The sequence below is a fragment of the Hippocampus bargibanti genome, linkage group LG09 (genome assembly GCF_051943395.1).
Source record: "Hippocampus bargibanti isolate YZ-2025 linkage group LG09, ASM5194339v1, whole genome shotgun sequence".
NCBI lineage: Eukaryota > Metazoa > Chordata > Actinopteri > Syngnathiformes > Syngnathidae > Hippocampus > Hippocampus bargibanti.
In genome coordinates this window covers 23,981,656-24,120,372 of record NC_142742.1, presented here as the reverse complement: position 1 = coordinate 24,120,372, position 138,717 = coordinate 23,981,656, and the positions used below count along the sequence as shown (strand labels likewise).

The window sequence follows — 138,717 nt, the reverse complement described above, 5'->3', positions numbered from 1 at the left end:
CGACAATCAGAGAATGATGTCACGGCGACACCTCAAAGGACATCAGACGGCGATGAAAGCGCCGCGCGAGCGCCCCATCGGGCGCGCTGGAATGCTTCGTCGGACTTGAACGCAGAACCTGCCGATTTCTCGACTCGCGCCGGCAGATGAAGGCCAAAGACGTTGGAGGTGAGTGAGCGGCACGCCGGCTTCTTTTAAAACCAAAGAGCAAACGTTGCGCTAACCTAGCGTAGCATACTGCTAAAGTCACAGCCAGGCTGCAAATGGCCTCACTAAAACATCTCGCCAGCATGATGCTTGAACGGAGAGGAAGTGCGGCTTCGAAGGGGGCGCCGCCGAAGGGGACGGCGTCCGGCCCCCAGCGAGTCAGCTGACTCCCACGCGTCCTGCACGGCCAAATACAACTGTAAAAAAAAAAAATGTCACCCTAAACGACAACAAGAGTTAACTTGATTAATTAACTGAAGTTAATTAATCAAGTTAACTCTTTCACTGCCATTCACAAATTTATTGGGGAATTGAAAATATGATGGCCGAATTTGTACAGATTTTGGTTTTTTATGCTTGGGTGCCGATAACGCACTGGCCAGACCTCTGACAATATTTGCCCTTCCACAAGGAGGCAGCATTTCCCCTTGTGTCCATATTAGCGATTTGTTCCAGCTTCAGCTGTTGTTAAAGCGCTAAAATTATGATGAATACAAAAAATAACAAAAATCAGTAAATAATAATAATACGTTTAATTTCTAAGCACCTTTCAAAACTCTCAAGGTCACGTTACAGTAATGGGATACATTTTTCTGTGGGCGAGCAGCGGCAGCCACACGCGACAGTGTTCACTCATGCCGGAAGTAACTGAAATAGATTGAAAACTAGCTAGCTAACTAGCTAATAGAGAGCTAACTAGCGAGCTAGACCGCTGATATATAAGATAGCCAGCCAACTAGACCATTAATAGCTAGCTAATAAATAGCTAATAGATAACAAACAGATAGCAAATAGATAGCTAGGTAGGTAGCTTGATAGCTAGCGCGAGTGTCATAATTTATGATGTGACAGGAACCCTAACCATGAATTGTTTTAATTTAACACACAATTTAATACCCCAAGAAATCAATATGGATGTATGGCATTGTATTTTGGACAGCCGCCCTCATTTCATGCTCAGATAACTCCAGGCCCATATCAATTTGGAATTAACGTGTTTGTTTCTGATGAAAGAAGAGAGTCTTACGTTTCTAACGCTGTATTGAATGTTTATGTCATCCTGGAATTTGAGTGACAATGACAAAAACCCTGGCACTGGAGTGGGGACATTTTTTCACACGTGGCAGTGAATGGGTTAATCAAATCCAATAATTCTACGATTTGAGATGGAACTGTTATGGCAAATTCAGACGATGCCCAAAGCCATCTGCGGTTGAGTCCGCCAACTTCTCCCCTCCAGACGAGTAAATAATGTCCCATTCATCTTTGAACTGGAGCGTGAAATCTCGTGTTGCGAAAAGTCTGTACTTCTAAAACAATCTAAACCCAGTTTTCACTTCCACATTTGAGATAAGAAAACAGGACGTGTGGAAAGAACACTTTTCGAGAAGCGCGCTCGCTGATTGCAGACAGGTTAGGAATTAGCAAACACCACACCAGCTAGCAGGAAGATGGTAGCTAACAGACGACAAGGTGATCCAAGTGGGAGGCGTGTAAAGGGTGGACGACCCCACCCATACCCACGATCATCCTCATCCTCCCAGCTGGAGGTTCCACACTGGCCTGCACTGTGTCCTGAAACAAGAACCTTTCAGGAACCCGCACCCGCGTGGAATGTCAATCACTGACAACTGGGCGGGCGCTCCGTCGCCGCATCGCAACAGGCCTGCTTGCCTCTGGCCGGCTGAGAGGCTTCTTTCCCGGCCTCATCTCCTCACGCACGCACGCACGCGCGGTGGAACCTGAAGAACCGGTTCACCTGAATAGAACGTTCCTGACTCACAGGAAACCCGCGCGCACACGCACACGAACGTTCCTTCCACTTTCACCTGACTAAGTCCTGGAATCAAATGTAAATAGACACCGAGTGTTGAGATTTTTCAATCACACGAAAAAATACATCGCGTACACGCGAGTGACGCATAAATAAAACAAGGCAAATTGGTTGGTTGACCGGGAATTAGACCTTACCGTTCACTTGGACGACCGTCACCGACGCAACCAAATCGTGTTTTCCTTCGCCTTGTTTACCACCAAAATAATTGGATGGACTTGTGACGAAGCGGCGGTGGAAGCCGAAGGCGAATTCCCAAGCGCAATGAATCAAACAAACAGTCCGAGTTTAACCCCGCGGCAGGGATGGCATCCGGATGGCCCGCCGATAAAGACGTCGGGGAGGCTAGCTCACATACTAGCTAGCGTTAGCTGTCAAAAGTCCAGGCTTTACACGGAGCCGCTCGTGACATGACGGGCCCACTCTTCCGGCACTTCCAAGACTCGAAGCGGGAAAGAAAAGCGACGAGGCACCGTCATGCGACGCCCACTGCGGATCAAGTGACAGAGGGTTCGGCTTCCAAGTGACTGACTGCCTTGCCTGCCTGCCCGCCGGTCTCGGTCGGCTGCTTAGGGGCGTGAAATGGCGCCTCCTCCCTCGGCTCCCTGATAATGACGTCTTCAAAACAGATTTTAATAAATAGGAGGGCGGGGGGGGCGTTTTTGCGCGCCCCTTCGTCGTCGCCGCGAAATCGCAAAACTTAAACAACGAATATTGTCATAAAAACCAAAGAACAAAGGAGATGTGCAGAGTTGTACTAACTCTTCTTTTCGGCTTTTCCCCTCAGGGGTCGCCACAGCGAATCAATGTCCTCCATGTATCCCGGTTTTGTGCATCCTCTTCTCTCACACCAGCTACCTTCATGTCCTCTTTGACCACATCCATAAACCTCCTCTTGGTCTCCTGCCTGGCAGTTCAGTCCAAACATCATGGCTGCTCTCACCACGGTTTTATACACTTTTCCTTTCATCCTAGCTGAAAGCCTGACATCACACATCACACCTGACATTTTTCTCCAGCCGCTCCAGCCTGCCTGGACACGCTTCTTCACCTCTGCGTGTGGAAAAGAGGTGAAGAAGCGTGTCCAGGCAGGCTGGCCGCCCCAATTTCAAGCCTAGATAACTCCAGACCTATATCATTTAGGAATTAACTCTTTTTTTCCTGATGAAAGAAGAGAGTCTAAGGTTTCTTACGCTGCATTGAATGTTTGTCGTCAATGTAATGCCTACCAATAAGCTGCCATTTCAACCCGAAAAATGCAAATAGGTTTGGAAAGTGTTTTGCAAAAATGGGCCTGTAGGTCTGAATATTTTAAAAGCACAACTATACTAAAACCCTAGGAACAAAGATTATGGGGTATTAAATTAAAAGTGAGTAAACTTTGAAAAATATTTATGGTTTGGGTTCCTGTTACATCATATATTATGACAGTCGAGCTAGCTATCAAGCGACCTACCTAGCTATCTATTTGCTATCTATTAGTTATAGTTATCTATTCACGGTCTAGTTGGCTGGTTATCTTATTTTTCAGCGGTCTAGCTATCTATTAGCTAGCTAGCTTTCTATCTTATCGAGTTATTCCTGGTTGAGCGAACACTGGCGCGCCTGGCAGCCACTGCTCACCCACAGAAGAACTGATCCTGTGACTGAAAAGTGACCTTGAGAGTTTTGAAAGGTGCTTATAAATGAAATGTATTATTATTATGTCGTCCGAAAACCTAATATTCCATGGATCCTGGAATTTGAGTGACAATGACAAAAACCCTGGCACTAATTGGACACATTTTTGCACATCTGGTAGTGAATTAGTGAAAAAAAAAAAGATAATAATCATACATTTCATTTATAAGCACATTTCAAAACTCTCGAGGACACTTATTATTTACAGTCACAGGATAATTTTTCTGTGGGTGAGCAGCGGCAGCCACAGGTGCCAGCGTTCACTCAACCCGGAAGTTACATAAAGTAAAAAAACGACGAAATAACGAATATGACAACACAAAGACACAGAGTCATTCATACAATCCAAGATGAAATAACAAAGTCAGTATGTTGAAAAAGTCAAAACTATAACAATCTAGCTAGCTATTAGCTCTGTATCTAGCTAGCTATTAGCCATCTTTCTAGCTGGCTCTAGCTATATAGCTAGCTAGCCAGCTATTTCAGTCAGGAAACATATTAGCTAGCTATGTATTCGCTATCTATTAGCGAGCTAGCTAGGTTTCTGTCTTTTTTAGTTACTTCCGGGTTGAGTGAACGCTGGCGCGTGTGGCTGCCGCTGCTCACCCACAGAAAAACTGATCCTGTGACTGTAAAGTGACCTTATGGGTTTTGAAAGGGGCTGAGAAATGAAATGTATTATTATTATTATTATTATTATGATGATGTGTTGTTCAGATTATGCATCATAACTTCAAACATTCACTGGCCCTTTTTATGGGGGACGACGACTTTGCTTTATTTAAAAGCAACCACGTTTCATGATGCGCATGAAGTCGTCGCCGTTTGTCCCCAAACGAGTGACTTTCCGGCAGATGATTGACAGGCGTCCGATCAATGGCGGCGTTTAGTCCGACAGACCCCCCCTCCACAGATTGCGCAATGCAACGCGGGCCATGAGGAAGGTGATTGACAAGTTGCGTCGGTACCACTCCCTGCAAGGATACGCAAAAAAGTCGCCATGATTCCAAACATTGCAAACTTGCGAGTGTGTGCGACAAACAACGGACTTGTTGTAATTGGCGTGGCGCTGGCGGTTTTTGTCCAAGAAGTCCTTGTAGAAAATGGACATTTCCTCGCTGGTCAGAGCGCGGCGGCGGCCTGTAAACAGTCGAGTTTAATTCAGTAATTAATTCATGTCATCAATTGGAGTTTTTTTTTTTTTTAATTGTCGTCTGAAGATTAAAACAACCTTGCTGGTCTCGCTCGGTCAAGCCTTTTGCTTTCAGCCTCGAGACAATAAAGGCGTCTTTTTCCTGCACAAAACACAAAAGGGGTTTGATCAGCATTTTTGATACCTTGGCGTACAAACTTAATTGGTTCCCGGAAAGCGTGTAAGGCGAAAAGTGTGTACAGTGATACCTCGGTTTACGAACCTTTTGGCTTATGAACTTTTCGGTTTACGAACGTTAAATTTGTGAAAATTTTACCTTGGCATACGAACTATTTTTCAGGATACACACAGAGCGTCACAATGAGTGATGTGTCGTTAGCGAACGAGTCCGTTCTAACAAGGAAATGGCAGCCAACTTTTTTTGTCCTCTATTACCAGCCGCCGCCAGTCTTCGGTTAAAGCCACGTGATTGGTCAAGAACGCAGCAGTGAGGGGGGAGGTTTAAACATTAAAGAGACTGGCAGACGACACACAGAGAGAGAGTGAGAAAATGGATACAAAAGAGTGAAATTTGGACTCGTTTTAACTTTGATAGTTTAAAGGCAGAGTGTAGACTGCAAGGTTAAAATATCCCATCAATCAGGCACCACAAATAACCCGCACAAGCCATCTAGACACAAAAAAAAACACAAATCAACTGAGGCTAAACAGAAGATAATTGATGAGGAACTAGGTAAAATTATCGCAAGGAAAGCACCTACAAAGAAGGGATCATTCCTCAAGATGGTGAAAGAAGAAGGCTACGTTCCTCATCAAGTGTTAAATGCTGATGAAACCGGCCACTCCATTCCATGAAGCCATCAACGACCATCACAAAGGTAAATAAAAAGACTTGATTATATAGTACAGCATATTTAATTATAATACCATAGTACACAGGTGTCAAAGTCAAGGCCCGCGGGCCAAATCCGGCCCGCCACCTCATTTTTTTCGGCCCGCGAAAGCAAATCAAACTTGTTAAATTCCATGACGATTGCTAAAATCTGAGCCAAAATGTCATATTTTTGGATGTCAACCACAATAAAAGTCATTATTCTTGACTTCAGATTTGAAAACGAGTTATTCATTAATTTGCTGTGTGCTCTATATGTAATATTTGAAGGGATTTAAACATTCTAATGGGTTCCCCAAATTCATAACGGCCCTCGAGAGGAGACCATAACTACAATGTGGCCCGCGGCAAAAAATGACTTTGACACCCCTGCCATAGGACATTTGTTGTACATAAAATAATATATACATATATATATATATATATATATATATATAATAATATATTTTGTGTAGTTTTCTTCTTCTTTTCCTTTTGGCTTTTCCCCCTCAGGGGTCGCTACAGCGAATCAATGTCCTCCATCTATCCCGGTTTTGAAAAGGCTTATAAGGCTTAGAAAATTAGAAAGTAGAAAAAATATGTTTTATTGGGAGTTGGGAACGGATTATTCTCATTTTAATGGTTTCCTTTGGAATTTTTTTTTTTGGGATACACACCCTTCGCCTTACACACTCTGTCTGGGAACCAATTAAGTTCGTAAGCCGTATTCCAAACATTAATGTTCCCATTGTAATTAAAGAAATAAACAGTACCGTATAATAAAATCAGTTTATTTACCTTTGTGATGGTCGTTGATGGAATGAATAGTTTTTTTCATAAAGTGTCTCAAGGAGCTGTGGGTTGTACATCTTAAAAGTTGTGATTGCAACAGCAACAGATGCAGGCAGACACACTAGAAACTTCATTCGCAGCTGGTTCCCTTGCTAATAGGTTCTCTTTAAATTATACAGTTATTTGTGGAGCCCGATTGATGGGATATTTTAGCCTTGCAGTCTACACTCTGCCTTTGAACTATCAATAAAGTTGAAACGAGTCCAAATTTCACTGTGTTTTCTATCCATTTTCTCACCATTTCACTTTTCACAAGCAACTAAGGCAACTACCCTATGAGGCAACTAAAAAAACAAAAGCAAACATATTTTAGTTAATGTGACTAATTTCAGAAGACCTTTCCAAAAGTGAGGTTCTGTTGGGTCCAGAATTGGTGGTTCCAGTCCTCGGTTTCCTGCCGCATGTTTCTTAGGTGTCTCTCCAGTTCCGATTCTTTCGAGGGCACCCGGTAGACGACGGGTCGCATGTTGGAGAGGGGGTTGGGTGGTCCGATCCAGTCGTGTGTTGCACTCGGTGTCGGCGGGAACTTGGACCTCTGTGCGCAACCAGACAACCAGAGACTCAAAACCAGTTAACCAAATAAAATACAGTGTTACCTCAGCTTACGAACTTAATTGGTTCCCAGAAAGTGTGTGCAAGGCAAAAAGTGTGTCTTCCAAATATTAATTTCCCATAGGAAACCATTAAAATGAGAATAATCCAAGCCGAGGTCCCCATAACACACAGTTTCCTACTAAATAAGCCTTAAAAGGACAACCGACATCACTTTTTTGTTTCCTAACTGACATCAGAAAAAACACCCAGGCTGATGTTTTTAGTCAAGTGCAAAACACCAATAAAAATGACTTTAAGTGTCTAAAAACGACTTCAATTTGAAACCGGAAATGGCCAGTTTCAGAAAGTCCCGCCCCCTTGTTCGTGACATCACGCCAAGACGTCTTGCCTTGCTCAAGAATCAAAACAATGGCTTCAGATTGGGAGAAGATGCTTTCTTGTGACTCATCCAGTTATGAATATGATTCAAATAGTTCTGAAGAAGAAAGTATAAATGTTTGCAATCGATTCAAGAAGGTCTTACGGGTCATTTTGAGGGATCAAGACTGATGTGTAGCGTCACAGAAAATGCAGAAGATGGCGCCAGAGCTCCGTTGGAAATGGGTTTATTTTTCAGCTTAGAATTTTTGTCAGCAAAAGTCAAAGAGTTGTCTCGGTGTAACATACGCACTGAATATTCCGGAAGTCTTGTTTTTGAGTTGGTGACGAGTCCGTACGTGACGTCACTGAAGGAACGCCCCATCAGCGAGAAAGGACATACCTTGCATCACCTCAATGCATTTTGCAATACTTTGTTTGGTCTGAAAACTTCGTGTTGATGGCGAAATTAGAAGGAAAACATAAATAACGCGATGGTAAATCCTTGTGTGCGTCACCGAGCATCTATTTGATATTCACTGACAAAAATTGAATTAATCAGCCCATTTCCACAGAGTTTTCCATGGAGCTTTGTCGCCCTCTTCTGCCCCTTTTCGGTGCTACATTTCCCCCCTCAAAATGACACGGAATACATTCTTTAATCGATTGCAAACATGTATGCTTTCCTCTTCAGAACTATTTGAATCATATTCATAACTGGATGATTAACAAGAAAGCATCTTCTCCCAATCTGAAGCCATTGTTTTGATTGGAGAGCAAGGCAAGACTTCCTGGCGTGACGTCAAGAACAAAAGGGGCGGGACCTTCTGAAACTCGCCATTTCTGAGCTCATTTTGAAGTAGTTTTGGGACACTAAGTCATTTTTATTGGTGTTTTGCATTTTACTAAAATATCAGCCTGCGTGTTTTGGGTATTTTAGATGCTATACAAAGTTTTTCTGATGTCAGTTAAGAAACAAAAAAGGGACGTCGGTTGTCCTTTAAAACTACACAAAATGTACCTATTTATATACCTGTAATATACCTGTAAAGTGACCTTGAGAGTTTTGAAAGGCGCTTATAAATGAAATGTATTACCGGTATTATTATTATTATTTCATGTATAATAAATAAAATAAACTACAGTATAATAAAGTTGTTTTATTGACCTTGTTTGCTTGAAGAATGCTGATCGAGAAGTACAGAGAAGGTCAGAAGGAATTGCATTGTGTCTTTGTAGATCTGGAGAAAGCGTATGACAGGGTGCCCAGAGAAGAGCTGTGGCATTGCATGAGGAAGTCTGGAGTGACAGAAAAGTATGTTAGAGATGTGCAAGACATGTATCATGACTGTAAGACAGTTGTGAGGTGTGCTGTCGGTGTGACTGAGGAATTCAAGGTGGAGGTGGGACTCCACCAGGGGTCAGCTCTGAGCCCCTTCTTGTTTGCTATGGTGATGGACAGGCTGACAGACGATGTTAGACAAGAATCTCCTTGGACCATGATGTTTGCAGATGACATTGTGATCTGTAGCGAGAACAGGTGGCGGAGAAACTAGAGATGTGGAGATATGCCCCGGAAAGGAGAGGAATGAAGATCAGTCGCAGCAAGACGGAATATATGTGTGTGAATGAGAGGGATCCAAGTGCAAGAGTGATGCTACAGGGAGAAGAGATAAAGAAGGTGGAGGATTTTAAGTACTTGGGGTCAACTGTCCAGAGCAATGGAGAGTGTGGAAAAGAGGTGAAGAAGCGAGTCCAGGCAGGCTGGAGAAAAATGTCAGGTGTGATGTGTGATAGAAGGCTTTCAGCTAGGATGAAAGGAAAAGTGTATAAAATCGTGGTGAGACCAGCCATGATGTTTGGACTGGAGACAGTGCCACTGAAGAAAAGACAGGAAGCAGAGCTGAAGATGTTGAGGTTTTCTTTGGGAGTGACCAGGTTGGATAGGATCAGGAATGAGTACATTAGAGGGACAACTCATATTAGAGGCTTTGGAGAGAAAGTCAGACTGAGATGGTTTGGACATGTCCAGAGGAAAGAGAGTGACTATATCGGGAGAAGGATGCTGACCCTTGAACTGAGGAGATTTATGGATGTGGTTAAAGAGGACATGAAGGTAGCTGGTGTGAGAGAAGAGGATGCACAAAACCGGGATAGATGGAGGATATTGATTCGCTGTGGCGACCCCTGAGGGGAAAAGCCGAAAGGAAAAGAAGAAGAAGGCGAATAGTTCGTGAGCTAAAGTGTTCGTAAACTGAGGTATCACTGTCGTTGGTATGTCGTGATCAATCCAATGGCATTGTGCTGCTCCACCTGGTACGCATGACTTGGCCACCAGGGGGCAGTGTACGACAGGCATTCAATAGGAAGATTAAAAACGAAAACGGCAACGCAGAAGATGACTTCCATTTTCTCTGGTAGAGCTACCTTCACTTGAACGTTAGAAAATGTTTGATCAGCAGAGGTTCCAGTTCAGATATGGCAAATTGCACGTCTTTATAAATACAAACCTTTGCTAATTTATCTTGGTGTTTTGTTGCTATATTGCTGCATCCTCGCCTGCCGGCGGCCGCCATGTCACTTTGACGTCGTAAACAACTCCAGCGGCGCCACGTCAAACACTTCGCGGCGACTCGAACAGACATGGTAACGCCGATAAACGGACAAATAAATAAATACTTGGCCAGCCTTAATTTAAACGAGGCTGGGCATCCACAATTGACACCGCCGGCGTCCTTCCGCCGCAGAGACGTTGGACTTCCGGACACGTGATAATCAACAGAGAAGGAGCGCTTGAATTGAATAGCGACTCCGCCTGTTGATAACCCGGCGCGGTGCACCCACTTGTCTCGTCTTGAACATTCAGAACGTATTTATGAATCGCACATGGTCAGTTTCTATATTTGCGTCGGGTTATTTTCGTTTTTAATTGTTTTTATTATAGTTTTCCCTCCAACGTTTCTCGCGGTGACACGACCATCGAAACCGCTTTTCTTTTGGTCCCCGCCTTTGCTGTGCGTCATGGTTAAAAATGAAGCGTCGCTTGATGTCGGCCAAACAAAAACCTACACACAAAGCAGACGTCGACACCAAATCGAAACGTAGTAACCGTCTCGGAGACAAACAACTAACAGACGGGCGTCCAACTTGTTTCACAAGTGGAATAAAACGGGGCGACTCCCAACATTTAAGGGACGTACACAAAACTCCGCGTTCGCTGTGGGCGGGGCCAAGGCAAAGTGACGCAAGGAAGCTAGTTCGGCTAAGCTAATGTTCGTTGTTCGCTGTGCTGGAAGAAGCCGAGGAAGGAGTTGCGTTGTTTGTCGCCGCACTTCTCATGGCTGTACGCTGGCTATGCAGGTGAGAACGTGAACATTAACCCCCCCTTACTTAGCGTAGCGCGGCAGTCGGGTAATCGAACGCCACGCGAGGAAAAAATAGAAATGTCTTCCACGGGCACACGTTATAGAAATTGAGTTAAAGTTATTTTTTTGGGGAGGGGAGGCGGTTAATATCTGCCATTTGCTTTCGATGCCTGTCGGTGACGTTTGAAGACGAGGTAGTGTCAGTTTGTAGGCGGGGCCACAGCTGCGCGGTGTTGCTGCTGTCGCTGAGCACATCTGGGTGGCTCCCTTCGAAGGATCCAACCCTCACCCCTAAATTCTGCATTTTCTCTCATTCAACATCAGTGAATGGGACGCCATTCCAGTTAAAACATGTGCGCCAACGTGTTCGGAGTGTTGAAGAGGTGAGAGCTGTCATGACGGTCAGTGTGTGCGTGTATGATGTGTGTGCGTGTTGTGCAGGTTGACACGTGCACCTCCCTTTTTTGTGTGTTCTGCCGGGATGACACAATGCGCCAATCCGCGAATAGTTTTACTGCAAGGGCGATGTCGGCTGGGGAGGAAGAAGATTTTGTTTGAATGTGGATCTATATATCTGGTAGATGTCTGGCTATCTAGCTAGCTATCTGACTAGCTATCTACTGTATTTGTTATCAATTAGCTATCTGTTATCTGGCTACCTGGCTGGCGGAATATCTATCAATCTATCTATCTGTCTAGCTACCTAGCTTGCTGTCTACTATATTTGCTATCAATTAGCTATCTGTTAGTTATATGGCTACCTGACAGGCTGACTATCTGGCTAGCTACCTATCTTGCTATCTCCTGTAATTGCTATCAATTAGCTATCTGTTAATTATCCGGCTACCTGGCTGGCTGGCTATCTAGCTCGATATCTATCTATCCGACTACCAATTGGCTATGTATTACTTTTATTTTATCAAACGTACCAACATCATCATGCAAAAATGAGCCATGGAAGAGGACGCCATTTTGATTCCAAAACAAAAAAATAGCTTCCTAAAAATTCGTCAATATCGTTCCAACATATTTTGACAAATGAGAAATGGACAAAAAAGCGTGACCGCTTGCCTCCATCTTGCTCGATGACGCATAGGCGACCTCGTTTCAAGCGACACCATTTTGGCTGCCAAAAGTCTTCACTTCTTTTTATTTATCTAGCTATTTGCTATCTTTTAGCTGTCTAGCTACTTATCTATTTATTAGCTATATAGCTATCTGGATAGCTAGCTATTAGCTATGTCCAAGAAAGTTTTGAAAGGCGATTATAAATACAATGTACAGGTAACATCCGAGTTACGACCGGGTTCTGTTCCGACAAAACGGTCGTAAGTCAATCGATAAGCATTCAAAATGGCTGACGCGATGATCACGTGATCCTAACAAATGACAACAGGCTGGCATCTCCTTTACGACAAGACGGTATATGATGTCAATCCGTTTCTGTTGAGTACTATTATATACCAAAATGTTGACAGTTCATTTATAAATCTTATAACTTTTAGTGTCATTTTAATCATTTTATATTATCGATCTTTATTACTGTGTCGGCGCACACGTTTTCTGCTGACCCAAATACGCACGGCTTCCAACGCATGCCAGCTGTCCAAAAATCGCTCTCCCTGCTAAGGGAGAAGCCAGAAGAGGTCACCTGTCTCGAATAGGCGGCGGTGCCGACCGTGAGCCCGACGCGGCGATCCCACCCGCCTTGGTCTTAATAGAGGACCAAAACAAGCCGGCTGCCATTTTCTTGTTAGGAGAACGGGCTCGTTCGCGAATGACACATCACTCGCTGTGGCAGCTCCGTGTGTATCCCGAAGAATAGTTCGTATACCAAGGTAAAATGTGCATAAATTTCACATTCGTAAACCGAAAAGTTCTTAAGCTAAGGGGTTCGCAAACCGAGGTATCGCCGTACTTACTTACATACATACTTAGCCCATTGTCGTCACTTCCTGGTTGTGTGCGCAGCCTCTTCGGGAAGCCCTTTGATGGTGGCAGGAGGATGGAGCACGGAGGGCAACCGCAGCAGCAAGAGGGGGAGGATCCCATGGCGACGGGACACGCCCCCCAGCACCCGGCCATGACGCGACTCCACCAAGTCCACCGCGAGGTGACGGCGTTGGGCCCTCAGGTAGCGTCTCGCGACGTAGCGCCGCGTTCCCGGGGGCCCATCGATGAGGGTTCCGGTTGTGCCCGCCCCCTCCCGCAGGTGTGCACCTTCAGCGGCCTCCCCGATGACCGCGACTACAAGCGTCTGGAGCGCGAGCTGACGCGCCTCCTGCTGGAGGCGGACCGCGTCGACACGGAGGGCCGGGCCGAGCTGCAGGTGGCCCGCAAGCGGGCGGCGCAGGAGGTGGAGGGTCTGCTGCGCTACCTGGAGGAGAACGCCCGCCACCCGTCCCGCCTGGCCATGGAGGAGCTGAACGAGGAGGCGCGGCAGCTGCTGGAGCTGCGGGTGGTGGCCCCCCAGCGGCGGGGCGGCGCCGCCGACGTGGACGACGAGCTGGTGGAGGCCCTGCAGCGGCTGGTGCTGCGGCTCACCCAGGTCAAGACGGAGGGCCGGGTGCCGCTGCGCAAGGCCCGCTACCGGGCGCTGACCCGCCTCTGCGCCGTCCAGGACGTCCTGGAGGGACGAACACCCCAGCAGACGCTCTCGCTGCCGCTCTCGGGGGAAACGCACGCTGCCGTGCACTGCGTCAACCAGGTGACGGAAGAAAAAAAAAAATATATATATATATATATATATATATAACAATAATAATAATAATCCATTTCATTTCTAAGTGCCTAAGTAACTGAAATAGCTAGAAAGCTATGTAGCTAGCTAATAGCTAGCCAGCCAGCTAAATAATAATAATAATAATCCATTTCATTTCTAAGCGCCTTTCAAAACTCTCAAGGTCACTTTACAGTCACAGGATCAGTTTTTCTGTGGGTGAGCAGCGGCAGCCATACGCGCCAGCGTTCACTCAACCTGGAAGTAACTGAAATAGATAGAAAGCTAACTAGCTAGCTAGCTAATAGCTAACCAGCCAGCTAGATAATAATAATAATAATAATACAGTAAAGTCTCGTTATATGGATATTGGTTATATCGATAGTACTGCTTATTACGATACTATTTCTATGCACGCACGGAGAAAATGTACATGCCGCAGAATCGGATATATCAATAGTCTGGTTATAGCGATATTTTTTCCGACTCCCGAGAATATCGATATAACGACACTTTACTGTAATTACAACACATTTAGTTTCGAAGCGCCTTTCAAAACTCTCAAGGTCACTTTACAGTCACAGGATCAGTTTTTCTGTGGGTGAGCACTCAACCCGGAAGTAACTGAAATAGATAGAAAGCTAACTAGTTAGCTTTTAGCTAATAGATAGTGAGCTAGATATGACATTTATTGAACTTAAAACCTTATTTAGTAATTCTTAGCTAGCTAGTTGGCTAGCTATCTAGATAGATAGCGACAGACTCCCAAAAAAATAACCCGGCGGGGCCCGGATCCGGTCCCCGGAAGCCCAGACCAATCCTCTTTGACACAGCGGTGAGTCGAAAACAGGCCATTGCTCTCATGAATGTTGTTTTGGGGCTGGGGGCGGGGCTTACCCAGGTGATGGCCAAGGTGAGCCTGGCGCGCAGTCAGCTGGTGGCGCTGCTGATGGGCCTGAGCGGGCGGGACAGTTGCGCTCACCTGTCGCGGCTCCTGATGGAGATGCAGGTGGAGCTGGACGCCCTGGACGTGTCGGGGAACGCCGCCGTCAGGAACTACCGCAAGCAGGCGGTGGAGGAGATCAACGGCCTCCTCAAACATCTGGACCTGGAGGGGGAGGGGGACGACACCCGCAGGTACCACCTTGCCCAAAGCAACGGCGGTTAGCCATCGAAGCTAACGGCCGCTTTTGGGCCGCCCGCGTAGGTACGACCTGGCCCAGAACGACTCCATCCGCGAGATCGAGGCGGTGCGGGCCCACGTGCGGCACCTGCGCGAGGCGGTGCTGCGCCACCGCGGGCCGGGCGAGCCGGGCTTCCGGCCCAAAGCCGAGCTGCAGGGCCTGCTGACCCACCTGGACCAGGTGGACACGGCCAAGAACCCCTGCATCCGGGAGGCCCGGCGCCGGGCCGTGGTGGAGGTGCAGGCCCTGGTCACCTTCCTGGACCTGCGCGAGGCCCTGGCGCGCCGCCGCCCGGGCCCGGAAGAGGCGCCGGCCCACCGGCAGGTTTGGGCCTCGCTGGCCAGCCTGTCGGAGCTGCAGGCGCAGGCGCTGGGCTTCGACGGCAAGCGGGCCGACAAGTGCTACGTGGTTCTGGAGGAGCTGCTGACCAAGCAGCTGCTGGCGCTGGACGCCGTGGACCCGCGAGGCGACGACGGCGCCAAGGTGGCCCGCAAGCAGGCCGTCAAGTTCGCCCAGAACATTCTCAACTATTTGGACATGAAGACGGACGAGTGGGAGTACTGAGGGTCTGCGGGGGCCTCTGTCGCGGACCCCGCACCCCTTCGCCGCCGCCGCCGAACACAACACGCATTAGCAAAAGGCGGTTCGGGGCTTTTTGGTGCACTCTATGTTCAACTTTGTGTGTGTGACTGCGCGTCTTGGTTGTGGATTATCAAGGGAAAATCTCCTTCCTGAATGTTCTGGACCTCCGGCGTTAGCGTGGAGATAGCTTAGCTTCCCCGAGCCGGAACTTGTTTAGGGGGGGTGCCTCCACTTGGGGTCCAAGCGCCGCCAGTCTTCGGAGCCCGACGCGGCGTTTGCGTCGCGGCGATCCCACCCGCCTTGGTCTTAATAGAGGACCAAAACAAGCCGGCTGCCATTTTCTTGTTAGGAGAACGGGCTCGTTCGCGAATGACACATCACTCGCTGTGGCAGCTCCGTGTGTATCCCGAAGAATAGTTCGTATACCAAGGTAAAATGTGCATAAATTTCACATTCGTAAACCGAAAAGTTCTTAAGCTAAGGGGTTCGCAAACCGAGGTATCGCCATACTTACTTACATACATACTTAGCCCATTGTCGTCACTTCCTGGTTGTGTGCGCAGCCTCTTCGGGAAGCCCTTTGATGGTGGCAGGAGGATGGAGCACGGAGGGCAACCGCAGCAGCAAGAGGGGGAGGAGCCCATGGCGACGGGACACGCCCCCCAGCACCCGGCCATGACGCGACTCCACCAAGTCCACCGCGAGGTGACGGCGTTGGGCCCTCAGGTAGCGTCTCGCGACGTAGCGCCGCGTTCCCGGGGGCCCATCGATGAGGGTTCCGGTTGTGCCCGCCCCCTCCCGCAGGTGTGCACCTTCAGCGGCCTCCCCGATGACCGCGACTACAAGCGTCTGGAGCGCGAGCTGACGCGCCTCCTGCTGGAGGCGGACCGCGTCGACACGGAGGGCCGGGCCGAGCTGCAGGTGGCCCGCAAGCGGGCGGCGCAGGAGGTGGAGGGTCTGCTGCGCTACCTGGAGGAGAACGCCCGCCACCCGTCCCGCCTGGCCATGGAGGAGCTGAACGAGGAGGCGCGGCAGCTGCTGGAGCTGCGGGTGGTGGCCCCCCAGCGGCGGGGCGGCGCCGCCGACGTGGACGACGAGCTGGTGGAGGCCCTGCAGCGGCTGGTGCTGCGGCTCACCCAGGTCAAGACGGAGGGCCGGGTGCCGCTGCGCAAGGCCCGCTACCGGGCGCTGACCCGCCTCTGCGCCGTCCAGGACGTCCTGGAGGGACGAACACCCCAGCAGACGCTCTCGCTGCCGCTCTCGGGGGAAACGCACGCTGCCGTGCACTGCGTCAACCAGGTGACGGAAGAAAAAAAAAATATATATATATATATATATATAACAATAATAATAATAATCCATTTCATTTCTAAGTGCCTAAGTAACTGAAATAGCTAGAAAGCTATGTAGCTAGCTAATAGCAAGCCAGCCAGCTAAATAATAATAATAATAATCCATTTCATTTCTAAGCGCCTTTCAAAACTCTCAAGGTCACTTTACAGTCACAGGATCAGTTTTTCTGTGGGTGAGCAGCGGCAGCCATACGCGCCAGCGTTCACTCAACCTGGAAGTAACTGAAATAGATAGAAAGCTAGCTAATAGCTAACCAGCCAGCTAGATAATAATAATAATAATACAGTAAAGTCTCGTTATATGGATATTGGTTATATCGATAGTACTGCTTATTATGATGCTATTTCTATGAACGCAAGGAGAAAATGTACATGCCGCAGAATCGGATATATCGATAGTCTGGTTATAGCGATATTTGTTCAGACTCCCGAGAATATCGATATAACGAGACTTTACTGTAATTACAACACATTTCGTTTCGAAGCGCCTTTCAACACTCTCAAGGTCACTTTACAGTCACAGGATCAGTTTTTCTGTGGGTGAGCACTCAACCCGGAAGTAACTGAAATGGATAGAAAGCTAACTAGTTAGCTTTTAGCTAATAGATAGTGAGCTAGATATGACATTTATTGAACTTAAAACCGTATTTAGTAATTCTTAGCTAGCTAGTTAGCTAGCTATCTAGATAGATAGCGACAGACTCCCAAAAAAATAACCTGGCGGGGGCCCGGATCCGGTCCCCGGAAGCCCAGACCACTCCTCTTTGACACGGCGGTGAGTCGAAAACAGGCTCTCGGGGACTCCACTACAGACGTAGCGCTACAAATACTCGCCATTGCTCTCATGAATGTTGTTTTGGGGCTGGGGGCGGGGCTTACCCAGGTGATGGCCAAGGTGAGCCTGGCACGCAGTCAGCTGGTGGCGCTGCTGATGGGCCTGAGCGGGCGGGACAGTTGCGCTCACCTGTCGCGGCTCCTGATGGAGATGCAGGTGGAGCTGGACGCCCTGGACGTGTCGGGGAACGCCGCCGTCAGGAACTACCGCAAGCAGGTGGTGGAGGAGATCAACGGCCTCCTCAAACATCTGGACCTGGAGGGGGAGGGGGACGACACCCGCAGGTACCACCTTGCCCAAAGCAACGGCGGTTAGCCATCGAAGCTAACGGCCGCTTTTGGGCCGCCCGCGTAGGTACGACCTGGCCCAGAACGACTCCATCCGCGAGATCGAGGCGGTGCGGGCCCACGTGCGGCACCTGCGCGAGGCGGTGCTGCGCCACCGCGGGCCGGGCGAGCCGGGCTTCCGGCCCAAAGCCGAGCTGCAGGGCCTGCTGACCCACCTGGACCAGGTGGACACGGCCAAGAACCCCTGCATCCGGGAGGCCCGGCGCCGGGCCGTGGTGGAGGTGCAGGCCCTGGTCACCTTCCTGGACCTGCGCGAGGCCCTGGCGCGCCGCCGCCCGGGCCCGGAAGAGGCGCCGGCCCACCGGCAGGTTTGGGCCTCGCTGGCCAGCCTGTCTGAGCTGCAAGCGCAGGCGCTGGGCTTCGACGGCAAGCGGGCCGACAAGTGCTACGTGGTTCTGGAGGAGCTGCTGACCAAGCAGCTGCTGGCGCTGGACGCCGTGGACCCGCGAGGCGACGACGGCGCCAAGGTGGCCCGCAAGCAGGCCGTCAAGTTCGCCCAGAACATTCTCAACTATTTGGACATGAAGACGGACGAGTGGGAGTACTGAGGGTCTGCGGGGGCCTCTGTCGCGGACCCCGCACCCCTTCGCCGCCGCCGCCGAACACAACACGCATTAGCAAAAGGCGGTTCGGGGCTTTTTGGTGCACTCTATGTTCAACTTTGTGTGTGTGACTGCGCGTCTTGGTTGTGGATTATCAAGGGAAAATCTCCTTCCTGAATGTTCTGGACCTCCGGCGTTAGCGTGGAGATAGCTTAGCTTCCCCGAGCCGGAACTTGTTTAGGGGGGTGCCTCCACTTGGGGTCCAAGCGCCGCCAGTCTTCGGTCGCTTCTCGGACGTCCTCAGGCAGTGGCCCGCTTTCCAGATTCCAGAAAGATTCCCTCTCCCCAGCCACTTCTTCCAGCTCTTCCCAGCAGATCCTGAGGCGTTCCCATGCCAGCTCGGTGACGACATCTTTCTGGGGTGTCCAAAGTCGTGCGTGGGGTCTCCCGAAATACCTGACCAGGGGAGCCACCTGGGGGGCATCCGAATCAGATTCCCGAGCCACCTCGTCTGCCTCCTCCGATTGACTGAGCGTCTCACCTCATCTCACCCGCCCCCCTTATTTAAAAGACGAGAGGGGAAACGCCAACAGACGCTCGTCCAATTTCCGTGCCTTCGTCTTGACGCTTTCCCGAGCCGCTTCCAATCGTCGACCCTTAGCGTGTGGAACGTACGCTCAGTCGGATTCGTTTGCACCGGACGCGCCAGTCGTGAGGTCAACATACAAAGAGCACAAGCAAGTTGCACCGCCGTAGTTTTTGTATTTTTTTTTTCACGATGAGTTTTTAATTGCACAAAACGCCAATCGAGCTTTAAGTGTTAAGATCTCCCAAAAAAATGGACGCCATTTAACTCGTTTTGTCTGATCAAACAATCAAAAAGGTCAACGGCGGCTTTGAAGAAAGCTTGTTTGGATTTGCTGCAAAAATAAAAGTCCATTTTTATAATAATAAGAATACATTTCATTTATAAGCGCCTTTCAAATCTCTCAAGGTCACTTTACAGTCAAAGGATCAGTTTTTCTGTGGGTGAGCAGCGGCAGCCACACGCACACTCAATTCGGAACTCAAATAGATAGTAAGCTAGATAGCTAATAGATATCTATTAGATAGTCAGCTAGACAGCCAGCTAGCTAGTCATCTAGTCATATAACTAATAGATAGCCAGCTAATTAGCTAATACATAGCAAATAGATAGCCAGCGAGGTAGCCAGCTAGATAGATTAGCTCATTAAAAGACTGTTTGAAACCCACCAGATATATATATATCTCGTCGGAACGTAGTGGAATGTTTGGGATCCCAAAGCAGACACGTACTAACCAAGCAGGATGTTTATTCACAAATCAAAGAAAACATAGCGAGTAAGAAGGCAGGGGGTGATCCGACCCGCTTACTACGCCAAAAAGCAACACGAGGGTGCAAAATTACACAATCCCGGAAGATGACATAAATTTATGGGACGGAGGGAAAGTACCTTGGACCGGATACACTCGCACATCGAAGGAAGAGACCAGGTACGGTGGCGAGGTGAGTCAATCATCCGGCATTGGCAAGGTGATTGCGAACCGTATAAATGCCCCGTGTCCGTGATTAGAGAATTGACAGCAGGTGGAGAACGGCCGGGAGAGGCAGCCCACCCCCCACCCCCCGCTGTCAACTCGCAAGTGACAGGAGTCAAGAGGTGGTTTCGGTGTTCGAACAAATCGCTTTTCGAACAGGGTCCTGGAACGAATTATGGTCAAGAACCGAGGTATCAATATATATATACATAGAGACCTCAACTTACAAACACCTCAACTTACAAACTTTTTGTCTTACAAACGTCAAATTTATGAAAATGAAACCTTATAATAAGCACTATTTTCATAATACACACCCACCACGGCTGGCGGAGTGATCTTCGGCGGAAGCACACGACCGAACAGCACCAAAGGTTAAGTTACCAACAGTCCTGATGGAAGGTGATTCTTCTTCCATAAGCCATCAATGACCATCAAAAAGGTAAATAAAACTTTATTGTACAGCACAGTTTATTTCTTTAATTACAGTCCTCATGTAATGCGCCTCTCTTTCCAAACAGCAATTCCCTTTGACCTTCGACCTCCAACGCCATTCCATCAAGCCATCAATGACCATCACAAATGTAAATAAAGTGACTTTATGATACAATGCAGTGTATTTCTTTCATTACAATACAATAGCACATTTATTATACATAGAATAAGGTATGTTGTGTGTAGTTTTAAGGCTTATTTAGTTGAAAAGCATATTTGATGGAAACCCGGGAACGGATTATTCCCATTTTAATGGTTTCCTATAGGAATTTTTTTTTTTAGATACACACTCTTCGCCTTACACACTCTGTCTGGGAACTAATTAAGTTTGTAAGTTGAGGTCTCACTGTATGTATGTGTGTATATATATATATATATATATATATATATATATATAAAATCCTCGTCTCACCCACCATGGGTGGTGTCTGTCCACCATTTTAGCTCGGGTCCAGGAAGCTTGAGGGTTCTGCGCAGTATCCGTGCTGTTCCCAGCACTGCGCTTTTCTGGACCGAGATATTCTATGTTGTTCCCGGGATCTGTTGCAACCACTCGTCGAGTTTGGGGGTCACTGCCCCGAGTGCTCCGACCACCACAGGCACGACTATCACCTTTACCTTCCAGGCTCTCTCCAGCTCCTCTCTGAGCCCTTGGTATTTCTCGATTTTCTCATGTTCCTTCTTTCTGATGTTTCCATCACTCGGGACCGCTACATCCACGACAACGGCTTTCCTTTCCCCTTTATCTATGACCACGATATCTGGTTGGTTGGCCATTACCATCTTGTCGGTCTGTATCTGGAAGTCCCACAGGATCTTTGATCGGTCATTCTCCACCACCTTGGGAGGTGTTTGCCATTTAGACCTTGGGGTTTCCAGTCCATACTCCGCACAGATGTTTCGGTAGACTATGCCAGCCACCTGGTTATGGCGTTCCATGTCGGCTTTCCCTGCCAGCATCTTACACCCTGCAGTTACGTGTTGGGATTGTCTCAGGTGCCTCTTTGCACAACCTACACCTTGGGTCTTGTCTGGTGTGGTATATCCCTGCCTCTATGGCTCTGGTGTTCAGGGCCTGCTCTTGGGCAGCCAGAATGAGTGCCTCTGTGCTGTCCTTTAGGCCAGCCCTCTCTAGCCACTGATAGGACTTCTTGAGATCAGCCACTTCTGTTATGGTTTGGCGGTACATCTCATGTAGGGGCTTTTCCTCCCATGATTGTCCCTCTTCCCGCACCTCATCATCTGTTCCCCATTGACTGAGACATTCTCTGAGTACATCATCCGTTGGAGCCTTCTCTTTGATGTATTCATGGAGCTTGGATGTTTCATCCTGGACAGTGGCTCTCACACTCACTAGTCCCCGGCCTCCTTCCCTACGGCTTGTGTACAGTCTCAGGGTGCTGGACTTGGGATGGAACCCTCCGTGCATGGTGAGGAGTTTTCGGGTCTTAACATCCGTGGTCTGAATCTCTTCCTTTGGCCACCTTATTATTCCTGCAGGGTATCTGATCACTGGCAGGGCATAGCTGTTTATTGCCCGGGTCTTGTTCTTGCCATTGAGCTGGCTTCTGAGGACTTGCTTCACCCGCTGGAGGTATTTGGTCGTAGCCGCTTTCCTTGTTGCTAGTTCGAGGTTGCCATTGGCCTGTGGTATACCAAGGTACTTGTGTGTATATATATATATATATATATATATATATATATATATATAACCGGTAGTCAAGACAGTTAAAACATGGACAGATGAAGCAAAGTTATCGCTACAAGAATGCTTAGACTGCACTGATTGGAGCGTCTTTGAAACTTCAACGGGCACATTGGATGAATACACAGACACTGTAACATCATACATCAGTTTCTGTGAGGACATGTGTGTACCAACAAAGTCCTACCGCTCATTCAACAACAACAAGCCATGGTTCACTCCCAAACTCAGGCAGCTTAGGAAAGAGAAAGAATCCGCATTTAAAAGCGGCGATCGAGCAGTTTACAAACTCGCCCGAAACAGACTGACGAAGGAAATTAACATCGCAAAGAAACGTTATGCGGAGAGGCTTAACAAACAGTTCTCCGCTAATGACTCTGCATCGGTGTGGAATGGCCTGAAAGCAATAACAAATTATCGTTTATTGTTTGGATTTGCTGCAAAAATAAAAGTCCATTTTTATAATAATAAGAATACTTTTCATTTATAAGCGCCTTTCAAATCTCTCAAGGTCACTTTACAGTCAAAGGATCAGTTTTTCTGTGGGTGAGCAGCGGCAGCCACACGCACACTCAATTCGGAACTCAAATAGATAGTAAGCTAGATAGCTAATAGATATCTATTAGATAGCCAGCTAGACAGCCAGCTAGCTAGTCATCTAGTCATATAACTAATAGATAGCCAGCTAATTAGCTAATACATAGCAAATAGATAGCCAGCGAGGTAGCCAGCTAGATAGATTAGCTCATTAAAAGACTGTTTGAAACCCACCAGATATATATATATCTCGTCGGAACGTAGTGGAATGTTTGGGATCCCAAAGCAGACACGTACTAACCAAGCAGGATGTTTATTCACAAATCAAAGAAAACATAGCGAGTAAGAAGGCAGGGGGTGATCCGACCCGCTTACTACGCCAAAAAGCAACACGAGGGTGCAAAATTACACAATCCCGGAAGATGACATAAATTTATGGGACGGAGGGAAAGTACCTTGGACCGGATACACTCGCACATCGAAGGAAGAGACCAGGTACGGTGGCGAGGTGAGTCAATCATCCGGCATTGGCAAGGTGATTGCGAACCGTATAAATGCCCCGTGTCCGTGATTAGAGAATTGACAGCAGGTGGAGAACGGCCGGGAGAGGCAGCCCACCCCCCACCCCCCGCTGTCAACTCGCAAGTGACAGGAGTCAAGAGGTGGTTTCGGTGTTCGAACAAATCGCTTTTCGAACAGGGTCCTGGAACGAATTATGGTCAAGAACCGAGGTATCAATATATATATACACATAGAGACCTCAACTTACAAACACCTCAACTTACAAACTTTTTGTCTTACAAACGTCAAATTTATGAAAATGAAACCTTATAATAAGCACTATTTTCATAATACACACCCACCACGGCTGGCGGAGTGATCTTCGGCGGAAGCACACGACCGAACAGCACCAAAGGTTAAGTTACCAACAGTCCTTATGGAAGGTGACTCTCCTTCCATAAGCCATCAACGACCATCAAAAAGGTCAATAAAACTTTATTTTACAGCACAGTTTATTTCTTTAATTACAGTCCTCATGTAATGCGCCTCTCTTTCCAAACAGCAATTCCCTTTGACCTTCGACCTCCAACGCCATTCCATCAAGCCATAAATGACCATCACAAATATAAATAAAGTGACTTTATGATACAATGCAGTGTATTTCTTTCATTACAATACAATAGCACATTTATTATACATAGAATAAGGTATGTTGTGTGTAGTTTTAAGGCTTATTTAGTTGAAAAGTATATTTTATGGAAACCCGGGAACGAATTATTCCCATTTTAATGGTTTCCTATGGGAAATGTTTTTTTGAGATACACACTTTTCGCCTTACACACTCTGTCTGGGAACCAATTAAGTTCGTAAGTTGAGGTCTCACTGTATGTATGTATATATATATATATATATATACACATCAGTCACGTGCGGTGAGGTTCATGGCTGGTGAGGCACTGACGTGATCACAGTCAGATTTACAAACATGAAGTGTACAGAGTAGCTTATTCACCATTTGATTGGCAACAGTTAACGTGTTTTGTTTAAAATGTTATGTCAGCATTCTTTATATAAACTGCAGCATAGAAAAAAAATGTGATTATCGTGTTACCTTGACTTATAAATCAAGTCCATGCGCCGCTCCTTCTGAAGAAAGGCATCAATAACTTTCAGTTATTGATGCGACAGTTTTAAAAGTCTGTATTTCTTTCGATTTAGATATGTAATCCTCCATTCTGAAAATAAGGCCAAGCAACACGAAACAATGACTGGATGGTTGCACTTAACTTGCTAACTGTTTACTGTAGCTAATTCTATTATTCTGCAGCCGAGGAGGCGCAAGAAGAATCTGTAATCACCAGCGCCCCCTGTCATGAGCCAGGAGAACGGTGTGCCTCACCTATGCACACAGTTTTGATAAAAAAAATAAAATGAACACTGCAGTACAGTGTTTATAATGTAAAGTGACTCTACATTATATACACCAGCTAAACTGTAGAAATTTAGTTCATATACTAAAAGTGTTTGAACACTTTAATTGCGATATGCAGAGGGACAGCAGTGTGGTCTCACTGCAGAGCAAGCCAGCACAGTTAGCATAGTGATTGCGCAATCCATGGTGAGGCTCAGCCGGCTGCTGCCTCACCGCTCGTCTAGCACTTAGTATTTGAACGGTAAATGTGAAAATGTAGCGACTTTGAAAAAAAAAATCAAAAAACGGTGAAGTTAAATGGAAAAGAACTTTAAAGTACAAATCACTAAATAAATATAACTGTTTAATTTATTTCTTCATTTGATATTTCCATGATGACAGGTGAGGCACCTGTCATCATGTATATATCTATATATATCTGTATATATACAGTAAAGTCTCATTATATCGATATCGGATATATCGATAGTCCCGGTTATATCGATACTATTTCTATGCACGCACGGAGAAAATTACATGCAAACAGGGTCGGATATATCGATAGTCCCGGTTATATCGATATTTTTTCGGACTCCCTTGAATATATATATATATATATATATATATATATATATACACACACACACACACACACACCTTTTTCCTTTTTCTCTACGGGACATGATGCTGTGTCCGCCAGTGGGCGCTCGACATACAATCTGACCAGGCCCGAAAAGCCTGGACGACAAGCGGGGATGATTCAAGGGGTGACCACCAGGGGTCGCTAAACGACAAGGCGTGAGGATTACCCAGTGATGACGTCACGTCGACGACACATTTCAATTGTGCATGTGCGCATTCATGTATAAGCACTTGGCTCACATGGTTGGGAGGGGGCTGGTGGCCTTACATAATACCCACCCCTCCGCCATTCCCGGGTGATTATGCTAAGCTGCCGTAAAGACGCTTAAAGCTTTAAATCACCGAGAAGCCATGCTTAACTATGCAAAAAAAAAAAAAAAAATCATCATCATCGGGGGAGGGTTCATGAATCAAAGATGGAGAACCAAGATGGCGGTTTCTTTCACTTCACCGGACGCTCACAATTGACATGTCGCTGAAGGCATCTCAGCACTAAGCAAGCACATCACGCGCATTCAGCGAGTTTGTCCTTGGATGATTTTCAAATAATACATTTTTGGATCGATATGACATCACAAGTATGTAGAACACACAAGGAATTTGTCAACACGCTGCACTAGTATCATCATCAAAAAATTGCAAGGAGGCACTATACACTTTAATTGGGTTACTGTTTAGAGAGTTAATGGCGACGGGGGAAGAAGCTGTTTAAATGTCTGCTGGATTTGATGCGCATGGATCGGTAGCGCCTGCCTGAGGGGAGTAGCTGGAAAAGGTGGTGGGCAGGGTGTGGAGGGTCCTTTACAATTTTCTGCGCCCTTGTTTGGATTCTTGCAGTGTGCAAGTCCTCAAGCGTGGCTAGGGAGGATATTTATTTTGTTGTTGTTTATGTTGTTTTATTTTCAAAAAAATGAATTGGATTTTAACATCTATTGACACACACACAAACGCACTTTGAACGCCTCGTGCTGAACCACCTAAGGAACATCACCGGACCTCTGCTAGATCCTCTTCAGTTTGCCTACCGGGCAAACAGGTCTGTGGAGGATGCAGTCAACATCGGACTGCACCACATCCTCGACCACCTTGACAACACAGGAACCTACGCAAGGATCCTGTTTGTGGACTACAGCTCTGCGTTCAATACCATCATCCCAGAACTCCTCATCCCTAAACTTCTCCAGCTTGGTGTGTCCCCCACGATCTGCCAGTGGACCCTCAGCTTCCTGACAGGACGGACACCAGGTCAGACTGGGAAAGTATCATCCACAACATGAACCACGAGCACTGGAGCCCCGCAGGGATGCGTCCTCTCTCCATTGCTCTTCTCTCTCTACACAAACGACTGCACCTCAACGCACCCAGCTGTCAAATTCATAAAGTTCGCAGACGAGACCACGGTCATCGGTCTCATCAAAGACGGCGACGAGTCTGCGTACCGACAACAAGTGGAGCAGCTGGAGCTCTGGTGCAGCCGTCACAACCTGGAGCTGAACACGCTCAAGATAGTTGAGATGATGGTGGACTTCAGGAAACATCCATCACCACAGCTACCCCTCACACTATCCAACTGCCTGGTGTCAACCGTTGAGACCTTCAAGTTCCTGGGAATCACAGTCTCACGGGACATGAAGTGGGAGGTCAACACCAACTCTATCCTGAAAAAGGCCCAACAGAGAATGTACTTCCTGAGGCTGCTAAAGAAGCATGGCCTGCCACAGGAGGTGCTGCAACATTTCTACACGGCTGTCATCGAATCCATTCTGTGTTCTTCCATCACCTTTGAATGTAGCGCACTTTGAAAAGAAAAATCAATTAAACGGTGAAGTTAAATGGGAAAAGAACTTTAAACGCCTACAAATCAGCTAAATAAATATCAAACTGTTTGAATTCTATTTCTTCATTTGCCATACTTTTCCATGATGACAGGTGAGGCACCTGTCATCATGTATATATCTATATATATCTGTATATATACAGTAAAGTCTCATTATATCGATATCGGATATATCGATAGTCCCGGTTATATCGATACTATTTCTATGCACGCACGGAGAAAATTACATGCAAACAGGGTCGGATATATCGATAGTCCGGTTATATCGATATTTTTTCGGACTCCCTTGAATATATATATATATATATATATATATATATATATACACACACACACACACACACCTTTTTCCTTTTTCTCTACGGGACATGATGCTGTGTCCGCCAGTGGGCGCTCGACATACAATCTGACCAGGCCCGAAAAGCCTGGACGACAAGCGGGGATGATTCAAGGGGTGACCACCAGGGGTCGCTAAACGACAAGGCGTGAGGATTACCCAGTGATGACGTCACGTCGACGACACATTTCAATTGTGCATGTGCGCATTCATGTATAAGCACTTGGCTCACATGGTTGGGAGGGGGCTGGTGGCCTTACATAATACCCACCCCTCCGCAGAGGTCAAACTGTGTCTCGGAATGATGACATCATCACCGTGTTATCTTATCTCTCATTGTCATGCAAGTTAAAAATAAACCAGGCAGGTTATGAAGAACGCCTCTCGGGTTTGAAGAGCTAAATACCAAGCGACACTTATGAGCATTGTCACATGACCCTTTTTTTTTGGGGGGGGGGGGGGGGGGTACGTCCATTAATTCATAGTCGACCTTTATATATATATATATCTATTAGCTGGCTAGCTAGCTAGCTATCAGCTATATATTAGGTATCTATTATCTAGCAGCTATTAGCTAGCTAGCTAGCTTTCTATCTATTGGAGTTACTTCCGGGTTGAGTGAGCTGGCGCGTGTGGCTGCCGCTGCTCACCCACCGAAAAACTTATCCTGCGGCTGTAAAGAGTTTTGAAAGGTGCTTAGAAATTAAATGTATTATGATGATATAAATAAAGACACACACACCCAAAAAACGGTAAAAGGTTTAAGCATTATGAAATCGCCGCGGCTGAGCTGCTCTCAAGTGCTATTTGGATTTTGTCGTTGGCGGCCATTTTGTTGGAAACAGCAACAACAAAATGGCCGCTCGAATGGACATATTGATCCTCGGGCGACGTTGTCTACAGGCTCGACCGTATTACAACGTCCACTATTCACTTGAGTTGTGCCGCAAATGATTTAAAAATTTTGTTTTCGAATTTGGTTTTTATTTTGGTGCCTTCTTGAACCATAAATGACTTCATGGGGGATGATGTCATCCCATGAGGCTGCATTGGCAACTTAGTTATAATAATACATCATCATCATAATAATAATACATTTCATTTCTAAGCGCCTTTCAAAACTCTCAATGTCACTTTACACTCACAGGATAAGTTTTTTTCTGTGGGTGAGCAGCGGCAGCCACATACGCTAGCGTTCACTCAACCCCGAAGTAACTCAAATAGATAGAAAACTAGCTAATGCATAGCTGATAAATAGATAATAGAAAGCCAGATAGCCAACCGGACAGCCAGCTAGACAGCTTACAAACAGCCAGCTGATAGCTAGCCAAATAGCTAATAGATAGCAAACAGCCGGCGAACGAGACAGCTCACAGCCAGTTAATGGATAGCTAATAAACAGCTAATAGATAGCCAGATATGAATTGAGATTCCTGGTTGACGGCCATATTGTGGGTACGCTTTTCTTCGGAGGGCCGTTGTGAATTTTGGGAAACCATAAGTTTAGAAATCACCCCACAGTGCAAAACGAACTAATATCAGAAGTCAAGAATAACGACTGTTATTGTGGATTAGATTTGACAATTTAAAATTTGCATTCCACCTTTAGCCTAGCATCATGGAATTTAACAAGTTGGGATTAGCTTTAACGGGACGAATAAAATGATGTGGCGGACCAGATTTGACCCCTGTGCCTCGACTTGGACACCTGTTATGTAAGGTATTAGCCAGATAGCTAAATAGAAAGAGAGCTAGCTAGCTAGATCGGTAGATGAGCATGGCACTTGACATGCTTGATTTGCTTTTTTGGGCCGAATAAAATGATGTGCCGGGCCAGATATGGCCCCTGGGTCCCTACTTGGACACCTGCGATGTAAGCGATTAGCCAGATAGCTGAATAGGAAAAGAGCTAGCTAGCTTGATAGACGCGCATATGGCATTTGACATGCTCAATTGCGGGCCGAATAAAATGACCTTGCGGGCCAGATTTGGCCCCCGGGCCTCAACTGTGACACCCGTGATCTCGAAAGTCTATTGAATTAGTTTGCCGGGCCTCCTTTCCGAAAGCATCACGACAAAAGATTCCGGGTGTCGTGTCTGCGATCCAAAAACGGCACAGCTTTCTTTATTTAACTCGCGCTAGTGACTTAAAGCCGAGATTAGCGACGGTGTCTCTCGCTTTGTGCTTCACGGCAAGGACGCCGTCAAAATGGCGAGGAAGCAAACAACGTTGACTTGGGACTATCATATTTTCCGGTTTATAAACAGTGTTTGAAATAACGTCTGCTTTTACGTCGGGCGTACAACTTTCAAAACGTCTCGGCCCTGGTGGCCGACAACTTCTTCAAGAAAAAAATAATAATAATAATTATAATAATTAATAATAACACTTCGAAAAATGGGGCAGGCAACTTTATGGCCCGGTAGGCAACTTTTCAGAGTTTTTGTCATGACTTTCAGACACTGGTATAAAGCAAACCTTCAAAGACTGACAACAAATCATTAAAAATATAATGTATAAATAGAGGTAACATCCGATTTACGACCGACTCAACTTACGACCACCCGTACTTACGACCATGACCTCCAGACCCAATTTTTTAAAAAAAATATCGACGCGAGGGGGGAGTTCTCCGAGTCTCTATTCAACATTTTGAATGGATTTCGACATACGACCGTTTCGACTTACGACCGTTTGGTCGGAACGATACTCGGTCCCGAGTTGGATGTTACCTGTATATAAAAGTATAAGGCACAAGGTACTATAGTAGAGGCAGGGGTTATGCACTACACTAGGGGGGAGGGGCAAATCGGTGGCTGCTGACAGTAGTTGCGAGACCTGTTGTGGCTCAAAATCACATGCAAGGCGCACCGGCGTATAAGGCGCAGGGTTGTCTTTGGAATAATTCAAGGCTTTCGGGTGCGCCGCATTCACCTCAAAATACACTAGTTGTCGGATGCATATTAAGGCCCTCCTCCCGCCAATCAATCACAATTTTGGCCCACAGTTTTTTCTTTCCCTTGTTGCAAAAAAAAAAAATTGTGAGCAACATTGCACTGGTGTCCAAGTCGAGGCCCGGGGGCCAAATCTGGTCCGCCTCATCATTTTATTCGGCCCGCCAAAGCGAATGAAGCATGTCAAGTGCCATGCTCATCTACCGATCTAGCTAGCTAGCTCTCTTTCTATTCAGCTATCTGGCTAATCCCTTACATCACAGGTGTCCAAGTCGAGGCCCGGGGGCCAAATCTGGTCCGCCTCATCATTTTTTTCAGCCCGCCAAAGCAAATGAAACGTGACATTCCATGATGCTTGCCTCTTGATGGAATATGTGAAGGGGATGAAACATTCTAATGGCTCCCCCAGATTCATCTTGAGAGGAAACCGGACCGACAACGCCACAAAAAAATGACGGTGACACCCATGTCTTATTCAAAGTTTCAAAATAAAATCTAAAGTACCTGTGTCATTTGCAACAGTCCAACGTTGAAGGGGGGGGGGGGGGTGCGGAGGATCTTTGCACTTCCTTTTTGGGGGAAAACGGCAACAGACAGACCGACGCTTGTAAACGCGAAATGGTCCCCGCCAAGAATGAGGCCTGGAACATTGGGAGAATAAGCGACGTTAGCGTGGCAGTCGTAGCTTGTCAATCTTTTTACCATTTCTAACTTTTCCAAATTTTAAATTGGATATTATCGCACTAATTTTCACAACAAATATCCGTGATGATATGATGATCAACAAATATCCGTGATGTAAAAAGATGTTTTTAAATCTTTTTCTATCTATTGGAGTTACTTCCGGGTTGAGTGAGCTGGCGCGTGTGGCTGCCGCTGCTCACCCACCGAAAAACGTATCCTGCGGCTGTAAAGAGTTTTGAAAGGTGCTTAGAAATTAAATGTATTATGATGATATAAATAAAGACACACACACCCAAAAAACGGTAAAAGGTTTAAGCATTATGAATTTCAAGTAATTTGGAAATAATTAAGTCATATTAGCATTGATCACTCAAACCACACTAAAGGTAGCATCATGTTAGCGTCGTGCTAACAAATAATAACAATAATAATAATAATACAAATGATACATTTCATTTCTAAACGCCTTTCAAAACTCTCAAGGTCACTTTACAGTCACAGGATACATTTTTTTTATGGGTGAGCAGCGGCAGCCACACGCGCTAGCGTTCACTCAACCCGGAAGTAACTCAAATAGATTTAAAGCCAGCCAATAGATAGTTAATACATAGCTAATAGCTAACTATATAGCTATCTAGCTGGCTAGATAACTAGCCAGCAAGGTAGATAGCTATATAGTTCATCGATAGCTAGTCAGCTAGATAGCAAATAGCTAGGTAGCATCCAAGCTAGCTAGATAAATAAATCAAGAAATACTCACACCAAATGCAGATTTTTTTAGTCATTCATTTAATAACATCAAATTTGAACGGCAGACGATAGCATAATTGGTAACGAGATTTTAGTGTTAGTTTTGCCGCTAACGAGTAACAAAAAAATATTTTAATCACCTTAAACGGGGCTAACATGCGCACGTTTGAGTGACAGCGTGACCTCAGCAGGTCAGGATGTTTGTGAGCTTCCAGGAGACAAGCCGCTTATAAGGCATCGCCGCGGCTGAGCTGCTCTCAAGTGCTATTTGGATTTTGTCGTTGGCGGCCATTTTGTTGGAAACAGCGACAACAAAATGGCCGCTCGAATGGACATATTGATCCTCGGGCGACGTTGTCTACAGGCTCGACCGTATTACAACGTCCACTATTCACTTGAGTTGTGCCGCAAATGATTTAAAAATTTTGTTTTCTAATTTGGTTTTTATTTTGGTGCCTTCTTGAACCATAAATGACTTCATGGGGGATGATGTCATCCCATGAGGCTGCATTGGCAACTTAGTTATAATAATACATCATCATCATAATAACATAATACATTTCATTTCTAAGCGCCTTTCAAAACTCTCACTGTCACTTTACACTCACAGGATAAGTTTTTTGTCTGTGGGTGAGCAGCGGCAGCCACACACGCCAGCGTTCACTCAACCCCGAAGTAACTCAAATAGATAGAAAACTAGCTAATGCATAGCTGATAAATAGATAATAGAAAGCCAGATAGCCAACCGGACAGCCAGCTAGACAGCTTACAAACAGCCAGCTGATAGCTAGCCAAATAGCTAATAGATAGCAAACAGCCGGCGAACGAGACAGCTCACAGCCAGTTAATGGATAGCTAATAAACAGCTAATAGATAGCCAGATATGAATTGAGATTCCTGGTTGACGGCCATATTGTGGGTACGCTTTTCTTCGGAGGGCCGTTGTGAATTTTGGGAAACCATATGTTTAGAAATCACCCCACAGCGCAAAACGAACTAATATCAGAAGTCAAGAATAACGACTGTTATTGTAGATTAGATTTGACAATTAAAAATTTGCGTTCCACCTTTAGCCTAGCATCATGGAATTTAACAAGTTGGGATTAGCTTTAACGGGCCGAATAAAATGATGTGGCGGACCAGATTTGACCCCTGTGCCTCGACTTGGACACCTGTGATGTAAGGTATTAGCCAGATAGCTAAATAGAAAGAGAGCTAGCTAGCTAGATCGGTAGATGAGCATGGCACTTGACATGCTTGATTTGCTTTTTTGGGCCGAATAAAATGATGTGACGGGCCAGATATGGCCCCTGGGTCCCTACTTGGACACCTGCGATGTAAGCGATTAGCCAGATAGCTGAAGAGGAAAAGAGCTAGCTAGCTTGATAGACGCGCATGGCATTTGACATGCTCAATTGCGGGCCGAATAAAATGACCTTGCGGGCCAGATTTGGCCCCCGGGCCTCAACTGTGACACCCGTGATCTCGAAAGTCTATTGAATTAGTTTGCCGGGCCTCCTTTCCGAAAGCATCACGACAAAAGATTCCGGGTGTCGTGTCTGCGAACCAAAAACGGCACAGCTTTCTTTATTTAACTCGTGCTAGTGACTTAAAGCCGAGATTAGCGACGGTGTCTCTCGCTTTGTGCTTCACGACACGGACGCCGTCAAAATGGCGAGGAAGCAAACAACGTTGACTTGGGACTATCATATTTTCCGGTTTATAAACAGTGTTTGAAATAACGTCTGCTTTTACGTCGGGCGTACAACTTTCAAAACGTCTCGGCCCTGGTGGCCGACAACTTCAAGAAAAAAATAATAATAATAATTAATAATAACACTTCGAAAAATGGGGCAGGCAACTTTATGGCCCAGTAGGCAACTTTTCTGAGTTTTTGTCATGACTTTCAGACACTGGTATAAAGCAAACCTTCAAAGACTAACAAATCATTAAAAATATAATGTATAAAAGAGGTAACATCCGATTTACGACCGACTCAACTTACGACCACCCGTACTTACGACCATGACCTCCAGACCCAATTTTTACAAAAAAAATCTCTACGCGAGGGGGGAGTTCTCCGAGTCTCTATTCAACATTTTGAATGGATTTCGACTTACGACCGTTTCGACTTACGACCGTTTGGTCGGAACGATACTCGGTCCTGAGTTGGATGTTACCTGTGTATAAAAGTATAAGGCACAAGGTACTATAGTAGAGGCAGGGGTTATGCACTACTTATAGGGGGGGGGGGGGGCAAATCGGTGGCTGCTGACAGTAGTTGCGAGACCTGTTGTGGCTCAAAATCACATACAAGGCGCACCGGCGTATAAGGCGCAGGGTTGTCTTTGGAATAATTCAAGGCTTTCGGGTGCGCCGCATTCACCTCAAAATACACTAGTTGTCGGATGCATATTAAGGCCCTCCTCCCGCCAATCAATCACAATTTTGCCCGACAGTTTTTTCTTTCCCTTGTTGCAAAAAAAAAATTGTGAGCAACATTGCACTGGTGTCCAAGTCGAGGCCCGGGGGCCAAATCTGGTCCGCCTCATCATTTTTTTCAGCCCGCCAAAGCAAATGAAACGTGACATTCCATGATGCTTGCCTCTTGATGGAATATGTGGGGGGGATGAAACATTCTAATGGCTTCCCCAGATTCATCTTGAGAGGAAACCGGACCGACAACGCCACAAAAAAATGACGGTGACACCCACGTCTTATTCAAAGTTTCAAAATAAAATCTAAAGTACCTGTGTCATTTGCAACAGTCCAACGTTGAAGGGGGGGGGGAAGCGCGGAGGATCTTTGCACTTCCTTTTTGGGGGAAAACGGCAACAGACAGACCGACGCTTGTAAACGCGAAATGGTCCCCGCCAAGAACGAGGCCTGGAACATTGGGAGAATAAGCGACGTTAGCGTGGCAGTCGTAGCTCGTCAATCTTTTTACCATTTCTAACTTTTCCAAATTTTAAATTGGATATTATCGCACTAATTTTCACAACAAATATCCGTGATGATATGATGATCAACAAATATCCGTGATGTAAAAAGATGTTTTTAAATCTTGACAAACTTTCATTTCAGACTACAGTTATACATCGGTTTACAAACTTAATTGCTACCCAGACAGAGTGTGTAAGGCGAAAAGTGTGTATCCCAAAAATTAATTTCCCACAGGAAACCATTAAAATGAGAATGATCCGTTCCCAGGTCCCCATAAAACATAATTTTCTAAGCCTTAAAACTACACAAAATATACCTTATTTTAAGTATAATAAATGTGCTATGGTATTATAATTAAATAAATAAACTACTGTATAATAAAGTGGTTTTATTGACCTTTGTGATGGTCGTTGATGGCTTGATGCAATGGAGTGGCCGCTTTCATCAGCATTAAACACTTGATGAGGAACGTAGCCTTCTTCTTCCACCATCTTGAGGAATGATCCCTTGTAGGTGCTTTCTCTGCCATCATTTTACCTTGTTCCTCATCAATTGTGTTATGTTTAGCTGGGTTGATAGCTTTTTGCATCAAGTGTACAGATGGCTTGTGCGGGTTATTTGTGGAGCCTGATTGATGGGAATTTTAACCTTGCAGTCGACACTCTGCCTTTGAACTATCAAAGTCGAAACTCTCTCTGTCGTCTGCCTGTCTCTTTAATGTTTAACCCCCCCACCCCTCACTGCTGCGTTCTTGACCAATCACGCGGCTTTAACCGAAGACTGGGGGCGGGGAATAGAGGACAAAAACAAGCCGGCTGCCATTTTCTTGTAAGGAGAACGGGCTCGTTCGCGAACAACACATCACTCATTGTGGCAGCTCAGTGTGTATCCCGAAAAATAGTTCGTATGCCAAGGTAAAACGTTCATAAATTTAACGTTCGTAAACCAAAAAGTTCGTAAACCAAAAAGTTCGTAAACCAAGGGATCTCCGTATAAACAATGACAAAAATACCAAAAAAAGAATCATGGTCTCATCTCAACTTTAAAAAAAACTGTCAATCAAATTCGGCCCCCCGAATAAAACACCAAAAATAAAACCGATTGATTTTTCTCCGCCGTGATCAAAATACGAAAAAGATGGGCGGCGACAGTCACTAAAAACGAAAATAACTTGAATCCATCAAAAGCGGCGGTCTCGGGGTTTGGTGGCAAAGGTCAAGTAGCCGGTGTGGGCTGGCATCTCGCGAGGGGGCGTGGTGGTCCTCAAGGGGGCGGCGCCGTAAGGAGGCGACGCCTCAGCATCGTCGGGCCCGAAGTCGGCTAGCGGCATGACCATGCTGCGAACCTCGTGAATCCTGAGCACCACCTCCAAGGTGGTGATTTCCTCAAAGTCGGACGCCAACAGCGCCTGTCGCGTTCTCTGCACTTGCTCCATGCATGGGGAGAAGGAGCATATGCGACCTCCTGCCGGAGCAGGGGGGGGGGGGGGTTAGCGCAGCAACGTTAGCGCAGCAACGTTAGCGCAGCAACGTTAGCGCACGCGACCCAAAGCTACTCACGATTTTATCGTACCTTTTTAACTCATTCACTGCCATTCCCGAATTTATTCAGGAATTCAAAACATCACGTAGAGCGCCATTACCGAATTTGTTCGGGTTTTGTTTTTTTTTTCCTTGCGGATGGTGCTGATACAGCACTGGTCAGACCTCTGGCTATTATTTTTTATTTTTTTCCCCTTCCACGAGGTAGCAGCATTTGCCTTTTGTGCAGCCTGCCCTATTTTAAGCTCAGATAACTCCAGAGCCATATCATTTAGGAATGAACTTCTGATGAAAGAAGAGAATCTAAGGTTTCTTACGCTGCGTTGAATGTTTATGTCGTCCTAAAACTTCATATTCTAGAAGTCCGGAAATTTGAACGACAATGACAACAACCCTGGCACTAAAGTGGACACACTTTTGCACATCTGGCAGTGAATGAGTTAAAAAAAAGATGCAATTCAAAATGAAATAATGAACTAAGTATGTTGAAAAAGTCAAAACTATAATTTAGCTAGCTATTAGCTATCTATCTAGCGAGCTATTAGCCATCTATCTAGCTGGCTGTTAACGATATTGCTAGCTAGCTAGATGGCTATTTGAACCAGGAAACATATTAGCTAGCTATCTATTAGCTATCTAGCTATCTATTAGCAAGCTCGGTTTCTATCTTCATGGGTTACTTCCGGGTTGAGTGAACGCCGGCGCGTGCGGCTGCCGCTTCTCACCCACAGAAAAACTGATCGTGTGACTGTAAAGTGAGCTTGAGAGTTTTGAAAGGCGCTTAGAAATGCTTTTTTTTCATGCTTGGGTGCCGATAATGCGCTGGCCATGGCCTCTGGCAACGTTTTGTGCGGGTTCGAACTCAATTGTCACGACATATTCAATGTTTTGGAATAACAGAGGGTCCAAATTCTCAAATAACGTCTTTGTTGCCGCTGTTCCATTAGCGCCCTGCGGGGGGGCAGTGAAACTGGAACATCCGCTAACATTTGGCTAACAATGTCGCCCCTCCCCCCGCCTACAGGGAGACGTCGCGATAGGCAACGTGGGGGCGGGCAGTGGCCGTAAAAAGGATGGTCTCCGTGGCAACCGAGGCAGGGGGTGTGTGATTAAACAAGTCTCGTTGGTAGCTAAGCTACGACGCTCTGAATGCATCGTTGAGCTCTTGTTTGTTTTATGCGCTTCATGATGGAATGGGGGGGGGGGTAAAAAAATGGAGGGTGGCGAGGCAGGGGGGATGTCAAGGGTCTGATGGAGAGCAGCTTTCGTCTAAACAAGGAGTTCGGGCCTCTCGCCAAAAGCACCACAAGAATCACCAGCGAGGGGGAAGGAATGAGCCACGACCACTTGGTGAAAAAGGAGGGAAAAAAAGAAGCCCAAAAAGGGGCTCGATTTTAATAATAATAATAATACATTTGATTTATAAGCGCCTTTCACAACTCTCAAGCTCACTTTACATTCACATTCATTATATTTACAAGTTTTTCTGCAGGTGAGCAGCGGCAGCCACACGCGCCAGCGTTCACTCAACCCGGATAAATAGCTAATAGATAGCCAGATAGACAACAGCTATACAGCCAACAGCCAGCCAGCTAATAGCCAACAGCTAGACAACTAGCCAGCTAATAGCTAGCCAGGTAGCTAATGGATAGCTAAGATAGAAATAAAATGTATTATTATTATTTATTATTATTATTATTATTATTAACAGCCAGCCAGCTAGACAGCTAACACAGCTAGCCAGCTAATGGATAGCTAATAAATAGCTAATAGATAGCCAGATAGCCAACAGCTAGCCAGTCAACAGCCATCCAGCTAGACAACTAATAGCTAACAGCTATACAGCTAGCCAGCCAACAGCTAACAGCCAGCTAATGGATAGCTAATCAATAGCTAATAGATAGCCAGATAGCCAACAGCGAGCCAGCCAACAGCCAGTCAGCTAGCTAATGGATAGCTAAGATAGAAATCAAATGTATTATTATTATTAACAGCCAGCCAGCTAATGGATAGCTTATCAATAGCTAATAGATAGCCAGATAGCCAACAACTAGCCAGTCAACAGCCATCCAGCTAGACGGCTAATAGCTAACAGCTAGCCAGCCAACAGCTGGCTAATGGGTATCTAATAGATGGCCAACAGCCAGCCAGCTAGACAGCTAATGGATAGCTAATAAATAGCTAATAGATAGCCAGATAGCCAACAGCTAGCCAGTCAACAGCCATCCAGCTAGACGGCTAATAGCTAACAGCTAGACAGCTAACAGCCAGCTAATGGATCGCTAATCAATAGCAAATAGATAGTCAGATAGCCAACAGCGAGCCAGCCAACAGCCAGCCAGATAGCTAATGGATAGCTAGTAAATAGCTAATAGATAGCCAGATAGCCAACAACTAGCCAGTCAACAGCCATCCAGCTAGACGGCTAATAGCTAACAGCTAGACAGCCAACAGCTGGCTAATGGGTATCTAATAGATGGCCAACAGCCAGCCAGCTAGACAGCTAACAGCCAGCTAATGGATAGCTAATCAATAGCTAATAGATAGCCAGATAGCCAACAGCGAGGCGGCCAACAGCCAGCCAGCTAGACGGCTTAGAGCCAAAAGCTAGACAGCTAGCCATCTAACAACTAGCTAGCTAATGGATAGCTAGTAAATAGCTAATAGATAGCCAACAGCTAGCTAATGGATAGCAAATAAATAGGTTTTTGTTTCAATTTTGAGGAGGAACGAGAAGGTGCGACGTTGGGATGGTTCGCAAGGCCCTCTATGGACACGCCAGAGTGGCGCGGCCATAAAAGGGAAGTCGAGCTGGGGGGAAGGGGGCAATCTCGGGTCGGCGCCGCTCGTCCTCCGCTGCACGTCACCCGTGGCCGTTCGTTGGCCACATTTCCCACCGCCACGTTCCGTTTTTAGGAAAGGCTTGGACCGTACCTTTATTCGTCTCACATTGGAGAAATGGACATTACACAGACGCCATCAAAATACAGGAAGTGAATTCACGAAAAAAAAAAAAAACTTTTTACAAAAGGCATTTCGCCATTTAAATTAGCCGCTATGCTAATTTGCTTGCAAATATGAACGCCATCCTGCCGTCTGATGAGATCAGAATCCACATTTTAACAACGCCGGCGTAATGCGCCTTATCATGCGGCCTGAGAGTCGATGCTAACTTCCTTAGCATAGCTGCGATCCTGTCACGCATTCAAACCGCGACGATGGCGGCGGCCTCACCGTGCGCTTTGAGGGCAACCTTGGCGTGCGGCACCGCCTCCCAGGGGGCGGGGATGTCCAGGAAGGCGGCGTCGGCCACGCCCGTCACCCCGAAACCGTCTTTGCAGACGTCGGCGTTGCTGACGGTGACCAGGTGGTCCACGCGGTGCTCGGCAAACTCCTCCCGGGCCTTTTGGGCGCGTTGCTGGTGGAACTCCACCGTGTGAAGGTGGCCCGTCGGCGCGATGCTGCGCAAAATGGCGTGAGACAGGGACGCGCTGCCCGTGCCTGCCAAGCCACGACCCAAAAATTCATGAGGAACAAGGTCAAAATAGTGCCGTCGCCTATAGCAGCGGCTCTTTGCTCAGCGTGGCTACATGCTAATACTGGTTAGCACAGTTATGGATTTATGGCTTCCTGTCCCTCGGATACCAAACTGGCCAGCTATCTCGCTAGCTATGTGTTAACTATATAGCAATATAGCTGGCTGGTTAGCTGTCTAGCTAGCTAGTTATTAGATATCTGTTGGCTAGGTAGCTGGATTTCTATCTATTTGAGTTACTTCCGGGTTGAGTGAACACTGGCGCGTGTGGCTGCCGCTGCTCACCTGTAGATAAAATTTGAGTTTTGAAAGGCACTTAGGAATAAAATGGATTAGTAGTAGTACTAGTAGTACTACTACTACTACCTGTACTAGTACTAGTAGTAGTAGTTGTAGTACTAGTAGTATGATTACTTATGATTATTATGATGATGATTATTATGATTATGATGATTATGATTATTATTTAAAAAACAGACGTTGGCGGCAGATCTATAAATGGGGAATTTCCGAAACGGTCCTCACCCGACTCGCAGACGACGGATCCCGGTTTGAGCTCCAGCATGAGCGTGATGGTGGCGATGTCGGTGGTGTAGAGGATCTGCGTGCGGTGCGGGAGCGCCACGGTCCACAATTCGGGCGTGGGGTGCAAAACGTAGACCCAACCCCCTTTGCTGCAGGTCACCTTGGCGCCGTAGCGTTTCCCGATCAGGTCGGCCGAGTGGCGGATGGCGCCGTAGCGCGTCTGCGTTTGGTCGCCGTGCCGCACCTTGACCGCCTTCATGGACTCGTGGCCCAGGTACACGATGGCCACGTCGCCGTCGCGGATCTCCGCCGAGTACTCCACAAAACTCATGGCGCCGATGCGCTGCCGCACAAAATGTTGAACAAAAACACGCCGATTCGTTTCATTTCAGAGTTTGTTAAAAAATGTCTGCCGGATAGTTAAATAAACAAAACAGCAAAGTGGAAAGTGGTCAACTGAGTTGATCACTGTTATGAGTTCTTATAGTAATAGTAATACTAATAATAATGATAATAGTAATAATAGTAGTAGTAATAATAGTAGTAATAATAATAATAATACATTTCATTTTCAAGCGCCTTTCGGTAACGGTAATAATAATAGTAATAGTAATAGTAGTAGTAATAGTAATAATAGTAGTAATAATAGTAGTAATACGTAGTAGTAATAATGGTAACAGTAATAATAATGGTAATACTACTACTACTACTACTACTACTACTACTAATAATAATAATAATAATAATAATAATAATAATACATTTCATTTTCAAGCGCCTTTCAAAACTCTAAAGGTCACTTTACAGTCACAGGATCAGTTTTTCTGGGGGTGAGCAGCGGCAGCCACATGCGCCAACGCTCACTCAACCCGGAATAACTTAAATAGATAGAAAGTTCGCTAGATAGCTAATAGATAACTAATAGGTAGCCAGCTAGCTAGTTACATAGCAAATGGATAGCTGGCTAGGGAGCCAGCTTGCTAGTTAGATAGCGAATAGATAGCAAATTGCATTTTAAGCGCCTTTCAAAACTGTCAGCTAGGGTGAGCAGCGGCAGCCACATGTGCCAGCGTTCACTCAACGTGGAATAACTAGCTGGCATTATAAATTTCATTTATAAGTGCCTTTCTAAACTCTCAAGGTCACTTTACATTCACAGGATAAGTTTTTCTGTGGGTGAGCAGCGGCAGCCACACGCACCCGCGTTCACTCAAACCGGAATAACTCATATCGATAGGAAACTAGCTAGCAAGCAACCGATAATACTGTAGATAGATAGCCAGCTAGAGAGCTAATAGATCTGTAGTTAGATAGCTAACTAGCAAGATAGCTAATACATAGCAACCAGATAATAAATAACGAATAGATAGCTTGCTACATAGCAAATAGAGATGACGTGGAGCACCATTCCCAAATTTGTGTGGGTGCTTTTAAAGCGCTGGTCTGGCCTCTGATAATGTTTTTTTCCCTTCCACAAGGGGGCAGCATTTGCATTTTCTACAGCCGACCCCATTTCAAGCTTAGATAACTCCAGACCCATTTAACTTAGAAATTAACATTTTTTTTCCGATGACACATGACAGTCTAAGGTTTCTTACGCTGCATTTAATGTTTATGTAGTCCTAAAACTTAATTTAACATTGTTTGGGCCCTGGAATTGGAGTGAAAATGACAAAAACCCTGGCACTGGAGTGGACACAATTTGGGTCATCGTCTGCCAGTCAATAAGTTAAGGCTTCCCACAATAAGTGGATCCGTCGACACATCACAAATCTATTCGCAACCTCATAACGACGCCATTTTGTCTAATTTTAACTTTGAGTGAAAGAATAACGACTGCACTTTTTTAATGTTAACGTTGTGCGTGGTGATTAAATAGGCGACATGGGGTCGTTTGGGTGATAAGGAAAATTAGTTCGGTGGTACTTTGACCCCCGGGCATGGATGATAAGATTACACTCCCTTTTATAAATAGAACACATCCCTTTGTTGGAATTTTTGTGTCCATATGCAGCATTTTTTTGAGACTATGCTAAGCGGTTTAGCATCACAAGTAAAACTGATTTGGATGCGTTTGAGAGTAAACACATCACGAAATAGTCCTTCTTTTCCTTTCGGCTTTTCCCTTCAAGGGGCCGCCACAGCAAATCAGCGTCCTCCATCTTTAGAGGTTTGATCCGCATGTTTGTTTTTTAAGCCAAGCTTAAATACATCACTAAATACAATAAGAAAAAAACAAGGCAAGCGCCTTTTATGGTCCACAATCAGTTAAAAAAAGTGAACTTGAGTTTACGAGCATGATGCGATTATTAAGATAACTGGCTGGCTATCTATTAGCCAGCTAGCTTGCGTGCTATCTATTTGAGTTACTTCCGGGTTGAGTGAACGCTGGCTCATGCGGCTGCCGCTGCTCAACCGAAGAAAAGCTTATCCCGTGACTGTAAAGTAACATTGAGAGTTTTGACAGGCGCTTATAAATGAAACATATTATTATTATTTATGGATTTATGCACGTTAGTTAAGTTGCCTAGCTAATGCTAAAAATAACATGGCTGAGTGGACTTACCGCGTCAACTACGCCGCTTGTTCGGCGTCAGGCAGAAGTCGCTCACTTCAAATAAATGAACCTTTTTTTCGGAACTGTTACAAAGACGAAGAAATGTAGATAGAAATATCCACACGTGCGCGACGCTTTCACCGGAAAACGGCGAATGCAACCGGAAGTGGATCCATTTGCTAGATCAACAAATATCCTGGAGTAGGCTAACTATTGTCAATGCGGGCGAGCAGATTATTTCTAGATCTACGTTTTTAAAAGAGAAAGTGCAGCTGCATTATTTCTCTCATTTTTTTTTCTTATAGAGTCCAAAACAGGCAACTTTTGACGGGAATGTGAACGTTTGTGTCCACGGTGACATTTCATGGAAATGTTTCATGTTTTCACTGAATTTTAAAAAGCCCACGTTAAATCTCTACACAATTTCGGGTAAGAATATAAGTACGCACGGACATAAATGATCTGTTAAACAGGAATTTATTAATAATACAAAAAAATATGTTTTTACGGTTTGATAATAATTTGGGACTTTTTTTGTCGTAGCTTTTTAATTGTGTGTGTTACTTCCGGGTTGAGTGAAGATGGCACGTATCGCTGTCGCTATCCCCCAGCAGAAAAAAAACAATTGTTCTTATCCTTATCATCGAGTTTTTATTATTATTTTATTTTATTATTATTATTATTATTATTATTGTCAATATTGTTATTGTTGTTTGGATCAATAGGTTTTATATTTATGCGAATTTGGTTTTCACAAGATGTAAAATAATAATCATAAATTTCATTTGGATTGGATTTGCCTTTATTAGTCAAAACTCTCAAGGTCACTTTACAGTCACAAGATCAGTTTTTCTGCGGGTGAGCAGCGGCAGCCACACGTGCCAGCGTTTACTCAACCCGGAAGTAACTCAAATAGATAGAAAGCTAGCTAGCTAGCTAATATATAGCTAATAGTAGCTAATAGATAGATAGCCAGCCAGCTAATACATAGCCAACAGATAGCTAGCTACACAGCTAATATATAGCTAGCAAGATAGCCAGCCACCCAATAATAATATAATAATACATTTCATTTATAATCAATGTGTCATGGAGTTCTTTCCTCCATCTCCTGACTAATTTTTTTATGAATTTATTCTTCATACTTACATTCCCGGGTAGACAAAAATCCACCTGTCGCGGTATTTTACGAGCTGCAACATTGCCTGAAAAAAAAAAACAGGCGTGGACCGGGCGTCAAATCAGCGTCGCGAACCGATGCGAGCATCGTCCAATGGTGGTCGAGAAGGGGGCGTCTATAAATGTTGATCTCATCTGGCGTCTTTCGGTGGACTTCGAGGAGAACAGTGCTCGATCGAGCGGCTAGTTGTTGGACCTCTCTTGCGTGTTCCTATTTTGCCTGTAAAAATAGGGATCTTCGTGTCCGTCCCGGCTAGTAGTTGTAGTCATCGGCCGCACGTCTGCAAACAAAAGGTAAGAAATTGGGATTGGTGCAAGGTTGCAGTCTCGCGAGAGGGGCGAGGAGGGAGGAGGGGGGGGGGGGTCGAATGATGGAATGACGAGCGTCGCCTATTACGATCGGTCGCACAATGCCTTGCATTGATGGACACCACGGTGGGCTCACACGCCAACGAGCAAATTTGCATTTGGGGCTACTTCATGTCCACCACAAATGTTGATTATTGCTCATTGATCGGTCGAGCACCTCTTAAACTTCATCCTGCAGTGTGGTTACCATACGCTCATCCAGAATTTGACATGCATGGCAGGGATTGGGCTTGATACACACAACATCACCATATTTGGATCTAAAGTGATACCTTGGCTTACGAACTTAATTGGCTGCCAGAAAGTGTGTGTAAGGCGAAAAGTATGTATTCCAAACATTAATTTCCCATAGGAAACCATTAAAATGAGAATAATCCGTTCCCACGTCCCCATAAAACATAATTTTCAACTAAATAAGCATGAAAACTACACGCAAATTACCTCAGTTTATGTATAATAAATGTGCTATGGTATTGTAATTAAAGAAATAAACTGTACCGTATAATAAAGTCGTTTTATTGACCTTTGTGATGGCCTGATGGAATGGATAGCTTTTTGCAGTGTCTCAAGGAGTTCTGGGTTGCACATCTTAGAAGTTGTGATATTGCAACAGATACAGCAGACACACTAGAAACATCTTTAATAGCTGGTTCCCTTGCTTGTATGTTCTCTTCAAATTGAACAGATGGCTTGTACGGGTTATTCGTGGAGCCTGATTGACGGGATATTTTAACCTTGCAGTTTACACTCTGCCTTTGAACTATCAATAATGTTGAAACGAGTCCAAATTTCACTGTTTTCTATCCATTTCACCATTTCACTTTTGTTTCAAGCTCTGTCGTCTCCCTTTTGTGTGTGTGTTTCTGTAAGCCATGCATTCGTAAGGCGAAAGGTTCGTTAGCTAAAGCGTTCGTAAGCTGAGGCATCACTGTAATTACCACTTCACGAAGAATGGATTTATTGCATCGTGGCATTGGTTTTGTTAGCTTTGACACAAAAAAATAATTCTTCAATATAATACACTACAATCCCAATTGATTGATATAGCGCTTTAACAACAGCTGAAGCAGTAACAAAGCGTTTAACGTGGACAACTATCCTATACAGGAAATAAAGCAGTCACAAAGATAGCAGAAAGCATAAAGGCAATGTAAAAAAATACAGGAGCAATAAATACACTGGTGTCAAAGTTGAGTCCCGCGGGCCAAATCTGGCCCGCCAGCTCAATTTCTTCGGCCCGCGATAGCAAATCAAACGTGTGAAATTTCATGACGCTCTCAAAGATCCAAACCAACATTTCAAATTGTCTCATGTCCACCATCATTATTCTTGACTTTAAATTTGAAAACTAGTTCTTCATTCATTTGTTGTGTGTTGTTTATGTAACATGTGGAGGGGGTGAAACATTCCCTCCACAAATTCCCCAAACACTCACCTATGGGCAATTTTGAGTGTTCTCTCAAGCCACCCTACGCACCTTTTGAACGTAGAGTCCAGCAAGCTCGAAATACAGGTAACATCCGACTTACGACCAGCTCGACTTACGACCATGACCTCCAGACCCTATTTTTGTAATTTTAATTCTACGCCTCGCACTGTAACATGCTAGCAGGCCGGCAACGCGTAAGATAATTTTGGCCAGGCAGCCAGCATGTCACACACTCGCACAGCAATCGACTGTGTGATGGCACGAGGGGGGGGGGGGGGGGGTTGCGTGTCATTTAGCCTCAGAGTCTCTATTCAACATTTTGAATGGATTTCGACTTACGACCATTTCAACTTCATTCATGTTTAAAGTGTCCATTTTTGGGAAACTGTGGAATTGCGGATGCCGTGGTTGTCTTTCAGGACGCCGCCATCGCCATGCCGTTCGGAAACACTCACAACGAGATGAAGCTGCGCTACGCGTCGTCGCAGGAGTTCCCCGACCTGAGCCAGCACAATAACCACATGGCCAAGGTGCTGACGCCCGACATGTACGACCAACTGCGCGCCAGGAAGACGCCCAGCGGGTTCACCCTCGATGACGTCATCCAGACCGGCGTCGACAACCCGGGTGAGGTCGCGAGCACGCCAGGCATCACCAAGCAACCGCTCCGCCTGACGTCGCGCGTGCGCGCGCGCGTGCAGGTCACCCGTTCATCATGACGGTGGGCTGCGTGGCGGGCGACGAGGAGACCTACGAGGTGTTCAAGGAGCTCCTGGATCCCGTCATCCAGGACCGCCACGGAGGCTACAAACCTTCGGATAAGCACAAGACCGACCTGGACGCCGACCACCTCCAGGCAAGTTGCGTCAAATGCGGTTTCACGTGTTGCGTTTAAGTATTTATGTATTTTTTGCTCCCCATCGCTCCGTAGGGGGGCGACGACCTGGACCCCAACTATGTGCTGAGCTCTCGGGTGCGAACGGGCCGCAGCATCCGGGGATTCTGCCTGCCGCCGCATTGCAGCCGCGGCGAACGGCGAGCCGTGGAGGAGCTCTCCATTCAAGGTAAAAAAAAAAAAAAAGATGAAGTGTCGCCACCTCGGTTCACCTTGTCAAGTGGAGGCGAGTCCCTGTTGGTCTCAGGCGCCCTCTGACGGCAGTGCGTGGCACAACACCTGGCAAATTCTTACCTTGCGTTTAACTTGTCACAGGGACCTCTAGTGGTGGGAGGGGGAACGACACCCGCTTAAAGGACAACCTGACATCAGAAACACGTCAAAGCTTTATTGAACGTTTTGTAGCATCTAAAATAGCCAAAACACGCAGGCTGATATTTTTAGTCAAATGAAAAATACCAATAAAAATGACTTGGTGTCCAAAAATGACTTCAAAATGAAACCGGAAATGGCCGGATTCAGAAGGTCCCGCCCCTCAAGACTCGAGCATCAAAACAATGGCTTCAGATTCGGAGAAAAGGCTTTGTTGTTACTCATCCAGTTCTGAATATGATCCAAATAGAAGTGGAAAGCATAAATGTTTGCAATCGATCAAAGGAGTCCTCCCATATCAATTCGGCCGGCTGTCTTGGTGGCGTTTCTTATCTTGTCACAGGGACCTCTAGTGGCGGGAGGGGGAACGACACCCGCTTAGACTGTCTTGTGGCGGCCTTTTCTTGTTTTTTCCCCACTTTGGAGTGACACGCTCGCACCTTTTAAATCTGGAAAGTGACCTTAAGAGTTTGAAGGGCGCTTATAAATGAAATGTATTATTATTAGCTATATATTACCTGTATAGTTAGCTATTAGCTGTATAGCTAGCCAGCTATTTCGATGGCTATTACTTATCCTGTGACTGTAAAGTGACCTTGAGAGTTTGAAACGCGCTTATAAATGAAATGTATTATTATTAGCTATCTATTAGCTAGCTAGATGGCTAGCTAGCTTTTTATTCTATTTCAGTTACTTCCGAGTTGAGTGAATGCTGGTGCATGTGGCTGCCGCTGCTCACCTACAGAAAAACTTATCCTGCGACTGTGAAGTGACCTTAAGAGTTTGAAAGGTGCTTAGAAATGACATGTATTATTATTATTATTATTATTATTAGCTATATATTAACTAGCTAGCTAGCTTTTTGTCTATGTGCAACTGTTGCGGCTTGGAATTGAAGCGGATTTATGTGGGACCGGAGATGTGAGACAATCTCTTTTCGTCAATGGACGCTACAGCTGCGTGTTTGCTTTCAAGATTTAGCTTGGAGTAGACGTGCACATGTTCCTGATCCACTGGTGAAAAGGATGCTTTGATCCTCCCCTCTTTCATCCAGAACGGCTTCACGTCACAAAGAGCGTACAGAAAGTGCTGAAGAACGAATGACTCACTGTGTCTTTGCGTTGTCATATTGTGTTATGTAGTTTTTTTACTTTGTTACTTCCGGATTAAGTGCGTGTGGCTGCCGCTGCTCACCCGCAGAAAAAGTATCCTGTGACTGGTGTAAAGTGTCCTTTTTTGAAAGGTGCTTAGAAACGAAATGTATTATTATTATTATGATTATAAATGCCGTCAAATGTTGTGGTGACGCGTCTTGCCCCCACGGCAGCTTTGGCGTCCCTGAGCGGCGACCTGAAGGGGAAGTACTACGCCCTGAAGAACATGACGGACGGCGAGCAGCAGCAGCTGATCGATGACCACTTCCTGTTTGACAAGCCCGTCTCGCCGCTGCTGCTGGCGTCCGGGATGGCCCGAGACTGGCCTGACGCCAGGGGCATCTGGTGAGGAAACAGACCGCCCCCCCCCCTCCCCCCACGAGCACCTTTTTGTGACTTTGCGACACTGACGTTGAAGGCACAACGACAACAAGACCTTCTTGGTGTGGGTGAACGAGGAAGACCACCTGAGGGTCATCTCCATGCAGAAGGGGGGCAACATGAGGGAGGTCTTCCAGCGGTTCTGCACCGGCCTCACCAAGGTGAACTCAGGGAGGACTTTAGTCCTGTTTTTACTACAGTCATACCTCGGTTTCCGAACTTTTCAGTTTACGAACGTTCAATTTATGAAAATTTTACCTTGGCATACGAACTATTTTTCGGGATACACACGGGGCTGCCACAATGAGTGAGGTGTCGTTCTCGAACGCGCCCGTTCTCCAAAAAAAAAAAAAATGGCTGCCGACTTTTTTTTTTTTCCATTCCCCGCCCCCGGTCTTCGGTTAAAGCCACGTGATTGGTCAAGAACCAAGGGAGGTGGTTTAAACATTAAAGAGACAGGCAGACGACAGAGAGTGAGTGACAAAATGGATAGAAAACAGTGAAATTTGGACTCGTTTCAACTTTGATAGTTCAAAGGCAGAGTGTAGACTGCAAGGTTAATCAATCGGGCTCCATCTATCAGGCTCCACAAACAACCCGCACAAGCCATCTGTACATTTGATGCAAAAAGCTATCAACCCAGCTAAACAGAACACAATTGAAGAGGAACTAGACAAAATGATGGCAGAGATAGCACCTACAAGGGATCATTCCTCAAGATGGTGAAAGAAGGAGGAGGCTACGTTCCTCATCAAGTGTTTAATGCTGATGACTCCATTCCATCAAGCCATCAACGACCATCACAAAGGTCAATAAAATGACTTTATTATACAGTACAGTTTATTTATTTGATTATGATACCATAACACATTTATCATACATAAAATAAGGTATATTTTGTGTAGTTTTTAAGGCTCCGAAAATTAGAAAGTAGAAAATGATGTTTTATGGGAACCTGGGAACGGATTATTCTCATTTGAATGGTTTCCTATGGGAAATTAATTCTTGGGATACACACTTTTCGCCTTACACACTCTGTCTGGGAACCAATTAAGTTCTTAAGCCAAGGTATCACTGTGTATATCTATTTATTATGATTATTTTTGATCGTTTTTCACTCCAGATCGAGAGTTTGTTCAAGGATCGCGGCCACGCCTTCATGTGGAACGAGCACCTGGGCTACGTCCTGACGTGTCCGTCCAACTTGGGGACGGGCCTTCGGGCCGGCGTCCACGTCAAGCTGCCCAACATGAGCAAGCACGCCAAGTTCGAGGATGTCCTCAAGCGCCTGCGGCTGCAGAAGAGGGGAACCGGTATTTATTTTTAGTTTATAATTTATTATTATTATTTTTTTTTTTTTTGGGGGGGGGTATATTAACTCATTCACTGCCATTCCCAAATTTATTCGGGACTTGAAAATATGACTGAATATGTTTTTTTTAATACTTGGGTGCCGATAAAGCGCTGGCCAGACCTCTGGCAATGTTTTTTTTTTTACATTTCCACAAGGGGGCAGCAGTTCCCTTTTTCCATGTTAATAATTATAATTAAAGTTTAATTTCTAAGCGCCTTTCAAAACTCTCAAGGTCACTTTACAGTAACGGGATACATTTTTCTGTGGGTCACATGCACCAGCGTTCACTCAAACCGGAAGTAACTAAAATAGATCGAAAGCTAGCTAGCTAATAGATAGCTAATAGAGAGCTAGCCAGCAAGCTAGACCGCTGATAGATAAGATAGCCTGCCAACTAGACTGCTAATAGATAACTAACAGACAGCAAATAGATAGCTAGGTAGGTAGCTTGATAGCTAGCTCGATTGTCATAATTTATAATGTAACAGGAACCTTAACCATGAATTGTTTTCAAAGTAAAAGTTCATTCCTAATGTTAGCGCTTTGTTCCAGCTTCAGCTGTTTGCTAAAGCGCTTTTTAAATAGATATGTATTGTATTTTGTACATCTGCCCCCATTTCAAGCTCATATAACTCCAGACCCATATAGTACATATATATATCACTTAGGAATTAACTCTTTTTTTCTGACAAAAGATGAAAGTCAAAGGTTTCTTATGCTGAATTGAATTTTGATGTTGTCCTTAAAGGACAACCGACGTCTCCGGACAAGTTGTGTCCATAATTTGTAAAATGGCTTCAAATGACTTCTACTGAGCGTATTTTAATAAGATTCCACCGTTTTAAGACTCGCGCTGAATATTCAGGAAGTCTTGTTTTTGAGTTGGTGAAGGGCCCGTACGTGACATCACTAAAGGACCGCCCCTGACCGTAAAAAAGACGCATTGTCGCGGTCCTTCCATCACGTCAATGTATTTTGCTGTACTTGTTTGGTCTGGGGACCTTGTGTTGCACCCAAAATACACCAGAAGAGGGCGTCCAAACGCCATATAAGGAATTTATCAGCCTGTGGAAACGGAGGTGGCCACTGGAGGTCGCCATTTTGCGCCTCTTTTTTTTTTAGGTGAGAGATTTTCCCCCAATGTTGCCTCAAAATGGCACAAATAAATTTAATGGATTGCAAACATGTATGCTTTCCTCTTCAGAACTATTTGAATCATATCCATAACTGGATGTGTAACAAGAAAGCATATTCTCCCAATCTGAAGCCTTTGTTTGGATTCTCCAGCAATGCAAGACGTCTTGGCGTGACGTCACGAACTGGGGGCGGGACTTTCTGAAAACGCCCAATTCGCAGCTCCATTTTTTTGCAGATTTTGGGACACTTGAAGTCATTTTTATTTGTGTTTTGCATTTGACTAAAAATATCATCCTGCGTGTTTTGGGTATTTTAGATTTTAGCTATAAAACGTTTTTCTGATGTCAGTTAAAAAAACAAAAAAGTGACGTCGGTTGTCCTTTAAAGTCAATCTTCTGTCGGTCCTGGAATTCAAGTGACAATGACAAAAACACTGGCACTGGAGTGGACACATTTTGGTTCATCTGGCAGTGAAGGAGTTAAAAATTGGGTCGATTTTGGCTTGCTCAGTTAAAACGGAGCGAACGAATGTGAGGATGATCAAGAATATGTGCATTTTTTTTTTATAATTGGCAATGAAAAAAAGCTCCGGAAATCCTTTTTTCTTTTTAATTTTTTTTAGTTCCCGCTGAATTGATAAGCGTCACTTTTAGTCCGGCGGCCATTTTTTTGGCCTTGTATTATTATTATTATTATTATTTTAATGGAAGCCTTGGAATCAAAACATCATCTTTTCTCTTGAGATTGCCAAAAGCAAATAGATACAGGTACCATCCGACTTACGACCAGCTCGACTTACGACCACCCGTACTTACGACCACATACCCTATTTTAAGTTTTGGCGATTGAAAGTACCAGTGAAAGCTCACCCAGGCGTCCTCTCGTCCCGGTTGCGTTCTCCGTGCAGGTGGTGTGGACACGGCGGCGGTGGGCGGCGTCTTCGACATCTCCAACGCCGACCGTTTGGGTTTCTCGGAGGTGGAGCTGGTCCAGATGGTGGTGGACGGCGTCAGGCTGCTGGTAGACATGGAGAAGAAGCTGGAGAAAGGACAGCCCATCGACGACCTTGTGCCGGCGCAAAAGTAGAGCCGCCGGCGCCGCCGGGGAAGCTGCCATGCCCGTCTCGGAATGTGCCGACCCCGACGGGTGTACTGAAAAAACGGATCTGAAATACAAAGTTCCTGAAAGAAAAGTGTCCTGCTTGTTTTTGTTCAAGATGCACGAAAACCCAGTGACAAAACACAAAAACAACTAAATCCATTTAGCGTCTTTTAGTTATGTTAGCTATATAGCTAGCTAGCAATCTTGACAGCTATCTATCAGCTATCTATTAGATATAGTATATACCTAGCTACCTATCGCGATAGCTATCTGTTAGCTAGCTAAGTCAAATGCATGATTATTATTATAAATGCGCTAAAGGAGAGGTTTGCAATTTTTGGACACGCCTCTGAATCACACCATCAATTTTGTCGGTAATCTCAAAAATCCAATTTTCCCCACACTACACCAAAATGTTTGGAGGGGGATTATGTAAGGCGGGGTCATAGGTCAACATTTTCCTTTCCAATGTGCCTGGATTCTTTGGTCCCCAAATCGGTAACGCAGGTGAAGGTCACAGAAAATCCTATCCGGTGATTCTAAATCGACCTTGAGAGTTTTGAAAGGCGCTTAAAAATGAAATGTATTATTGTTGTTAATATTTGCTATCTATTAGCTAGCTAGCTATTTGAGTTACTGCTCATCCACAGACAACTGATCCTGTGACCCAAAAGTGACCTTTATAGAGTTTTGAAAGGCGCTTAGAAATGAAATATCTATTAGCTAGCTAGCTAGCTGTCTATTGATTTGAGTTACTTCCGGGTTGAGTGAACGCTGGCGTGCGTGGCTGCCGCTGCTCACCCACTGAAAAATTCATCGTGTGACTGAAAAGTGACCTTTAGAGTTTTGAAAGGCACTTAGAAATGAAATGTATTATTATTATTATTATCATTATTTACACGCAAAACAACAACCAGAAAAAAAAGCTACGTGGTGATTTTAATCTTTTTTGGGAAGGAGTGAAGGCGTTACGGGAGAGAGAAAAGAAAAAATAAATAAGACTAGAAATTCTTCTTGTTCTGCATCCACAGTTCACAGCGGGACCCCCCCCCCCCATTGCACTCTCAAGCCACGCTGCCCCCTTGTGGCCGACAATTTGTCGAGTGACGTCAAAGCCCACCCCCTCCCTCCGAAAAACAAAATGGTAGAGGGACTCCTGACGTGTTGGTTTCTTACAAAAGGGGGTTTTTGGGGGGTAGACCGGTCGACGGCCTTCATAGCTTGAGCTGGTTGGCCACCGTGGAGGCAATGTTCTTGAAGGCCATGGAGGATCCTGTGATCCTCTTGAAGCGCACGCCGTTGAGGGAGAGGCGGGGCAGCTTGCAGACCTCCATCTCCCACTGGACCAGGTTGTCGGCGCGGCCGTCGCCGTGGACGCACAGCAGCAGGAAGCTCTCCTGCTGCTCGTAGTCGCAGTTGTTGGCGTCCAGCACTTTGCGGATCTCCCGCATGATGTCGCCCGGTTCCATGGAGCTGGTGGTCCTCATGCTCCAGGTGAAGCGCAGCGAGCGAGGCTTGCCGTCGCCCTTGGATTCGCCCTTGGCCTCCGCCGACGCGACGTGGCGGCTGCCGACACACGCCAACAAACACGCAAGCGTCAATCATGACAGAATGGGGAAAGGAGGCGGGGTTAAAAAAAACGTTGCATTTGGAAAAGTCTCAAAATGATTTTGGTGCATCGCGGCCACAAAATGTTGAATCGCAAAACAGGATTTGGTGGCCGCAAAATAAATTTCACGCGATCCGATCAAAAACAAAAAAAAATGATGATGGCCGCCAAGTTTATAGTGCCAAAAATTGAGCCGAAGAACATTTTGTGAGGACAAGAATGAATCCTCACATAATGTTCAGTTTTGGGGCCATGATTTTTTTTTTTTTGTGGGGACACAATGAATGATATAAAGCATTTGCACTAAATAAATTTCACATGATCCAATCCTCCCAAAAATTTGCCATGACAAGATACAAACTACGAGCGGCAAACTAATAGTGGCAAAAATTGCAGCGAAACACATTTTGTGGGGACAAAAATGGGTCCTCAAAAAATGTTGAGTCGCATCAAAGATTTTTTTTTTTTGTGGGGACACAATGAAAAACTGTAGCTACAAAAATGTGATTTTTTCTGTTAAAGCAGCAGCCTACTTTTTTGATTTTTTTTGCACCATGTCAAGAAATAAATGAAGAATTTGCACTAAATAAATTCCACATGATCCGATCCCCCCAAAAAATTTGCCATGACAAAATATAAATTAAGGGTGTAAAATTTATAGTGCCAAAAATTGAGCTGAAGAAAATTGTGTGGGGACAAAAATGGATGCTCACAAAATGTTCAGTCACAGAAAATATTTTTTTTGTGGGCACACAACGAAAAACTGTACCTACAAAATCTGATTTTCAGAGTTAAAGCAGCAGACGACTTTTTGGATTTTTTTACATGATGTCAAGAACGAAATGAAATAACGAAATGAAATAAATTTCATATGATCTGATCGCCCCAAATTTGCCATGACAAGATACAAAAATTAAGCCGAACAATATTTTGTGCGGACAAAAATGGATGCTCACAAAATGTTGAGTCGCGGACAAGATTTTTTTTTTTGTGAGGACTCTATGAAAAAAAGTAGCTGCAAAATCAGATTTTCTCCGGCTTTCGATTTCTTTTTTGCTTCATGTCAAGAACGAAATGAAGCATTTGCACTAAATAAACTTCAAGTGATCCGATCCCCCCAAAAATTTATAAAAATTACGGGCGGCAAATTAATCGTGCCAAAAATTGCAGCGAAACACATTTTTTGGGGACAAAAATGGATGCTCACAAAATGTTCAATTGGGGCCATGATTTTTTTTTTTTTGTGGGGACTCAATGAAAAACTATGGCTACAAAATCAGATTTTCCCTGTTATAGCAGCAAGGCGTCTTATTCCATTTTTTGCATCCTGTCAAGAACGAAATGAAGAATTTGCGCAAAATAAATTTCACTTTATCCGATCCCCCCAAAATGTTGCCATGACAAGATACAAATTACAAGTGGCAAACTTATAGTGCCAAAAATTGCAGCAAAAAAACATTTTGTGGGGACAAAAATGGATCCTCACAAAATGTTCATTTCGGGTCATGATTTTTTTTTTTGTGGGGACTCAATGAAAAACTATGGCTACAAAATCAGATTTTCCCTGTTAAAGCAGCAGGCGTCTTATTCCATTTTTTTGCACCCTGTCAAGAACGAAATGAAGAATTTGCGCAAAATAAATTTCACTTTATCCGATCCCCCCCAAAATGTTGCCATGACAAGATACAAATTACAAGTGGCAAACTTATAGTGCCAAAAATTGCAGCAAAAAAACATTTTGTGGGGACAAAAATGGATGCACACAAAATGTTCAGTTGCGGACATTTTTTTGTGTGGTCACAATGAAAAACTGTGGCAACAAAAACTGGTTTTTCTCGGTTAAAGCAGAAGATGGCTTGTGATTTTTTTTTTTGCATCCCGTCAAGAACGAAATGAAGAATTTGTGCTAAATAAATTTCACATGATGCTATCCGCGCAAAAATTTGCCATGCAAAGATACAAATTACGGGTGTCAAACTAATAGTGCCAAAAATTGAGCCGAAGAACATTTAGTGGGGACAAGAATAGATGCTCACAAAATATTCAGCTTTTTTTTTGCGGGGACACAATGAAAAACTGTGGCTACAAAAATGTGATTTTCTCCGTTAAAGCAGCAGATGACTTTTTCCTTTTTTTTGCACCATGTCAAGAATTAAATGAAGAATTTGGGCTAAATAAATTTCACATGATCTGATGCACCCAAAAATTTGCCATGACAAAATATAAATTACGAATTCCAAATGCAAACTTGGATGCCAAAAATTGAGCTGAACAATATTTTGTGCGGACAAAAAAGGATGCTCACAAAATGTTCAGTCGCAGACAAGATTTTTTTTCGTGGGGACACAATGAAAAATTGTACCTACAAAATCTGATTTTCCAAATTAAAACAGAAGATGACTTTTTGGATTTTTTTGCATGATGTCAAGAATTAAATGAAGATTTTGCACTAAATAAATTTCACGTGATCCGATCCCCCAAAAAAATTTGCCATGACAAAATACAAATTTCAAGTGCCAAATTTATAGTGGCAAAAACTGAGCAGAACAACATTTTGTGGGGACAAAAATGGATCTTCACAAAATGTTCAGATGGGGCCGGGATTTTTGTGGGGACACAATGGAAAAACTACAGCTACAAAAATTTGATTCTCACCGTTAAAGCAGCAGACGACGTTTTCTATTTTTTTTTTCACCATGTCAAGAAGTACATGAAGCATTTGCGCTAAATAAATTCCACATGATCCGATCCCTCCAAAAATTTGCCATGACAAAATATAAATTACCAATTCCAAACGCAAACCTATATGCCAAAAATATTTTGTGCGGACAAAAAAGGATCCTCACAAAAGCGGCCAACATTTTTTTTTGTGTGCGTGGACACAATGAAAAACTGTGGCTACAAAAATCAGATTTTCTCCGTTAAAGCAGCAATTTGTCAATTTCTTTTGTATAATGTCAAGAACGTAAACAAAGAAGTCAACGCATGCGGCAGCAGTTGTCATCAGAACGCGACACATGCTGAGGGTAGGGGGCATAAAAAGCACAATGGCATCAACGTCATGCAGCCAAAAACAAACACACCAAAAAGAGGCCCTTTCACGCGGCATTCATGCAAAGTTGCCATATCAGGGACGGCGGCCGGAACCGGCGACAACCGGGCGTTTATTCGGCTGTCGGGCGGCGACAACCGGGCGTTACATTTCACACTGCCGTCCCGGTTTTTTTTTTTTCACACGGCGGTCATGCGACCCGTTTTGTTTTTGTACCGCTTTGACGGGCTGTGTGAAAGGGGCCTTTTACCGAAAGATAAAATGGGGCGCGGCGTTATTTGTTGTGGGACTTTTTTTTGACAATCCTACCGATGAATTGGATAAAAAATGGATTCAGCCTTATGAAATATCAAAATGATCACATCAGGTGCAGGTCGCCATTTTTCGCCACCTAACTTGTGACTTTGAGCGAGCAAGTGTGCGCGCGGCCCTTTAAAAGGTGGACCTCGGGTCGGTGAGTGACGTGGGTGTCAGAAGCTCACCGAAAGCTATTCAAACGCAGAATTTGCATGGCTGTGTGAAACCCGTCGCGGAGATGAAATGTGCTAGGCCCCTTTCACGCAATCACACACACATCGTGCAAATGTGTGACGGCAACCCGATACGCCATTTTTTGGGGGGGTGCGGGGCGACGGGAAGGTTTTGGGCGGGTCGGGCTCACCTTGAACCCTCCGGTCTCCCGTTTCTCTCAAACTCTGTGGAGACTCTGAAGGGGGACGCGGGACAAGCCGAGGACGAAGGGGGGAGAAGAAGAAAACAAAAAGAGGATGTGGATCGTGAAGGCTCACTCGCGTTCAAGTGACATCTCTAGAAAATTCCACACGAGCCTCACAACAACAAAGTTCAACTAGCGACCGCTCGGCACGGCAGTCATCAAATAAATCCTGCGTTTGAACTTCCATCACGATTTGGTTGGGGGTCAAAATCCGACTTCAACGGCGTTAAAAAAGAAATCATTGGCGCCACCCTACCCACTATCGAGGACTTGCAAGAACCAAGACAAGGGCAGGGAAAATTCCACCGGACCCGCCGCACCCTGCTCACCACCTTTTCCGGTTTCCAGAGGTCAAACTTCCATACTTTTTTTGTCGTGTCTTTTTGTTTGATGGTACTAGCGTTAAAAAGAACGCCGCAAACGCGTTGACGGAATCCTATTCGGGCGCGAGCGTCCATTTTTGTTTTTTAAATGTGTGGTTTTCGTTTGACTACGTGGTCCCCCATCGGAAGGAGAAAGCACGACACATTTCGAAGAATTTGGCGAAACGAGCGAGCGGGCGGCGTGTTAGTGGCGTGCCAGCGGGGGGGCGACAGCGGCAGGCAAAAGTGTTCCTACCTTTTGGTAAACCTGAACGACATGTTTCTAAAAACACAACCACACACAAAAGGAGGTATGGGGGGACGGACAACAGAGAGAGACACAAACGTCAAACGATTGTCCCCCCCCCCCAGATTTATTTCACCCTCTGCGTTGGGCTCGATTGTGGGCGGGCATTATACGTCCATGTTTTTTTTTTGTATTATATGCGGTGTTTTGATTAATACAGTGATACCTCAGCTTACGAACCCAGAAAGTGTGTAAGGCGAAACGTTTGCCTTCCAAACATTTATTTCCCATAAGAAACCATTAAAATGAGAATAATCTGTTCCCAGGTCCCCATAAAATAGAATTTTCTATGAAATAAACCTTAAATGACAACTGACACCATTTTTCTGTTTCCTAACTGACATCAGAAAAACGTTTTATAGCATCTAAAATAGCCAAAACACGCAGGCTGATATTTTTAGTCAAATGCAAAACACCAATAAAAATGACTTAGTGTCCCAAAACTACCTCAGAAAGTTTCTGTTTCAGAAGGTCCCGCCCCCTTGTTTGTGACACCACCCAAGACGTCTTGCCTTGCTCTAGAATCAAAACAATGGCTTCAGATTGGGAGAAGATGCTTTCTTGTTACTCATCCAGTTATGAATATGATTCAAATAGTTCCGAAGAGGAAAGCATAAATGTTTGCAATAGATTAAAGGAGTCCTCCCGTATCAATTCTAGCCGTCAATGACACCAATGTAGCGTCTCAGAAAATGCACAAGATGGCGCACAAGCTCCGTTGGAAACGGGCTGATTTGTCAGCTGGGAATTTGTGTCAACTAGTATCAAATAGTAGTCTTGGTGCAATACACAATGATTCACCATCGTGTTATTTCTGTGTTTTCCTTCTAATTTCGCCATCAACAAAGTACCCAAAATGCATTGCGTGTCGCTTTCTCAGTCAGGGGCGTTACAGACGTGACGTCACGTCAGGCAGGAATCGTCACCAACTCGAAAACAAGACTTCTTGAATATTCAGCGAGAGTCTTAAAACTTTGAAAGGCACTTAAAATGTAATGTATTATTATTATTATTATTATTATTTTTATTAAAAGGTAAAATATAGCTATATGCGGTGGAATCTTTGTAAAATATGATCAGTAGAAGTCATTGAAGTGATTTTACAAATTATGGACATAACTTGTCGGGAGGCGTCGGTTGTCCTTTAAAACTACACAAAATAGACCTTAAGTAGGCTGTGAAGTTGCCGTGCTTTCTCGGCGATAATACCCTCACTCACACTGTCCCCTGCTAGCCGCTTTTCATACATCCAAATCAACAGACGTTTTTCAAACTCTTCTATTGCCTGAAACCGTTGCTTAGACAACACAGAAACGCCCTTAGCCACACGTAGCAATGGTCGACTTAGCGTACTGCTACTGGGACGCTAAGTCACACAAACGCACACCTCGTTGGTGTTTTTGATGATCTCCTTCTTCTGCTCGACCGTCATTGTCTTTTGTGTGCTCTTCGGCCTAACACTAGCCTGTGGTGGAGTCTTTTCCGGTCCCATAATAGCAGAAGTACTTCACGCGATAACTTACCACATCTGCACTCAGAGAGGGGGTTGTGGAAAACTAGTCCGCCAGCCACCGTGGCGCTGTGTGGTTTGGTTCGTCCGCCGAAAACTAGTTTGTATGCCAAGATTATATTCTCGTGAATTTAATGTTGTTAGGCGAAAAGTTCGGAAATTAAAGCGTTCGTAAACTGAGGTATTTTGTTTGTAACTTAAAAATGACACATTTTTGTGAAATACATCTTGTAAAAAAATGTAGATGTATATATATTGAAAAAATTGTGTCCTGTGCGCTAATTAAGCTAAGCTAAGCACTAAATGCTAACAGTTTTCCTTTGCTTTAGGTTCTTTCCGGCGAGCAGGCAGGCAGCGGCCCGAGAACCGCTCACTCTGTTACCCAGTGGGAAATTAGCTTGGAGGGGGGTGGGGGGGCATAACGCCAAAGCAGGCGCGGCGGAGGGGGGCTAGCCTTACCTGCGCGTGAGCTTGGAGGTGAGCTTGGAGAAGAGGTTGCTGGTGGCGCGGCTGCGCGCCTGCGAGAGCGGCGAGGCGTCGTGCGAGAGGGTGGGCGAGGCGGGGGGGCCGTTGTAGGTGGCGGTGCGCCGGTCGCGCAGCTGCCCCCCGTGGAAAGTGCTGCGGCTGGCCGTGCCGCGGGGGAAGCGCAGCCGCTCCGGCGTCGACGCGTTGGCCACGCTGTGGGTGGACGCCACCGGGTGGCGCTGGCCGGCCGGAGACACCGACGCGCTGGGGGAGGGGTCACATACGCGGGACAAAGGTCAGATGGCAGTTTCAAGGACAAAAAAAAAAAAAGACCAAGTAGCCCCCCTGAAAATGGACAAAAGTTAGGAAAGATCAGGAAAAGTCAATAATAATAATAATAATAATAAATAATAATAATCCATTTGATTTCTAAGCGCCTTTCAAAACTCTCAAGGTCACTTTACAGTTACAGGATATGTTTTTCTGGGGGTGAGCAGCGGCAGCCACACGCGCCAGCGTTCACTCAACCAGGAAGTAACTCAAATAGATAGAAATCTAGCCAACTAGCTAGCTAATAGATAACCAGCCGGCTAGCCAGCTAACAGCCAGCCACATAGCCAGCTAAAAGATAGCTAGCCACATCGCTAGCTAATAGATAGCCAGCCATATAGCTAGCCGGGTAGCCAATAGATAGTCAGCTAGCCAAGTAGCTATTAGATAGCCAGCCAGCTAGCTAATAAATAGCCAGCCAGCTAGCCAATAATCATCATTGTTTGACCTTTGATTCACTGAACATCCTGCGGGCGGCTGATTGGACGCCGTGACGATGCGAGCAGGCGGCAGGGAAAACGACAGGTCTCTCGGAGCGGCTCGACGTGCGGGTTGGCGAAGGGGGAGGGGCGAACGGTGGGCGCAGACACCAGGAGGGGGGCGGCGGGGGCAAAAGGGGTCGTCGTCTTACTTGGCCGAGCAGTAATCCAGCGCGTAGTAGGAATGCGGCAGCGCGGCCCAGCCCGTCTGGCAAGCGTACAAGCGGCCGATCGCCGGGGAGGGCGAGGTCGCGGCGGCGCGGGCCACCGAGCTCGTGCTGACCCCCCACCCGCCCATAGCACACCACCCGAGACCCCCCACGAGAAATCAAACAAGATCATGAGAGGACAGAATAGAAAAGACGGTGAAAAAGGCGGAAAACGCCCTCTGTCCACCCCAAAACGCCGCACTCACCTATTCTCCTTGCCGTTGGGAATGACGGAGAGCCGGTCGGCGTTGTTGCGGTCGCTGCACACGTACGTGTTGCGGCGGGTCATCCCAGCCGACGCCGTAACATTCTGCCGGTGAACGGCGTGAAATGTTTCATTCTGCTCGATTTTTCTGTTGATTGCCGTCTACTCACGGCGTGCGCAGCAGCGCCGGCTTTCCTGCGGTCGGGGATGTCGGCCTTGTTGGGGTTGTTGGCGTTGCCCAGCAGCGGGCTGGCGGGCGGCGCCGTCCCGCGGCTCCCGGGGGCTCCCGATTTGCGCAATTGCACGCCGCCCTCGTCCTTGCTGTTGTCCACGGCGGCCGTCTGGCTGCGCTTGGGGTGGGCCGCGCCGGCGTTTTGGCCCACTGGAGAGGGCAAAGGAGCGCATGTGGCTGTCAAGTATTTGGCATTGCAAATGGAGGGGGGAAAAAAATATGATCAATTCAAGCTATCGAGAACACAGGTGTCAAAGTTGAGGCCCGGGGGCCAAATCTGGCCCGCCACATCATTTTATTCGGCCCGCGAAAGAAAATCTAGCTTGTTAAATGCCATAAAGCTTGCTAAAGTCCCAACCAAAAGCTAGATGTGAATAATTATAATCGCAATCCATTTCATTTGCAAGCACCTTTCAAAACTCTCCAGGTCACTTTACAGTCACAGGATAAGTTTTTCTGTGGGTGAACAGCGGCAGCCACACGCGCCAGCGTTCACTCAACCAGGAATAAATCAAAAAGATAGAAAGCTAGCTAGCTAATACAATGCTAGATAGCTAATAGATAGCTAAACCACAGTAACAGCAGTTATTTTTGACTCCAAATTTGGTAGGGGTGTGGCCGACCTTGCTCGCTGTGGCGTCGCTGCTTGTGATTGGATGACACGCTCCTCTGGACTTTGAGGTGCGAGGGCGACTGGCCATTGAGCTCACTGTTGGGGCGGGGCTTGGCCAACGATAGGTTGCTGTTGGACGCCGAGTCGCCGGGCTCCGACTGGGGGGGAAAAAAGTGGGGGGTCGGAGGTCAAGAGTGGCCGACCGGAGACTTCCGGGGGCGGGGGGGCTACCTCGGAGGCCTTCCTGCCCAGCAGCAGGTAGGCGGCGGTGATCTCGTCGTACTTCATCTTGGCCAGAGACTCTTGGATCTCGTCCAGGTTGAAGCCCATCCCAACCATCACGTCTGGTGCACCCGCACAAATAAAAAAAAAATGGGGCAGGGGGAGGGGGGCACAAAATCAGACGCAAGATTTACTTTCAGCGACTTGTCCTCTCCTTCAGCCATTGTGGGTTAAAAAAGCGAGTAGATAGTGAGTAGAAAGTAGAGTAAAAAGTTTGATCTGATCTGTTGTAGCTTGGTTGATTTGCATAGCGTTGCCTCCGCTGAGGGCAGAGGTAAAGTGAGTATCCAATCACAGGACGCGTACGTCATGTTCAACGCGAGGCCCTCTAGCTTGCCTTACTGTGCCAACTCGTGATCTGATTGGCTATCGCAACTATATATCAACTACATGTGCCCGTTCATGTACAGCGCACAGACGCCCTCACTGTTGATTCTGAAGGCGTCGGTCAGATTTCATAGAGCCTGGCGACACAAGCTAGCTGAATTCTGATTGGATTAAAAACTCTGACCAAAAATTACAACACTGAAAGGAGCACAACCAAATGAATATAATATAACATCAAGAAAACAGTATGTAGAATAATTATATATATATATATTTAGAAAAAAATACTTTTTTAATGAAATTGACTTTTATTATAATTATGATAATGATGTCTGATTATGTTAGGCCAGCAGAGAAGGCCTTGCTGGCTCTGACGGCCCACCACTGGTTAGCACAAGTGGCCAACAACATAATAGACACTAAACGAACCCTTTTGGCTCTTTTTGGGGGGAGCGAGGGCACAAAATCAGCCGCAAAATTGACTTTTACTGACCCAAAAAGTGAGCGTAAGTCGACAAAAAAAGGCAAAAAATTATTCTTTTTTGCTGTTTTTTGGGGGGTGGTCAGGGGGGACAAAATCAGACGCTAAATCTACTTTTACTAGCCAAAAAGGTTAGCATAAGTACACATAAAGACAAAAAATAAACCTTTTGGCTGTTCTTAGGGAGGAGCACAAGATCAAACGCAAAATTTACTTTTACCAACAGAAAAGGTTATCAGAAGTAAACAAAAAAATAAAATTAAAAAAAAAAACACAAAATGAGCCCTCCTTTTGGTTGCTTTTTTTGGGGAGGGGGGCACAAGAATCAGGCGCAAAATTTACTTTGACAGGCCAACAAGGTTAGCAGAAGAAGGCCAAAGAAAAACAACAGAAAATGAGCTCTTTTGGTTGTTTTTTTGGGGGGTGCACAAAAATCGGATAAATAATTTACTTTTAATGAGCAAAAAGGTTATCATAAGTAATCATAAGGAGGCCAGAAGAGGGCGTCCAAGCTCCATATAAGGAATTTATCAGCCTGTAGAAACGGAGGTGGCCACAGGAGGTCGCCATTTTGTGCCTCTTTTTTTGGGTGAGAGATTTTCCCCCAATGGTGCCTCAAAATGGCAAAAATAAACTCATTAATCGATTGCAAAAACGTATGCTTTCCTCTTCAGAACTATTTGAATCATATTCATCACTGGATGTGTAACAAGAAAGCATATTCTCCGAATCTGAAGCCATTGTTCGGATTCTCCAGCAATGCAAGACATCTTGGCGTGACGTCACCAACTGGGGGCGGGACTTTCTGAAAACGCCCAATTCGCAGCTCAATTTTTTGCAGATTTTGGACACTTGAAGTCAATTTTATTGGTGTTTTGCATTTGAATAAAAATATCATACTGCGTGTTTTGGCTATTTTAGATGCTATAAAACGTTTTTCTGGTGTCAGTTAAAAAACAAAAAAGTGACGTCGGTTGTCCTTTAACCATTTTGGCTGTTTTTTGGGTGGTGGGAGCAGGGGAAAAAAAAAAAAAAAATCGGGCGTAAAATAGACTTTTACCGGCCAAAAAGGTTAAGTGGAGAAAAATACATAACAAATAAAAAGGACACAAAATGAGCCCTTTTGGCTGTTTTTTTTGGGGGTATGGGGGGTGTGGCACCATACCTATTCTCTTGTGATCAGTGATGTCCAGCTCGGGCTCGACGTACGGCTTCAGCTCGTCGTCTTCGAACCCGGCATTGATCCATCGATCCTTCATGATTTGCTGCATCAAAGTGCAACAAAAGTGCAAAATTATTTCGGGGTGATTTGCTAAACAATTGCAAAGGCGTCCCATCAATAAATAAATAATAATAATAATAATAATAATAATAATAATAATAATAATAATAAATTTCATTTCTAAGCGCCTTTCAAAACTCTCAAGGTCACTTTACAGTCACAGGATCAGTTTTTCTGTGGGTGAGCAGCGGCAGCCACACGAGCCAACGTTCACTCAACCCGAAATGACTCAGATAGAAAGATAGCTAGCTGGCCAGCTAACTGGCAAATAGATAGCTTGATAACTAGCTAATAGATAGCCAGCTAAAAGATAGCCAACCTGCTAATAGATAGCCAGCCAGATAGATAACAGCGAGCCAGCTAGATAGCCAACAGCTAGCTAGCTAGATAGCCAGATAGCCAGCCAGATAGCTAGATGGCCAGCTAGATAGCTAAGAGATAGCAAATAGAGAGCTTGCTAGGTAGCCAGCCAGATAGCCAGTTCACTAGCCAATAGATAGCTAGCTAATAGATAGCCAGATAGCCAGCTAATAGATAGCTACCAAGCCAATATATAGCCAGCTAGATAGCTAAGAGATAGCCAGATAGATTTCCAACAGCGAGCCAGCTAGATAGCAGGTGGGCGTTGTTGATTTTTGGACATCAATGTCTCGGGGGACGTTTTTAATCAACCGGCAGTACAATTAATGATCATCGGTCCGCCATTTGGGTCGCAGGCGTGCGCTCCCCCCCCGCCCGCCCCCCTCCCTCGCTCACCTCGAGAGTTCCGCGTTTGGTCGGGTTGAGCACCAGGAAGCGCTTGAGGAGGTTCTCACAGTCGGTGGACATGTAGAAGGGGATGCGGTACTTTCCCCGCAAGACGCGCTCGCGCAGCTCCTAAGCAAGAGGGCGGGGCAAAAGTCAGCGCCGTCCGTCCCCTCCCCTGACTCCCCCCCTCCCCCGCCGCGGGGGCGCCTGACCTTCAGGTTCTGCCCGTCAAAAGGCAGCGAGCCGCTGACCAGCGTGTAGAGGATGACGCCCAAGCTCCAGACGTCCACCTCGGGCCCGTCGTACTTTTTGCCCTGGAAGAGTTCGGGCGCGGCGTACGGCGGCGAGCCGCAGAAGGTGTCCAGCTTGTTGCCCAGCGTGAACTCGTTGCTGAAGCCAAAGTCGGCAATTTTGATGTTCATGTCGGCGTCCAGCAGCAGGTTCTCCGCCTGGAACGGGGGAGGTGGTGGGAGGGGTCATGACATTCTCGCCTTCGGGCGCGCCGCATGATCCCGAGGGATGTTGTTTCATTGGGACATTTATTGATGGATTCCTCAACTTTTTTTTTTTTTTTGGGGTGGGGGTTCGGCCTGCTTTTCTCACCTTGAGGTCTCTGTGGACGATGTGCTTCTGGTGGCAGTACTGCACAGCCGACACGATCTAAAACGGGGACGAAATGAGCCCTGTCACAATCTTGCTCTCATTTTTTTATGATGAAAATGTATTCTTTTTTTGTGCGATACATAAAAACAAAAATCACATGAGAAGATGACATATGCAGTTGGAGGCAGGCGGACGGGCGGGCGTACCTGTCTAAATTTAGCTCTGGCCTCTTTTTCCTTCATCCTTCCATGCGCTACCAGGTAGTCAAAGACCTCCCCTATAAGCAGCAGCACAAACAAATGCGGGTGAAGACAAGATGGAGACATCCCAAAAAAAAAAAAAAAAAAAGCCAACTAAAACAGCTCAACTTGGACCCGTGTTGACCCCGCCAAAGGTCGATTTGCTCAGGTCCTCCTCGAGCAGAGTTGACCGATTATCAGAAATAAGACACTGCTTTTATTTTGAAGAGAAGTGTCTTTCTTGCAAACCAAACCGCTTTGTCACCGTTGTCAAATCAAGGCCCGGGGGCCAAATTTGGCCCACCATCTCATTTTATTCAGTCCATAAAAGCAAATCACGTATCTCAAGCTCCATGCTAATCTATCAAGCTAGCTAGCTAGGTCTCTTTCTAATCAGCTAGCTGGCTCATTCCATACGTCACAGGTGTCAAAATCAAGGCCCGGGGGCCAAATCCGGCCCGCCATATAATTTTATTCGGCCCATGAAAGCAAATCAAGCATGCTAAGTGCCATGATGCTTGCTAAAATCCGAACCAAAGAAACCCACAAAAACCCCCTGAGAGGAAAGCGTAACATAACATCCACAATTCCAATAAATAAATTGGATCTATAGTTCAAATAATCGCCAGCGAGGGCCTCATTCTAAAGCCACGCCGCGAAACGCCGAAGGGTGTGCACTTTTGCTAATTTGCCACCCCACCTTTAATCGAGTTGCATAAATTAGGGGAGAAATCGCGTTCCAAGGGCGCAGAAAAAGCAAAATGGCGGGCGGGGTGGGGTGGGGGAGTCAGGCGGACCAGGCAACCGGTCCCAGTGGGCTAATGGACTCATTTGAATGCCAGCGAAGGAGCCAACGCTTGCTCCTATCGACCTGACGGCCGACTAATGCCATCAGAGCTGGCCCTCGCCCGGGGAGATAATCGCATTGGCTAGGCCCGACGTGACCTTCCCCCGCCAATCGATGGAGCAAGCGCGGGGGCGCATGCCATCACAGAAGAATTCCAAAGATCGACGCTCGCAAACAAAAAAAGTAGACGAGACTTCAAAGTCAATTTGGGGAAACGGTGACCGGGCCCACTTGCTTTTACAATATTCCTTTAAGTGTCGGTTGGGGTCATATTCGAGTATTATTATTATTATTAAGAAGTAAGGAGCGTCAGCGCAGAGCAACAGTTCCACGGCTTGGAATTGAAGCGGATTTATGTGGGACAGGAGATGTAAGACAATCTCTTTTCGTCAATGGATGCTACAGCGCCGTGTTTGCTTTCAACATTTAGCTTGTAGTCGACGTGCACGTTCCACCATGATGTCCCTGATCCACTGGTGGAAAGACGCTTTGATCGTCTCCTCTTTCATCTAGAACTGCTTCATGTAACAAAGAGGGCACAGAAAGTGCTTAAGAATGAATGTCTGTGTCTTTATGTTGTCACATTGTCTTTGTGCTGTCATGTTATTTGTTATTTAGGTTTTTTTGGTTCTTTTGACTTCAAGACGGCGCCGCAAGAGTGGCTGCGTTTCCAGCAGCTCATGTATTTTGTTTTCCTACTTTCATTCCTTTCATCACTTTGCTGCTGTGAAATGTAAATTTCTCCACTGCGAGACTAATAAAGGCAAATCCAATCCAAGTATTATTATTATGATTATTATTATTATTATCATTATTATGATCATCATTATCATTATTATCATTATTATTATCCTGGCACTTGTAACGGGCCAGATTTGGCCCCCAGGCCTCAACTTGTACATCTGCGCAGTCGAGAAATACCAAAATTAACACAGAAAATTGTGGTATGAAATCAAAGAAAAAAAAAAAAAAAAAACAAAGGACATTTTAACTGGCAGTGAATGAGTTAACTGCAATTATGTTATTTTTTGAATGTTTTTTTGGGTGATTGTGTCCCACCTGATTTTTATTATTATTTTTAATTAAATCACATCGTTTTCATCAACTCGAATGACTTTTGGTAGCGAATGTATTTGTCCAACCACCCTTTTTTTTAACCCGGGTACGACAGCGGCGGCCATTGTGAGAAAAAGCACGTTTGTCACAAAAGTTGCAATAGGGAGTGCGAGGGGGGGGGGGGGGGTAGACGCTCACCTCCGCTGGCGTACTCCATAACCAGGTAGAGCGTCCTCTCCGTCTCGATCACCTCAAACAATTTAACTGCCAGGACGCAACAAGCACAGGGCGGATAGCTTAGCTTAGCGTGCGCGGACGTGAACGGAGGAGGGCGGGGGGGGGGGGGGGGGGGGGGGCACTCTTACCAATGTTGGGATGATTCAAGATCTTCATTATTCGGACTTCTCTGAAGAGCTGAAAAGAAAATACAAAGCGTCAAGTTTCATCAAAACAAGTTGACAATTTATAATTTAATATTTTTTTCAGGGGGGGGGGGGGGGGGTGTCACGCAAAAAAACACACACACACACACACAAAATAGAGAATTGTCCCAATTTTTTTTTGTTTGGTCTCAATGCGTTCGGCGGATGAACTGCTGATTTGAATTCCACCAAACCCCGCCCCACCCCTTTTTTTGGGGTGGCGTGAGGGCTACGCTTCACAGCGGCTCGCCGTCATCGTGTGCAGGAGGGAAGCCAGAAGCCAAGCTTTCAATTTTTTTTTTTTTTTTTTTGGGGGGGGGGGGGGGGGGGGGTGCCGAGAAGCAAGAGTGACGGACGGGTGATAAGACAACGCCGCTGCACCCGGACGGGACATCCTGCCATTGTTTAGCTCACAAAAACACGGAAGTCATCAGTAAGCCGGTCGGGGGGTGGGGGGGGGGGGTCGCGACGATGCTCTATGTAATCATCATCATCATCATCATCATCATCATCGTTTTTAGATTAAAAAAACTTCAACCCAATTGAATTCGACGTGTGAACGCGACTGCACTAACCGAAGCTAACTACCGTATTTTCCGGTGTTTAAGACGCACCCCCAAGAAATGGTGCATTTGCAATTGTTTCCCATATAATACAGGTAACATCCGAGTTACGACCGGATTCCGTTCCGACAGGACGGTTGTAAGTCGAAATCCATTCAAAATGGCCGACGCTGCGTTTACACAACAGGATAGTATACGACGTCAATAAGTTGTTTTGAAGCAACGTTTTCTATTGAATACTATTATACAGTCAAAGTCAGCTTTATTGTTAAATATGATAATATGCGTGACATACAGCACAGATGAAACATAGCAAACTGTTTACAGTTCATTTATAAATTTGATAACTTTTTGTGTCATTTTAAACATTTTATGTTTCACTTTATCGGTATTTATGACTCTATAACTGTACCTGTAATGTATACAAAACTATTTACTGTAAAGTTCATTTATAAATGTTATACATACCCTTCTCTCCCTGCTAACGGCCAGAAGAAGTCGCACGCTCGGACTCAGAGGGACGCCGAAGAAAAAAAAAATTCAGTGTACAGTACGACAGGAGATGTTGCCGAGATGGTATCGGCACTGTATAACTACTGTATTGATTGTAGTCACGCAGTAGATTGCTGTGCGAGTGTGTGACATGCTGGCTGGACAAAATTGTCGTACGAGTTGCCAGGCGTAGAATTAAAAAAATAAAAGGGTTTGGCAGTCATGGTCATAAGTACGGGTGGTTGTAACTCGCACTGACTGTAAGGCATACCCTCAATGAATGAAAAACGTTTTCCAAATATAAGGCACACCACATTATAAGGCGCTACAGTAGTAGAGGTTACGCATTACTTCTATGAGGCGGTGACTGCTGACAGTAGTAGCGAAACCTGTTGTGGGTCAATATGACTTATTTATAAGGCGCACTGACCGGCGTATAAGGCGCAAGGTCATCTTTTGAAGAAAATAAAAGCTTGTGGGTGCGCCTTATACACCGGAAAATAAGGTACTCCAAATTGTGCAAGTTGAATTTTATTGTCGGGTATAGTAAGACCTTGTGAATACCATATTTCCCGATGTATAAGGCGCATTACAATGTTTAATCCCTCCTCCACGTTGCATCTATAGCGCACAACAAATTGATGAGTTTTCATCTGATGTGATTTTTATGAGTCTTGGGGCTTTCTGGCACCTGGTGGGGGGGAGGGGGTTGGATTTGGTGCAATGTCGTGTGACAATGCGTGTTGGTAAATCAAACCACAATGTCCATTTTTAATTAAGTCAGTTAATAAAGTCAGGCCACATTTTCGGAGGGGGGGGGGGGGGGGGGGGGCAACAGATGTGAACAAAAGGTCCAATCCAGGGGGGGATTAGCGCACGGCTTCAATCTGCGGCGATGCTAGCCTCTCTCTGGGATTTGTCAACTGTTCATCAAGCCGACGCGACGAGGGCGCAACTCGCGCGTATTTATAGCCGCGCGCGACAGCCATTTCACCTTTTCAAGTCTTTCAAGACTGATTCTTAAAATAAACACGGGAGGAAAATCAAGCGCCCGGACTACATTTTGTGTGCGTGCCGTGTTTACTTGCTGTCTTTTTTGGGGGGAGTGAAGGGAGAGGGTGACACACAAACGCTGCCAAATCAATGGCGCTTTGGAAAAACTCATGGAAAACCACCGGCGGGCCGGCCGAGGGCAGGGGGGCCGCCGCACGGTATGGCGCTGTCACCAGTTGCGGGGAGGGGGCAAACACCAGGTTACCAGATAGCCAATGACCACAACAAAGTCAAGGCAAACCACGGAGCACCGTGATTTTGCCAAACTGTGACCTTATACACACGAAGACAAATCCGGGGTGATGATAAAACCCAAGACACCCGTAAAGTGACCGTAGAAATACAATAGGAAGGTTTATGGCAAAGGTGCATACAGATTCCAGAAGGTCCATACCGGAATGTCCATACCGAGAGGCCGATCCCGGGAGGCCGATCCCGGGAGGCCGATCCCGGGAGGCCGATACCGGAAGGCCGATACCGGAAGGCCGATAGTGAAAGGCCGATAGTGAAAGGCCGATAGCGAAAGGCCAATAGCGAAAGGCCGATACCGGAAGGCCGATAGTGAAAGGCCGATAGTGAAAGGCCGATAGTGAAAGGCCGATAGTGAAAGGCCGATAGTGAAAGGCCGATAGCGAAAGGCCGATACCGGGAGGCCGATACCGGGAGGCCGATACCGGGAGGCCGATACCGGAAGGCCGATACCGGAAGGCCGATACCGGAAGGCCGATACCGGAAGGCCGATAGTGAAAGGCCGATAGTGAAAGGCCGATAGCGAAAGGCCGATACCGGGAGGCCGATACCGGGAGGCGGATACCAGGATGGCGGATGGCGGAAAGGCCGATACCGGAAAGGCCGATACCGGAAGGACGATACCGGAAGGACGATACTAGCGACGCGGCTCAGTACTCAAACGAGTGAGCGCCCATTACGTTGTTAAAGTTCCAGACAAGGCATTGATTCGTTCTGACAAGTGGAGGCGTGGCTAAAAAAAAAAAGAAAGGCCCCTCCCCCTGTTACCTTCTGAAGACTGTTGGGGTTGAGCTGCGTCTTGTCGATGATTTTAATGGCCACCTGCGGCGCAGAAAGCAACGAGAAGGGAAACAAAGTCACACGTGGAAGGACTAAAGAAAACAAAACGGTAGCGACATCCTGAAGCTAACGTTTATTTCCCGAGGCTTAAAAAAGCGTTGGCGCTTACCTCCCTGCCGGTGAGGATGTGCCGAGCCAACTTGACCTTGGCGAAGTTGCCCTTGCCGATGGTCTTGAGCAGGCGGTAGTTGCCCACGTGCGGCTGCTGCGACTCTTCGGAGCTTCGCGAGCGCACGCCCGAGCGGGACGAGCGCGAGCCGACTTCCTGTCGGCCATTGCCGTGAGAGGACGTGTGCTGCGGGGGGGAGGGAGCCAACGTGTTAATCCACGACGTTGGGAAAACAGGACGATCGTGACTTTTATCTCGGCAACAGACGGTGCATGCTAACGACGCCGAGAATGAGTTCCAAAAATAATCATGTAGAGCACAGGTGTCCAAGTTGAGGTCCGGGGGGGCAAATCTGGCCCTCAACATCAATTTATTCGGCCCGCCAAAGCAAATCAAATCTGGCCCTCAACATCAATTTATTCGGCCCGCCAAAGCAAATCAAGCATGTCAAGTTCCATGACGCTAGCTAATGTCCCAACCAAAATGTCAATTTGCCATCTGTAAACCAGAATAGTCATTATTTTTTTTCTTTTTTGATTTGAAAACTAGTTATTCATTCATTTTTTTGTAACGATGCTTCAGAGGAAACCGGAACTACAATGTGGCTCACGGCAAAAAATGATGTTGACATCCTTGACGTAGAAGGACATCAGCGCTAAGAAACACGTTTATACTGCTGTAGAAAGCTTAGACTCTCTTCTTTCATCAGAAAAAAAGAGTTAATTCCTAAATTATATGGGTCTGGAGTTATGAGCTTGAAATGGGGTCGGCTGACCAAAATACAATGCAATACATAGTGGTTTAGCTAGCTAGATACCTATTTGCTATCTATTAGCTAGCTGGCTATCTAGCTGACTGGCTAGCTATTAGCTAGCTATCTATTATCTGGCTAACTTTCTATCTATTTGAGTGACTTCCGGGTTAAGTGCTCACCCACAGAAAAATTCATCCTGTGACTGTAAAGTGACAATGAGAGTTTTGAAAGGCGCTTCTAAATGAAATGTATTATTATTATTATTATTATTTATTTTTTTTTAAGTCCTCACACCGGCAATCTGTGGCAACATAGCGGTGTACTTAAGTGGTTTCTGATTTCGCAGAGCTCAAGCTAACCGATTTCCGAACATCCTCGCTTACTTTTTGATCCCGGCGACTGGAAACGATCGCCGGAGCTTCGGTTCACTTCTTCACAAAGCAGACATGTTCAGGCGCATTAGCAAAAAATGGCTAATCAGCTAAATTTGCGGGGAGAGATTTCTGTGAGGCGATTTCCCCACAAACGACACATGGAAGTCTCACGTCAGTAACGAGAGTGAACCCATTCAGAGCCAAAGTTGCAAACACAAACTGGGGGTGGGGGGCGATAAACGTTGCGTTGTTGTGGATGTCAACCTGATTAGCGGCCTTGCGTGTCTGAGTGGTCGTGTGACCATGGCTGCTGGCGGCACTTCTCAGCACACATTGATTTGTTTTTTTTGCCTCTCTCCATTTTTTTTTCCAGAAGAGGCCAAAGTAAAAACTGGATGGAGGTCAGTCCGTGCGGGAAACTTGACCCCGGGACACGGAACTTTGAGGAAATACCGAATTCATACGCAAACGGCATTATAAGTCACATTACAGCCTGGCCGCCATCTTTTTTTTTAATGAACTTGCGAGGTTGACTCAGTGCCTTCCGTCCGAACGCCAGACGATGACCCGTCGTCCGCGATCGGCGCCAACTTCTAGGGAAGGGTGGTGGGGGTCCAATGAACTGTGCACATCAAGCCAGCGACAGGCCGCCAATTGCGGTAATAAAATGGCCTTTCAGAATAAAAGTATGAATTTGACTGTCATGTTGGATTCTTTTTTTTCTCCCATGGACAGCGCGAGTGTTTTGTTTTGTCTTTGTGGAGGAAAATCGTCTACCAATCGCATGCCTCTAATGGAATTTTCAAATGGTTGTTTATGAACACATCATGTCGTCAATCAAACTAGCCAATCACAGACTGCGGGGACAGAAGACGGAATAATTGAGGGATTGCGATTTTGGGTTGTCGGAATCCAGTTACCAGAGCTTACGAACTTAATTGGTTCCCAGAAAGTGTGTGTAAGGCGAAAAGTGTGTATTCCAAACATTAATTTCCCATAGGAAAGCATTAAAATAAGAATAATCCGTTTCCAGGTCCCCATAAAACATAATTTTCTACTAAATAAGCCTTAAAGGACAACCGACGCGTCCGGACAAGTTGTGTCGTAATTTGTAAAATCACTTCAAATGACTTCGACTGAGCGTATTTTACAAAGATTCCACAGCATATAGCTAGCTATATTTTACGTTTTAAGACTCGCGCTGAATATTAAGGAAGTCTTGTTTTTGATGTGATGACGATGCCTGACGCGACGTCACATCTGGAACGCCCCTGACCGAGAAAGCGACACACAATGCATTTTGGGTACTTTGTTTGGTCTGAAAACTTGGTGTTGATGGCGAAATTAGAAGGAAAACACATAAATAATGCGATGGTGAATCATTGTGTGTTGCACCAAGACTACTATTTGATACTAGTTGACACAAATTCCCAGCAGACAAATCAGCCCATTTCCAACGGAGTTTGGGCGCCATCTTGTGCATTTTCTGGATGCTACATTGGAGTCCAGACGCCTCAAAATGAGACGGAAGGACTTCTTTAATCGATTGCAAACATGTATGCTTTCCTCTTCAGAACTATTTAAATCATATTCATAACTGGATGAGTAACAAAGAAGCATCTTGTCCGAATCTGAAGCCATTGTTTTGATTCTCGAGCAAGGCAAGATGTCCTGGCGTGACGTCACGAAAAAGGGGGCGGGACCTTCTGAAACGGAAACTTTCTGAAGTCATTTTGAGGTAGTTTGGACTAAAAACAACAGCCTGCGTGTTTCGGGTATTTTAGATGCTATAAAACGTTTTTCTGATGTAAGTTAGGAAACAAAAAATGGTGTCGGATGTCCCTTAAAACTACACAAAATATACCTTATTTTATGGATACTAAATGTGCTATTGTATTGTAATTAAGTAAATAAACTGGACTATATAATAAATTCGTTTGTGATGGTCATTGATGTAGTTGCCTCTTGATGATACCCGAGTGAAGTTGCCGTGCTTTCTCGGCCATAATACCCTCACTCACACTGTCCCCTGCTCGCTGCTTTTCGTTAATCCAAATCAACAGAAGTTTTTCCACCTCTTCTATTGCCTGAGACCGTTGCTGAGACAACACAGAAACAACCTTAGCCACACGTAGCAATCGACGACTTAGCGTACTGGTACTGAGACGCTAAGTCACACAAACGCACACCTCGTTGATGTTTTTCGATGCACTTTCCAAACCACGCAATTACGGAAACAGCAACTATAACCACTTCGAACTAATACCGTAATTACCTCTGTTATTTATCACTTGCTGCCAAATGAAATTTAAAACAATATAATAAATAGCGTCGTGTTTTGTTTTTGCCTTCAAAATGTAACCGACGCTAAAAATTATTTTGGTCTCGCTATGATGAGGCTAGCCGCTTGAATTAAAGCACTTGTGTGTAAATTGCTAACCGCTGCTTAGTTAAGGCTCAAAAATATTTACATCAACAATAAAAAAAACATTATTAACAAAAAATGTCATTAAAAATGTATAATTCAAAAAATAGTAAGAATACATTTCATTTATAAGCGCCTTTCAAATTTCTCAAGGTCACTTTACAGTCACAGGATACTTTTTCTGCGGGTGAGCAGCGGCAGCCACACGCGCCAGCATTCACTCAAACCAGAAGTAACATAAAGTTTAAAAAAACAACTAAATCAATAATATATAGCTCTTTCATGACAGCTGAAGCTGTAACAAAGCTTTGATCAGACAAAAATAGTAAATTCATAAATTATATGGGCCTGGAGTTATTTGAGATTGAAATGCGGCGGCTGTACAAAATACAATATAAGACATACGTATTGATTTTTGATTATTATACTTCAAATAAATATCGTTTTATTCTGACAAGCCAGGTCGGAATTGCGTGCGAAGACGTGTCAAGCTTGTTTTGAGCAGTGAGTCAGGCAGTTGGTGACCCACGAGTGGGCTCGACTCAGACGTTCGTCTTCCGTATCCGATTGGTCGAGGCCCCTGATTGACGGACCACGTAACCAACCGGAAGCCAGAACACAATCTGCCTGTTTCCTGCCAAGCCAACAGGCAAAGTAGTGTCTTGTAGTTTTGTTCGGCTGGGGCCTAAAGTGATCCCAACCCGTCCCAAATAAGCAACGAGCGCTCCAAAACTTAACACCGACACCGGGATAACTGCGACCCCCAGAAAAAGCACACAAAACCCGTTCATGCGGAACAGGGATTGGGGTGGGGGAAACTTTGAGGGAGGCCGAAGAGGAAAGCCGATTTGTTTACGAAATGTTTGCGAGAGAACAATACGTGAGGCTCCCGTCCGATAAACGCATTAAAATGTGCGCAAACAAAGTCGTCGCATCACGAACGGCTACTCACACTCTCGGTTGCCTTCTCGTTGACGGTGGGCAGTGGGCTTTTGGTGGACATGATGGTTCAAGCGACGGCAAGCTGCTCGCGATCCGGTGACACCTCGTTCGATCCGGCGGCGACGGAAGAGGGCCACAGTCGCATGGATCTTCGACCAAGTGGTGAAGCAACACTTTGGAGTTGCTATAAAGGGGGAGGGGGCAAAAAAATGTCAAACGCTCGCTGATTCCAGTCGTCCCGGGGCCCGTCGGGGCGAAGTGAACTCGGCTAACGTTGACTGAGGCGCTGCTCCGCCACCACTTAGCAAAAAAAGAAAAAACGCCCCGTTTTTTTCGCTCTCAAGTCAGCCTAGCAGCGACGAGTCATATCCCCCCAACGCCAGACGGCGGGGTATATTGTCGGGCGGGCGGGATTCAAACGGGTTCGCCGGTGAAAATTCACCCCCTCGGCTCGGTTCGGTCCATGGCAGGACGCCCAAAGTGAACGAGGAGCTCGGTGGGATGATTTAGGTGCGACCAAAATGGCTCCGAGTTCTCGGCGGCTGGGCTGGATTACGAGGCGTTTAAGGACCTTACCCGGGCTCCGACAAAACAATGTTTCAAGTAAAAGTATCAATGCATCCATTTTCCGTAACGCTTATTCCTCATTCGTTTGTAATTTTATCAATAACGCACCATAAATTAGTTTGAATTTTTCAGAGTCACTGTATGGCATTGAACAAACCGTCTCAAGTACAAACCTTCGCCATGAGCCATTGAAGCGCTATCCACGGTTGCCTCGTTTTCCGAGGGCACATGAATGGAGCATCGCTTTAAACCAACTGAACGGGAGGGCCGGCGAAGGTCCTCAAGCGGAAGTCCGCAAACTGGCTGACCTTCTGGCTGCCGCTCGCCACTCACTCTTGCGCTCCCTCAACGTTTATCTATGGTCAATACATTTTTTTTCAAAAATGTTTAGGTCAAAGATGTACAGAAACTTTTCTAGGTGATTTTTGTGTGCGCCACATTTCTAAATATGCCCGTGATTTCCCCCAGCGCGAGCTTCTAATACAAAAACATACGCAGGTAAAGTAATGACTTTATATTTAGCAATTATTTACGTTCAGCAACAGGTGATTTTTTTTTTGGGGGGGGGGGGGGTGTACCTAAAAATGTTACGGTTTCAAGTGGCATTAAAATACCCATGACGACCTTCTTCTGGCAGGAGTTGTCCGTAGACTGGTCCGTTGGACTCCGTCCATCGATGCGTACCCCCTGGACGGGGGTTCAAACTACAGCCATGTAGAAAGCCAATGAGTCATTCTGACTTGTTTTAAAAATCTGAACGTTTTTTTCGTGAAGAAAAAAATCCGCGAGCCAATGAAACCGCGATGTAGCAAGGGATCGCTGTATTGTAGTAGTTAAAACAAAGCAACAGCATCATCTACTGGTAAAACTACTGCACGGCTAATTGCAAGTGCCTGCTTTTCATCACCAAGGATTCGAAATTGTTAAGTAAAAAGTGTATTTTTTTTTGTCTTCACTTGTCAGTCGGTAAATGTGATGTCCAGAATATTCAGTCAGCCAACGCAGTGCTTGTGGATAGCAAAACATTCATTTTCTTTATTGACTGGAAAAATACGAGGGACCAAGAAAAGTGCACCGCAATGACCCCCCCCCCCACTCCAAGAAAACAAGCCTGATTAAAATCCGCCCCGAAAACGAGTGCCGCAGCAACGTGCGGAATCTGCATCGACATAAAAGGTTAGCCGGTTAGCTTAGGGCGCAGGGTTATGTGAACATGCCTCAAAGCAAGTGGATGGGAGGGTGAGTAGGGTTTTGAGTAAGGTGTTGACGGGACGGCGAGGTTGCATGAGTTCAGCCATTTTTTCAAAATCAAAAGCCACAAAACAAGAAAGAATAATTTGCATTCAGATTTGTCTCCGAGCTTCTCAGATAGCGTCGATATCAATGTCTTCATCTTCCTTCTCTGGCTTTTCCGCTTTCACCGTCTCCACTTTGAGCTCTCGGGCCGAAGAGGAATAAACCACCTGTTGGGCACAATGGGGGGGAGGGGGTGTCCAAAGATTACAACTCTAAAGGCACTTTGGCGGCATTTACGTTTCGCGACGGTCAGGCGAGCGGCCGGCCGGCTTTACCTCAACGTTCTCATCATCCTCCTCCTCCCCATCGTCGTCGCTGCCTTCGCTCTCCTCCTCGGCCTCCTTCAGCCACTTGATGAAGGGCGCCGCCTTGGCGTGGATCTCTTTGGCCAGCTCCTTGGAGACGTACTTCTTGGAAACCTGCGGAGGGGGAGCAGCCGAAACGCACCGCCGAAGGTGAGCTCTGAGGGGACGATACGGAAAAGACGGAGACGGTGGGCGGGTCACCTTCTCGGCCCAGGCGAAGATGACGTCCTCCTCCAGGAGGTCGGCGTCGTACAAGTCTTTGAGGATGATGGGAACTTTCTGCAGCAGCTGCACTTGGTGCAACTTCACCACGCATTCAAAGCCCCCCAGTAGGTACTTTTGGGCCTTCTTGTTGTTGTGGCAGAACTATCAAAACAAACAAAATGGCGGCAAAAGACATTGTTGTGGCAGAACGACCAAAACAAAAACAAAATGGCGGCGACAAACGTGGCAGAACCACCAATAAATAAATAAAATGGCGGCGAGAGACGTTGTCGTGGCAGAACAAAAAAAAAAAAAAAAAAAGGCGGCGAGGGACATTGTTGTGGCAGAACTACCAAAACAAACTAAATGGTGGCGATAGTCATTGGTGCAGCAGAACCACCAAAACAAAAAAAAAATGGCGGCAAGAGATCTTGTGGCAGAAATACCAAAACAAACAAAATGGCGGCAACAGACATTGTTGTGGCAGAAATACCAAAACAAACAAAATGGCGGCAACAGACATTGTTGTGGCAGAACTACCAAAACAAAATGGCGGCGACAAACATGGCAGAACCACCAAATAAATAAACAAACAACTAAATAAATAAAATGGTGGTGAGAGACGCTGTTGTGGAAGAACTACAAAAACAAAGAAAATGGTGGTGACAGACGTAGTGGAAGAACTACAAAAAAATGGTGACGGGAGACGGTGTTGTGGCAGAACTATAAAAAAATGGTGGCGGGAGACGGTGTTGTGGCAGAACTGTAAAAAAAAAAAAAGCCCGCGGGTGACTGTTGTGGCAGAACTACCAAAACAAACAAAATGGCGGCAAGAGACGTGGCAAAACTACCAAAACAAACTAAATGGTGGCAAGAGATCTTCTGACAGAACTACCAAAACAAACAAAATGGTGGCAAGATGTTGCGGCAGAAATACCATAAACAAAATGGTGGCAAGAGATCTTCTGGCAGAACTACCAAAACAAACAAAATGGTGGCAAGATGTTGCGGCAGAAATACCATAAACAAAATGGTGGCAAGAGATCTTCTGGCAGAACTACCAAAACAAACAAAATGGCGGCAAGATTCATTATTATGGCAAAACTACCAAAACAAACAAAAGGGCGGCAAGAGATGTTGTGGAAGAATTATCAAAACAAACAAAATGGCGGCGACAGACGTGGCAGAACTACAAAAAAAAAAGTGGTGGTGAGAGACGCTGTTGTGGGAGAACTAAAAAAAAACACAAAAACAATGGCGGCAGAATTACCAAAACAAACTAAATGGCGGCAAGAGACATTGTTGTGACAAAAGAAGCAAAATGGCGGCGGCAGATGTTGTGGCAGAACTACCAAAACAAACAAAATGGCGGCGAGAGACGCACGGCGAGCAAGGCGTAGACGTACCCGCAGGAAATGCCGCTTGTACTTTTTGAGCTGCTCGCGGATGTTGTCGTCAAAGAGCAGCTCGCTGAGGATGAGCGGGCCCATGGCCTTCACGTCCAGACGCTCCGCCTCCGCCAGGATCTCCTTGTCGGCCGCATCCACCGCGCCGCTCTCCTTCCTTTGCTAAGCGCCACGGCGACAAACACGGCAATCAGATGAGACCTTCCTCCAAAAGCGTTCAGGGTGGCTAGCTTGTAAGCACATATGCACACTATTTTTCGCCTGTTTTACTGACTCACCAACTTCTACCCGCCGAGCTGAGGCCATGTATCCCATTTATTTAAAATTAAATCAGCATGTATAAATTTATGTTTAATGTAAAAATGTGCTGTGAGTAGTACAGTCAAACAATTCTTGACCAAATCCGTTTTTGATCAAAATGTTCTGTTTTTTTATGCCTCGGTTTACAACCGAAATTCAGTTCTCAAATAAACTGAGCGCACCTGAACGCACCACTGGACTTGCCTCCACTTCCTTTTACATCACTTCCTCGTGTCGCATCTAATTGTGACCGACACATTCGTAATTGTTGAAGTTTTTTTTTAACTTTGAAGTTGAATAAAGATTTTTTTAAATTAAAAAAAAAAAACAACAGATGTGTTCAGCTGAGATCTCTTCAAATCAGACATCATTCTCGTGTAGTGTTCCATTGTGAGTCGACGTGTTTGTAATGTTCAATATTCATTAAAAGAAAGCAGAGATTGATTATAATGGGAAATGTTTCGGTTTTCAAGCTAATTGGTTTTTGAACAGCTTTCTGGAACGGATTATGATCGGAAAAAAAAAAGTTTGACTGTACCTTAATAGAGGTAACATCTGACTTACGGCAGAGTTTTGTTCCGACCAAACGGTTGTAAGTCGAAATGGTCGTAAGTCAAAATCCATTCAAAATGTTGAATAGAGACAGAGGCTAAATGACAGGCAACCCCCCCCCCCCCCCCCCCCCCCCCCCACAGGTGCCATCAAAAGAGTGAGATGCTGACTGACCAGCCAAAATTGTCGTCCACGTTGCCGGCCTGCTAGCGCGTTGCAGTGCCAGGCGTAGAATTAACATAAAAAAAGGCCCTGGAGGTCACGGTCGGAAGTACGGGTGGTCGCAAGTCGAGCTGGTCGCAAGTCACCTGTATTTCTATTCTGTTTTTTTTTTTTTTTTACACGGCAAATCTAAACAAGGTGCCCAAGAGTTTTTTAATGCAGTAAACCTGATTCTGAGTGTCGTCATTTCGTAAAACGACTAACAACCAATCGGAATTGGCAAATCGACTATTTGGGTAAGTGTTTACCATAATTTCGGGCCTATAAGCCTGGACTTTGGTCACAAGCTTTCAACCCTACGGTTTATGCAACGATGTGGCCAATTCATGCATTTTTTCTAACGGCCACCATGGGGCGCTCGAGCACTAAAGGTAAGTGAGACACAGCGAACATATGCACTGAGGAAGACTCAAGTTAGTAACTATGCGTGTGAATCCTGCATTTAAAAGACAACCGACGCCTCCGGACAAGTTGTGTCCATAATTTGTAAAATCGCTTCAAATGACTTCTACTGAGCGTATTTTACAAAGATTCCACGTTTTAAGACTTGCGCTGAAAATTCAGGAAGTCTTGTTTTTGAGTTGGTGACGAGTCCTGACGTCACGAAAGGAACGCCCCTGACCGAGAAAGGACACACTGTAGCAGTCCTTTCATCACATCAATGCATTTTGCGATACTTTGTTTGGTCTCAATACTTCGTGTTGATGGCGAAATTAGAAGGAAAACATAAATAATACGACGGTGAATCATTGTGTGTTGCACCGAGCAACTATTTGATATTCGCTGACAAACATTTTTGAGCCCATTTCCATGTAGCTTTATCGCCATCTTCTGCCTTTTTTGCGTGCGACATTTCCCTTCCCTCCTGATGCCTCAAAATGACACGGAATAAATTCTTTAATCGATCGCAAACACGTATGCTTTCCTCTTCAGAAGTTTTTGAATCATATTCATAACTGGATGAGTAACAAGAAAGCATGTTCTCCAAATATGAAGCCATTATTTTGATTCTCGAGCAAGGCAAGACGACTTGGCGTGACACCACGAACAAAGGGGCGGGACCTTCTGAAACTGGTCACTTCCAGTTTCAATTTATTGCAGTTTCAGCACACTTTAAGTCATTTTTATTGGTGTTTTGCATATCATCCTGAGTGTTTTGGGCATTTTAGATGCTATAAAACGTTTTTCCGATGTCAGTTAGCAAACAAAAAAAGTGGTGTCGGTTGTCCTTTAAAGTGGCCCTCCAAGTTTAATTGGAAGCTCAGATAACTCCAGGCAAGACACAGTTTACCAAAACTGGCTATATGCGACAAGTCTGCTAACGTCCTTATGTTTTTGTATCCAGACAAGTTAGCGAGTGCTAACGTGTTGCTGCCCTGTCTCATTAGTACCGGCATGTTTTTTTTTTGTTGTTTTTTTTACCAGCCCTTTTCGGGCTGTGTTACTACTGTAATGCATGTTGTGTTGCTGCCGCCTAACAGGCACTGTTTTGAAAGAAAAGTTAAGTTACATTATTAACATTTCAAAAACCTTTTCTGTGTACCGTCTTTATAAAAATGTTGCTTAGACAGGTGCGCTTTATGTATTTACAAAATGGTTTGTCCTTTAAAAATGTACTGGGTTAGGCGTAAAGTGACCTTGAGTTTTGAAAGGCGCTTATAAATGGCATATTATTATTATAATCAGGCGCGCTTTTTAGTCCGGAAATTACGGTAGTTTAAAATTGTCCGAATCCAAATTTTTTTGGGGGGATTCCCAATAGTAAATTGAATAATTCTTGTAACTAACCAGGAAAGCAGATGAAATTACATGCACGCTAACAACTGCTTAATTTTAGAAAACAAGAATAAGCTTCTTAAAAAAAAAAAATCTGACATGACGTAAAGATCGAAGCTAAAATGGTGGCGAGGGACGTTGCTGTGGCAGAACTACCAAAACAAACAAAATGGCGGCGAGAGACATTTTTGTAGCAGAACTACCAAAACGGCGGCGAGAGACGTTGCTGTGGCAGAACTACCAAAACAAACAAAATGGCGGCGAGAGACATTTTTGTAGCAGAACTACCAAAACAAACAAAATGGTGGCAAGAGATCTTGTGGCAGAATTACCAAAACAAACAAAATGGCGGTGATTATTTTTTGGGGCTTCCCGACAGTAAAATGAAGAATTTTGTCACTAAGCAGATGAAATTAGACGCATGCTAACAACAAGAATTAGCTTTTTTTTTTGACATGTGACGTAAAGATGCGATTTTCCAATCGTTCTTGTGGAATCAAAGATATGAAAAAAGGCTCTGACGTACTTTGACAAAGTTGTAGAAGAGGTTGACTCTCTCCTCCAGCGGTTTCTCCAGATCCTCGCTGAGCGTCAAGTTCTTGGCGTGGTCGCTGATCTCCTCCATTCGCCTCCTCTGAGCCTCCTCGGTGGTCTCCTCCCCCCAGTCATCGTCATCGTCTCCGTCCTGAAACGCGCCATGAACGTGAGCGGGAGAGGCACAAGCTCCCACACATTCCAGAGGACAACGAACGCACCACGGCGTCTGGGGCATCAAAGTTCTCCTGGTTTCCGGCTTCTCCGCTTCCGGAGCCGTTTTCTTTATCCTTCTTTCGGTTCTTCTTCTCTTTTTCCTTTTTGGCGGTGGTGGAGCTGGTGTCGGTGGCCTCTGGAGGAGGGGGGGGGGGCAGATTCGGGGGTTGAAAGGCGTTCGGCCAGACGGATTTTCCAAGTGGATGGTCTCACCTGGTGGGTTTTTGAGGATGAAGGTGCAGAGCTTGTGCCTGGTGTCCAGCATGCCGCGGTAGCCGCACGCCTTGCAGGACGTGCCGATGGTTTGCTTCTTGGGATTCACGTTCTGCCAGGAGGGGGTCAAAGTGTTACATTTTTAGCAGCGGTGGAGGAGGCGGAGCTTGAGGGGGTCAGATCCTTTACCAAGTCCGTTTCCGGGTTGTCGCACTCGGCGCACAGCACAAACTTTCGGATGAAGCCGTCCAGCATATCCTGCAGCTTGTTAGCCTCGTGCGAGCCGTTGACGATGTAGCGGTCATTTTTGGTATCGAACTGGGTTTGAGCGCCGAGTTCGCAGCCAAAAAACTTGGTTGGGTCTGCCCAAAAGACAAAAAAAGGAAAACTTTTTTGGGGGACCGTTTTGCTTTTTTTCTTGGTTCTACTTTTTTGACTTCAATTCGGAAGCTGTTGGGACTCAAAAACCCAGTCATCTATTAGCTAGCTATTAGCTGTCGAGCTACCTATTAGCTAGCTCGCAGGCTTCCTATCTATTTGAGTTACTTCCGGGTTGAGTGAACGCTGGCGCGTGTGGTTGCCGCTGCTCACCCACAGAAAAACATCTCCTATGATTGTAAAGTGACCTTGAGTTTCGAAAGGCGCTTACAAATTAAATGTATTATTGTTGTTATTATTAGCTATCTATTAGCTAGCTCGCAGGCTTCCTATCTATTTGAGTTACTTCCGGGTTGAGTGAACGCTGGCGCTTGTGGCTGCCGCTGCTCCCCCACAGATAAACATATCCTGTGATTGTAAAGTGACCTTGAGAGTTTTGAAAGGCGCTTAGAAATGAAATCGATGAGTACCTTGGCGATCAGACGGGGCATCTTGTAGCGATAGAACTGGTCCGACACGCCTTAGAGATGAAATGTATTATTGTTGTTATTATTATTAGCTAGCTCGCAGACTTCCTATCTATTTGAGTTACTTCCGGGTTGGGTGAACGCTGGCGCGTATGGCTGCCAGTGCTCACCCCACAGAAAAATTCATCCCGTGACTGTAAAGTGACCTTGAGAGTTTTGAAAGGCGCTTAGAAATTAAATGTATCATTATTATAATCAAAAGATGTGTTTTGGGGGTGAGAATCAAGCGACGTACATGTCGGAGGCCTGTTCAGCGCCTTTGCAACATCCACCATGTTGACAATGACCGTCTTGATTCCATTCCCTTTTCCTTCCACCTGAGGAAAAGCGCACAAAAAAACGTTAGGGGGGGGGGGGGGGGTGCGGACCCGGTGCAGCACGCCATCCGGTTACTCTGTACCTTGGCGATCAGACGGGGCATCTTGTAGCGATAGAACTGGTCCGACACGCCGCGATTGACATTGACAGACATGTTGGCTGGGGGACGCGGGCGGCGCTACTAGCAGTGAAATAAGAGGATCGTGATTGGGGACTTTCCGGGATCTTCTGTCTGGAAAAGAGGGGATGACATAAACGACTGCAAGCGCGCTCGGTCTCTGACATGAAAAACGCCGTGCCGCCGTGGCCGCAAGCTCCCCGCTTGAAGGCTAAGTTTCCACCACACAGGTTCCAACGGCTGCGCAACAGCTCTGAAAGACACAAATAAATTACAAAAATCAGCAGTGACTAACAACAATGTGATTAATTCTGCGAAGCGTGTCCATATCTTGACACACAGATTAGATTGCTAATAACGGCTGAAAAGTTGTTTATGTTTTTCAAAATCTGTAATTGGTGACTGCAAAAACAACTGGGAACATCTTATTACCGCTCAGTTACTATCTATTAGCTATCTATCCAGATAGCGAGCTATCAGATATCTGTTGGCTAGATATCTATTAGCTATCTAGCAGACTGTCTGTTAGCTATCTAGCTAGCTAATAGATAGCTATCTGGCTATCAATCCAGTTAGCTAGCTATCTATCAGCTGGCTATCTATTGGCTAGCTAGCTTTCCATCTATTTGAGTTACTTCCGGGTTGAGTGAACGCCGGAAAAAAAAAGATCTTTTTCATGTGCTTCCACGACTAAGATTTATTTACAAGGGTTATACGGGGAGGAGGGGGTGTCATGGCACCTGAATAGCGAAACTTTATTTTGGATGTCACAGTGCGTCAGTGGACATTGTCCAACTCTTGCTCTATTAAAATTTGGCAGTGTCAACCAAGAATTCTGCTGAACGTGACCATCATATTTTGATCCCCAGATTAGATTGCTAATAAAGGCTGAAACCCACCCAACATCCGTACCGTAATAATGACTCTCTTCCCACTTTCAAATCCTACCTCAAAAGCCAACTGTTTAAAATTGCTTTCACGGTTTAGTTTAAATCTGCTATCAAACTCGCCCATTCGCGAGAGTCAAACTCGCCCATTCGCGAGAGTCAAACTTCGCCAGATTCGCCCATTCGCGAGACAAACTCGCAAATCAAACTTGCTAGCGAGAGTCAAACTCAAAAAGTCAAACTCCCACATTCGCGAGAGTCAAACTCCCACATTCGCGAGAGTCAAACTCCCACATTCGCGAGAGTCAAACTCCCACATTCGCGAGAGTCAAACTCCCAAATTCGCCAGATTCAAACTCGCAAATTTGCTAGATTCAAACTCGCAAATTTGCTAGATTCAAACTCGCAAATTTGCCAGATTTAAAACCCCAAAAAATCCTAGTTTTAGATACATCATTCTGCACAAGGTATCGCAATTAATTTATTTTATAAGGAACATTGCCTAACCACGAACAAAATGTCAATACTTTTGGCCGTGTTCGTGGTCTCTCCGAACAAGTGCATTAGGCTGCTAAACCACCACACGACCGAATGATGCATCTCAAATATATATATTTCAACTTGGCCCTAATGCTCTCCCGTATCCTTTCACAAGTTTGCTGCTGTGAATTACGAATTTCTCCAATGTGAGACAACTAAGGCCATCTCATCTCGTCCAATACACGCACGAGAAAAGAATGTGCTGACCATTAGCGAACACTAAGCGTGCACGCACACACAACGTGACCCCAGCACAGGCCACGCAGGCAGGCAAGCAGGCAGACAGATTAGGCCAAAAGAAAAGAACAAAAGTGGGATTTACCAGCAGTGGCTTTGAGGGGTGGGAAACAAAAGCGAAGCATGTTGGTCAAGGCCCGTCATTGTGCAAAGGCAAACGTGCGTCGGGGTGAAAGGGTGACAGCGGAATGAGTCGACACAAGGCCAACCTACTCACCTTAGCAACTCAATAAACACCAAAGCCTTTCCGAATGCCAAACTAGCGACCGTCCTTCGAGCGATTCAACCGTCTAGCGTCTATTTCCACCCGGACGCCATTATTTTCCGAACCCTGGTTATGATCCGCGAGCTATTTGGTGTGTCCTGCGGGTTAGCTTGGCACATTAGCCAAGCGCGGCTAGCTTGGCGCAGAGTGCGTCACGGAGCCAACGCGCGACCGAATGGGAGGCGCCATTTTGAGATCGCCCACTAAACAAATAGCGCCAGTGGCAATGTTAATTCCACCTTCAAGACCGTTTCCTCGCAAATAGCCAAAAGACGCCATTGGCGACTTACCGTTTTCGCAAAATAAAGACATAAACACGACGCGGATCGTCCCAAGAGGCGCAGTGAACGAGGTCGATGACTGCCGCTGGTCTTGTATGGATTGCAGCAAGCTTCTCGGGTGCTGTGTGACGAGGAGGATGATAAGGAAGGAGGAGGGGGGGCCTCTCTCGCCAAAAAAAACGCTTCTCGAAGGGGGAACTAGTCGACGAAGGGTGGGGGGAAGAAAAGCCTTGACAAGACGGCGCGGGCCGCTGTATCCAAAAACGTCCTCAGTAGTGGCGAGACCTTGGAAGACAAGACGACGGGAGGAGATAGGCGTTATTTCCCACTGATTAATAAATGTTAAAAATAATAATTAAAAAATCCCAAGACAAAAATCGAATTCGGTGTTAAAATACGGGCCAAACTCGACGGCCTTGGCTCGGTTCTGATGGGCGACGCCGTCAACTCCATACGGAAGAATGATTTACGCAAGTGTCGCATGTGTTTTCGGCGTCACAGTCGAACACATTTTCCAACATATTTACAACGAATCACCTAAACCCCCAATATCATGATATATATGCCTATATACAGCTTTTAAAGTCATATCGCCTATAGTGTGTCAGGAATTAACCGATACCTTTGGCGACGGAAATAGTCCGAGCCCAGATGCTACACGGGGAGAAAAGCCATGACGTCGTTTATTAGCACGCCGATTAAACTGCAATATTGTGAGCAAAAAACTTCTTCTTAAAACAATCGGACGTTCGTTAGACACAATTTAATCTCAGACCCTAGAATTTGTGTCGCAAGGATTAATTAATCGTACGAGATGAACAAATAGCGCCGCTTTACCTCTCGAACGTTCTGGGAACTAGTGCTCGCTTCGTACGACGATTTAACCAGGGGGACGTCGAATTTACATATGCATCATATGATTTCACTTCCGGTTTGGACATTTTTCGCAAATTAGGCTCAGGCAAGAAATTGTGTCGATTTTTTTCTAACAAACTTACTATAAATACATCCTGTTCCGTCAGAATATTGTTAAGAGAATTGAATTCATCTTCATGTTATGAATGCTACTTTTCAACTTGTTATAGCTTTTATTTTGAAACAACAGTCAAATCAAACAGCAGAGAATTGCATCACGTGGTTAGGGTTCTCGTTTCTCATTGGCTGACGTATTCTGCACGCAGCTGCGCACGCACGCTCGCGCTGCTTCAACTAACTAGCAAAACAGCGGAATTGAATTGAAGATGGTAAGTGGTAATATTTTTTGGGCCGATTTGCGCTGTGATTTTTGAGTCCCGTTCCCTGCCCGTTGTTTGGTTGCACGCACGCGGGAGATGTTGTGACTTAAGCGGCGCAAAACGATATGTCGCTTCTTTTTTTTCCCCATCAAGCCCGAGATGGCTCGATGGTCACATGACAATTTCTGCACTTTTTCAGGCAGACTGTCACAAGTCGTTTAGGTGTTAAATTGAACAATCGCGCCCCTTTTTGCGATGGCTTTCGCTCAACGGATCGTGTGAGGGGCACATCACGCCCCCCTCACCCCTTGTCGGCTAAGTGGTTAGCTCGCCGTGCTAACCAGCTAACAGACTCGACGGTTCATGGGTGATACGCGACGTCACGTCACGGTTTCCTTCAAATATGCGCGGAGTCGCTCATTTGGCTTTGTGTCGTAAACTCTGGCCTGACAATTTCTTCATCCGGATTGATTGAAATCTAATCATTTGGTGGGCTTTCTATTTATTTATTGATTGATGTAGTAGGGTGTGTCTCTGTCAAATCATCTGAAGTCTTCGAATAGTCAAATTGAAAACGTCTGATATTTGTACTCATTCACAAACCTTAGTCTGTTCTTTCATCAGAAAAAAAGTGAATTCCTAAGTTATATGGATCTGGAGTTATCTGGCTGTACAAAAGGCAAACGCTGCCCCCTTGTGGAAGGGAAAAACATCGCCAGAGGTCTGACCCGCGCAAGAAAATCCTAAACCCGAACAAATTCGTGAATGGCAGTGAATGAGATAATGAAACCGCCTTAGCATGATTTGATTGGACTTGTTTTTTGTTGCACTTTTTGGCTGGATTTGTTTCTCAACGATCACTAACCATTAACAACCTGAAGCTAGCTAGCTATCTGGCTGACTATCAAGCTGGCTAACTATTAGTTATATAGCTATCTAACTGTCTCGCTGGCTATCTATTAACTTATTATCTATCTATTTGCTAAGTGCTTAAGAATGAATGACTGTGTTTTTGTGTTGTCATATTTGTTACAGTGGGATCTTGGCTTACACACTTAATTGGTTCCCAGACAGTGTGTAAGGCGAAGTATGTATCCCAAAAAATAATTTCCCATAGGAAACCATTAAAGTGAGAATAATCCATTCCCAGGTCTCCATAAAATATAATTTTCAACTAAATAAGCCTTAAAACTACAAACAATATACCTTATTCTATGTACAGTGAGACCTCAGCTTCCGAACACCTTATCTTATGAACTTTTCATCTTACGAACGTCAAATGTATGAAAATTAAACCTTGAAATACACGCTACTTTTCGCGATACACACCCACCACGGCTGGCGGAAGAACACCAAAGCTGAGAAGAAGGAGATAATTGAAAAACACGAACGAGGTGTGCGTTTGTGTGATTTAGTGGCAGAGCACGGCTATGCTCCCTGGCTGGCTATCTATTCGCTCTATAGCTATCTATTAGCGAGCTAGATTTTTATCTATTTGAGTTACTTCCGGGTTGAATGAACTCTGGTGTGTGTGGCTGCTGCTGCTCACCTTCACAAAACATCCTGTGACTGTAAAGTGACCTTGTGAGTTTTGAAAGGCGCTTATAAATGAAATCTATTATTATTATAATAAAGAATCACATTTGGTTTTCAATTCTATTGATTGGGCTTTGTATTGATCTGTCCATTCATGTTTGATTTCTAATTTCAGTTAACCTCCCACCCTCTTTTTTATTTCTGGAACCCCACTTTTCCCCTTTTTGTGTGTATTTTTTAATTTATTTTATTAATTTCTTTTTTTTAATGGCTCCTTCCTTGTGTCATTCTATCCACGCACATATTGCCTTCTTCCATCCCGCTTGCGTGTCTCCAATCAACCAGGCTGGTCACCGGGTAAGTGGATGTCGCTTGTTGTCGCCTGGCTTGCTAACGCCAACGTCTGAAGGTCCGCAGTACTCGACACAACAGACCGAAAATGCAGTCAAATTTGTTGTTTTTTTTTCATTTACTTGACATTACGCAATTATAATCGCAAAAAAATGGCGTCAAAGTTGTTGTTTGGACAGCCAATTCACTCGGCTTTGCGCTCACTCAAAAGAATCAGAGTGTTCCTATCTAGGTGTCCCTCAGGGCGGCCATCCGAGTCCACTCGTGTTTTTTTTTCAACCCTACCCCTAAACGCCATCTGAGCCATGTCATTTTTGCGCAGTTGGTCCTGGTGCTCGGCGACTTGCACATTCCGCACCGGTGCAACACGCTGCCGGCCAAGTTCAAGAAGCTTCTGGTACCCGGAAAGATCCAACACATCCTCTGCACGGGGAACCTGTGCACCAAGGAGAGCTACGACTACCTGAAGACACTCGCCGGGGACGTCCACATCGTGCGCGGCGACTTTGACGAGGTCGGTACGGCGTGAAAAGATCCCCAAAGACGGACGGACAGACCGTCCGAGCGGGTTTTCCGCCTGTCTTTCAGAACTTGAACTACCCGGAGCAGAAGGTGGTGACGGTGGGCCAGTTCAAGATCGGCCTGATCCACGGCCACCAGGTGATCCCGTGGGGGGACATGGCTAGCCTGGCGCTGCTGCAGAGGCAGCTGGACGTGGATATCCTCATCTCGGGACACACGCACAAGTTTGAGGCCTTTGAGAACGAGAACAAGTTCTACGTCAATCCCGGATCCGCCACGGGAGCCTACAGCGCGCTAGAAAGGTACGGGGGAGGGGGGGTTGTCTTGTGGGTGAAAGGGGATGATGGTTTTTGTTGTCGCCTCTTTTTGTAGCAATATCATCCCGTCCTTCGTGCTGATGGACATCCAGGCGTCCACGGTGGTGACGTATGTATACCAGCTGATTGGAGACGACGTCAAGGTGGAAAGAATCGAGTACAAAAAGTCTTAAGAAGGCAGGACCGGATGGTGTTCCATTACTTTCCACTAGGGGGCGCTGTAATATGATGTTGAGAATCTATTTTTTTCTCGGTTGTGTTGGAGTTTAGTCATTGTACTGAATAAAAAAAGTCTTTTTTTTCTCCATTTTTCTTTCACGTCGCTCAAAAATAAATGACTCCACTCTATTATTTTGTCTTCGCCCCTTAAATCAACACCCAAGTTTCATTTCCCCCCCTGAGTTGTGTTTATAATAATCCATTTCATTTCTAAGCGCCTTTCATAACTCTCAAGGTCACTTTACAGTCACAGGATAAGTTTCACTTCACAGCGTTCACTCAACTCGGAAGTAACTCAGATAGAAAGCTAGCCTGCTAGCTAATAGATAGTTAATAGCTAGCCAGCCAGATAGCTATTGTACGGTATTAGAGAAGACAAAGAGAATAGAAGTAGCACAATGTTTTTTAATGACTACATAAACAAAAGAACAAGAAAAAAAAAAATAAAACTATAGTAAATTTGATTGTAAAGCACTATTTGCGACGATGAAATGCAAAGTAGTGTCAGGTTACTGAATGCCTTTAAATACAAACTTGTTTTTGGATTATTTTAACGGCTATGGTAAAATAATTAAGGCTCTTTATTTCTTACGTTATTGTTGATTAAGCAATCATTCAAAATAAAAACGCTTAACGGATTTGTACTTTTTATCATTAACTACAAATCAATAAAACGGAAGCTCTTCAAAGTACAAAAACAAAACACGTGGAAATTCCCCCGTGCTGAGCGAGCCTGTCGCCTAGCGGTAGGTTGAATATTGCAACTCAAACTTCAAAAAGAGTCCATGCCGGGTTTCTTAAAAGTACAAATCCAAATAAATCCGCGAAATCAAGTCACACAAAGCCAAATGGAAATTGAGAACGCTAAAATGCGCATTTTGGAAATCAGTCGTGCATCTAAAATGGCGTCCAATCCATTCACGGCTTGTTGCTTGATTGGGACGACTCAACTTTGGCAAACGATTACTTTCGTGATCAAGTCAAACTTCGTAGAACTTTCTCACCGTTTCAAGTCAGACTGCGACTGGCTGGGGGACAGCCGCTGTTCCCCGAAAACCACATCTTGCCGGTTTGAGGTTTCTTGGTAATTTCAACGCACCTGGTAAAAGCAAGCCAGCTCTGAGACGATCGTGATTCATTGAATCACGTGCAGAGGTATCCGGTTAGCAAGCTAGCGTGACGTGATCAACGCTACGATCGTAGCATCACGTTTCGCATTTAGCATTAGCATCTGTTAGCATTTGTAAAATGGGTCACTTACACTTCATTCAACGGATCCAGATGTGTGGGGGCTTTGCTTTCTGATCTGTGGTTAGAGCAATAACAACAATAATAATAATACATTTCATTTCTAAGCGCCTTTCAAAACTCTCAAGGTCACTTTTCAGCCACAGGAAAAAAACCTCTGTGGGCGAGCAGCGGCAGCCACACGCAACGGCGGTCACTCAACCTGGAAGTAACTCAGATAGAAAACTAGCTAGTTAATAGCCAATAGATAACCAGCTATGTAATACACCACTGAATAATAATGAAAAAAATCGTGTTTCTTGTGATTAATTATGTACTTTGTAACAACGCCCTCCACCCCCGTGCTCGAAAGTTCTTCAAACACCCCAACACCCTCTTTTTAGCCATCTTGAAGAGAGGAAAAGTGAGCTAGCTACATGATGACATTGCAGAAATGCTATGAAGCTAATATTGAACATCTATGATGAGGTAAACATCAGGTATGTCCTATTAGCTATCTATCTATTTGCCATCTATTAGCGAACTGGCCGGCTAGCTATCTATCTGGCTGGCTATCTATTAGTTATTAGGCGGGTTTGACACAACAGACAAAGAATCAATTATTAACCAAACCATTTATTTTGCATGAACAAATCCCTTCCTGCCTGGCGCGCAAACACCCATATGCGCACCCACACAAACTTTCACACCCGCACTCAACTGACATTAAATACGTAACGCGGCGGCAAAGGGGCCAAACTCACGCTTGTGTTGCACATGCTTGAAGAAAACTGAAGGATATTGTTTTAGTATTTACACCGTCTGCAACATCCCCCCCCCCCTGATGTGACACGCACGTGGAAAGGTGGGGGTGGGGGGGCAATTGTGGAGTTGAGGAGGGGAGGGTGATTGTGTCGAAGAAAAAAGAAAAACTAATAAGTGGCAGTAACGCTGACTGACTGGAGTCCTAAGCGCTAGCTATTTACAAATCGGTAAACTGGACTAATCAGCATGTGCCTTTTTCTTTTTGTTGTGGGGGGGGGGGGGCGGAGTCAAAAGTGGGAAAGGGGGTCCGGGGGTGGGGACTTCAAAGCAAATAAGGCACGACTAATACTTTGACCATTCGGTGTTTGAAAGTGGGCGTGGCTTGGGGCCTACAGACTTGTAAACGACTGCATTGATTGATTTGGAACGCCAATCAATTCCCCCCCACCCCTCAACAATACTACAGAGACATCATGGGCAACAAGAGGAAAGAGCGCCGCCCTGCCTGACACCTTTGGTACAGCCACACTTACGCCCTAAGGGGGAGGTGACATTTCTTGATTGACAGATGGCTCGATTGACAGGCCGTCACAAACAAATGTGAGCGAGACGGTCAAAAGACAAAACACGTTTTCCTGAAGGCCGTCCAGAAGGGGGAAGAGAGCGGAGGCTCGAACTGGTGCCGATCGATCGATTGGGGGGGGTGAAAAGTGGAGAGAAGGAAGTCAGTCGTGTTTGGGGTGCTCCTTGATGTCCTCCTCGTCCGTGTACTCGGACGGCTCGTCGCCGGGTTTCAGCAACCGCCCGACGTAGTCGTACTTCTCTGAAACAGGAAGGGGCGGGGGCCACGGGTTGGATGCAGGAGACAGGAAACGTTTTTTGTTTACCTACCCATGAACTGCATCTCCCACTCTCGGACGCTCTCCATCTGGACGGCGGTGAGGTCGGAGAGGTCGTCGTACTCGTCCCTCAGGGCTCCCTTTTCCAGGCAGAAGGTGGCCAAACCGCGGGAGGCGTCGCGACCCGCGAAGATCCCGTACGGACCCTCTGAGGCGGCACACACGTCAACAACACGTCAACAACACGTCAACACTTTCATCACTTTGCTGCTGTAAAATGTACATTTCTCCACTACGAGACTAATAAAGGCAAATCCAATACATCAACAACACGTCAGCGCTGTTCACTTTCCTTATTTTTTCATTAGCATCATTGCTATCTAGCTTGCTAGCTATCTATCTGAATAGCCATTGGCTAGCTGGCTAGCTTTCGGTCTATTTGCTATCTAGCTCCCTGGCCAGCTATCTAGCTAGTTATCTATTAGCTATATAGCTATCTAGCTGGCTGGCTATCTAGTTAGCTAGCTATTATCTATATAGTTATCTAACTGGTTGGCTAGCTATTAGCTATCTATTGGCTAGCTAGCTTTCTAGCAATAAGTTACTTCCGGTTTAAGTGAACGCTGTAGTGTGTGGCTGCCGCTGCTCACCCTCAGAAAACTTATCCTGTGACTGTAAAGTGACATTGAGAGTTTGAAAGGCGCTTAGGAATTTCCTTATTATTATTATTATTATTATTATTATCATTTATTGACTAGCTAGATATCTATTTGCTATCTAGCTCCCTGGCTGGCTATCTACCTAGTTTTCTATTAGCTATCTAGCCACCTGGCTAGCTAGCTAGCTTTCGATCTATTTGCTATCTAGCTCCCTGGCTGGCTATCTAGCTATCTATCTATCTATTAGCTATATAGCTGTCTGGCTGGCTAGCTATCTAGCTGGCTAGCTATTAGCTATCTATTGGCTAGCTAGTTTTCTATCGATTTGTGTTACTTCCGGGTTGAGTGAACGCTAGCGCGTGTGGCTACCGCTGTTCACCCTCAGAAAACGTATCCTGTGACTGTAAAGTGACCTTGAGAGTTTTGAAAGGCGCTTCGAAATGAAATGGATTATTATTATTATTATTATTATTATTATTATTAATAATGCAAACAAACCTCCTTGAACAATCCACGCCACCTTTTGTGCATCAATCAATCCTTGCGCCAACTCGACGCGTCAAATATGACGAGCATTCAATGACGATCAATACAAACGCGACAGTCATGTTCGTTCACGGCGCGGCTGAAGTGAAACAAAGGACGAGCGTGGTTTAAAAACAAAATGTAAAGGTTTTGGCCTGGGATTTGCACCTTAAGTTTTTCCGAGCCGTTCAGTGACCCCACAAAAAAGTTGATTTTAATGCCAGATGTGAAAAAAATGTGTCCACTCCAGTGCCAGGGTTTTTGTCATTTTCACTCCAATTCCAGGACCCGCAGGAGATTGACTTTTAGGACGACATAAACATTCAACGCAGCATTAGAAACTTTAGACTCACTTCTTTAATAACCAAAAACGTTAATTCCTAAATTATATGGGTCTGGAGTTATGTGAGCTTGAAATAGGGGCAGCTATACAAAATACAATAGCATACAATACATGCATATTGATTGATGTAGCGCTGAAGCTGTAACAAAGTGCTAAGATGGACAAAAGGCAAACCTTACACACTGTTTTTTTTTAAATCAGAAAAGAGTTAATTCCTAAGTCATAGGGCTCTGGAGTGATCTGAGCTTGAAATCGGGGCATCTGTCAAAAATACAATGCTAACCAATTGATTGCTATAGCGCTTTAACAGCAGCTGAAGCTGCAACAAAGTGCTAACATGGACAAAAGGCAAATGCTGCCCCTCGTGGAAGGGAAAAAAAACATTGCCAGAGGTCTGACCAGCACTTTGTCGGCACCCAAGCAAGAAAAAAAAAAAAAAAAAATCAACAAATTTGGGCAATGCTACTCCATATTACACTTTTCAATTCTGTTCAATTTTATTAATAATAATAATAATATTATGAAAAAAACAATCAGAAACAAATAATAGTAATACAAATAAAAATAATGAATAATAGTATTTATAATAGCAATCATTTGATGTTGAGTGGATTGGGGTTCATAGGTTAACGTAAATATCTTTATAAGCACTTAAAATTTTCCCAGGTATCCCATAGTTTCTCAAATTTCTCTCGCTCGCCTCGGACAATGAAAGTAATCTTTTCCAGTTCCTAAATTTCACCCGCCACCTTAATCCAGTCTTTGACTGTTGGGGGGTTCTTTTGTTAGCCATTTCCTCGTGATTGCTTTCTTGCTAGCTAACAGCACGATGTTGTATATGTATTTCTGGGCAGAATTAAGAATTAAATCAGATTCCAGAGCCAGATACAGGGCTTCGAAGGTTGGAGGAACCTCTTTTCCCACAATCCTACCCACTGGCATTCTTGTTTCTTTCCAGTATTTGGAGAAAAAAAAAACATGATAATGCCAAGCTTTGTTGTTGCCGCAGGATTTCCAGCAAACTGTACTTAATCCTTGCGCATGCCTTTGAGCCGGAACTCTCAAAAATCTGATGATGTTCTTCCACCCAAATTCTTTCCAAGAGTGGGCAGATGTACAATTCCGTTGCTGTGCTATTGTTCTTTCCCATGCTTCCTGTTGGATTGTCATGCCTCCCTCCGCCGACCACTTGTGCTTTTTTTATATACAGTAAAGTCTCGTTATATCGATATCGGATATATCGATAGTCCCGGTTATATCGATACTATTTCTATGCACGCACGGAGAAAATTACATGCAAACAGGGTCGGATATATCGATAGTCCCGGTTATATCGATATTTTTTCGGACTCCCTTGAATATCGATATAACAAGACTTTACTGTATGTTGTTTCTCCTCCTTCCCATTCCTGCAACTCTTTGTACGTATTTGCTATACAGTAAAGTCTCGTTATATCGATATTCTCGGGAGTCGGAAAAAATATCGATATAACCGGACTATCGATATATCCGATTCTGCGGCATGTAAATGTTCTCCTTGCGTTCATAGGAATAGTATCGTAATAAGCAGTACTATCGATATAACCAATATCCATATAACGAGACTTTACTGTAATTCCTCTTCCGGGTTTTGACATACAGTAAAGTCTCATTATATGGATATTGGTTATATCGATAGTACTGCTTATTACGATACTATTTCTATGAACGCAAGGAGAAAATTTACATGCCGCAGGATCGGATATATCGATAGTCCGGTTATAGCGATATTTTTTCCGACTCCCGAGAATATCGATAGAACGAGACTTTCAGAATCAGAATCAGAATCATCTTTATTGCCAAGTATGTAGAACACACAAGGAATTTGTTTCCGGTAGAACACGCTGCACTAGTATCGTTGTCAAAAAAACTGCTAAGTGGCACTATACAGTTCCATTTTGGCTACTGTTGAAAGAGTTCAAAGAGTTAATGGCTTGGGGGAAGAAGCTGTTTAAGCCATTTACTGTATATGTTAATAGAAATGTCTTAATTAAACCGAAACCACTTTGTTGGACCCATCCTTTATGTAAGTTTCTCTCTAAGTAGTGTCTTAGTTGAAGATATCTATACAAGTCGTGATTATTCAGTCCATACAGTAAAGTCTTGTTATATCGATATTGGTTATATCGATAGTACTGCTTATTACGATACTATTTCTATGAACGCAAGGAGAAAATTTACATGCCGCAGGATCGGATATATCAATAGTCCCGGTTATATCGATATTTTTTTGGACTCCCTTGAATATCGATATAAAATTATTTAACATTTCTTTTAGTATCATGACAGAGACTTTACTGTAGTTGTTTCTCAGGTCTTGGAATTGTCGTGTCCCTCCTTCCTCAAGGAGGTCTCTGTAAATCTTTATCCCTTTTCCAACCCATTTTTGAAAGCCTGCATCCGTTCTGTATGGTATGAAATCAGAGTCAAATCCAATCCATTTTTAAAGTAAATATGGGCTATTGTCTTGATCTTGTTTTAATATTCCATGCCACACCTTGATTGAAGTTTTGATCCAAGGGTTGACACTTTTAAGATCATTGCTTAATCCGGGGTCTCCAATAATTGGAATATCACTTGATATCTGGAATTCTTTCCATTTCGCCCGAAATGATGAGTTACAGATATTGACCAAAATATTTATCTGGGTTGCCTTATACTAATTCATCATCAGGCCTCCCTTGCTTTTCATCAGTTGTAGAGTCTTGTATCGAATTCTAGTTCTCTTCCCCTTCCAAATGAATCGTGATATTACTTTGTCCAACTCTTGAAATATATCCTCGGGTATGTCAATTGCTAAAGTTTGAAATAGATAAAGTAGTCTGGGCAACGCGTTAATTTTGATTGCTTCCACTCTTTGCAATATTCCAAGCAATGGAACCAGATTCCATCTGATCAAGTCTGCTTTAATTTGGGCAAGGAGGGGGTAGTCATTTTCAAGCACAAATTTATCCAAGTCTTTTGGAATGTAGATATATATATTATATATATCTGATACTCTCAGAGTCCCATTTCAGGTTGAAGAAAATTAAATGACAATATTTGAGTTTTATGGATGTTTAGTTTGTATCCCGAGAAATCTCCGTATGCCCTGATGGTCGAGAACAGTTCCTGGAGAGAGGTAGATGGTTTTCACAAATATATTAATATATCGTTCGCGTATAGTTCCGTCCCCATATAGTTCTTATGAAGTTATCATTGAATTTAAATCTCCGTAGTACATTGTTTAAGTATGTCCAGTCGAAAGCTTTTTCTGCATCTAATCCCGGCAAAACGGATGAAGCTTGAACAAAGCGCGAACATGGACAAAAGGGAAATGCTGCCCCCTTGTGAAAAAGAAAAAAACATTGCCAGAGGCCATGGCCTGCGCTTGATCGGCACCCAAGCATGAAAAAAATAAGACAAAACCCAAACAAATTCGTCATCTTTTCAATTCATGGCAGTGAATGAGTTAATGATGTCTGATTTTATGGGTATTTTTCTTTTGTGCATATCGGAATCTTCCTTCTGCACAGCAATTACATTTTGAAGAAAATGATTTATGATATCAAACGTGGAAGCTCCGTGAGCCCTTTGGACTGTTTTAAGAAAGGTGGCAAGACACTCTGGCTACTGGAAGAGGGTGTGTCGCTGTTCGCCCCATTTCAAAGGTCGGCGTCAGACTTTACCCAATTTTCGGGGTTTTTTTTTTACATCACTGGTGTCCAAGTCAAGGCCCGGGGGCCAAATCTGGCCAGCCATATCATTGTATTCGGCCCGTTAAAGCAAATCAAGCATGTCAAATGCCATGCTCATATCCCGATCTAGCTAGCTAGCTAGATACCTCTCTTTCTATTCAGCTAGCTGGCTAATCCCTTAAATCACAGCTCTTAAAGTAGAGGTCCGGGGGGCAAATCTGGCTCGCCAGCTCATTTTATTCGGCCCGCGAAAGCAAATCAAGTCAAGTGCCAGGATGCATGCTGAAATCTGAACCGAAATTTCAAATTGTAATTATTTTGGACTTCAGATTTGAAATTGAGTCTTTCATTCAGATGTGGAGGGGATGAAACATTCTAATGGCTTCCCCAAATTCATAACAGTCCCCCGACAGGAAACCATGACGACAATGTGGCCCACGCGTGGCAAAAAAAATGACTTTGACACCCTGACTTTACCGTTCTGATAGAGTGCACAGAGGCGGCAGTGTCGACTCGTGTCACTCAAGTGTGTGTGTGTGTGTGTGTGTGTGTGTGTGTGTGTGTGTGTGTGTGTGTGTGTGTGTGTGTGTGTGTGTGTGTGTGTGTGTCGCTATCAGCATACAGATTAGATGTGCCCAAAGTGTGAAGATAAATATTTGCTGACATGTTTTCCATCGGCACTCTCATTCAAAAAGATGGCGCAGTCCTGACTTAATGTCACATCTAATCAAAATATCTTTTTTTGTCAAACACGATCTATACTCAAAATAAACACACATGCTGCCTTGGGGATTAGCATTAGCATTATTTTAATAATCCATCCATCCATCCATTTTCCATCCCGCTTTATCCTCATTAGGATGTGGGGAAATCACTTCCTCCCAACATTTGTAACATCGATTCTCTTCCCACCTTCAAAACCCACCTATTTAAAATTGCAATTGCTGTGTAGCTCTCTCTCTTGTTTCTATTTATAATTGTATTTTATTTATCATATTCTATATGTGATTGTATTTTATTTATTATAGTACCTATGCTTGTCTGTGACTGTAAAGTGTCCTTGAGAGCTTTGAAAGGTGCTTAAAATGTAATGTATTCTTATTCTTATTAAAACCCAACTATTTGAAATTGCATTTTCAATGTAGCTCTCTCTCTTGTTTCTATTTATAATTGCATTTTATTTATTGTATTTTATTTATTCTAGTATATATGCTTGTATGTGACTGTAAAGTGTCCTTAAGAGCTTTGAAAGGCGCTTAAAATGAAATGTATGATGATGATGATTATTATTATAATTATTATTCCAAAGTCGGGTTTCGGCTAACGCGCTAACGTCGCTAACGTTGACGTTGCAACTCGGGAGTGTGCAAAAAAAACGGCGAAGGCGCCAATATTTGTTTCAAGAGTGTTTTGTTATCGTGGGGGTGCTCACAAGTCTCCCCCTCGAGGGGGCTCCCGCCAAGTCCTCGGCATGTAACCGGCGCCAACTGTAACAGACCAAAGCGCCCCCACCACCACATCCGAACTCGGAGCAAATTGAATCGACGATAACCCGCGATTCACCAACTGACTTTACGACCGATTGTTGCCACGTAACCGGTCACATCTCGTATTCCGAACGCACATTTGAGCGAGTTCGGGCGAGCAAACGTCAACAAAGTAGCTAAGTAGTCGTTAGCAACGTGCTATCCCCCGTCGAAAACAAGACCGACTCTCCCCCAACTAGTTTGAGTTTCGACCGCGGACCGCGAAGCTGCATCGCGCCCAATTCATGCCACGTAACCCGTCAAATCACGCATTTGGTCAAACGCAGCGTGAAGTGGTATAGCTGGTTAGCACCTTGCTATCCGCCGCTCAATGCACCCCCCCACCCCCCGCACAAGAAACGCGCAATTCACAGTCACTTTACGCCAGATTGTCTGCTTCGAGACGTGTGAAGCGATGAAGCGTCGGCGCACCTTTCCCGTAGAACTTTTTGCCGCTGGTCACGTCGAACACCTTCATGTTGACGGCCATGAGAATGCGGGGGTTCCGCAGCCCGTCGTACTCGCTCAGCTGCTCCAGCGTCAAGTCCCGCCGCCTCATCTTGGGTAGCGTCGAGGCCTCGTCGCCCCGGGCCGTGCCATCTGCGCCGAGCCGCCTAGCCCAGCGGCGGTAGAGCGCCACGCAAGCCGCCATCACGGCCAGCAACGCGACGACGTTCAGAAGCATCCCGCCGAGGCCGAGACCCTCTCCGCCGCCGAACTCCTCCGCCGTGTCCCGACCGCCCCTTGTGTCGAGAGGAGCGGCCGAGCTGTCTCCATCGTCCGCCATACTGCACGATTAGCGTCTACCCGCCCCTGGCCCAGTGATGCGTTTGTAGCTATCGGAAAAATAAAGCGTGACGGCTTGGCGAGACCGGGATTCCCATTACGTGGCTTCAACGTAGGATTTGAGAACCCACCGCCCTAACGAAATTTCAAATCATTACAATACAGCGATAAGAAAATGTGTTACTAAATTATGTAGTTTTGTTTTCCTGACGTACATGGAAAAGGCAGTGTTGACCACAACTTGGGCGTTTAACGATTACGCCCACCCCCCCAAAAAATAGTATTTTCAAAATATTAGTATTTCAGCATGCCTGCCCGCTTTTCTTTGAATTGTTTTCGTGATGGTTTGAATTTGTCTCGGCGGAAATGAAACCTCGCCGGAAACTGAATTACTCATTCAGTTTCTCAAACGTGTTTAACGCTAAAATAAACACTTCTGCCTGTTATGACGTTACATATTCGTAAAATTAACTTCTCCCCTTTTTTATATGTCCGGATTTTGTTAATTGTGCTCAATTTCCCGTCTTTAGCACATCAAATTTAAAGCAAGGGAAAATCGGCATGATTAAAAGGGTTTGACGGGCTATCGATGAAAATCACCCCCCCCCCAAAAAAACAAAAACAACCATATCGTCAGGCACATCAATAAAAAAAACGCGTACTTGACTATTAACGCGCGTCAAATGTGTTCCGACTTGTTTTTGGCATGAAAAACATCATTTTGACGATTTTGTTGCCAAACGACGCGGGTCGCTTTACGAGAATTTCTTATTACGAGGTGTTCGTGAAGGTAGCACGTCATCCGCCCACTTGTGCGGCCACCTGATGCGTGACCTCATTAGGCACCTGGACTGTCAAAATAACAAATAAGATGGAGCTATAACGTCAATATTGGAGATAAAATAAGACGTTTTCAGAGGCAAACACAGAACAGAACAACAGAAAATCGAGGTGATGTCATGTTAATATTTAGTCGTAGTTGTATGATTTTGTCTGATTTTCATTCCGGGTTGTCACTTGGGACAAAATGGCGTTAATCATGTTTGAGGAGTTCATAAAACTCCTAAAAAGTGGGAAAATAAAGCCTTCTCACAATGTACATTTAAAACAATCCATTTTATTTATTATTTTTGGCCTTTTTTTACAGTACAATTCACATTAACATGCATTACTTTGCCTCCACCCAACCACAAAAAAATAAAACACTCAAAAAAAAAAAAAAAAAAAAAACGAAAACGCTACTGATCAAGCACTCCCTAAAATCAAAGAATAACTGAATAGCCAAAGCTTTTTTTATATAGTATTTACATTTTTTTTCCTTTCATTCAACTTTAAAACCTCAATTTTAAGTCCATTGAAGCGATAATGAAAATAAGAAAAGCAATTTAAGTGCTCTAAAAGCACCAAAAAGCCTAAAGCGTAATATCAAGTAAACTTTTGGGGAAAAAAAAAAAACAAAAGAAAGGAAATCCACTTTAGGTTTTCTTTCCTCGGCGAGCTCAAAGTCATCATTCCAGCAGAAATTATTCAAGCGCGAAGCAAAAAAAGTCACGAGCACACCATCAATCAAGTCGACGACGACCAGAAATAGAAGAATAAATTATGTCAAAAAGGGACTTGGCATCAAATGTAGTTCCATTTAAAAAGTGTGGCATTGATTGTCACAATTAAAATGCATCATTCATTTCATTCAATCCGATGAACCTTTATAAGACGTTAGAAAAACGGGGAAAAAAAAAATGGGGGGATGGGAGGGGTGTCGGAAAAAGATGTAAGGCACAGGAGGGCGGCCGCAGTGGCGGTTTACAGATCAAGCGAGGACGCTTTTGAGTTTGGCAAAAACTGAAGATCAAAATGCAAGAAGATGCATCTGACGTTGTAAACGTTGGCGCGGACGATTCCAAAAACCAGGCGGCGTTTTCACTCGGCGTCTTTCTTTCCCGATTTGGGCTGATCCGCCTTGTTCTTGCGGTCGCCCCCGCCGTCTTTGTGGTGCGCCTGCGCCGGTTTTGAGGTAGAGTTGGAGGGATGGCGGCGACGCCTGCCCTCATCCCCCGCCGCTGACGAGTGGCATCTCCTTCGGCCTCCTTCCTCTGCCATGGGGGGCTGCGGGCGGGCGTGAGGCGACATCAGTACAGTGATATCTTGGCTTACAAACTTAATTGGTTCCCAGAAAGTGTGTGTAAGGCGAAAAGTGTGTATTCCAAACATTAATTCCCCATAGGAAACCATTAAAATGAGAATAATCCGTTGCCAGGTCCCCATAAAACATAATTTCCAACTAAATAAGCCTTAAAATTACACACACTATACCTTATTTTATGTATAATAAATGTGCTATGGTACTGTAATTAAAGAAATAAACTGTACTGTAAAATAAAGTCGTTTTATTGACCTTTGTGATGGTTGTTGATGGCATGGATAGCTTTTTGCGTAAAGTGTCTCAAGGAGCTGTGGGTTGTACATCGTAGAAGTTGTGATATTGCAACAGATGCAGGCAGACACACTCGAAACTTCATGAATAGCTGGTTCCCTTGCTAGTAGGTTCTCTTTAAATTATACAGATGGCTTGTGCGGGTTATTTGTGGTGCCCGATTGATGGGATTTTTTAACCTTGCAGTCTACAATCTGTCAATAAAGTTGAAACAAGTCCAAATTTCACTGTGTTTTCTATCCATTTTCTCAGCATTTCACCTTTGTTTGTTTTTTCACTTTTGTTTTTTTTGTTTCAAGCTCTGTCGTCGTCTCTGTTACGTGTGTGTGTGCTCACTGCTGTGTTTGTCTCCTCACTCCTCTACCACGGATCTTGATCAATCACGTGCTTTAAGCGAAGACTGGGGGGGGGGGGGGAGAAGCCGTCTGCCATTTCCATCTCCTTGTTAGGAGAACGACACATCACTCATTGTGGCGCTCCGTGTGTTTCCCGAAAACTAGTTTGTCTGCCAAGGTTATATTCTCGCGAATTTAACGTTCGTAAGGCAAAAAGTTTGTTACCTAAAGCGTTCGTAAGCCGAGGTATCACCGTACATTATGTCTTTGTTTACATTATATACTTCAATGAAAAAAATCAGTCACCAATTTACACACTTAAAACAGCCACTCCTGTATTTTGTTTTTCTACTTCTTCCTTTCCTTTCATCTCTTTGCTGTTGTAAATGTATTGACTGTGAGAGGAACAAAGGCTAAGCCAATCTACTTTAAACATCTCATTTCCACTCCGTGACAAACTTGGACTTGAGCGCCACTCACCACCACCCTGAAGTCCTCCAGGTTCTTGAACTGGCAGAGGTGTTCTTTCAGCTTGGGGTCGATAGTCTGATTCTTCATCTTGGAGTACTTGAGGAAGGCCCAAAACTTCTCCAGGCCGTAAAGCTGACCTGCGGGAGGAGGAGCCTATTGTGTCTTGGAGACCAAGTGGCTAACGGGGGTCCGTTACCTCTCTCAAAGTCCCTCAGGGTCTCTTCCTGGAAGTCCTTGAACAGGTCCAAGCGAAACCTCTTCTCCAGGCCATAGCTGTAGTACCGGAACAGGCATTCCAGGCCGTATCTGGACGGCGGTCAAAACCAAACACGGACGTCAACAAAATGCCCGGCGACCCGAAGAACGGACGCCATGATGAGTCGGACCCTCCACCTGTAGTTGTCTTTGGCGTCCTCCAAGGCAAACTGTTTGAACTCTTCGTACATCTTCCTGTTGAAGTTGTCCCTCAGGAAGAAGGACCAGAACCGGAACAGGGTGTTCATCTCCTGCGATTGGCCCACACCAAGCCGCTTACGTTCTGGCCGCAGAGACGGCAAAACGGACGGCGTGTCAATCAAGAAAGGGGGGCCGACGGGGGGGCGGGGTTTGGGACTTCCGTCGTCGGTACCGTTCAGGCATCGCCGTCTGTACTTGTGGTAGCCCTGCTGCGTGAAGCCGTTGTCGCGCAGCAGCTCGTGTGACGGGTGCCAGAACTTGGGCAGCGACTGCGGCGTGCAACCGTAACCCGTCGACAGCGGGGCCCCTTCCGAAGGGGACGCGTTGGAGCTGCCGTGACCCCAAAGGAAAAGCCCTTATTGGGTTTTTGGGTCCAAAATGTCAACAAAAAAAAGTCCTTTGAGAAGACCGACCTGATGGAGGCGGAGCGCGGGCGGTGCTCACGCGAGTCCATCACCCAGCCGATGTGAGCCTCCTGCGGCGGGTTGGAACTGTGACGGGTTTTCTTCTTCCTGGGCATCTGGGGGATGGGAAGGAAGGGGGCGGGGAGAAATCCTCATCAGGACGGGCTAATTCAATCGCTCCTCAATCGACGTCAATTTTCGGACACCAAAAGCCAACAATGGAAGATGGCATCAATGCTAATGCTAGGAGGCTAAATTGGGAATCGAACAATGTAGGCTATGACCGGGGGGGGGGCAGTTCTTGTCGAGAACAATGGATGCCAAGGACGTTAGCCGGAAGCTACGTCTGATGTTAGCCGAAAGCTAACGTCGGTCTTCCTTAGCTTCGAAAGTCAGAGCGAACATTGCATTAACTCATTGACTGGCAGACGATGTGCCAAAATGTGTCCACTCCAGTGCCAGGGTTTTTGTCATTCTCACTGGAATTCCAAAACGTACACAATATTGAGTTTTACGACGACATAAACATTCAATACAGCGTTAGAAACCTTAGACTCTCTACTTTCATCAGAAGAAAGAGATAATTCCTAAATGATATGGGTCTGGAGTTATCTGAGCTTGAAATAGGGGTGGATGTACAAAATGCAATACATATTGATTGTTATAGCACTTTAACAACAGCTAAAGCTGTAACAAAGCGCTAACATGGACAAAAAGCAAATGTTGCTTCCTCGTGGAAGAGAAAAAAAATATTGCCGAAGGTCTGACCAGCGCTTTATCGGCACCCCCGCAAGAAAACCCAAACAAATTCCCAAATGGCGCTCCACGTCACGCTTTTCAATTCCCAAATAAATTCTGGGATGGCGTCGGATGAGTGAACAAACTGGAAGCTATTATTGGAAGCTAATTTAAGAAGCTAACATAGCAAGTGAACGTTGCAGGTGATGCTCGAGGCGAATCTTGCTATCCAAGGTCGGAAGACAACGGCGCTCTTTCCTCGTTTGAAGAAATTAATTCACAACAACATCTTGTGGCAATGGCGATAAGCGCCGACGTCGGTGGCTAACGTCGGAAGCTAACGTGGTCGCGGCCCCTGACCTGGCCATCCACGGAGCCGCTCTCCTTCATGACAGGGTAAAAGCGCGGCGCCTTGCTGGGGTCCTGGCGCCCAGGGGTGCGCGGCGTCCTCGGGGTCCGCGGCTGGCGGGCAACGGGCGATTCCGGCACCGTTTTGGGCAGCGAGCGAGCCATTTCCGTCTCGCCGGCCACTGACAACGATGAAGCGTTAATCCCCCTGCCAGCGTTTCGCCGATCCGGCGCGCTTCGCGAGGGAACTCACCGGCGGGGTCCGCCGGAAGGGTCGGCACTTCCTGGTTGGGGTCCACGGGAACTTTGGGCGAAAGCGTGTCAAACTCGTCCTGGCTGATGACGCTCAGCTTCTTGAAGTTTTCCACTTCCTGCTGAAGACACAAAATGGAGATTGTTTTTTTTTTTCTTCCGAAGACAGAAAATAGAGATCGCTTTTTTTCTTCTTCCTAAGTCATAAAATGACTTTACTTTGTTTTTTTATTGATAAATTCTCAGAATCGTGTCCTGTTACAATTAGCCAACAACGAACCAAAAAGACAATTTAAATTTTTCTTCCTAAGACACAAAATGGAGATCGTTTTTATTTCTTCCTAAGACACAAAATGGAGATCGTTTTCTTTTTATTCCTAAGACACAAAATTGAGATGTTTTTTTTTTCTTCCTGAGACACAAAATTGAAATTGTTTATTTCTTCCTAAGACACAAAATGGAGATCGCTTTCATTTCTCCCTAAGACACAAAATGGAGATGTTTTTTTGTCCCCCTAAAACAAAAATGGAGATCGTTTTTTTTTTCTTCCCGAGACACAAAATTGAAATTGTTTATTTCTTCCTAAGACACAAAATGGAGATTTTTTTTGTCTCCCTAAAACAAAAATGGAGAACGCTTTTTCTTCCTAAGACATAAAATGGAGATCGTTATTTTTCTTCCTAAGACACAAAATGGAGATCGTTTTTTTTTTATTCCTAAGACACAAAATGGAGATGTTTTTTTTTCTTCCTGAGACACAAAATTGAAATTGTTTTGTTCTTCCTAAGACACAAAATGGAGATCACTTTTTTTCCTACAACACAAAATTGAAATTGTTTTTTTCTTCCTAAGACATAAAATGGAGATCGTTATTTTTCTTCCTAAGACACAAAATGGAGATCGTTTTTTTTTTCCTAAGACACAAAATGGAGATGTTTTTTTTTCTTCCTGAGACACAAAATTGAAATTGTTTTGTTCTTCCTAAGACACAAAATGGAGATCACTTTTTTTTCCTAAGACACAAAATTGAAATTGTTTTTTTCTACCTAAGACACAAAATGGAGATCGCTTTTATTTCTTCCTTAGACACAAAACGGAGATCGTTTTTTTCTTCCTAAGACACAAAATGGAGACCACTTTTTTTTCTTCCTAAGACACAAAATGGAGATCGTTTTTTTTTCCTCTTCCTTAGACACAAAATGGAGATCGTTTTTTTTCTTCCTGAGACACAAAATTGAAATTGTTTTGTTCTTCCTAAGACACAAAATGGAGATCACTTTTTTTTCCTAAGACACAAAATTGAAATTGTTTTTTTCTTCCTAAGACACAAAATGGAGATCACTTTTTCTTCCTCAGACATAAAATGGAGATCGCTTTTATTTCTACCTAAGACACAAAATGGAGATCGATTTTATTTCTTCCTTAGACACAAAACGGAAATCGTTTTTTTCTTCCTAAGACACAAAATGGAGACCACTTTTTTTTTCTTCCTAAGACACAAAATGGAGATCGTTTTTTTTCCTCTTCCTTAGACACAAAATGGAGATCGTTATTTTTCTACCTAAGACACAAAATGGAGATCGCTTCTTTTTTCTTCCTAAGACACAAAATGGAGATCGCTTTTTCTTCCTCAGACATAAAATGGAGATCACTTTTATTTATTTATTTGTCTTCTTCCTAACAGGTCGTAAAAATGCTGATAAGACGTAAAAATGATTGATTGGCATGTGTGTGTGAGACAACAGATGTGCAAGGGGACTTTGAACGTTACACGCCGAGTGACCTTGGCGTGTGCGTGCGTGTGACAGTTGCCACATGTTGTACACGTGTTAAAAACTTGCTTGAAAAAAAAGTGACGAGGTTAGCAGCACCTCAAGCTTCCGGCGTTTGAATTCCGAAAATTGGAGTCATAAAAAAGAAACGATGAGCATCAAAATCACCGTGAAAACTTTTTAAAAGGCGATCAAAGAGTCAGTTTTGTCTTTTTGGTTCGTTGTTGGCAAATTGTAACAGGACACGATTCTGAGAATTGATAAACAAAATTAAAACAAAAGAAAATGCTGCAAGCAAAGGAGGAGCTCCGGCAGATAAACTTTCAAATGTGTCGGCAAACAAAGAACAAGAAGCTGAATTATTCTGCGCCGTTTGCAGTCACTCTGCTTTCTTGAGCGCCGTCGCAAATGGTAACGAGCCACCCCCCAAAAAAAGCATTTCAGGCCTCTTCAGTTTGACTAAATTTGGCCATGACGAGGATTTGGCAGCGGAATTTACAGCACGCGTGTCCAAGTCAAGGCCCGGGGGCCAATTCTGGCCCGCCACCTCATTTTATTCGGCCCACGAAAGCAAATCAAGCATGTCAAGCGCCATATTGCTTGCTAAAGTCCCAACCGCAATTTAAAATTGTCCCATGTCAACCGCAATAACATAATCATTATTCTCGACTCTTGAAGACGATTGACTCATTGACTGGCAGATGATGTGCAAAAATGCGTCAATGCTAATGCTAGGAGGCTAAATTTAAAATCGAACAACGGAGGCTATGATCACGGGGGCAGTTCTCGTCGAGAACAACGGACGCCAAGGACGTTTGCCGGAAGCTAACGTTGGTCTTCCTTCGCTTCCAAAGTCAGAGCGAACATTGCGAACTGGAAGTGAACTCATTGACTGTCAGACGTGCCAAAATGTGTCCACTCCAGTGCCAGGGTTTCTGTCATTGTCACTCAAATCGCAGGACTCAAAGAATATCGAGTTTTAGGACTACATAAACATTCAATGCGGCGGTAGAAACCTTAGACACTCTGCTTTCATCAGGAAAAAAAATTGTTAATTCCTAAATTCTATGGATCTGGAGTTATCTGAGCTTGAAATGGGTGCAGGTGTCCAAAATACAATGCAATTAACAGCTGAAGCTGGAACAAAGCGCTAACATGGAAAAAAGGCAAATGCTGCCCCCTTGCGGAAACGAATAAAATATTGCAAGAGGCCAAGGCCAGCACTTTATCGGCACCCAAAGAAAAGACAAAACCCGAACAAATTCGGGAATGGCGTAATTCGTGAATGAGTTAAATAAACATTAAGTTATGACCAAATAATTTCTATTCATGAAAAATTCGTCTGGAGTTATCTGAATTTGAAATAAGGGCGGCTGTGCAAAACACAATACAATACATGCATATTGGTTGATGTAGCGCTTTAACAACAGCTGAAGCGGCAACAAAGCGCTAACATGGACAAAGGGCAAATGCTGCCCCCTTGTGGAAAATAAAAAAACATCGTAGGAGGTCTGACCAGCGCTTTATCGGCACCTAAGCAAGAAAAAACCCAAAACCTGAACAAATTTGGGGATGGCGCTTCATGTGACGCTTTTTAATATACAAATAAATTCGGGAATGGCAGCGAATGAGTTAATTTTTTCATCGGACGGTTCGGCGGGATCGTCAAAGACGTTTGTTACCTTGGCGCCTTCGGTCTGCTCGTCGCCCTTCCACAGGTCCTGTTCGTAGTAATAAAGGCCGTCATTGATGGCCTTGACCAGGTCGGCGGTCAGCTTGGCGCGCGACTCGTGGTTGCCGGAGCGATCGCCGCCGGGGTGCTTGCGCAGGTACGGTGGCGTCTGCGTGACGATCAGGATTTTGTTGACGTCCTGGTCGTCCAGCTCGTAGTCCGAGTCGTCGTCGTCGTCCGACCAGTCGGTGAATTGGTTCTTGCGCGGCGCCATCTGCTCCATCTCCTCGTCGAACATGAAGTCCAGTTCCTCCTGGTCGGCTTCGGGGGCGGCCCCCTGGTGCTGCGGCGGAGTCTCCTTGAAACGCATCGTCCACGGTAAAGTTAGAAAGGTCAACAACCCTTTTCGGATAACTGACGTACAGTGATACCTCTGTTTACGAACTTAATTGGTTTCCAGAAAGTGTCTGTAAGGGGAAAAGTTAGTCTGCCGAACATTTATTTCCTATAAGAAACCATTAAAATGAGAATAATCCGTTCTCAGGTCCCCATAAAACATAATTTTCTACTAAATAAGCCTTAAAACCAAACAAAATATACCTTATTTTATGTATGATAAATGTGCTATTGTGTTGTAATGAAAGAAATAAACTGTACTGTATCATATAATGGTTTTGTTTACCTTTGTGATGGTCATTGATGTAGTTGCTCTCTTGATGATATCCGAGTGAAGTTGATGTGCTTTCTCGGCGATAATACCCTCACTCACTGTCCCCTGCTTTTAGTTAATCCAAATGAACAGAAGTTTGTCAACCTCTTCTATTGCCTGAGACCATTGCTTAGACAACACAGAAACACCCGTAGCCACACGTAGCAATAGTCAACTTAGCATAATGCTACTGGGACGCTAAGAGAACCAAACGCACACCTCGTTGGTGTTTTTCAATGATCTCCTTCTTCTCCTCGACTGTCATTTTCTTTTGTGTCCTCTTTGGCTTAACACTAGCCTGTGGTGGGGTCTTTTTCGGTCCACTCCACTCGATATCAAACTACATCTGCACTCAAAGGGTGTGTGGAAAACTAGTCTGCCGGCCACCGTGGCGCTGTTCGACCGTGTGGTTTGTTTGGTGTTCATCCGCCAAAAACTAGTCCGCCAGCCACAGTGGCGCCGCGTGGTTTGTCCGCCGAAAACTAGTTCATATGCCATGATTATATTCTCGCGAATTACATGTTCATAAGGTGAAAATTTCGTGAGCTAAAGCGTTCGGAAGCCGAGGTATTACTATACCTCCAAAATGGTCACCATTGTTTTGTCAGTTCGGGCGTCCAGCCCCCTTGACCCCAAAAGCCCCGCCTACCTTTGCTTTGCCAGAGGCGTGACGGTGACGTTTCTCCACCTGGATCCAAGCATCGGGGGCGTCTTTCGTGGCTCCCGTGGCCGGCTCGCGGCCGGAAGCCGGGGACTCATCCACGGAGTCTTGAGACGTTGCGGCCTCAGCGGGGGGTTCCTCGACGAGCGGCGAAGCTGTCCACACAAATCGTCCGAATTTGCCATTTTTGAAACACGTTTAACGTCGTAATTTTATCAGTCTATTAAAACACACGCGTTGGGATGTGGCTACTTTCTGGAATCGAAACGTGTGTTATGATAGCTACATGGGGCGGAGTCGAATCAACATTTGAAAACAAATCACGGGGTCGCCGCCGCGCACTGACCGGCGACGGCGACGCTCTGCCGGGGAACAAACTCCGGACAGTGAACGAGCTGCGACAAGTCGGTGGTGGTCCTGGGCGAGCCCACGGCGGGCGGCGTGGGGATGGGCCAGCGCTCAGGATCCACTTTGCAGCGCACGCGCTCGTCCATCAGCTCCACTTCTTTGCTGTTCTTCAGAGCCTGGAGGCACGGGCGCAACGTGGGTCACCAGGGCCAGGGTGGGGTCGGGGTCGGGGTCTTACCTCCACAATGAGGCCCACGTCGGTGGTGAGCGCTTGGACGCGGTGGAAGCTGGCGATGAGCGAGATGGGCAGGAAGCCTTGAGCGTCCATTTTCCTCCGAAGGAAGAAGTCTCGCTCCAGGTTGTGTAAGCTGAAGTAGTACTCGCTGCAAAGGGCGCCCAAACATCACGTTTCCGGCACAAAAATTACATTAAAATCCAACTTTTCACTTGGGACATTGCTGCAAGAAAATTAGACAAAAGGGTGGAAAAGAAAAATGCATAGACGGCCATATTGAGGGGGGCAAAGGAACCCCAAACAAACATATAACAATGTAATCATCCTGAGGCCAAAAGTGAAAAACCATGGATAGGGGTCAGGGGGGTTTGTTTCCCGCTCGACTCACATTTGGCGAGGACATTGCTGCAAGAAAATCTGACAAAAGGATGTACAAGAAAAATGTATCATGTGTGAGAGAACGGCCATATTGAGAGGGGCAAAGGAACCCCAAACAATGAAAAAAATATAAGCATCCTGAGACCAAAAGTGAAAAACCAAGGATGGGAGACAGAGAGGGGTTGTTTCCCACTCAACTCACAATTGGCGCGGACATTGCCGCAAGAAAATAAGACAAAACTATGGGAAAAAAAATTATAAGATGCGAGAGAACGGCCATATTGAGGGGGGCAAAGGAACCCCAAACAAAGAAATAAAAATCAAATTATGGTGAAGCCAAAAGTGAAAAACCAAGGATGGGGAGTGGTCAAGGGTTGTTTCCTGCTCAACTCACATTTAGCAGGGACATTGCCGCAAGAAAATCAGACAAAAGGATATACACGAAAAACGCATAGCATGGGAGGACGGCCATATTGAGAGGGGCAAAGGAACCCCAAACAAAGATATTAAAGAAGAAAAAAAGAGAAAGAAGAATTAAATTATTGTCAGGAAAAAAGTAAACAATAAAATAAAAACAGGGATGTCGGGCGGGTTGTTTGTTTCGCGCTCAACTCACATTTGCCGTTTAATGTACTCCTTGAGAAGCTTCTCGTCCACCGTGTACATTTGCACTTTATTGCCGTCGTCGTAGTAGTAAACCATCCCGCCGCCACCAAAGTCGGCGCCGTCCGTCCCGTCGCGGTAGCCCTGCGAGTACTCAAAGCGACCTGCAAACGGAAAAGGTCATCTTTGAACGGACACCAAACGGATGTGGCAACCTGTCCCCTCAAGGGACAAATCTGGAGAAGGCGATGGAGGAAGACAATGAGACAAAAAAGGAAAAAGAAAATGGCGAGCTGGAAGAACCAAATCAAATCAAACAAGGAGGGAAAGAACGGAGAGCACAGCAACAAAAATAATACTTAAGAAGGAAAAAAAATGGAGGGGGTGGGGGGGAAAGGACGTGTTGGACAAGCCGAAAGCGAAAATGAGGAAGTCCCGCCCACATACCTCTGCCGCGACCTCTGCCGCGCCCCCGCCCTTTGCCTCGGCCTCGGGCGCCGCCGCGGAAGGCGCTGCCGTCGCTCCTCACGCTGGCTGCGTCGTCACCAAAGTCGCGAGGTTCCCGCCTCCAACCTGGCGAGCGAGATGAAAAAAAAGAGGGCGGCGATCACTGACGGCCCCGCCCCCTCTCCCGGTAAAAAACGCCTGTCACTCACTTCTGCCGCCGTCGTGCGGCCGTCCGCCGTTTCCGCCGCTCTGCGCCGTGTGGTCGGGCGCGTCGCCGCCGGGCTCGGCTTCAGAGTGGGCGGGGCCTCCGCCGGGCGTCCCGGCTACGCCGTCCCGGGCGGCGTCCTCCAGCGGCAGGGATACCCATTTGCGCTTGTTACCTAGCGACGGTTACAAAGGGGGTCATCAAGACGGGGGTCGGCGGCGGCCCCTCCCCCATCACTCACCTCCTCTCTTCTTGGGACTGCCGCTTTTGGCGTCCTGCCGCCCCTTGGCGTCTCCGTCGACGTCCGAAGGTGTCTCGCGGTTTTCTTTGCTCTCGCCGCTACCGCCGCCGTCATGGCTGCTTTCGGACTTCCTGTCGGGTCGCTCCCGCTTCTTGTCCTTTTCCCGGCGGGAAGACGGCGGCTTCTTGCCGCCACAATTGTTGCTGTTGTTGTTGACCACATTGTGTTGCCGCTGGACACAAACAAACAAGCGGGATGTCGTCATTGTGACACTTAAAAAAACAAAAAAGGGGGAGTGGCTTACCTCCTTGGCCAGTTCGCTGGGCGTCGGCCAGTTGGTGATGTCGCCAAAGTCGCCCGACTGACAAAAAGAGGGCGAGAGTGGGCGAGATTGGCAAGAGAGAAAAGAAGAAACGGGGGAAAATGAGGTCAACGGTTGCACGGCGTTCACTTTGGACTCGCAACGTTTGGACAAGCGAAATGGGGGTGAGGGGGGGGGGGCAAAGGCTTTGGCGCTAAGCTAACACGCCCCCGCGCAGATCAAAACACTGGCAAATTGGACATTTGGATAAAAAATGAAATCCTTTGGGAGACGGACAAGCGCGCCCAGATGGGAAAATGGACACATTTTCATGCGCAAAAAGAAAATTAAAGCTTGATCAACGTGAAACACATTTTTTACCCCCCCCCCCCCCCTTGTTTGTAGTATTGATGACGCGTCAACATTTATCTCGGCTGTTTGCTTTTGAGTAGCGGAACAGGCACACAAAAACCATGGCCGCCCTGTCAGCCCGCTCCGAGCCGTCAAAACGTCAAACGAGGCCCACGTGGGAACGGCGAAAGCTGCACGGCGTCATGCGCCTCTTCTCGATTGTTTTTGGTGACGGAAAATCCCAACGTGCGAGGCTTGCACAATGGCGGCGGGTACCCGACTTTCCATTTCAATATCGTGTGTGTGTGTGTGTGTGTGTGTGTGTGTGTGTGTGTGTGATATATATATATATATATATATATATATATATATATATATATATATATATATATATATATATATATATACATAAGCAGTTATTTTGTATCGGCATTTAGTGCAACGTTGCTCCGGCAAATAAACATCCTACTTGTTCGATATTGTTACGATTGACAACTGTGGGCGGGGCCACGCCTCCCCGCTTCACCATTTTCTTCTTATATATATATATATATATATATATATATACACACACACACACACACACACACACACACACACACAGTAAAGTCTCATTATATCGATATTCTCGGGAGTCGGAAAAAATATCGCTATAACCAGACTATCGATATATCCGATCCTGCGGCATGTAAATGTTCTCCTTGCGTTCATAGAAATAGTATCGTAATAAGCAGTACTATCGATATAATCGATATCCATATAACGAGACTTTACTGTATATATAGAGGTAACATCTGAGTTACGACCGGGTTCCGTTCCGACAAAGCAGTCGTAAATCAAACGGTCGTAAATCGAAACGCATTCAAAATGGCTGACGCGAGGATCACGTGATCATAACAAATGACGACACGCTGGCATCTCCTACACGACAGGATCGTATACGATGTCAATCTGTTGTTTTTAAGCAACGTTTTCGATTGAATACTATCAGATACCAAAATGTGGACAGTTCATTTATAAACCTTATAACTTTAAGTGTCATTTTATATTTCGTATTATCGATCTTGATTACTGTGTGGGCGCACACGCTTTCTGCTGACACAAATCCGCACGGCTTCCCACGCATGCGAGCTGTCAAAAAAAAAAACAGCTGTCCAAAAATTGCTCTCCCTGCTAACGGAGAATCCAGAAGAGGTCACCTGTCTCAAAGAGGCGGCGGCGCCGACCGTGAGCCCGACGCGGCGTTTGCGTCGCGGCGATCCCACACGCTCTGCATCGGCGTCGGTGTACACCCCTCCCTCCCCCCCGTTTGCTGTGCTGTCATGCTGGAAAAAAAATTGTCGTACGCGTTTGTTACGAAACAGTTATTTTGTATCGGCATTTTGTGCAACGCTGCTCCGGCAAATAAACATCCTACTTGTTCGATATTGTCACGATTGACAACTGTGGGCGGGGCCACGCCTCCCCTCTTCACCATTTTCTTCTTCTGGACAGCGGGTACGAAAACGGGACGCTGTCAACTTGTATTTGTACTTTGTATTACCCTGGACTTTGTCTTCGGTGCTCGGTCTGAGCCCCCCCCCCCCCCCCCCCGCCCTCACATCCCGTAATCCCTTTGGGATTGTCCCCTTTCTGCACCACTGTGTGCGAGTTGCTTCTCGCCATCGTCGGGGTTCCCATTGCCCCCCCCCCCACTCGTCGTTTTTTGATATTCTTTATTTTTGATTATTCCCCGAGTCCTCTTTTATACATACATACATACATACATACATACGTACATACATACATACACATATATATTCATATACATACATCTGTGTCTTCCATCTGTAGAGGTTTGATCCGCATGTTTGTTTTGGCCAAGCTTTTACGTCGGATGCCCTTCCTGACACAACCCTCTGTATTTATTGGGACCGGCACAAGAAGACTTATGTCCCTTTGTGGCTACAGAACAAGCAACTCGCTCAGTAAAAGGCTCCCAAACACAAAATGGTCATCGGCACAGCAACATTCAAAAAAGAAAAAATATATATATATATATATATATATATATATATATATATTCCCGAATTTATTCGTATATTAAAAAGCGTGACATGAAGCGCCATTCCCAAATTTGGTCAGGTTTTGTTTTTTTTCTTGCTTAGGTGCCGATAAAGCGCTGGTCAGACCTCCTACGATGTTTTTTGTTTTCCACAAGGGGGCAGCATTTGCCCTTTGTCCATGTTAGCGCTTTGTTGCAGCTTCAGCTGTTGTTAAAGCGCTACATCAACCAATATGCATGTACAGTAAAGTCTCGTTATATGGATATCGGTTATATCGATAGTACTGCTTATTACGATACTATTTCTATGAACGCAAGGAGAACATTTACATGCCGCAGGATCGGATATATCGATAGTCCGGTTATATTTGATATTTTTTCCAGACTTCCGAGAATATCGATATAACGCGACTTTACTGTGTATATATATATATATATATATATATATATATATATATATATATATATATATATATATATATATATATATATATAGAGAGAGAGAGAGAGAGAGAGAGAGAGAGAGAGAGAGAGAGAGAGAGAGAGAGAGAGAGAGAGAGAGAGAGAGAGATTTTTTTAAATGTTGCTGAATATATTGAATATATATATGTATGTATATATAGGGATATATATATTATGTGGATAAAAATAATCATCATACATACAAATGTCATCCAAGCTTGCCGCAAAATATTGCAAAAAAAGGAGATGTACGCCGGGTTTTAAAATGAATCAATTAGAGCCAAAAACATAAAAGGAACAAAAGTAAAAAGCAATTTGTATGACGCATATCGACGAAAAATATTTGGAGGCTTTCGCGGGACAACTTCTGTCATCGGTTGTCTCGGAATTTCTGTCATCAATCGGAAGACGAGCAGCTTGGAGTTCGTTCGTTCGCTCGCTCGCTCAGCTTTGTCACCAAACCCTTTTTCGCACCCTTCCACCTTCCCCGAAGTGGTTTGGACACGTCAAACCTGTCGCAGAGCCATCAAGCGCCGTCTTGCGGCTTTGCCTCTCCCTCCCAACAATCGAGAAAGTCAAGTCCACCCCCCGCGGTGAGGGGGGGGGGGGGGCGTACGTCACTCTCACCAACGACGTCGTTTTGGAAGCGTTCTTTCAAACGCGTCAAATACCTCGTTTTGTTTTATTACAACAACTAGCGCGCTGTTTGCTATTCTTAATGTGAAATTGAACAAATAGAGAAGAAAAAAAAAAGGTATTTTCACTCATTACCTTGCTGGATTTTCTGGTTCTGGGTTTGCTGGCACGGATGACCTTCAGAGCGTTTTGCTGATCTGCACACAGACGATCAATAAGTTACACGCCATGTCGCTTCCAAAGAGCAAATTGCCATCAAAGTCGCGAGAGAGGAAAAACAACAACAACAACAACAACAACAAAATGTCTCTTGCCGTGTGTGTGCACCATGTTGAAGCGTTAATCATCCTCTGCCTGCCCCATTCACATCACAGTGTGTGTGTGTGTGTGTGTGTGTTGGGAGTGCCCCCACTGCCCCGCCACCCGTCCAGCGCCGGGCCCTATCGGCTGCCAGAGGACGGCTGACGAGATAAGAGGCCAAAAAGGGCCGGGCCGAGCGCGCACGAGAATCTTTGGCTGTAAAACGATGCCGCGGCCACCACGGTCAAATATAGCAAAGCTAACCTTACAAAACACTCACGTAAGAAAGCGCCAGCAGCAAAAGCGTTCGTTTACGTATGAGACAGGATTGGGAGGGCGGGGACTTTTTTTTAGTAAATACAGGTCACATCCGAATTACGACCGAGTTCCGTTCCGACCAGACCGTCGTAAGTCAAAACGGTCGTAAGTCGAAATCCTTTCAAAATGTTGAATAGACTCGGAGGCTAAATGACTCGCAAACTCCCTCCCTCTGGTGCCATCACACGGTCGATTGCTGTGCGAGCGTGAGATGCTGGCTGGCCAAAATTGTCGGCCTGCTTGTGTGTTGCGGTGCCAGGCGTAGAACATTTTTTTTTAAAAATAGGGTCTGGAGGTCGTGGTCGTAAGTCGGATGTTACCTGTATATATCCACATCTTTGTTTAATACTACAGTGAAGTCTGGGTTTTCAAACGGTTTTTATGCTTCAGTTTACAACCAAAAATGGCTTCCGGAGTCGACATGTTTGGATTGTTCAATCACAAAAAAAAAAAAAAAAATAGCAAGACATTGATGACATTGATTCTTTCGGTTTTCAAACAAATTGGTTTTCGAAATGTTCCTGGAACGGATTATGGTCGAAAACCCAGGTATGAATGTAGAGTCAAAGCTCGGTTTTCGAACATGTCTGTTCGGTTCTCAACCAATTCAGTTTTCAACCAAAAATTGTGTTTTTTTTGTTATGCCTCAGTTTACAACCAAAAATGGGTTGTCAGTTGAACTGAGCGCACCTGAATGCACCACTGCACTCCCCTGAGCTTCCTTCTATGTATGTCATTTCCTGCTGTCGAGTCTCATTGTGATTGACGCATTATCCTTGTGTAGCGTTCCATTGGGAGTCAACGTGTTTGTATTGTACAATATCGATTAAAAAAAATCAGACATTGATTCTAATGGGAAATGTTTCGACTTTCGAACGGATCAGTTTTCGATATGTTCCTGAAACGGATTATGGTCGAAAACCTAGGAATGACTGTACAGTCAAAGCTCGGTTTTCGAACGAGTCTCTTTGGTTCGAGACCAATTTGGTTTTCAACCACAAATTTCAGGTTTTTCTATGCCTCAGTTTACAACCGAAAATGGGTTCTCGCTTGAACTCAGCACACCTGAATGCACCACTGGACTCCCCTGCACTTCCTTCTATGTCACTTCCATGTGTCGCGTCTCATTGTCTCGTGGAGCGTTCCATTGTCAGTCGCCATGTTTGTATTGTTCAATCTCGATTAAAAAAAAAAAAAAGCAGACATTGATGACATTGATTCGAATGGGAAATGTTTCGGTTTTCGAAATAATTGGTTTTCGAAATGTTACTGGAACGGATTATGGTAGAAAACCGAGGATTGACTGTACAAAGCTCGGTTTTCGAGCGTACCTGTTCGGTTCTCGACCAATTCGGTTTTCCACCAAACATTTCGGCGGCAGGACAATTTATGCCTCAGTTTACAACCGAAAATGGGTTCTCAGTTGAACTGAACGCACCTGAACGCCCCACTGGACTACACTACGCTTCCTACTACGTCACTTCCTGGTGTCACGTCTCATTCTGACTGACGCATTATGACGGGTTTTTATTGTTCAATATTAATTTTAAAAAAAGCAGACATTGATGACTCCCCCCAAAAAAACAGATGTTTCAGCATTTGCTTGATGCTTTAAAAAAAAGCGATTGTCAAGAGACATTGAAAGCCGATCAACCGGTTTGACGATCAGCGTCACGGAATTGTGACGCGGAAGCCAAATTGGAAAACGATGGACCCATTTAGCACTGGGGACAATTTGGCAGGCCTTTGTTTTGACGTACGGGCCAGACGTGATCGTTCGGATATCTTTGCCACACCAAGTTATGAAAGCGAGAAACCAAGACATTGCCTACGTTTTGGGAGTGTGGGAGGAAACCCGGCGAAAAAGCCACGCAGGCACGGGGAGAACATCCCAGCCGCACTGAAGACCCGGAATCGAATCAGACACCTCTGCCCTGTGAGGCGGACGGCATCCGTGCATGTGAACTTGGAAACTTGGTGGTGAAATTTGGCATGCATTTATGAGTTGACGTTTTTCATAAATGAGAAGATTTCAATTTAAAGCGTTGCAGGGGGTCATTTGCAAGGTGGGCAATCCCAGTCCGCAGGGTAGTTCCGAGTTCCTCTCAGGGGGGCCGTGATGAATTTGGGGAAGCCATTACAATGTTTAATCCCCTTCACGTTTTACATCAAGAATGCACAACGAATTGACGAATAACTAATTTTCAAATCTGAAGTAAAAAATTATGACGTTATTGTGGTTTATAAATAAAAATTTGAAATTTTGGTTAGGACTTTAGCAAGCATCCTGGAATTTTGCAAGTTTGATTTGCTTTCGCTGGGCAAAGAAAATGATGAGGCAAGCCAGATTTGGCGCCCGGACTTTGATTTTGACACCTGTGATGGAAGGGATTATCCAGCTGGCTGAATAGAAAGAGCGAACTATTAGCTAGCTAGATGAGCATGGAATTTGACGTGCTCGATTTTCTTTTGCGGACCGAATAAAATGATGAGGCGGGCCAGATTTGGCCCTTGGACCTCGATTTTGACACATGTGACGTAAGGGATTAATTAGCCAGATACCTGCATAGAAAGAGAGCTAGCTAGCTCGCTCGATAGATGAGCATGGCACTTGACATGCTTGAGTTGCTTTCACAGGCCGAATTTCTATAACGAATACAGTAAAGTCTCGTTATATCGATATCGGATATATCGATAGTCCCGGTTATATCGATATTTTTTCGGACTCCCTTGAATATCGATATAATGAGACTTTACTGTATATAGAATATAATAGGTGGCGGGCCAGGTTTGGCCCCCGGGCCTTCACTTGGACATCTGTTATCTGATCAATAGAATATTGTGTGTTGAGACAGGGAGGGAAGGTGGAAAAAGGTGCGGGATAGCGATAGCGTCCCCCAGGACTGGCATTGCCCCTCCCAAAACCTTCGATATGGATAAATCGGGACAAAATCGGCCTTCGAGAGGCGAGGGAATGACACGAAACGAGACGAGCGCGACTCCCCAGCGGCCCGACACTGGCGTCGCTCCCGGGGAGGGGGAGGAGGCCTCGGTCGCGTAGGGGGGAGGAGACCGGAGAGGTTCCATGCTAACTGCTACCAAAGTAGCAGTTGTCAGCAATCAACACGTGGTGCTCGCAGATCGAGAGGGAGTGCGAGGGCTCCTCTTCAATGTCGACGTGCTGCCTTGTGAAAAATGTCGCCGCTGCTTGAGAACGATCGTTCCTCAGTCAGGAACGATGGTTCGACATGTCAAAGTACAAGCGGGCAGTCGCCAACGCGCTCGCCGACACGTGCCCGAGCCCCAATCGCCGCCGACGGCTCGTCAATAATCGGCTCACCTCTGTCCTGCGAGGCCGACGGGTGGACGACCCTGCCCGTCGTCCTGCGGGTCCACGCGTTGACTTTGGGCGGCGGAGCGGCGACGACTTTCTTGGCCGCCGCGTCGGCGTTCGGCTCGCCGTCGCCTTCCTCGGTTGCAGGCGCTTCCGCCGCCCTGGCCCTTGCCCCGGGCGCGGCCCGTTCAGCCTCCTCGGGCTCGTCGCTGTGGGGGTTCGGCTTCTGCTGGTCGGATGCGCCGCAGCTCGCCGCGACCGCCGCTGTCAAAGTGGCGTCCAAGTGACCGCTCTCAAGCTCGCTCGACATCCTTCTCGTTTCCCAAAAGCCGCCGCGCTTAGATCCAGGGTGAATTTTTGGTCCTTGCCCTCGTGTCCGAGAGAAAAGTGGACAAAAACTCGCGGGGCGACCGCATCCACAAGTGGAGGTAAACAACTTTTTGGGGGGGTCGAGGGTTGGGGCGGGGGGGGGGTCGGACCTCGCTAGCTAGCTAGCCCGAGTGGCTCCGGGCCGAAGTCGCAGCCGTTAGCCGCCTAGCTAGCCAGAGTCGACGCTAAGCCTTAGCCGCCTAGCCCAACCGAGTGCTAGCGAGCTAGCCTCCCCGCGCGCACGTCCGCGAAGCCCCGAGGAGCGGGGGGAAAAAGTGTCTTTTGGGCCCCCCGGCGAGTGCAAAGTTTCACGTCGGCCGCGCGTTTACCTCCGGAGTAGCGCGGCGACGCTTTGACGCTCGAGCCGCCTTGGCGTAACTTTTCAAAGTATGACGCGGTCCCGAGTGAGCGTATTAAGTCCACGCTACCAAGCAGGCAGCTCGGAGCTACTAGATAGCTGCTCCCTCCCACGAACTCCAGCCTGCTTACTCGTCGACTGGACGCGGTGGATTCGCTTGCTGGCTTCGCCCAAGCTACAGCCGCTGTAAACAATCGCTCTGCTGCCCTCTGCCGGCGGAAAGCGGAAATGCCGTGTAATGACTTGCTGTCCATAAAATGGCAAAACAAAAACAAAAACGTAACAAGATACACACATTTAGAGATACAATACGCAAAAGGAAAACATTAATTAACCCCAAAAAACATTCTAACCCAGACACTGAATGAATGCCTGTGTTTCCGTGTTGTGTAACATTATTTGTTACTGTATTTAGATTTTGTTGTTCTTTTAACTTCAAAATGGCGCCGCGAGTGGCGACCTTAACAGCAGCTCCTGTATTTTGTTTTTCTACGTCTTTCTTTCCTTTCATCACTTTGCTGCTGTAAAACATCAATTTCTCCACAGCGAGACGAGAAAAGGTAAATCCAATCCAAACTAAAAGAAGCCCAGCGTGCAAGGCACTTGTAATGACTTTGACAAACATAATAAACACGAAAACGACAATTTGCCGGGAGGAGCCGCTGCGTGTTCACGAGCCGCCATCTTGGGAAAAAAACAGAAATAACAAATAATATGAAAACACAAAGACACACAGTCTGAAAATTGTAATGGGCAGTTTGGCCTCCTGGGATTTTGACAGACACTTTGAAGTTCTGTTTGTGATGTGACATCGGGAAATAGATGCTCATTTCACGGTAAGATCACAACATTGTCATCAAATGGTGAGTACAGTTTTGCTTTTGTGAATGAATGTTGTGCTGCGCCGATGACCATTTTGTGTTTGGGAGCCTTTTACTCAGCGAGTTGCCTGTTCTGTAGCCACAAAGGGACATAAGTCTTCTTGTGCCGGTCCCAAGCCCGGATAAATACAGAGGGTTGTGTCGGGAAGGGCATCCCACGTAAAAGCTTGGCCAAAACAAACATGCGAATCAAACAACACTCACTGTACCCTCTTTGTGACATGAATCATTTCTAGATGAAAGAAGAGAGGACCAAAGCATTCTTTTCAGCAGTGGATCAGGGACGTCATGGTGGAATGTGCACGTCTACAAGATAAATGTTATATATATATTATACAGTCATACCTTGGCTGAAAAACGTAATTGGTTCCCAGAAAGTGTGTGTAGGGTGAAAAGTGTGCATTCCAAACATTAATTTCCTATAGGAAACCGTTAAAATGAGAATAATCCATTCCCAGGTCCCCATAAACATAATTTTGAAATAAAAAAAGCCTTAAAATTACACACAATATACCTTTTTTGCGTGTAATAAATGTGCTATGGTATTGTAATTAAAGAAATAAACTGTACAGTGTAATAAAGTCATTTATATTTACCTTTGTGATGGTCGTTGATGGCTTGATGGAATGGATAAAGAGCTCTGGGATGTACATCTTGGAAGTTGTGATGCAGACACACTAGAAACTTTATTAATAGCTGGTTCCCTTGCTTGTCTTTTCTCTTCAAATTGTACAGATGGCTTGTGCGGGTTATTTGTGGAGCCTGATTGATGGGATATTTTAACCTTGCAGTCTACACTGCCTTTGAACTATCAATAAAGTTGAAAAAAGTCCAAATTTCACTGTGTTTTCTATCCATTTCACTTGTTTTTTTGTGTCAATCTCTGTCGTCTCACTTTCGTGTGTTTCTGTAACCCGTCCTCCCACTCACTGCTGCGTGTGTCCCCCTCCCTCCTCTACCACAGATCTTGACATGCGGCTTTAACGGAAGACTGGTGGGGAATAGAGGACAAAAAAAAAGCTGGCTGCTATTTCAGGAGCTCCAAGATCTGGCTGGTTTGCAAACGACATCACTCATTGTGGTGCTCCGTGTGTGTCCCGAAAAATAGTTTGTATGCCAAGATTATATTCTCGTCAATGTAATGTTCGTCAGGCGAAAAGTTCGTTAGCTCAAGCGTTCGTAAACCGAGGTATCACTGTATTATATTATAATATATAAATAAAATAATAGTCACTTTTGAAAAAAAAATATTCATTATGTGGTTTTTAAATTAATTGTGTGATAAGTCATCGATTTGAATTGTATCGCGGGAAATATCGAAGTTATTCCTCCTCAAAAACAAACATCAGCTGTACCTTAATTTATTTATTGAATTGAGAAAAGTAACACGCACACAAGGGTGCGCAGTGATTGGTTTATTTTCCGATTGTTTGGCGTGGCGTCGACAGCGCAAAAAGGTATAAATAAATGTTTGCTACGTGATGCCTTCATGAAAACTGGGATGTTACACAACTGGATGGCTTTGAAGACATGCACTGGCGCTACTCTCAAGGTGGGGGGGGGGGAGAAAAAGCCATTTCCAGAGCTGCTCGTTTGCAAAGTTCATCCTTTCACACTGTGAAAAGTCGAGGCCAATTTGCTCTGTCAAGTTCTTCCCAACGACAAATCCTCAAGACGGACAAAAATCAACCCAAAAGAAAACAAACGCTCCCAAAGCGAGGAGGGGGGCCCGAGGGAGGGGGGGTCCTCAGAAGAGTCGCGCCCCGTAGCCAAAAGTCTGTTTGATGGCCTGGAAGTAGAACCGGCGCCAGCCGTCCCTGGTCCGGTCCTCGTCGTCGTCGGGGACGCCGCGACAGTCCAGGCGGAGTTCCGTCTCGCTGCTGCGGTCCACCAAGGTTAGCGTGACGGTGGCGTAGTGTTCTGAAAGGCGCGCAAAGCCGTCACAAAGGGGGTCCCGTCTGGCCCCGCCCCCTCGTAAAGACTTACCGCAGGGCCAGTTGTTGTACCTCCACTTCATGACGATTTTCTGATCTCGCACCTTCAGGCGAGAGGTAGAAAAATAAAGTTACTTTCCAAAAAAGCACCAAAAAACGTTTAATAACAACAACAATAATAATAATCATAATCATAATAATACATTTCATTTCTAAGCGCCTTAAAAAACTCTCAAGGTCACTTTACAGTCACGGGAGAAGTTTTTCTGTGGGTGAGCAGCGGCAGCCAAATGCGCCAGCGTTCACTCAACCCGGAAGTAACTCAAATAGGAAGCGAGCTAGCTAGCTAATAGATAGCTAATAATAATAATAATAATAAGAAGAAGAAGAAGAAGAAGAAGAAGAAGAAGAAGAAGAAGAAGAAGAAGAAGAAGAAGAAGAATACATTTCCTTTATAAGCGCATTTCAAAATCTCAAGGTCACTTTATAGTCACAGGTTAAGTTAGATAGCTAATAGATAGCTCACACAGTAGATAGCTATCTAGATAGCCAGCCAGCTAGACCGCTAATAGCTATCTAGCTAGATAGCTACTTAGCTAGATAGCTAGTCAGCCAGCTAGACCGCTAATAACTAGCTAATAGCTGGTTAATAGATAACTAACAGATAGCAAATAGGTAGCTTGATAGCTAGCTCGTTTGAGCTTGTCGCGCTTACCAAGTCGACGAATTCGCCCAAAACGTTTCCACCCAGCATTCGAAACCTTCCTCCCTTCTCGCCCTCCACCGTGGCCGGAGCGTGCGTGAACGCCTGAATCATCTGCCACGACGGCGACAAACATTTTCTCTTGAGTTATGATTGGTTACAAAACATGTAGAAGGATTCCCCAAAAAGCTTCAAGCTCCAAAAATGGCAAAACGGCGTCCCTCACCTCCTGGTTGACAAAGACCCTGAAGAGGTCCGCCGGACTGGTGAGGAACGTTTCCGTCAGGCTGAACTTGCACGTGGGAATCTTCACGCCCGTGTTGACCGGCGGCGCTGCCGTGCTGCTCGACGAGGAGATCTGAAGCCCAACACACACAAATACCTTCACTCATTGACTGGCAGACCCAAATGCGTCCAATCCAGTGCCAGGGTTTTTGTCATTGTCACTCTAATTCCAGGACACACAGAATATTGACTTTTAGGACTACATAAACATTCAATGCAGTCTAAAAAAAAAACCTTAGACTCTCTTCTTTCATCCGAAAAAGAGTTCATTCCTAAGTGATATGGGTCTGGAGTTATCCGAGCTTGAAATGGGGGCGGATGTCCAAAATAAAATAGATACATGTGGATGATATAGCGCTTGAACAGGGACTGAAGCTGTAACAAAGCGCGAATATGGGAAAAAAGGCAAATGCTGCCCCCTTGTGGAATGGAAAAAAACTGCCAGAGGTCTGACCAGCGCTTTGATCGGCACCCCTTCCCCGAGAAACACAAAACCCGAACAAATTTGGGAATGCCGATGAATGAGATATCAACATCCAGTGACTGTAAAGTGTCCTTGAGAGTTTTGAAAGGTGCTTATAAATGAAATGTATTATATATATATATATATATATTTAACAAGTCAAGTGGAGTTCCTTTAAAAAAAACTCGACGTCAGCCAATCAGCCATCCCTTTATTTGATTGATACACCAATCAAATGACATCTCATTGAGCGACTCACTGCGAGCTCAAACAACGGCCCTTCGTTGCAAAGTGAACAAGGATGTCGTTAGTTACATCCTAATTTTTCGCTCGGTTTTTCCCCTTAAACATAAGATAGAGTATAAAAAAGTGGAAGAGCTGGACCAAGTAAGAAGAAAAAACGTATCACTTTCATACGGAATGAGAGGATGACTTTTTTTCACGATGACATTTTCAAGTGAAAGAAAGGTAAACATTCAGGGTGTTGGAACGGAACGATTTATATTATTTGTAATGAGAAAAATGGTTTCGGTGTTTGAACAAATCGGTTTTCGAACAGGGTTCTGGAAGGGACTACGGTCGAGAACCGAGGTACCACTGTATTTCTCAATAAATATGAGTAGATCATTTGGACTTGGTCATTTCAAAAGTAGCTCCCTTGCTGAAAAAAATGTGAGCACCCCACCCCACCCCCCTCGCCAGATCAGACACTCGCACACCTCCTTCATATTTGGCTATTATTTCTTTCTTAAATGCAATAGTTGTACGCACTACTTTTCTTTTTTCACTTGTAGCAGCACTTACTTTCTTTGAAGGCATGATTAGGGGCTAAAACTCTTCGTACACCTGTATTAAATGCGAGAGCAAAACGCTAGCGACAACAGTTGGTCACGAAGAGAGCGATACACCCGTACGCCGCTCAGCATCCCACCCTCGCGTACGCGCTCACGTGTCGTACCGGCGTTCGAAATCCGATTGTTGTTGGAACTACGAAGCAAGAATTTCTCGAATATTTTGTTTGGACTCCGATTTGTTCGAACTGTGAGTCGTTCGAAAACCGAGGTTCCACTGTTTGTGTACGTATCTCTCTCTCTCTCTATATATATATATATATATATATATATATACAGTAAAGTCTCGTTATATCGATATTCAAGGGAGTCCGAAAAATATCCATATAACCGGGACTATCGCTATATCCGATATCGATATAACGAGACTTTACTGTATGTATGTATATATATATATATATATATATATATATATATATATATATATATATATATATATATATATATATATATATATATACACAGTATATATCGATATTCAAGGGAGTCCGAAAAATATCGATATAACCGGGACTATCGATATATCCGACCCTGTTTGCATGTAAATATCGATATCGGATATATCGATAGTCCCGGTTATATCGATACTATTTCTATGCACGCACGGAGAAAATTACATGCAAACAGGATCGGATATATCGATAGTCCGGTTATATCGATATTTTTTCCGACTCCCGAGAATATCGATATAATGATATAATCGACTTTACTGTATATAGATAGATATATATTACCTTGGCTTAGGAAGTTAATTGGTTCCCAGACAGAGTGTATAAGGCAAAAAGTGTGTATGCCAAAAATTCATTTTCCAGAGGAATCCATTAAAATGAGAATAATCCGTTCCCAGGTTCCCATAAAACATAATTTTCTACTTTCTAATTTTGTAAGCCTTAAAACTACACAAAATATACCTTATTTTATGTATAATAAATGTGCTATGGTATCATAATTAAATAAATAAACTGTACTGTATAATAACGTGGTTTTATTGACCTTTGTGATGGTCGTCTGTGTAAGCTCTCAGTCGTACAGGAGTGGTCCATCGATGAGAAGGTTTCTTCAGCCGTCATCTGTACAAAAGTGAAGGTTTCGGACGTTTCGCCTCCTATCCAAGAGGCTTCGTCAGCGAACTAAAGTCTGACTGGTCGTATCGGCCCCATTTATATATCCCTAATGTCCAGACCTGGTGGCGCCGGACACAGCTATGATAGGTCCCTACTCTCAGGTTGGGGGGGGGGGGGCGCGGGACCCCCCCCCTGTGGCCCCACTGATTGTTCCTACATTCCTGACTAACGATTGGCCTATTACACCCACTCCCCCCGGTATCACCTCATCAGCATAACGACCCTCATCAGCATTGCGAAAGTAGCCTAACCTGTTTTGCCTGAGCAGGCTATTGTATGAACGATCCAAATTGAACCTCACACCACCAGACCGGTTTAGTACATTTGCACCTAAAAGCTAGCAACCACTCATTTGACGACAATGAGGTTAAAATCTTAGCGAAAGAACATAGATGGTTTGAAAGGGGGGTGAAAGAGGCGATTCTTATAAAACAACAAAATCCTTCATTAAACCGGTCTGGTGGTGTGAGGTTCAATTTGGATCGTTCATACAATAGCCTGCTCAGGCAAAACAGGTTAGGCTACTTTCGCAATGCTGATGAGGGTCGTTATGCTGATGAGGTGATACCGGGGGGAGTGGGTGTAATAGGCCAATCGTTAGTCAGGAATGTAGGAACAATCAGTGGGGCCACAGGGGGGGGGTCCCGCGCCCCCCCCCCAACCTGAGAGTAGGGACCTATCATAGCTGTGTCCGGCGCCACCAGGTCTGGACATTAGGGATATATAAATGGGGCCGATACGACCAGTCAGACTTTAGTTCGCTGACGAAGCCTCTTGGATAGGAGGCGAAACGTCCGAAACCTTCACTTTTGTACAGATGACGGCTGAAGAAACCTTTGTGATGGTCGTTGATGGCTTGATGGAATGGAGTGGCCGCTTTCATCAGCATTAAACACTTGATGCGGAACGTAACCTTCTTCTTTCACCATCTTGAGGACTGATCCCTTGGAGGTGCTTTCTCTGCGATAATTTTACCTTTTTCCTCAGCAATTGTGTTCTGTTTAGCTGGGTTGATAGCTTTTTGCATTACGTGTACAGATGGCTTGTGCGGGTTGTTTGTGAAGCCTGAATGATGGGATATTTTAACCTTGCAGTCTAACCTCTGCTTTTGAACTATCAAAGTAGAAACAAGTCCAAATTTCACTGTTTTCCATCCATTTTCTCACCATTTCACTTTTATTGTTTTTTCACTTGTTTTTTGTTTCAAGCTGTCATCTCCCTTTCGTGTGTTTTTTTCCTCTCTCTCTATCTCTTTAATGCTTAACCCCCCGCCCCCCACTGCTGCGGTCATGACCAAGCACGTGGAATTAACCGATGAAGCCATTTTGTTTTGGGGAGAACGGCCTCACCCTCACTTTGTCTGTAACCCCCACTGCTGCGTTCTTGACCAATCACGTGGCTTGAACCGAAGACTGGGGGCGGGGAATAGAGGACAAAACAGTTTGCCACCATTTTCTTGTTTGGAGAACGGGCTCATTCGCGAACGACGCAGCTCCGTGAGAATTCCGAAAAATAGTTTGTATGCCAAGGTAAAATTTTCATCAATGTAACGTTCCTAAATCGAAAAGTTCGTAAGCCAAAGAGTTCGTATACTGAGGTATCAGTGTGTGTGTGTATATATATATATAGAGAGAGAGAGAGAGAGAGATAGAGAGAGACAGAGAGAGAGATAGAGAGAGAGAGAGACAGAGAGAGAGAGAGAGAGAGAGGCCGTGCTCCAAAAAACAAAATGGCGTCTTCGGTTAAAACCACGTGATTGGTCAAGAACCCAGCAGTGGGGGATGGGTTAAACATTAAAATATCCCATCAATCAGAAAATTTTACCTTGGCATACAAACTATTTTTCGGAATTCTCACGGATCAATTATGTTTTATGGGGACCTGGGAACGGATTATTCTCATTTTAATGGGTTCCTATGGGAAAGTAATTTTTGGCATACACACTTTTCCCCTTACACACTGTCTGGAAACCAATACCAGTTCGTAAGCCAAGGTCCCACTGTATTTGCAAATTTCCCCATTGTGAGACGAATAAAGGTTTTCTGATTCTGATTTCTAATTTTATCTGCGGTTTTATTTCTGTCCCTGATTTCATTGTAAAGTGTCCTTGAGAGCTTTGAAAGGCGCTTAGAAATAAAATTTATTATTACTATTATTATTATTATTATTCTGTATACACGCAAACGTGAGCCAACCTGTGTTTTGTCCGTCTTGGCCTTGGACTGCGAGGACGACTGAAGCGGCAGGACGCCGTTGGCCGTGGGCAGGATCATGCCCTGAGTGAATTCTAAAAAGACGTACAAGAAGACAAAAAACTCAGCACGCTACGATCGCTCAACCGCTCTTGAGCTAACATCATTAGGGTTCCTGTCACATCATTGATAGGACTATTTTATATATGCACATTCTTAAAATGCCAATGTTTCTGATAGAGAATAAGAAGTTATCATATTTAAAAGTTTCATGCTGTTGTATGCTTAGTCAACACTTGTGACTCAATACACAAGTGTAGCACGGGCAACCTGGGGTCAATCAGGTCAACGGACACAGCAATTTAAAGGACAACCGACGTCACTTTTTTGTTTCCTAACTGACATCAGAAAAACGTTTTATAGCATCTAAAATACCCAAAACACGCAGTATGATATTTTTAGTCAAATGCAAAACACCAATAAAAATGACTTAAAGTGTGTAAAAAAGTACTTCAATTTTGATACTGGAAGTGGCCAGTTTCAGAATGTCCCGCCCCCATGTTCGTGGTGTCACGGCAAGACGTCTTGCCTTGCTCGAGAATCAAAACAATGGCTTCAGATTCGGAGAATATGCTTTCTTGTTACTCATCCAGTTATGAATATGATTCAAATAGTTCTGAAGAGGAAAGCATACAAGTTTGCAATCGATTAAAGAATGTATTCCGTGTTTTTTATTTTGAGGGGGGAAATGTAGCACTGAATGTGTGTCATCTGGGGGGGAGGGATGTAGCTCCGAAAAGAGGCAGAAGAGGGCGACAAAGCTCCGTGGAAAACTCCGTGGAAACGGGCTTATTAATTCCTTACAATTTTTGTCAGTGAATATCAAATAGATGCTCGGTGCCACACACAAGGATTCACTATCGCGTTATTTATGTGTTTTCCTTTTAATTTCGCCATCAACACGGATCAACACGAAGTTTTCAGACAAAATAAAGTATTGCGTAAATGCATTGAGGTGATGCAAGGTATGTCCTTTCTCGCTGAGGGGTGTTCCTTCAGTGACGTAGGGTAACGACTCGTCACCAACTCAAAAACAAGACTTCTTGTTCAGAGCGTGTCTTAAAACGTAAAATATAGCTATATGCGGTGGAATCTTTGTAAAATACGCTCAGTAGAATTCATTTAAAGCCATTTTACAAATTATGGACACAACTTGTCCGGAGACGTCGGTTGTCCTTTAAACGGTCAGCTTCACAGGAGTCATTTACGACTTGGGGAAGTCAATATCACAGGGATAATTTAGGACTTCAAACTCCCTTTCACAGGAAGAGGTCATTAGCCAGGTTACAAACTTATCAGTTCATGGGAAACACAATGTTTTATTGCTCACATCTGTAGTTGCTCAGAATGTCTAGAGGCATGTATGCTAATCAAGAAAACTATGTTTTACTAATGTATCACTTTAATTTACCACCAACACCAGCGAAGAACAGAACCAGGAAAAGAACACCAATTTTTCAATCCAATAATCATAAATTATGACAGTCGAGCTAGCTATCAAGCTACCTATTAGCTATCTGTTAGTTAGCTATTAGCGGTCTAGCTGGCTGACTAGCTATTAGCGGTCTAGCTGGCTGGCTAGCCATCTTGCTAGCTATCTACTGTGTTAGCTATCTATTAGCTAGCTAGCTTTCTATCTATTTGAGTTACTTCGGGGTTGAGTGAGCGCTGGCACGTGTGGATGCCTCTGCTCACCCACAGAAAATAACTTATCGTGTGACTGTAAAGTGACCTTGAGAGTTTTGAAAGGCATAAATGAAATGTATTATTATCATCATCATCATTATTATTATTAGCGTGCCCGATTTGGACGTCTTCCCGAATATTTGTGGTATATATGGCCGCCATTTTTTTTTTGTGGGACCTGATTTTAAGAAGCCCACGTAGCTTCCCAAAGCATGCCGGATCTTCTCGGCCCCTTTAGATTTCATCAGGTAGACCAGCGGTGTCTCCGGTTCGTCCTTGTTCAGCGCCACGCTAATCTACAAGATAAAAGAAAATGGTCGATGCTATGGGTTAGTGTTAGCGACGACGATGGCGGCGAGTCCAGCGCTTACATCCAGATCCTCCATATCGTTCTCATCCGACAAATTAGGAACCTCGATGGAACCTTGGTATTTGATTCCCGATTTTGACATCCCTACAGTGGGAGAGTCCGACAACTGTTAAGAGGCAGGCCGGTGAGGTTGCGGTTTGACGTGCCAAAATCGGGACCCACCTGTCCAGGCTGCTTTCAGGTTCCACTCGTAGAAGAAAATAAGTTTCCCTTTGCGGTTGTTAATGGACGCTTCGCCCTCCACCTTGCTCACCTCGGTCACCTCACAGCTTCCTTCGTTGCTCTCCACCCGAAGGCCCACAAGGAGGCTTTTTAACTTGTCCGAGGACCAACTTGTGGCGTCTCGTTCCGTCCTGGGGAGGGATAGGCGGCAGAGGGGGAGGGGGGCACAAGTGTTACAAGTTTTTGAGGCTAACTTGCATTTTTTATGCTGCATTCAGTAACGCTCGGATATTGGAAACTTCACTCGAGCGCAGCGGCGTTCACTACGGCTGGGATATTGGAAACTTCACTCTAGTGCAGTGGTTCTTCACCTTGTTCACAAGCCCTTCACTAGTGAAATAAAAACCATTTTCTTACGAATTCAAGGCATTTTAAAAACATTATTATTAAAAACAAATAAAACTAAATCTATTCACGCATTCACGAAAATTGGGAATTGAAAATATGACACAGAGTGCCTTTCCTGAATTTGTTCGGGTTTTGGTTTTTCTTGTTTGGGTGCCGATAAAGCGCTGGTCAGACCTCTGGCAATCTTTTTTTTTTTTTTTTCCTTCCACGAGGGGGCAGCTTTTGCCTTTTGTCCATGTGAGTGCTTTGTTCCAGCCTCAGCTGTTGTTAAAGCGCTATATAAACCAATATGTATGTATTGTATTTTGTACAGTCGTCCCCATTTCAAGCTGATAACACTCCAGACCCCTATCATTTAGGAATTACCTTATTTTTGTAATAATAATAATAATAATAATACATTTCATTTATAAGCGCCTTTCAAAACTCTCAAGGTCACTTTACAGTCACAAGATCAGTCTTCCTGTGGGTGAGCAGCGGTAGCCACACGCGCCACCCGGAACTCAAAGACAGGAAGCTAGCTCGCTAATATAGAGCTAGACAGCTAATAGCTACCTAGCTAATATGTTTCCTGAGTCAAATAGCTAGGTAGCTAGCTATACAGCTAATAGATAGCAAGCTAGATAGATAGCTAATGTTTTATGATGAAAGAGATGAATTTACATAGTCCTAAAACTCAATATTTTGTGGATCCTGGAATTGGAGTGACAATGACAAAAACCCTGGCACTGGAGTGCACAGATTTTTGCATATTGTCTGCCAGTGAAGGAGTTAAGAACCACTAATCGATTCAAAAGCTACACAAAAACCATGACTAATAAATTCATTTGATTGAATGCCTTTGTGCGCAGATGTTTAAAGCTTGCTATCTAGCTAGCTATCAATCGGCTATCTATTGGCTTGCTAGCTAGCTTTCTCTCTAATTGAGTTATTTCCGGGTTGAGTGAGCGCTGGTGTGTGGCTGCCTCACACACAGAAAAACTCATCCTCTGACTGTAAAGTGTAAGGCGCTTATAAATGAAATGTATTGTTATTTTAATTATTATTATTATTATTATTATTATAAAGCGTGCTTTTGCGTTCCTCTCTGGTCGTCGGCTACATCATCAGGAAGTCGAATTTGAGACTTTTAATCCGCTGGGAAGTTGACATTTCCCTGAACGCAAGACTCCATCGGTCGTAAGCGCGTATTCGAAAACGCAACGCGCACCTCGCTAAAAATTCCGGAAAGTTGTTCCATCGAGTCACCATGGCGATGGAGTGAGGTTACCATGGAAAACCGATGAAGGTGGGGGGGGGGGCGATGATGACGCTGGATGCTGACTACCTGGGATGATATTTGATTACGATTTTAGTTAGAAATGCAAGATTCAGAGGCAGAAAATATGCCGGTTTTACAGTCGAGCACCATTCGGATTGTTGTTCCCACCGAAGTCATTGTTTGTTTGAAACCATACTTATTTTAATTTACTCGCGATACGTGTGGAAATGATTGCTCGTCGCGGTAAAACACTTTTTCCGGACTCCTAGTTTAGGGTTCGCACCCCCCCCCCCCTTCCCTGCGAGGTTAACAAGATTGGAAGCGGTAGGAACGCGTGCGATCAGAGCTGTCAGAAAGAAACTCGACGCATGTCAAACGCTTTTATCGGGAAGATTTTTTTAAGTCCCACTGGGGGTAACGCGGCCCTGGAGTGCCATCGAAGGACCAGGTAGAACCCAATATGCGCCCCAAACGAGGTCGGTGTGCTGTTAGCATTAGCCGGCTCGCCAGCTAGCTCGCTCGGTGTCCTTTCTTCCCGCCTCACCAATGCCAGTTGTTGACGTTCGTGGCGTCGGCTCGCTCCTCGACGATCCAGCGAGGGTCTCCTTCACCCCACTTGGCCATCTCGGCTGCAGTTAAAATAAATAAAACGGGAAAGTGACGCGGGTGCCGCCGCCGCCTTTGTGGATGCACAAGCTCCCGCCCCACGTTGCTTCTAGAAGCCTCAGCCGGCCGCCCCGCGAGAGACTCGACAGACTAGCCGAAGCCAGAAATTGCTGGAAGCGGAAGTTGTCGCAGTGGGAACGCCCCTTTCGCCGTCTTCGGTCTGGCTGGCGCACCGGATATCCGGCTTGCCGCCAAATCACGCATGAAGTCCATAGAAATAGATAGGTTTAGAAGTGCCCAAAGGAGGCAATAGCATTGCGCCCCGCCGTCACCAGGTCGTGACGTCACTGTTGACGTCACGAGTTGTAGTCTCTGACACAGTTCCGTACCATATGAATAATTTTTGCTCGTTTTTCGTCGATTTTCTTCCGGTATTCGACGAAATTCTAATACTTTGTGGCTAAATATGTTTTAGAAGACAACTACTTCACTCTCACGTCGTCTTTCGGCGCGATGTGAAGTCGGACAAGTCCAAAAACCTCAATTTTCAAGATCAGATATGCTTTGGATTATAATTTTTTTATAATCCAAAACATACAATTGCAATTAAATACACCACTATTGATGTATATTTATTCAGAGTCTAAAAATGTTATGAATAATAGAAATGACAGCTCTTTAAGCTTGAAAATTCAAATACATAGTATAATTATCTTTTGAGTGTGATTGTAACCAATCTTCAAACGTGAAAAAAATAACATTCATAAAGAATGATCATACTTAATTGGTGATCGGAATTGTACTAAATCAGAAATTGTAGAGGATTAGGTAACACTGTGTATAGTGTATATATGTGTGAAATCTACAACGGATCAAAAAGATCAAGAAGTAATTATTAGTATGATGTATGAGCAGAGTCGGCTAACCTGGGGCGTGTTCCACTAAACTTTGCTATTTAGCAATATTGCTAAGCATTAACAATATTGCTAAATGATATTTAGTGAGACACGTTTTTAGCGTTAACAATGAATTTAGCAATATATTAGCAATATTGCTAAATTAGCAATGTTTAGTGAAACGCACACCCCTGCAGTTCAAATTTAGTGTCGAATTAGTTACATGCTTGAGGAGGCAGAGCCAATTCAATTTCATACTAATGAAGAACAGCTAGAACGTACTTATACACGGTCGAAGATCGAAAACAGGACGAAAATTAGTCGCTAAAACATCGCAAAACGAATAATTTTTTTTCTTTTTATAGAATTTTCATTTTCACTCACTTGAAGAACGAAATTCCTTTGTTTTTCAGCTTGTAGTTGAAGCATCCGTAAGCGAAACATTGCGGCCCCCAACTGTTGTTCCTTTTTACAGCATCCATACGTTAAATAGACCTAAATACGCTCAAAACGATCCTATTTCTATGCCAAACCAAGCCACGTTACTATGGACGCTACAATTCGTGGCGTCACTTCCGGGTTTGCAATCAAACTCGTCTCTACGCCACTTCTAAACCTATCTATTTCTATGATGAAGTCTCTGTTCGAGACTCTCGTACTTCTGTTTCCAGGATGGCCGCTTCGACTTTTCGAGTAATTAAAGAAAGTTCGATTACTGTATCTCAATTTTTTTTACGTTTACTACGTCATTAGCGACGTCACTGGGCGTGTTAACCCCCTCTTGTGAACATCGACTTTGTGATGTACCTAATTAAACGTGAACTTATGCGAGTGGTAACTGGCCAGGTCATTTTGTAGCCACCGCAAAAAAATTATTACGACTCGTTTCGCCATAAATCGTATGCAACAAAGTGATCCAATATACTTCCTCCCCGCCCTAACTGCTTACCTTGACAGAGCTAAAAAATGTGGGCCATTTTTCCTGGTAAGGGTTCAATACTTTTAATAATAATAATAATAATAATAATAATAATAATAATAATAATAATAATACAGTAAAGTCTCGTTATATCGATATTCAAGGGAGTCCGAAAAAATATCGATATAACCGGGACTATCGATATATCCGACCCTGTTTGCATGTAACTTTCTCTGTACGTGCATATCAATAGTATCGATATAACCGGGACTATCGATATATCCGATATCGATATAACGAGACTTTACTGTAATAATAATAATAATAATAATAATAATAATAATAATAATAATAATAAAGTTTATTTCAAGCACCTTTCAAAGCTCTCAAGGACACTACGGTCACAGACAAGCATAGATACAATAATAAATACAATGCAATTAGAAATACAAACAAGAGATAAAGCTACACAGAAAAAATTCCCAGTATGAGCAGTGCATCAACCCCAATCTCCCCCCCCAAAAAAAAAA

The 138,717-nt window shown here is 45.0% G+C and overlaps 11 protein-coding genes across 22 annotated transcripts in view; 4 read left to right on the top strand and 7 right to left on the bottom strand.

The window, feature by feature from the left end:
* The window catches only part of LOC148894071 (kinesin light chain 1-like), a 35,053-nt gene extending 24,793 nt beyond the window's left edge, over positions 1–10,260 (bottom strand). The window contains exons 1-4 of the mRNA XM_089005273.1: positions 10,020–10,260; positions 6,935–7,132; positions 4,953–5,016; positions 4,771–4,861 (exon numbers count right to left, since the gene is read on the bottom strand). Coding sequence (XP_088861399.1) covers positions 4,771–4,861; positions 4,953–5,016; positions 6,935–7,132; positions 10,020–10,154 — 488 coding nt within the window. The 5' untranslated portion in view covers positions 10,155–10,260. The remainder of the gene's footprint in view (positions 1–4,770; positions 4,862–4,952; positions 5,017–6,934; positions 7,133–10,019) is intronic.
* A 465-nt stretch (positions 10,261–10,725) lies between these two features.
* On the top strand, positions 10,726–15,562 carry LOC148894070 (BAG family molecular chaperone regulator 5-like). Of its 2 annotated transcripts, none has more exons than XM_089005275.1 (5): positions 10,726–10,869; positions 12,846–13,008; positions 13,087–13,581; positions 14,495–14,730; positions 14,801–15,560. In XM_089005275.1, the coding sequence occupies exons 1-5, from the start codon at positions 10,847–10,849 to the stop codon at positions 15,339–15,341; spliced, it is 1,458 nt and encodes a 485-aa protein (XP_088861401.1). In that variant the 5' UTR covers positions 10,726–10,846; the 3' UTR covers positions 15,342–15,560. The 2 variants fall into 2 exon arrangements, with proteins under 2 accessions (XP_088861401.1, XP_088861400.1); XM_089005274.1 differs by lacking the exon at positions 10,726–10,869 and adding an exon at positions 11,211–11,257 and having other exon boundaries at positions 14,801–15,562.
* LOC148894069 (BAG family molecular chaperone regulator 5-like) lies at positions 10,802–20,697 on the top strand. Of its 2 annotated transcripts, none has more exons than XM_089005276.1 (5): positions 10,802–10,869; positions 15,923–16,085; positions 16,164–16,658; positions 17,595–17,830; positions 17,901–20,697. In XM_089005276.1, exons 1-5 carry the CDS (start codon positions 10,847–10,849, stop codon positions 18,439–18,441), a joined length of 1,458 nt encoding a protein of 485 aa, XP_088861402.1. In that variant the 5' UTR covers positions 10,802–10,846; the 3' UTR covers positions 18,442–20,697. The 2 variants fall into 2 exon arrangements, with proteins under 2 accessions (XP_088861402.1, XP_088861403.1); XM_089005277.1 differs by lacking the exon at positions 10,802–10,869 and adding an exon at positions 15,766–15,789.
* A 10,593-nt stretch (positions 20,698–31,290) lies between these two features.
* Positions 31,291–43,120, bottom strand: trmt61a (tRNA methyltransferase 61A). The gene is made up of 4 exons (XM_089005058.1): positions 42,960–43,120; positions 40,394–40,736; positions 39,568–39,834; positions 31,291–36,256 (listed from the first exon to the last, which is right to left on the bottom strand). The coding sequence occupies exons 2-4, from the start codon at positions 40,722–40,724 to the stop codon at positions 35,973–35,975; spliced, it is 882 nt and encodes a 293-aa protein (XP_088861184.1). The 5' UTR covers positions 40,725–40,736; positions 42,960–43,120; the 3' UTR covers positions 31,291–35,972.
* A 1,144-nt stretch (positions 43,121–44,264) lies between these two features.
* On the top strand, positions 44,265–52,415 carry LOC148894067 (creatine kinase B-type). Its single transcript, XM_089005105.1, has 8 exons — positions 44,265–44,423; positions 46,347–46,554; positions 46,629–46,783; positions 46,859–46,991; positions 48,522–48,693; positions 48,767–48,890; positions 49,853–50,042; positions 52,128–52,415. Exons 2-8 carry the CDS (start codon positions 46,362–46,364, stop codon positions 52,304–52,306), a joined length of 1,146 nt encoding a protein of 381 aa, XP_088861231.1. The 5' UTR covers positions 44,265–44,423; positions 46,347–46,361; the 3' UTR covers positions 52,307–52,415.
* Positions 52,416–53,242: 827 nt separating this feature from the next.
* LOC148894066 (MAP/microtubule affinity-regulating kinase 3-like) lies at positions 53,243–77,036 on the bottom strand. 5 transcript variants are annotated; one of them, XM_089005104.1, is made up of 19 exons: positions 76,507–77,036; positions 72,002–72,187; positions 71,821–71,874; positions 68,639–68,687; positions 68,472–68,537; positions 66,338–66,408; positions 66,132–66,188; positions 65,741–65,977; positions 65,538–65,657; positions 64,665–64,764; positions 62,641–62,753; positions 62,420–62,567; positions 61,735–61,946; positions 61,566–61,669; positions 61,303–61,422; positions 60,336–60,605; positions 58,316–58,342; positions 57,644–57,688; positions 53,243–53,887 (listed from the first exon to the last, which is right to left on the bottom strand). In XM_089005104.1, exons 1-19 carry the CDS (start codon positions 76,555–76,557, stop codon positions 53,536–53,538), a joined length of 2,382 nt encoding a protein of 793 aa, XP_088861230.1. In that variant the 5' UTR covers positions 76,558–77,036; the 3' UTR covers positions 53,243–53,535. The 5 variants fall into 5 exon arrangements, with proteins under 5 accessions (XP_088861230.1, XP_088861226.1, XP_088861228.1 ...); XM_089005100.1 differs by lacking the exon at positions 61,303–61,422; XM_089005102.1 differs by lacking the exons at positions 57,644–57,688; positions 61,303–61,422.
* A 1,035-nt stretch (positions 77,037–78,071) lies between these two features.
* Positions 78,072–88,574, bottom strand: eif5 (eukaryotic translation initiation factor 5). Of its 2 annotated transcripts, XM_089004155.1 has the most exons (13): positions 88,261–88,481; positions 87,648–87,923; positions 85,594–85,681; positions 85,393–85,491; positions 85,228–85,309; positions 84,277–84,449; positions 84,088–84,199; positions 83,880–84,010; positions 83,651–83,809; positions 80,275–80,436; positions 78,866–79,030; positions 78,635–78,778; positions 78,072–78,526 (listed from the first exon to the last, which is right to left on the bottom strand). In XM_089004155.1, exons 4-13 carry the CDS (start codon positions 85,462–85,464, stop codon positions 78,428–78,430), a joined length of 1,299 nt encoding a protein of 432 aa, XP_088860281.1. In that variant the 5' UTR covers positions 85,465–85,491; positions 85,594–85,681; positions 87,648–87,923; positions 88,261–88,481; the 3' UTR covers positions 78,072–78,427. The 2 variants fall into 2 exon arrangements, with proteins under 2 accessions (XP_088860281.1, XP_088860280.1); XM_089004154.1 differs by having other exon boundaries at positions 85,393–85,681; positions 88,476–88,574.
* A 174-nt stretch (positions 88,575–88,748) lies between these two features.
* vps29 (VPS29 retromer complex component) lies at positions 88,749–91,947 on the top strand. 2 transcript variants are annotated; one of them, XM_089004157.1, is made up of 4 exons: positions 88,749–88,882; positions 91,083–91,274; positions 91,349–91,584; positions 91,655–91,947. In XM_089004157.1, the coding sequence occupies exons 1-4, from the start codon at positions 88,880–88,882 to the stop codon at positions 91,770–91,772; spliced, it is 549 nt and encodes a 182-aa protein (XP_088860283.1). In that variant the 5' UTR covers positions 88,749–88,879; the 3' UTR covers positions 91,773–91,947. The 2 variants fall into 2 exon arrangements, with proteins under 2 accessions (XP_088860283.1, XP_088860282.1); XM_089004156.1 differs by lacking the exon at positions 88,749–88,882 and adding an exon at positions 90,662–90,766.
* Positions 91,948–93,661: 1,714 nt separating this feature from the next.
* On the bottom strand, positions 93,662–102,232 carry pgrmc2 (progesterone receptor membrane component 2). Its single transcript, XM_089004838.1, has 3 exons — positions 101,851–102,232; positions 94,702–94,857; positions 93,662–94,633 (listed from the first exon to the last, which is right to left on the bottom strand). Exons 1-3 carry the CDS (start codon positions 102,203–102,205, stop codon positions 94,536–94,538), a joined length of 609 nt encoding a protein of 202 aa, XP_088860964.1. The 5' UTR covers positions 102,206–102,232; the 3' UTR covers positions 93,662–94,535.
* A 1,069-nt stretch (positions 102,233–103,301) lies between these two features.
* On the bottom strand, positions 103,302–123,536 carry larp1b (La ribonucleoprotein 1B). 4 transcript variants are annotated; one of them, XM_089004391.1, is made up of 19 exons: positions 122,666–123,536; positions 118,843–118,904; positions 115,218–115,274; positions 114,914–115,145; positions 114,677–114,847; positions 114,468–114,593; positions 114,034–114,184; positions 113,043–113,187; positions 112,803–112,980; positions 112,445–112,611; positions 111,097–111,444; positions 107,644–107,764; positions 107,403–107,572; positions 106,315–106,420; positions 106,073–106,234; positions 105,838–105,982; positions 105,641–105,750; positions 105,454–105,581; positions 103,302–104,310 (listed from the first exon to the last, which is right to left on the bottom strand). In XM_089004391.1, the coding sequence occupies exons 1-19, from the start codon at positions 122,967–122,969 to the stop codon at positions 104,125–104,127; spliced, it is 3,069 nt and encodes a 1,022-aa protein (XP_088860517.1). In that variant the 5' UTR covers positions 122,970–123,536; the 3' UTR covers positions 103,302–104,124. The 4 variants fall into 4 exon arrangements, with proteins under 4 accessions (XP_088860517.1, XP_088860520.1, XP_088860519.1 ...); XM_089004394.1 differs by having other exon boundaries at positions 106,073–106,230; positions 106,314–106,420; positions 107,644–107,761; XM_089004393.1 differs by having other exon boundaries at positions 107,644–107,761.
* A 581-nt stretch (positions 123,537–124,117) lies between these two features.
* LOC148894061 (activator of 90 kDa heat shock protein ATPase homolog 1-like) lies at positions 124,118–136,549 on the bottom strand. Its single transcript, XM_089004829.1, has 9 exons — positions 136,311–136,549; positions 134,098–134,288; positions 133,937–134,019; positions 133,744–133,861; positions 131,823–131,914; positions 127,131–127,262; positions 126,917–127,018; positions 126,254–126,305; positions 124,118–126,187 (listed from the first exon to the last, which is right to left on the bottom strand). The coding sequence occupies exons 1-9, from the start codon at positions 136,388–136,390 to the stop codon at positions 126,015–126,017; spliced, it is 1,023 nt and encodes a 340-aa protein (XP_088860955.1). The 5' UTR covers positions 136,391–136,549; the 3' UTR covers positions 124,118–126,014.
* Positions 136,550–138,717: the final 2,168 nt, after the last annotated feature.

Excerpts from the sequence above, each read along its gene's own strand:
- LOC148894069 (XM_089005276.1), top strand. The coding sequence starts at position 10,847 with ATGGCTGTACGCTGGCTATGCAG. Across the intron at positions 10,870-15,922 it reads GCTGTACGCTGGCTATGCAG|CCTCTTCGGGAAGCCCTTTG; the intron begins GTGAGAACGTGA and ends TTGTGTGCGCAG. Across the intron at positions 16,659-17,594 it reads CCGTGCACTGCGTCAACCAG|GTGATGGCCAAGGTGAGCCT; the intron begins GTGACGGAAGAA and ends GGGCTTACCCAG.
- LOC148894070 (XM_089005274.1), top strand. The coding sequence starts at position 11,226 with ATGTGCGCCAACGTGTTCGGAGTGTTGAAGAG. Across the intron at positions 13,582-14,494 it reads CCGTGCACTGCGTCAACCAG|GTGATGGCCAAGGTGAGCCT; the intron begins GTGACGGAAGAA and ends GGGCTTACCCAG. Across the intron at positions 14,731-14,800 it reads GAGGGGGACGACACCCGCAG|GTACGACCTGGCCCAGAACG; the intron begins GTACCACCTTGC and ends CCGCCCGCGTAG.
- trmt61a (XM_089005058.1), bottom strand. The coding sequence starts at position 40,724 with ATGAGTTTTGTGGAGTACTCGGCGGAGATCCGCGACGGCGACGTGGCC. Across the intron at positions 39,835-40,393 it reads ATCCGTCGTCTGCGAGTCGG|GCACGGGCAGCGCGTCCCTG; the intron begins GTGAGGACCGTT and ends GTGGCTTGGCAG. Across the intron at positions 36,257-39,567 it reads GGTTGCCCTCAAAGCGCACG|GAGGTCGCATATGCTCCTTC; the intron begins GTGAGGCCGCCG and ends CTGCTCCGGCAG.
- LOC148894067 (XM_089005105.1), top strand. The coding sequence starts at position 46,362 with ATGCCGTTCGGAAACACTCACAACGAGATGAAGCTGCGCTACGCGTCG. Across the intron at positions 46,992-48,521 it reads GGAGGAGCTCTCCATTCAAG|CTTTGGCGTCCCTGAGCGGC; the intron begins GTAAAAAAAAAA and ends CCCCCACGGCAG. Across the intron at positions 48,694-48,766 it reads CCTGACGCCAGGGGCATCTG|GCACAACGACAACAAGACCT; the intron begins GTGAGGAAACAG and ends CTGACGTTGAAG.
- LOC148894066 (XM_089005104.1), bottom strand. The coding sequence starts at position 76,557 with ATGTCCACCAAAAGCCCACTGCCCACCGTCAACGAGAAGGCAACCGAG. Across the intron at positions 65,978-66,131 it reads TCGTCCACAGAGACCTCAAG|GCGGAGAACCTGCTGCTGGA; the intron begins GTGAGAAAAGCA and ends CCCCCGTTCCAG. Across the intron at positions 61,947-62,419 it reads GCGACGCCACAGCGAGCAAG|TGGGCCAAAACGCCGGCGCG; the intron begins GTCGGCCACACC and ends TGCCCTCTCCAG.
- eif5 (XM_089004154.1), bottom strand. The coding sequence starts at position 85,464 with ATGTCTGTCAATGTCAATCGCGGCGTGTCGGACCAGTTCTATCGCTAC. Across the intron at positions 85,310-85,392 it reads TGCCCCGTCTGATCGCCAAG|GTGGAAGGAAAAGGGAATGG; the intron begins GTACAGAGTAAC and ends GCTTTTCCTCAG. Across the intron at positions 78,779-78,865 it reads TCTTCGCCTGGGCCGAGAAG|GTTTCCAAGAAGTACGTCTC; the intron begins GTGACCCGCCCA and ends CCCCCTCCGCAG.
- vps29 (XM_089004156.1), top strand. The coding sequence starts at position 90,677 with ATGGCTCCTTCCTTGTGTCATTCTATCCACGCACATATTGCCTTCTTC. Across the intron at positions 90,767-91,082 it reads TCAACCAGGCTGGTCACCGG|TTGGTCCTGGTGCTCGGCGA; the intron begins GTAAGTGGATGT and ends ATTTTTGCGCAG. Across the intron at positions 91,275-91,348 it reads TGCGCGGCGACTTTGACGAG|AACTTGAACTACCCGGAGCA; the intron begins GTCGGTACGGCG and ends CCTGTCTTTCAG.
- pgrmc2 (XM_089004838.1), bottom strand. The coding sequence starts at position 102,205 with ATGGCGGACGATGGAGACAGCTCGGCCGCTCCTCTCGACACAAGGGGC. Across the intron at positions 94,858-101,850 it reads CAAAAAGTTCTACGGGAAAG|AGGGTCCGTACGGGATCTTC; the intron begins GTGCGCCGACGC and ends GTGCCGCCTCAG. Across the intron at positions 94,634-94,701 it reads GTGGGAGATGCAGTTCATGG|AGAAGTACGACTACGTCGGG; the intron begins GTAGGTAAACAA and ends TTCCTGTTTCAG.
- larp1b (XM_089004391.1), bottom strand. The coding sequence starts at position 122,969 with ATGTCGAGCGAGCTTGAGAGCGGTCACTTGGACGCCACTTTGACAGCG. Across the intron at positions 112,612-112,802 it reads GCAGAGCGTCGCCGTCGCCG|CTTCGCCGCTCGTCGAGGAA; the intron begins GTCAGTGCGCGG and ends TTGTGTGGACAG. Across the intron at positions 104,311-105,453 it reads TGGAGGACTTCAGGGTGGTG|CCCCCCATGGCAGAGGAAGG; the intron begins GTGAGTGGCGCT and ends GCCCGCCCGCAG.
- LOC148894061 (XM_089004829.1), bottom strand. The coding sequence starts at position 136,390 with ATGGCCAAGTGGGGTGAAGGAGACCCTCGCTGGATCGTCGAGGAGCGA. Across the intron at positions 134,289-136,310 it reads AACGTCAACAACTGGCATTG|GACGGAACGAGACGCCACAA; the intron begins GTGAGGCGGGAA and ends ATCCCTCCCCAG. Across the intron at positions 134,020-134,097 it reads CCTGAAAGCAGCCTGGACAG|GGATGTCAAAATCGGGAATC; the intron begins GTGGGTCCCGAT and ends CTCCCACTGTAG.